Raw genomic sequence first — 141946 nt, forward strand, 5'->3', positions numbered from 1 at the left:
ACCCAGTATTAAGTTAACATAAATTATTTTTTTTTAATTAAATTTCCTTAAATTTTTTGAACCTAACGGCTTTTGATGGGAAAGTGAATACTCATGTTAATGATAACGCGTTCGATGTGACATGTATAATCCTATATCGGTTAATTTGATGTTTATTTTATTTGGAATTATGGATATACCTAAACAACATTAAATAATTATCTAAAGCCGTAAGCCCGTAAACACCCAAGTGGTTAATTAAAATAAGTAATGAGGTAGGGAGTAAATCATCAAAAATATACAAAATCATTTTAGAGAGAGAATTCTCACTCTAATTTATCCTTTTATCACCTTAGGTTCGTAAAGAACTTAGTAGGTTTGCACTATAAAGTTGAGGATATTAAAAGGATAATACGTACTACAAAAAAAATGCATTTATTCACACTTCCTCTAAAGAAGTGTGAAAAAATTTCTTAATTTATTCATGCTTAAAAATGTTTAAAAAGTATACACACATAAAAGTGTAAAAAATTTTGAAAAATTATAATTTTTTCACACTTATGTATGAGTAAAGAAAAAATTCACACCTAAACGTGTGAACAAATGTCAAATATATTCACACTTAAAAGTGTAAAAGTCAAATTGTAACACCTAATTTCTCCACACCTTCCTTGTGTGAAGAAATTTGTTGTTACAAATTATTCCTTACACTTCTAAGTGTGAACAATTGATATAGTTTTACACACTTGGAAGTGTGAACTTTTTTTTCTCACATATATAAGTGTGAAAAATTTATGATTTTTTAAATTTCTTCACACTTTTAAATATGAATACTTTTTAAATATTTTTAAGTGTGAACAAATTAAGAAATTTCTTTACATTTTTTTAAAGTAAGTGTGAATAAATGACATTTTTGTTGTAGTGACGGTTAAAACCTCATTTTGATTGAGCTTAACATTCAATGCTCCAACAATAAGGTTTTGGTAATGACACCGCGATCATCACTAAAAATTAATATGGTGCATTCAAATTTGTTAAAAAATTCAATGATAATTTTTAATTAGGGTTTTTTGCTAACGAAACCCTTCGTTAAGCTGCATTATTTAGTTGTACAATTACCATAAAATTCATGGGGTGAGGTTTTAATATAAAAATGTAGAATCTTATTATGCACGTTAAGTGAAGCCTAAGAGTTTTGTTTACCATTTTTCTTTTGATTATATAATATACAAATTTTTAAACATTTAATAAATTACTCTCATTTTCCTTAAATATATTCCGGTTAAACCAATTAAGACTATGCGTTCTACGAGTAATACATAACGATAGATTTATAGTAGTCTAGGAAATCAAATTAGGAAAGAAAAAACTAGCTCCAGCTCTCTTTCTCGATTAATTTGGCTTCTTCTTCACCCTTCTATATAAAGAAGGAAAACCGTTCCTTTTACCAACTGCGTTTAATTTATTAATTTCTTTCTACTAACTATGTTATTTGAACTCAAATAATAGATCGAATAGACATGAAATATAATATATGGGATTTTGGGTATATAGTGGGGAAAGTGGTCTGTTTTATACGTGTATATAGTGGGGAAAGCGGTCTGTTTTATTATTGATTTTGGGTAGTTACGTAAATAAATAAAAAATAAAAAAAGTTCAAGGGCAAATAAGTTATTTCAAAGACAAAAATATTTAATAGATGGGGGATTTGTTTTATTAGGGAGTAAAGATAGAGATGTTACTTGCAATTTTGTTTTATATTCATAAATAATTATACTCATGATTAAAATTCGTATACTTAAAAATATAGTAACAAAGTAAAAAGTTCATACACTTAAAGGTGATTTCTTTTAGTAAATAAACTACTTATATATGTTTATCAAAACTTATAAAGAAATAGAGCCATAGATCTTAAATGCCGCTAAGAGTCATGTATTATGTCCAGACGTTATATAATGTTTGCTTCAAGATTCTTACTCCATTTAACCTCGAATATTATATTATTATAATATTATTTAAAAAAATGATAAACAAAATCTTTAGGGCTTATTAAACGTCTTTTATATCAAAAGCCCCACCGTCTGAATTTTATTGTAAATATACAACTATTTAATGCATTTTAAAAAAACTCTTATATCTTCGTTTAGCAAAATCCATAATTATTTATGCTTTAAGAAAATCTGAATAGATTGATAGAGATAGCTTTTATTTTAAGTCAACATATTAAATGTATTCAACTTTTATTGATTTTTTAAATAGGAGTACAATTCATCATCGTTCTCATATGTATATGCTCTCGAGAATTTGTTATATGATTTAAGTTTCTTAAAAAGAAATCATATCATCTATACTCTATATTAAAGAAAATATCCCCATGTTGAAAGTTACATGGGGGAAAATGTCTAAAATGCCCTCCTATGTAATATTTTTACCTACAAGACTACAACCCTTTAAAATATTTTCACATACACTATTCTCTTAACATTAATAGTTAAATTACACTATCAATCCTTTATTTTTCTAAAATATCTTCATTAACCTTTTAAATCAATTACTTTTATATGAATTATCTACGACACTTGACGTCGCATCTACCACCAACACTCGCCTCCACCACCACACCATCGCCGTCACAACCACCACCGCATCGCGCGGGTATAATGCTAGTATGAATAAAAATAATTTAACTTATGTAATTAAAAAAAAGATATTACCTTATTATGTTGAGAAAAATAATAACAAAATATTGAATATTTGAAGTACACATGGACGTTAATTCGAAAAGATATAGTATGGGAACTAAAAAGTAATATATTTATCTAAATAAATAAGAAATCATAGATACGTAAAGACTTTTAATTTGATATGGAATGTTCTTAAGTTTCCGTAATAGTTATAATTATTAATGGTATCTAAAATATTGGATTATTTATTAATACAAACTAAAATGACACGTGTCATTTAAATATCACGCCAAGTGTTAATCAAAGAATATTACAATCCTGTTCTAGTTTATTGATATATGTATACTAGGTTTTTTACCCGCACGATGTACGGTTGTTTAATTGATTTATCAAATATTTTAACATGACATTGATAATTAATAAAATTTAGTTTAGTTAGCATAATATTAATATGTTCTTTATTTTTAGGGATAAGTGCGTGGAAATGCTGATAGTAACTAAGATCGAAAAGTTATAGTGTGTACGAATTTTTTAGTTACTCTATTGTATGCATGAACTATGTAGATACACCAATACAAATATAAAAAAAAGATATTACAACTACTATACTATCAAACTAAAATTTTGCATAGCTAGAGCAACATACAATTGACCATGTAATAATTTATACATTTAACAATAGTATAAACCATTTAATTCATAAAACACTTATAACTATTATACCACACGAAGAGTATAAACAATAAAAATATCATCATGCTTATTTCATTGTCGATGATTAAAACAAAATAACTGAAATCAAAAACATAGTAGAAGTAACTGACCCAAATAATGATTCAAACCAATGCATAACTTATAAATATGTCGGAAACAAAAATAAGATATTTGACCTGTATATCATCGGTCCATACCCGTATCCATCTAAGATTCTTCAATATTATCTGTAATTTAATTATTATGAGAAGTCATTCATATTGTACCTTACCAAAGTTTTACGAAGTGAATAAAAGTCAAGTTATGTAAATAACTAACAAAATAAATATGTTTGAATAGCTTATCAAAATTTAGATATGTTAAAGATTGATTTATTGAATATAATCTTTAAAAAGATTATATGAAATTATTCTCTTAAAGAAATAAATTATAACTATCTTATTTGTTATAATCTTTACCTAAATAATTCAAATCTATTTAAATAAATATATACAAAAAGGGTGGAGATGACACATAGGCTAAATCCAATGTGACAACATTTAAATATAGCTTTGAGTTAAGGTGAGAGCTTTGGAAAGCTAGGATTCTTATTGTTTGAATATATATATTTAGATATATATATATCCTAGGTTTTTTACCTGCACAATATGCAGTTATTTAATTGAATTATCAAAGGTTTTAATATGATATTGATAATTAAATTTTGGTTTAGTTAGCATAATATTAATGTTAAATATCCTTGAATATCTTATCAAAACTTAGATTTGTTAAAAAAATTATATTGAATATAATTTAAAAAAAAACGGATGGAATTAATGTCTCAAATAAATAATTGTAATTATAATGTTTGATTTGATATAATGTTTACCTAATTAATTCAAATCTATCTAAATTTAAATATATATATATATATATATAAAAGTTTGGAGATGACACATAGGATAAATCGTAGTTGGCAATTTTTTAGCATAACTTTAGATTTGAAGAAGGCTTGAAAAGGCTAGGATTTCTACTCTTTTAATATATATATATATATATATATAGGATGACAATCAAATGAGAATCAAAATAAATTGAGAACAAATGAGAACACTTAAAAACTATATTTTTATACATTAAAAGTATATAAAACTAACATAGTGCATAACTAATTATCATTATTTAAGTGTTTAACAACACATTGTTCCGTCAAAATCTAAAAAAATCACGTTTTTTGTTGGATGCATTATTTTGATGAATATGCATCCAAGATGGATGCACAAAACAAAAAACGTGATTTTTTCGATTTTGACGGATCAATTTGTTGTTAAACACTTAAATAATGATAATTAGTTAAGCACTATGTTAGTTTTATGGACTTTTAATGCATCAAAATGATGTTTCTAAATGTTCTCACCGTTCTTATTTTAAAAGTGTTCCCACCGAAGTGTTACCATATATATATATATATATATGGTAACACTTCGGTGGGAACACTTTTCAAATAAGAACGGTGAGAACATTTAGAAACATCATTTTATATATATATATATAAACTCAAATGTATTAACACTACAAATTATGTTGTATTTGTCCATACTTTTAGTTAGTGTGAACAAATTAAAAATTTTGTCATGCTTTTATGTGTGTAAAATTATGAAGAATTAAAAGTGTGTAGAAATTTTTCCACACTAAAAAGTGTGTAACTTTTACTTCTACACACTTTTTAGTGTGGAGAAATTTTTACACGCTTTTAGTTCTATATATTTTTACACACATAAAAGTGTGACAAAATTTTTAATTTGTTCACGTTAACTAAAAGTATGAACAAATGAAACATTTTTTGTAGTGTAATTGAAAAATCTTTGTATTAAAAAAAATCTAAATATATGTCTTATGATTCTTTTCTAGCTAATCGATAATTTAAGGGATGTTTGTCAATAACAAATCCAAGTAGAATTCACAAATGCTTAAATAAATATTAGTTGTCACCAAGTTGTTGCATTTATGGTGTTTCATGGACAGGGCCATATATTTTAACTAGGTTTTAAATATCGGTAGCTTAAAGTTTTGACAGTTACGTAAGCTTGCTTGTTAAGAAACTTATATATCCAAATTAATTTGTTGGTTGAGAGGCACAACGCACACTTTTTTGACTTTCGTATGTTGTCCTTTTCGTTTAATCAGGATGTCATTTTTTGTTTCACATTTTCATGGAATTACTAATTTGAAGTATCATATGTCTTTAAATATCTTTGTTAATTTGTCGGGAAACACGTACACGGATATTGTTTTAACCGGTTCATATAATTACACTTTAAATTAAAGATAAAAAAGAATTCCATTGGTTTAGTGTATCTTTCTATGTACGTACAGATAAAAAAGCACAGGTTTAAAAGCTTGCATATGCATCCAACATTCCAAAAAATCGAAAAACATAATTGTTAAATCTACAAGTATTTTTATTCATTTAATCATGTTGCAAGATAAAAATGAAAAAAAAAAAAAAAAAACCCATCAAATGATCGAACTTGAAAAATGTACGCAGAATAAACTACAAAGATGTTTAACATATTTAATTATTTGTTAAAAGTATAATACGTACATAATAATTTTTTGTCACATACAATCGATGTAACTTGTAAGTAATTGTAGACTTGTAGTTGTGTCCAACTACGGTTAATATAAAGTTTATTTTGTGCAAAATAGAATGCCTTGTATACCCGTTAGTCCCTAGCTATTTGTTGTGACATATATCTAACTTCTAGACTAGCTTATCAAAGTAGTGGTGAATATATTTGAAAGTTCAAAATTGATAGCCCCCTCGCCATAGCTAAAGTCAGGCCGTGTCCGAATACGCTTTATGAAAATAAAAGTCAATGAAATAAAATATCTTTATAAAAAAATCGATTCAAATTTACACGACAAAAGTTGAAACAATGACGGCTGAGAGAAAATGTAAGAGCAACTTTATGATTGTATTTGGAATCGGGGTATGACCTGCATTGAACTTGGGCCTTTACAGATCGGAGTGGAAATATTTGGGCCATTTGTATAGAGCTCAATGGACACGAACAGTAACTAAATAAATATAGTTTTTGTCTTAATGTAAACGAAAATTGAACTACAAAACTAGTTTATAAGTTCTAAACTTCTAACAGTTTAAAAAGCCCAAACCTTTTCTACTCTCTGTTTGCAAAAAGAAGACAATTAACATCAAATTATCAAAAAAAAAAAAAGTAATGTATAATAAGGGTTTGGGCTTATTATAATATTGCATGTTTCAACTTCAAAATTTAACAATAACTTTTCGTGAAAGGTGAATTTCACTTGAAATTTCGTGATGCAATTCAACAGTAGGAGGTCTAGCATACGTTATCTTAATCAAGTATGTGCTAGAGAACTCTCTCGAAGTAGAAATGTCTATTTCAAATAGGCGATGGTGGAAAACCTCTATAAATTCGTTCGAAGACACGACGATTAATAGGACTAAATCATGACCTTTTAGAATTAAACATGGATATATACAAATCAAGCTCTCATACTGGAACTACTTATATCTTAATGATGGCCAAATGGGGATTCAAACCTGAAACGTAAAAGTCACGAAGCTCATTCCAAACTATTCGACAAACATTTATAATTAAACATTAATTGATAGACCAACCTGCTATAATAATTACTTTAACAGATACGGCAAACAAATGATGTCAAATAATATTTTGATTTGAAGATGGGGATAAGTCCTTGATGTACACCATTGTATACACATAAAATCTTTTATGTTGTGTTTTATTTGTTTCGTTTACATTTATATTTGCATTTCGCATTTTGTTTTATTCTTCAAAAATGAAAATGAAAAGCTAAATAAATAGGCGAATAGCAACAACTCCTTATCCACACTTGAAAATCCACCACACAAACAGAAAAAGAAAAAAAAAAAAAAAAGCTTTTCACGCAAACAACAACAACAATGGCATCTTCAATCTCCAACCCTCTTTTCTCAACACCACTCTCTCTTTCCCCACTCCGCCCCCACGCGCCGCCGCACCAATCTCTCACCTTCACCACCAAAGCCACCCCAGAAAGCTCCGAAAACCAACCCACACCCACAACAACATCCGAACCCGAATCCTTCGAAGACCGTCTCTCACAAGTCCGCCTACGTTACAAAAGCGGCACAGGAAAGAAAGCTGACGCACGGAAAAGCAAAAAATCGGGTAAAAAACCCGGTGGGAGTTCCGGGTCCGGGGCAAACTTGTATCTTCCGCCGGTGCCTTTGAAAGAACCGACGTCAGGTGGAGTGAAAGTGGAATTCGGGTTTAGCCCGTATTCGGAAAGGATGAATGGGCGGGTGGCGGCGCTTGGGTTGACGGCGTTGGTGTTGGTGGAACTAGCGACCGGTGAGAGTGTGATCAAATACCATACGGCGTCGATAATATTTATACAAGTGTATTTTGTGGCTGCTCTTACGGCTATCTATTGTAAAGTTGAAAAAGAGAAAGTCAGCATTTGGCCGTCTTCGTAGGTGATATGGATTTGCATGGATTCCGATTGATGGATTTGCTTGCTTGTATTTAAAATATATATTTTTGTGATTTATTTGTAAAGTATTAAAGAGATTCTTAACAATGTGAAAGAAGTAACAAACAATAATGGAACAAGTTTTTATTTTACAGTATCTTATTGAGAGTATTTTCAATCCAATAGAATTACAGTCGCACCATGATCAATGTTTTTACAGTTATATTTTAGAGTGATAGCTAAATGCGGATGCCCTCCATATGGATATAAAAGTTACCAGCTCCACAGGTTTTGAGTTGCATATGAGTAACTACTTGCTTGATGGACACAATTGTTTTTGAAACACTTGGACCGGCTTTTAGTGACTCGTGTGCAACCCAAATTTATGTCTTGCTTGAACTCGCGTAGTCGTGTGCCGTCTATGAAATCCATACCTGCTAAAATACGAGGCAACATGCCAACATTCATGCTTAAAGCAACTATAAAGTGAAACGAAAGCTGGCTACATAATCATGTCTAATGCACTGCGGGTATAAGCATATATAATGGTGTAAGTTTGTAACAAGTAACGCTTTGTCAAGACATGGAACGGAAAGTTCCCGGCTCTCTGACAGGATTGGATTGGATATCAGTATTGTGGTGGTGTTCAAGAAGAAAGCTTTTGTCAATCATGCTTCGCGTGAACCTAACAATATCTAATCAAACAAGTTGACTCGCTGCGACATGTTAACAAGGCGTCATCTATCATCCTTCCGACGAGCCAAGGTCATTTCTCGTTTTCTACCTATCCACACAATGAATTGGGCAAAACATTAGACTCTGCCCGCAAACAGCTAAAGCTCCAACTACTTTCCTAAGAAGTTACTAATAGTTGTTACTAGACAAACTAAGAAGGCATTGCTGATTTCACAATGCCAACATAAAGGTGTTTGAGGTTGTGGAAATGCAAACACATTTTGTTCGTGACCTTGCTTTGACTGGTGATTGAGCTGTTTTGATAAGCTTATTAATTTCTTAGCTTCCCAAGGGCATGATCAGTTCATTTTTTGGTTTTTCTATAAGCTTATTAGCTTAGGCTTATTGACTTATTAAGCCAAATTTCACCAGCCCCAATTTTCTAGCTTATTTGATACTATCCCTTATGCTTATTTAAAGATCTATATATATAAAATTACATTTATTCTTCATTTTGGTTGTTTCTAATGATTTTTTACTGAAAAAAATACTATGACTTCCTCGTTTATTACATTTTAAAACAACAAGTCTTTTTTGTAAACCGACCACAATAAGCTATTACTACATAGTAAGCTAACTTGAGAGGTATTTTCGAGTATTTTGGTGAAAGTCTAATAATAAATACCGTATAAAACTGACAACGATATCTTTGAACGGCAGTTTTATCCAGTATATTGGCTCAAAAAAAACAAGCCATCAAAGGTAGCCTAAATGGCAAAGTAAGTAAGAATTGCTCGCAATCGAGGTCACAGAATGCTAACAACTTTAAGTGTTGGAATTCAACGGCCACTCTTCAGCTTCCCTCTCTCGCAGCGCTGCCTCCTTCTCCTCCGCAGCTTCACCGCCTTAGCTCATGCAGACCAGGTTCCCCAACCCCACAAATCATTTGTGTACACCAACTGTTTGATTAAATTACTCAACCACTTTACTTACTTAAATTTGACCCAGGTCCCAGTAGACACAGAGTGTAGTGAATTCTTGCCGTGGTTAACACATAAATCTGGCACCGAAATCTCGTCTGTCTTGTCAATTGGGAAATCAAATTATGGCAGGTCATTGTTTGCTTGTAAACATATACAACCTGGTGATTGCATATTAAAGGTTCCTTTTAGCATGGTATATTATCTAACTTAATTTTGTTACTACTACTTCAAAATCATAAAATTCGTAATCATGTTTTATGTTCTTACGTATATATGCATATTTATATATATTTTTATGGCCGGCAGCAACTGGCACCGGATAATCTACTTCCATCAATAAGTTCTTTGTTAGCTGATGACATAAATAATGTTGCAAAGCTTGCTTTGTTCATCTTACTACACCAAAAGCTTGGTCCGGTATCAACTTGCTTTTTCATAATTTCATCTCTATACTATGTTGTTATGCTCGGGTATGTATTCTAAGCAAGTGTTTTTTCGTTTAACCTGTATCGATCCCCTCATGCAGGCTTCCGAATGGGCGCCTTACATCAGATGTTTGCCACCTGTTACAGATTTGCATAGCTCGGTATTTTTCTAGTTACACATTCGATAACAATATTTGTCTTTCTCACATTACTTTGTTTGAGAATCTTATTTATTGTATGATATATATCTCTGCTTGAATTTTTTAAGTTGTTTACGTACATTTTTACCTACGGCCCATCTGTTATTTTACTTGAACCACTTTTATTTCTCTAGATATTTTGGAGTGACGAGGAACTAAAGATGATTGAGATATGTTCTCTATATCAAGAAACGCTGAAGCATAAAGCTCAAATTGAAAATGACTTCTCATCCATAAAACACGTATGTTCATGTTTATTTAGTGATTATCAGAATATTGTATTTATATCATCATATGTCTGCCTAGTAAGAAGTAACTGTTGTTTATGTTCAAAACAAGTTCTAGTTATTTGTTGGCAAGACTGCATTTTCATATTTTCTCCTAATTACTAATATGTTGGATTCTTAAGTTGAGAATTGTTGATTCATTTTTTGAGGTCTATCTTCTTGTGCTCATTCACTGGATGCTTCAAACCAAACAATTATTGTTCACAAGCTTATTATTCCAACGCAGGTTCTTGACCGTTTTCCTGAATATTTTGAAGATGTTACATTGCACAAATTTATGCATGCATATAATTTAGGTATATAACATTTTGGCAGTCAATGTATTTTTAAATCATGTAACCAGCAATCATTCATGGTAACTTAATTTAAGCATGCATGCAGACTTTTTTATTTAATAATGTTCTGGTAATTGTTTCAGTTGAATCTCGAGCATGGGTCAGCACAAGAGGCATTTCAATGGTATCCAGATTTGATGATTCTTATTACAGTTTATAACCGTCTGGAATTTATACGAAGGTTTCACTATGAAGTTGTAATGCTTGTAGAAATTCTTAGTGAGTAAACACGTTTTTAGATTCCTTTTGCAGATTTCTTTAACCATGATACATTTTCGGAAACAGATGTCTTAAATGATGACTTCACACAAGTCTCTGAGGTAATCTCTTTATATATGTCTTTAATATTCTTTAACCACTGATTTATTTGGATTCTACAGGTTATTTCCGATGAGAATTATGCTCCTGGTGATGAGGTTCTTATAAGATACGGGAAGTTCTCCAATGCTAGACTTCTGTTGGACTTTGGGTTTATACCTCCTTCCAACAAGTATGATAAGGTTCAATTTGAGGTCAGTGTACCTCAGCATGATCACCTACGTGGAATGAAGTTGGATCTTTTGAGTAGACACTCAACACCAGCCTCAAATGATGTTAACGACTTGAGCTCTGGGGGAAATGCCTTCACAGTGATGTAGGCATCTGCTCATGGATTAATCCACTTGCTGTGATTTTGAATGATGTGAAATCAACTTTAAAACTCAGTTATTTATTCTTCCTTTGAACAATAAGCTCACACATACCCTACATTACACCTTTTCCTACACCTTTGTCCCAAGTGGGGCTTGGACCCACAACCACTTATAGTATCGTATGTAACTACTAGAGTCCTGCCATAGTTTATGGTTTTATGTTAGGATTACGTTGTTCAGCCACTTTGAAGGGAATTTGACTGGATTACAATTTGCTCCTTACTTTTTTATATAGGGAAGTTAAGCCTTCTAGTGGCAAAGGGAGGGGAATCCCACAATCACTCCGTGCGTTTGCTCGTGTTCTATGTTGCACCTCTCCTCAAGGTCCGTAACATACTCATCCAAAATTCACACGGAAATACTAACTAAAAACCACTTTCGTAATTTTGAGAAAATATGTTTTTGACCATTAAGTAAAAGGTTTCTTTATTGATCACACTATATAGTTTTGTTCATTTTCCCCAAATTCCATTCTGTTATCGTCATTGCTAGACTGCTAGTCCAATTCTCATCAAATCACAAACATGTAGATGCCTATGTGCATAAGACTTGGATATGGTATTTGGTTTATCTGATTGGTATGTTGTTGTACTCTTCAGAATTGCAGGACTTAGCTACTAAAGCAACAAAAAATGATGGCCGTTTGGCTCGAGTTCCTTTCAAGAACAGGGCAAAAGAAGTGGAAGCACATCAGCTTTTGCATTTAAAATTCAGTCATATGATTGATAATTATAATGCAGCTCTTGAGGTAATGTCCTATCCTTTGCTTCTGGAGGGGGTTTACTTTAATCCATTACATGGCATTAAATTGTTTTGAGAATTTGTCAGATGTCTTATGCCCTCCAGTGATAGGAATATGGCATTCTGAAAACAATAACATGAATAAGTAGTAATGAAAAAAAAGGCAAATAGATGATTCTAACTTCCAAAACTTACTACAAAGCAAATGCTGCAATTTTATTTGGAGATGTCACATTGAAACTGATTGCAAATTGGTGGGAGCACAAAATTAAGACATTAATGTAGCATAATACGGTGCATACATATTGTTGGTGATGCTGATGCCTGCAATATGGCACCCAAGAAATGCCATGATCCGACTGAATCAATTTTGCAAGTTATGTAGTAGAGGTGGCAATTTCAACCCTTTCATATTAGAATGAGTTAATCTGTGAGATTTTTATTAGTCGCCTGTCAAACTCGCCTATAAAGTTCAAAAAATTGGCTAAAAAGTTAGAAACCGGTAGTTTGGTTTACTTGGTCAGTGATATGTTCCCTTTGCTGACAATTGTTATACTTTTACAGTCTCTAAGTTGCCACAGGTCTCCATTGTCTGGAAAACGTACACAAAGGATGAAGATGGCTCGAGATCTTCTCACTGGGGAGCTTCGGATCCTTGAATCTGCTTCTTCATGGCTGAACAATTACTGTAAAACCTTAAATGACCAGTGACGAGAACATAGAACCTACTTGGTTTCTGAAACAAAGAAGTAAAAAATTGTGAGGCATGTAAATGGTAAAGTTCAATAGGTAGCAAGTGATTAAAGTTTGACTTGTGTATTAAACCATTTACTTTGGTTTTGTTTGTCTAAGCGAAGCATTTCTTTTGGATGTTTCTTTTAAAGGCAAACCTTTACTCTAAAATAAACTGTCTCCAACAAGACTTGCACTAATAAAATACCGATAGGCTTAATTGAGTATGAAATTCTAAAAAGGTAGACCAAACCTTCATTTTGCTCGTGATGTTTTATGACGTTTATCTTATACGGTAACTATTATTTAGAACTTTGAGTTAGCTTATAAATTCATTAGTTTAGTTCTCACCAAACTACCAAAGAATGTTTAATGCTACAATGATTGTTTTGGAATAACTGAAACATTTGGTTGCAAATAAGATGGTGTCAAAAAGATTGGTAGTAATGTTATGTTTTTACTGTCAAATTTACGTTTATAACTTTATTTAAATATCAATTACAAATTTGTTATTCTCATACATTTTAACTGGCAAATTTGTTCTTTCAACCATTCTTTTTTCTTGTATAATAAACCTTGTCTATATCTTTTGCACTACATGATATGGTCGGTGCCACCAAATCAAGTGATTTCCTCTTATTGTAGAGTAATCAAGTAAATATTTAATGTCACTAAATACTTTTAAAGGAAAATGATTAATCCTCTTAATAAAATAGCCTAAAAATCTTTAACTATTGGATGATGACATGTAAAAAAATCAGGAGATGAGATTATGAAAGAAAATTAGTGGATAAAATTTTAGGAGTATTTTTAGACTAATTAATTTTTAAGAGTATTTATCATTTTCCTTATCTTAATTGAAGTTTGAAAGATTGTTGTGAAAGACCTCTAAATAACTTTACATGGAATAGGGATTGAATTTTGACCTCTAGTATTTTAATTTAACATCTCTATTCTCTAATAAACAAATCTCCCCTATTGAATATGGGTCAAGTATCATATTTCCCCCTATTAAGTTTTAAAATAACATATATACCCAGTTAAATAACATAATATCAAATTTAACCAATCTAAGTATTAAAACTATCAAATTTACCCATTTTGTCAAAATATTAAATAAATACAATTGAACATTATTAAATTCCCATCTTGTCCTTCTATTATTTTGAAACAAAATATACTACGATTAACAAGGTTAAAATTGTTCTGACAAAAGAATGACAGCAGCCCACCAATTACTCCAAGTCTTCTATTATACATGAATTTAACCACTCCAACTCTTGCCCTTATATTTGCATGAACAAACACAGAGACGCAAGCATATCCATGAACATACACAATGATGACATTATTATCAAACATGAATTAAACAAATAATAAAGCTTCAACCATATATTTAAAGACAAAAAGTTTCAAACAGATTTAATAAAAAGAAAAAATTAAAACATCACAAATAGAAGACCAGAAGACCAAACCAAGTCTATTGACTACTGGTCATGAGCACTACAACAAAAAAAAAAAAAAAGAAGAAGAAGACTACGATTTTGAGCCCATTATCGCATTGCTTTCATTAATTGTTGTTCTTTGCACGTTTCCTGTAACAACAAAATGCATATTAGCATCACATAAAATTTGAAAGTTTGTTTCTTAGAAAATGAAAATAGAAGGAATGAGAAATTGATACACCTTTTACTCGTCGATGGTTGATATGGATCATACCCATCGCGGGGCCGATTTTTGCATGTCTTATCACGATGAACATATTGGCCACATCGTGCACATCGTTGTCTTCTTTTAGGCTCATTAGATGGTACAATTCTCTTTTTTTTGGTCGTCCAAGTGGACGTTTGATAATTGGTGGATATATCCTTTCCCCTGTCGCTTTGTGCACCCATTGATCCTTTCCCGATAGGAGCAATTTCTAGAGCATAAGCTTCTTTGAATTTCGCAACGATATAATATCGATCAACATAATTATCCCAGTTATTATCTCTTATGCTACCAATAAAAGCTGCTGCATGTATACATGGAAGGCCTTTAACTTGCCAAACTCGACAAGTGCATTTTCGCTCATTTAATACAACCTCCCATCGTTTTCCCTTGAAGTTGACTTCAGCTCGATTATCGCTACTTCTATGAACCTTATATTCACCCAGATTCTACAAGAAAAATAAAAGGCAAACTAGACGATAAACATACAAAAACATATATACACGAAGTGTAAAGTTTATATAACTACTGACCCAATCTAAATACCTTAGAGATGTTGTTGATATAACGTTTAGCCTTGGGAACTAACGTGCCTTTCCACTTTTCCGCAATTTTCCTTTTCTTATAAAATCGTACCATAAACTTGTCTCTAATTGCATCCAAAAGATCAAGGACTGGTTGATAACGCAAGTTACCGATCCAAGAATTGAATGCTTCTGAAACATTATTAGTAATGTAATCACACTTGGATATTGTACCAAACTTGCTTCTGACTCCATATCTTTTTATGGTTCTGATTAAGATATGTAATTGGAGTTTCATGTGCATCAGAGATCTCCTTTAGTAGTTTGTCATGCTCAATGGGACAATAGGTTCTTGCAGCACCCCACAAGTTCGAGGCAAAGAAGTCACCACGAAAGTGTTTCTTGAAATTACTATATAAGTGTCTGATACATTCTCTATGCTCAACATTAGGATAAACTTGCGTGATTGCTACTTCTAATCCCTTTTGCATGTCTGATGAGATAACAAGACCATCTGGCACTCCAATTGCTTTTTTTAGTAACTCAAGAAACCACGTCCATGATTTTGTATTTTCCGACTCAAGCACCCCATAGGCTACTGGAAATATTGAGTTATTACCGTCAACACTCGTGGCAGCAGCTAGTACACCATTGAATTTCCCTTTCAGGTGACAAGCATCAAGAGAAATATAGGGACGACAACCAGCAAGAAATCCCTTAGAACAAGCAGATAATTAAATAAAAAAGCGTAAGAAACGTTTATTCTCACTCTGTGTCAAAATCAATGTCAACAACACTTCCAAGGTTCCTGTTTAGTAGTTCCTCTTTGAAATCATCAATTCGTAAGAAAGAGTCCTCCCACTTGCCGTACATATCAGTGTAAGCTTGTTCTTTCCCTCTAGCAACTCTCATGTATGGTGGTTCAACATTGTAAGTTTTCACAAGCCAGCTTCTAAGCTCCGCAAAAGAGACATCTCCATCAGATCTTAATTTGTCGGTGATTACATCAGCAATCCATCCTTGAGTGGCACACTTGTTACCACCCATCCTGCTTTGTGTACAAGAGTGTGGTTCCACCAAACTCTTTACCTACAAATATATTGAAATAACATTATAACGTTTTATGGACACAAACATATATAATCCACAATCTTAAATAAATTATATTCTCACTTCAAAAGTAACGTTATCTTGCATGACTGAAGCATGAATTCGCCATTTGCACCCCATTTGTTTACACCTTGCAGTGAACCGTCTTGGTTCACTTTTCTCAATGAAGTACTCGAACTCATTTTTTATTGCATGATGGTTCAAAGCTCTCCTGAAACTAATCACATTCGGAAACTTCAAGTTCTCTTTCATTGTTGTATCCTTATTGCTGAGTGAATAAGTTTCGACTTGGTAGTGCACTCTCTCATCTTCATTATCACTACTATGAGGTGTGTGATAACTTTCTTCATTATCAGTACAATGATCCGATTCATTGTTATAGTGTGGTTCATCAGTTTGTCCATCTTCACTACTGCATAAAACGTGCACAATTACGTAACAATTAAGTGATAAGTACATATATATATATATATATACACATATAGATATATATATATATATATACACATATAGAAACATCCATAATGTATACCTTTGTTGTAAATTATGGGTACCACCATTATCACCTATCGTCGCGTAGATGGTTACTTCTTTCTCTTTCTCATACATTGCAAGCATCCCCATGAAATTTTCATGAGAATCAATGTCGATAAAAGATTGCTCCTTTGCATTCTTGTCAACGAACTGAATTGAGAAAACTAGACCACTATCAAATGGATAATGCTTACTGACTTCTTCAATTAATTCGTTCAAGTTGTATGAGCTTGTGTCTATGTATATACATTTTTGAGAGCTGGAACAATATTTTCTCCTTGATGAATTCTTGATCAATCGAAAGAAGCCTCCATATTTTAGTTTTAGCTTGTACTTGGATGTTACTTGTCTATAAACAAAAATTAAATGTCCCTATAGCATTATTACAACTCGACAACAAAAAATGTAGCTCTAAAAATTGGGATAAACATACTCAATTATTGGTGATTCAACCATGTTCTCCCATCTTGGTCTTGAAGAATCATTGTCTATAGCTTGATCCATCTAAACACAATCATACTCGCACTTAGCAAAAGATCGAAACAAGAAAAATAAGATTCTTTCTGTTATGTAAAAATGGTGTCCCAATCAAACGATTTTGCTATAACATAATTAGTATATACTAAAAGTCACATGATATTAAACAAGGCTACAAGCTCTATGGTACAAGTTGTGAGAAAAAAACATGGACTTTTACTGTGATTATTGCCACTTGACAAAAAGAATAAAATGGGTTTGTAATGTCTAAATGAGGGTTATATGTTACCCCTTCAGTACCTAACGCAACTCTCTCTGACTTACATGTAATCATATGTAACTATGTCAGATTTATTATTCAAGAAAAATATGGCAAATAGGTAAATACATACAAATAAGCGAATAACAAATAATGATCACACAAATCAACAACATATATAAAACAAGTTTCATCAAAATTAAAAGAAAAAAATAAAGTTTTCTCACCTTGAAATGTTTGGTAGAAAGAATCAGATGAAAAGTGTTGATGTTGGAAGTTATTTTCACCATATATAGTTTCCCTAATTTCATTGAGAGGTAATCATGGGCTGGGTTTAAGAGAACAAAAGTGGCGGGAGTTTTTACCGTCCTATTTTAAGAGGGTATAATAGTCAATAAGAATTAAATTTATAATTATTCAGATTTTTCATGATTTATTTAATATTAAAAAAGGTTAAATGGGTATATACGATGGATTTAAATGTTTAAATGGACATGTGTGATATTATTATATTTAACTGGGTAAATATGTGATTTTTAAGCGTAACAGGGATAAATATGATAAAATCCCATTGAATATTTATGTCTTTGAAATACCTTATTTGCCCTTGAACTTTTTTTTTTCTTTACGTAACTACCCAAAACTTTTATTTTAATAATTAATACTTTAAGCCCTTATCTTTTAAAAATTTCTACTATCGCAGTTACATCAACCTACACCACTTGACACCGCCACCACCACCAATAGTACCATCACCGACACCATTAGATCGTCTTCCCCACCATCGACGTCGCATTGCAGGGGTACCATGCTCGTTTAAACAATTAAACTATATGAACTTTATGAAGGGAAAGAAAGCCCAGTGAGAAAGCCCATGGGTTTAGTTTGGTGGACTGCTGATATAGTGATATCTATATGACTATATCTGTATATCCATAATCCATATGTTATTTAACCGCTATTACAAAACACATATCGGTCAAGGACAGTGAGACAGTCAAGACCTGGCAAAAACTCAATCAAATCAAATCTAGCGTTTTTACCAGCCGGCCGATCCGTTTAGGTACTTTTATTTGTTCATTCATTTTCTTTAGTAAGTTTTTTTCATATATATATATATATAATATCTTGTCTAATATGCTGTTAACAGCAAATGGTTATATGCTGTTTCACCTCACATTCAGGGAGTGGGCTAAGTTTTTATTTCATCGCCTGGGAAAATTAATGTGAGGGCAGGGCTGATATTTGCAGTATATAATATTTTCCCAAAAAATATATATATATACATATCACACTAAGTTAATTTGATATGTTAAGCTCTCCGGATTTGGGTCTGTATCTGGATCTGTATCTGTTTATTTAATTTATTTTTTTTAATTATGTTCATATTGATTCAGCTAATATTTTTTGTGCTAATTTCTGTGAAATCATATAAATTATTATTATTATTATTATTATTATTATTAATATTATTATTATTATTATTATTATTGTTATTATTATTATTATTATTCATCATTGCCTGTCACGTGAAAGCAATATGTATCATTTGTTTGGATTTATCGACTATTATATTGAATTTATAGGAGAATTTTTACCTGTAATGTGTGGTATTTGTATCATATTTATGAAATTTGTATGAAGTATGAATCTTGAACTTATAAATTATAATGCTGACCTTTAAGTCACAGTGTAGAACAATTAGGCAGCAGTGTTTATAGTGTTCAAGTTTATGTCTGAAACTGACAAGAAATGACTCAATATTGTGCCTTGGTTGTCCGGTGTACGTTAGTTAGAGTGATATGTGAAGCATTTATTTCATTTTTCATATAATTTGTCATACATATATGTATCTAGAAAATTTTAAAAAAAAAAAGATGGCTGGATTCTGTTTTTTGAAGTCAAATGTGTTTTTGTAATGGATGTTCGTCATGAACAGTTAGATGTCAGTGCAAGTAAGTATTCATAAGCATTGTGTGTGCTTACTTTTGGATACATAGGTGTTATGTGTACTTGGTTGTGACGCTTGAGATAATTGGTTACAGTTTTGTGGTGTTTATATCTCTATAACAAAGTTTAATTCCCTAAAAGAATGCTAGTATGAATTTTGATTTGATATTCTTTAATGGTTACACTTTTCTTATATGGATGCAAGTTGATTTGCTTATTTGGATAAATAGAATTAAGTTCATATTATCTAAAGGTATTTGTTGTTCTAGCCTTCTAGGTAATATGCCGCGCTATGATGATCGCCATGGCAGTACCCGTCTCTATGTTGGCCACTTGGCTACGCGTACAAGATCACATGATTTGGAAGACATTTTCAGCAGATACGGAAGGTTTACAATTTAACATTTTTTGTTTAGGCAATTTTTTATATTTGGCTGAAAAGCTAATATATGTGACTGCAATTTTTTTGAATAATCATTCATGTGTTAATAGTCTTGCTGTTTCAGCTATATATCATGTTACTCATGTTAATCGGTTATTGTACCCTCATGGTGCATTAGGTGGAACATATCATTCTTTAACTTTTATAAGTCAGTCAAATATTCATATATTCACTTGTGTTCAGTTTAAAAGTCCTTTTCTATTCGAGGATATAATACATTAATGTGTGCAGAAAGCTCAATCAGTGTTACTGGCATAACTTTTGATATTCAATGATCAACAAAACCTGACTTTTTAAAAATAATATCTCTCTCTTCCCACATGTCAAGAAAAAAATTAACTTGATGATCTTTCTGAAGGTCTATGGTGAGAGGTTGCCTTTGGTGGTTAGAGTCGCTATCCATGCTGATTGTGTAGGAGACTGGCGATTCTTTCTATAATATTTTGCAGTCTTTTTTTTTTTGATGGAACTGGCTACAATCTGAAAGTGGTGTTTAATTCATCTTTGAGGGGCGAAGTAACAACCCTTTGGTACATAATGTAATGATGGCCTTACTATTTCTGGCACCCGTTTAACGCAGAATACGTGATGTGGATATGAAGCGTGACTTTGCCTTTGTGGTATGTTCTTCCTTGCTTAGTTACCTCCCTGTAGGGTATGGTGGATTGGTGGTCTTTGTGTATCATTTTGAAAGATTTTACCGTTGTTTCGTTCTTTCCATATATGCTTATAGGAATTCAGCGACCCTAGAGATGCTGATGATGCAAGATATAGCTTAAATGGGCGTGATGTGGATGGAAGTCGTATTGTGGTGGAATTTGCAAAGGGGGTACTGATCTATTTTAAATTCTCTTTTGTTAATAATGACACATTTAGTAAACATACATCCTTTGACTTGTATTAGGCTCCAAGAGGTGGTGGCGATAGTGGTGACCGTGACCGCAACCGTGGTCCCTCTGGTGGCTCTCGTGATTTTCTGGGCAGAGGTCCTCCTCCAGGAGCAGGTCGTTGCTTTAATTGTGGACTTGACGGACATTGGGCACGAGACTGCAAAGCTGGTGACTGGAAGAACAAATGCTATCGCTGTGGAGAACGCGGTCATATAGAAAGGAATTGTCAGAACAGTCCCAAAAAAGTGACGTAAGCTCTTCCCATGATTTTTTTTAAATAATTATTTTTTATATAATGCTAGCTTGCTAGTTACTAATGAACAATTCTGTTTATTACTAAGAGCTGAAAGCAGGCGTGGAAGAAGTTACTCTCGCACCCCGTCCCCACCTCGTCGTGCAAGTCGACGTAGTCGCAGTATAAGCAGGAGTCGCAGCAACAGGTTACTTTTTGACCTTCTTTGTTTAGTTCTTTATTCTATTGCTTGCGGAGTGTTTTATTTGTGTAATCCTCTATGAACATTTCAGCCGATCAAGGTCACCTGCAAAACGGGATCGGAGTGTTCAACGTGCAGAAAGAAGGTCAAGAAGCCCTAGGAGAAACCGTGCTTCTCCACCACCATCCAGAGGAAGGAAACAAAGCCCATCATCACCTGATGACGACAGAAGCCTGCAAGAGAAAGGTACACCATCACCAAGAGACCATACTGGTAGTCCAAAAGCAAAAAGTAGGAGCCCAATGGACGATGATGTCCGTGAAGGCAGCCACAGTCTTGATAATAGGAGCCCCACTGAGGAAAATGGGCACAGCCGGAGCCCTAGTCCAGTAGCTAGAGATGGGTCTCCTCTTGAAGCTGATGATGTAGCCAATGGTTCACCAGAGCCAAGTGAGTCTGGTTAATGCTGTGTCTCTCTTTTGTGATCAGTGGTATGAGTAATCTGAATCTAAATTTAGGAACACGTCAAAGATAGGAAATACTATGAACCTTAATTTTCTTGTTTTTGAAGTCTGGTGTTAAATAAGAATACTATTGCACTTTATCTGGGTTTTTTTTTTGTGTTCATTTACTTTTGTCATGCTAAATGGTACTTCGTATAAGCCAAGTGCTCATATACCATGTTAACTTTACAAACGCCTAGTGGTAGAAGTTCAACTGGATAAACAAGCTCAACATACTATGTAACCATGTCATGTTTAAAAGAGATTACGTTGCTAATAGATGTTCCAGAACCTTCATGTCGTGGTGATGCAACACCATGGTGGTGTTGCTGCTCAGCTCCAATAGTTTTGAGTTATAAGGCGCCTCTTGTATCTATCTGGGATTTCCTTTCTATAACTCGATAAAAAGGAAAAAAGGGTGTCATCATCATCATCTTTTTTCCATCCAAACAGAATATAATACAGAAATCTTTCTTCTTTTCTTTTCTTTTTCTGCCCAATATAAAAGATCCTCACTTCATTTCTATCTATTATTGCCAAGAAAAATTAGAATCTAATGTACCGCACGTGTGTATTTCATTTATAGACCACTTTTGCAAATCAAATAAAAAATAAATTTTACAGTTGTGAACATGACAATGAAAGGATAAAGATGAGACGATGGAGAATTGGAGATGAGTAAAAGTATGAAGTAGGTTCAAAAATGAAGCTGGTTGGGTATTTACCTCTTGATTATCGCCGCTTGGACCCGCATAGTTTCAAACTGTACCCGCTTTGACGCGTTATCCAAACCCACCCGACCCGTCCATTTTGCCCGGCCTTTAAAAACATAATAACGACTCCTAATTAAAACGATCACGATAACCCCTCCCCCGCGGAATGGTATGATCCATTAACGATATTTACCATCTTTTGCGCAGTTTTGGGAAGAAAGACAGGAACAAAAAAAGCCACAAAAACATATGTAAGAAAGACCACAGTTGTGCTAAACATACCCTTTTCATATCTATTGGGCCCATTGAAGAACTTGCCCCGTCTTATCATGCAAAAAAAATCTCTTGATGCTTCAAGTTCAAGTTCCGAATAAAATGAAAGTGAGTGATGATAGAGGAAACAAGCGGAGAAGAGCACATTAACCAGCAAGTGGTCATTTTATCAATCTTTGACTCAGATCTGACTAAATTGATATGCTGAAGCCTTGTCCCTTGAGGTAAAAGAAGACTCATAGTAAGAATGCTTTTTGAATCATGCTTCACTTGACTGTAAAATTTCATTTAATTGGAAAATATATGAGAATTTGATCTGGGCTAAACTGAATATTGATCAATGCAGAATTCAATTTGCAAATCACTTTATTGTTCAGTGGGAGCTACTTGTAAGTTACTGGAACAACTAACAGTTCTGTCAGTAAGTTGGTAACAGTCTGGTTGTGGTATCAATGGTACAGACTGGTGGGGAGCCCCCAGAAAGTGGACTACCTTAAAGTAAGCGTCTTTGCTGACACGAGTTGCACTTTCAACTGTTTTATTGCACATCATCGCTCTTTAATTAACTTGCATCTAAATTTATGAACAGCCAAGACACTGAAAAAGCATTTAAGGACTAATCAAATCCTGACCAAGATTGATTAACGTCGTTTTCATCTTTTGAGAAGCATCGCCCGTTTCATATCTGTGATGTTGGATTTTTTCAATAAGCGCACAAGCCCCTACACGTTTGTGCTTTAAAATTTTTACGGCCTCTTTCAACAGTTAGAAAAAAGATATGAACAATTAAGACATATGTATGAATAAAATATTTTGTATATTATATGTGGTGCGAAAATATCTCAACACCTTGGCATTCGTCTTTTAAAGACGTGGCTGACCGGCCAACCAACAATGCAAGCTGATCATGAAGCTTTATCTCCAAGGCCCTATACTGATTGATATATTAGTGAACTTGAAAGATTTATTTGAAAAATAGGTTCTGATCAAATGATCATGTTGAACAGATACTTGGCCCTATACTGATTGATATGTTATTTTACTTAATATCCTGATGTAATTCTTGAAGCTAATCACATGAAGATGATATGATGACCCTGCACTGGCGAAAGAATGACACAAAACAAATAGTAAATGTGATATATGTTCAGTGATTTTTATTTGATCAGTGCAGACTTAATAGTGCATTGAATTTTATCTACAAGAATGAAACATATATCTTCTACAATTGTTTTAGTGAAAAGTATATATCATGAACATTTTTCGGCATTGAAACTATTAAATGATGGCAGTGCAGTACTAGTCAACTCTTAGTGTTACCTTACTAATTCTTGCAGGCAACTACATGTGCCTTAAATGCTCGCAGAATGGAAATGCTGCAATTATTATTCGACTTCCAAACATTGAGATGCTCGTAAATTTCTTCGGGTGGTAAAAGTAAGATTTTGCTAAAGTCTGTCGGTATGTTTGTGGATATTATCTGTTTTGCTAGAATAGATCAAGTATGTGGGTAATGCATATGTTTGAGTGGCTGCAGATTGCAATGGCAGATCTAGAGAAAATGTTTATGAGGGCTTTCAATCAAAATATTTAGCATCGGAAATATATAGCTACAGAGTTGGCTATGGAATCCCGAAATATGTTGATGGTCTTGTATTTCTTTGAACATGTACATATAATTTTTTCAAAGAAGAATTGAAAGATAGCATTGTGAGGCATATAATATATGTAATTTAAGTATATGTTGAGTAACACGTTATATTATACAGTATTATAAATCAACTACTGTATTTGACAATTATGGTTTATGAGTGTAGATTTCTATAGACTACTTGTCTTTTTTAGACAACGCTAACACCACCATTATTTAGTCATATACCATCAAATATGTTTTAAAATTGTTATAAACAATAGTTTGAAGTATACTTGATGATGATGATATACGGTTAAAAACTAATAGCGTACGGATCACCTAAACAAATGACATTAATTGAATTGTTAAATTTGTATAACTGTAAAAGGGTGCTACATAGGATAAGGGACACAATAACACATGTTTAAGGTAAGTGTATCACTTTATTTGACGTCAATAGCTTTAAATGGCCATTTACGCAACATTGTTGCGCGCCTATATCTTGTTAAAAGCAAAAGAAACTCTCAATTATTTTGCAACCAAGACTTTTAATTTCCATGTGAATACTTAAATAAGAATAAGTTTTGTGACAAAAATTGTTTCGAAAAAAAACATTGATGCGAAATAAAATTAATTTGGAAAAACAAAAAATTATGTGTTTAAACTACATCTGTTGAAAGATATTGATGCGAGCAAAACATATAAGAGAATGATATGTTCCTAAAAATACACATCTAAAAAATATATTGAAACACACATGTCGCAACGGATATCCAAAATGAAAGTAAATAAAAATCACACTAGTCATCAGGGGTGGATTCATGGAGATGTCTAAGGTGTTTGTAAACCGCATAAGTTTCTCTAGTGTAGTGATACAAAATACAATCATACAAATTTTGTAAAATAATTTAATTTTTATAAAAAAAATACACCGGATAGAAAAATCTATTCAATTTAAATATTGTGTAAACCTCATGGTATTTTTTGGAACTATTATAGATTATTCTTGAATTTCAGAAGGTATAACATACGTTATTTTAAACGGTTCCACGTTACAAAATCATCCTCTGATATAATAAATCCTCAATTTAAATCTCGATGAGATACTCTATACTTGGTGATCTTGGGGGAAACTAATTTCGGGGAAAATTTTTTTTACTTACTAACATATCTCAATTTTTGGACCTCTAATTCAAGATGTCACCATCGACCAAGCAAGACCCTTTCAAGACCAGGACCAACCGAAAAATATTACTTGTATGCATAAACGTCATCGTTATACGTAGTGGTTCATCAAGACATCCCATGGATCCACAAGTCCAAATTCAAGTGGCTAGTATTTCAATTCCTAGATGTAATGACAACTTTTTTTTTTCCCCAAACATTCGGTCGGTATGCGACATCAGGGAAACCTCACAGTATGATGGTGAAGCCTCACAGTACCATGGGTCGTTACAAGTATTCGGAGGAAAAAACCCTAAAACTTGTCATCCTTAAGGATCGAACTCAAAACCTTGGGTAAAAACTATAATGACAACTAATTAGAAAAAAAAAAGAAAAAGTCAATGGAGTGAGACATGAAAAGACCGTTTCAAACGTTGAAATAAACCTAATTGTCCCATACTCCCTTATCATTATCAAGATATTAACATAAAAAAATGATAAAAGTCATAGTTAAAACGAAGTAATGATCATTTAAATTTATTTAATTACTGATTTATTTCGTTTCATCTCAAAGTGTTTGTTATTGTCTTGTTAGAATGCAAACATTCTAAAAACATCGTATTCAATTCCATACGTTAATAGGTACATGCATTGGAACATTTCAAACATTTTTGAATATAGTATTGGATTAATGGATCTTGTAATATAATTAAAAGCACCATTCGAACATCAACATCATCTTTTTAAACATATGTTTTCATTTGTATATGCATGGTTTCATTAATTATAAAGAATTATCCGGATAGTCAATCAAATGAATATGACTTGCGCTTTCACACATGCCAAATGGCTAAAGCACGAACCATGTTTACGTAAGGCACCATGAAAATAGAAGGACTGCTTGATCAAAATTGATAGTTGAAGGACTGAATATGTAATAATGAAAAGTGTCACACTTTTAGGCTTTAACCCATGATTAGGGGGAGGATAAGTAAGCATTTAATAAGAGCTTCATGTCTAAGGTTTGGTGGAAAGTTAGAATGAAACTCATGTATGGACCCCATATATATGGCACAATGAAAATCATGCCCTGGTGTATCATGATGTATGGCGAAAGATAGACATGATAGTACCACATTATACCAATGCTTTTGTGTGAAAGTATGTTTTATTATACAAACATACATCTTCCACTCTAATTTATCCGATAATAACTTGTTATGTATTTAGCATGAATGACTATCATAACATGTTATTAAAAAAAGTTACATAAACAGATATACGAACAGACGAGGTCGTTTTATCTATTTAAGTTGTTTAAGGATAACAACTATATATTTAATTCAAATGGATACAGTCATACAACGTAACATTATATATGTTCTATATATAGTGAAGGTACCTAGCTTCTAAAAGACAAAAATGGAACACAAAACAAAATAAGATATTATATGAAACCCAAGCTATATATGCTTAAAGCTAAACACCCCATTATTATGTTTGGTACCAAAACAATTAAGTTGGAGAATTGGAGGGGGGGCTGCTTGCCGTTGGATGGAGCAAGTTAATGCCAATCAATATTTCTGTTAAATGATAGAAGCTAGCTAGCTCTCACAATATGTATCTATAGGCCCGTTTAAAAGGTGGCTTCATGTCCAAGACCAAGGCCAGACTATTGACATTCCATTCCATAACTAACTAAAAATGGAGTTATATAAACAACACCATAACAATATTCAGCACCATCAAATAGAATACGTAAAAAGTTGGATATAAACAGACAATACTATAACCAAAAGTAAAGAGGCTGATTACATTCAAAACAAAGTACATATAATTATAATTGGCGTATGTTTAAATACCAAACACAAGTGTTTTCAAGCACTTTATATGTATTTTCTAGGGGTAATATTTGATTATATATAACAGTTAGAGATGTTATAACATATAATGAAGTGATAATTATTTTAAAAAGTGTTTATCTATGTATAATATTTAATGTGTTTGAATTTTAGCGATTTTTTTCCCTTTTACTTAGAGAAAGGAGTTATCAAGAATTAATAAAGATGTTTTTTTTTTTCGAACAACATTTAAAATTTTATAAAAATGCTAGTAAGAAACTAGCGATTACAATACATGATCCAACAAACAATAGAAAGCAATGAACAAGTTGTTTATTTTTTTCTTTACTTAAATCTCGATGATCAAGTAAGATATTTCTACGATCATTTTTAGCTATTTCCTTAGTCATCCCAAAATATTTATTTAGATAATTTTAAATACAAGACCTATATCAAGAAAAATTGATGTATTTATGTTTAAGGTATTGATCTACATGGTTAGGTTCAGGGTAAGCTTGGGTGTTCCTAGTTTTTTTTTGTTACGGGTTTAGAATTCGGGATTATCAATAAATTAAAGATAACTAATCCATATATATCGTTGAGTTTCCACCGCCAGTCATGCCCTCAAATTAACTGTGCTGGTGATGTGACCGATCTCTATCGGACGATGAAATGACAATGTCGTTAAATTCAATCACCAATCATCTTAAAAAATAAAATAAAAAAGTTGGACCGCTGGTACACCGAATTACCCTGCACACGTACACTCTCGATCACTAAACAAAGAAGAAAAAAATGAATTGAAAAAACGCTCCTCCCCTCCGCCGTCTCCGCGCTATCAAAACTTTCAAATGCTATAAATATTATAAAAACCAGACTCCAACTTCTTCATATTTTACAAATCCAGTCCCTTACTGTAAACACACAAAAGAAAAAAGATAGGCAACGCCAACAAAAGCAGAGCACCATCATAAATCACAAACCCATTTCTCTCTCTACAACACTCGCCGCCGGTCATTTCTCTCTCATCGCCGGCCATTTTATCACTGTCGTCGGTATATCTCTCTATCTTTCACAGTGTGATACTTATGTATGTATAGCATAGAATGTATCTGTCTATCTATGTCTGTATCTATATATTAATAATCCATTGGGTTTATTCAATTTCACATCTTGAATTATTTAATTTTGATTTAGGTCTTATTGTAACCGCTTATTTTGAAATTTGAAAAAAAAAAAAAAAAGGAATGATGTTTGTGAAGTCAATTTTCTCATTTAATCTCTCATGATCTTTTTATTTATTTTTGAATTCTTTAGTATATTTTAACTAAGGAAATAAATCCTATTAAATGTAATAATTAATTTCTCTTAATTATATTCAAACTCTTTCAAATTCTTGAATTTCCTGATTAGATATATATATATACAACGGTAGGTTCTCTTAGTGCTTGTTACTCTGTTTCTTTTGCCATAAAATTCTTCACTAATACAAATAATATATATATACATACAACGGTAGATTATCTATGTATCTGATGTGATATCATTATTATAATTTTTTTTCCTTCTCATTTTATAAATAAAGATTGAATCTTTCTTAGGGTTGTATGGATATCTTGTTATGTAAGAATTAAAGTTGCAGAAGGGTTAGTAAAAATTGGGAAAGATGAGGGTATTTTGGTCATTTTGTACAAATCAGTAATTATCTAGTAATCATGTAAGAAAGTTACTGACACATGATAGATATATATAAAAAAAATATCAGTTCTGAATCAAATACATGTTGATTGATTCTTTTCTGGGCTTTACATTTATGATTTTAGTCATTATAAAATAAAAGGGTTACCTGAAGTCAATGTTAGTGTGTTAATTTTGTTATTTGAGTATTTTTAAAAATTTGTATGTACCATTTTTGAGGCATATTTTATAGTAGGATTAAAAGCCTTGAAATTTACATTCTCTTGGTTTTTATAAAAGAATCTCATGTGTTTATGTCTGAATCTGAATGCAATTGAATTCTATTGTTTTTATGTTATTTAATGATCTTCTGAGGTTTTCTATTTTTAATTGTTGGTGACATGGCAGTCTCATGCATTTTCATTGCATTTCTTTTGATGATTTGTACTGATAAGATTCTCTTAATTTGATCAGTTTTTGGACTGAGAATCTACAAGGGAGGCAAAGATGAAGAAGCTCTTTTTCTTTAAGTCATCTACTACATCAAGTAATGGAACGAGCAACCTATCGCCGAAAGATAAGCAATCACATTCAGAGAATTCATCAGGGGATGGACCTCAAGGGAGCCGTAAACACAGATCTAGAAAGGCTGCATATGAAGATCAAATTCAAAATCAAAACGGTCCATTTCTTAGAAAGAGTCGATCATATTCTTCTGGTACTGTTCATGATAGTGGGCTGCTAAGAACTCAAAGTGACTCTCCTTGTAGCAGCAGTAGTAATGTATCTCAAAAACATTGTGCTTCTCGTTCTTCACGGTGAGCCATTCTTTAGCTTTCTTTTGTTGTGCTTTTTGTTTTTGGTGTTTGTGTTCATTGGTAAAAATTCATTATTTGTGGTGTTTCGGGACATGTGGAGTAGCATGTTGTAAAAACAGAAAAATATTATTTGTTTGACCTAGCTATATACCCAAATTATCATTTGGTCATTGCTCTGCAGTCTGCACACTTTTTTGTATTGGTAACTAACCAATTCTGGAACATATTTTACTTACTTAGCCCATTACATTCAGGCTAATTTAGACCCACTAGTATTATAATACTCGGTTATAAATTTATAGTCATATTTAGATATGACGGTAAATAGGTACGCAAATAATTTTGATATCAAAATCAGTAATTGGCCAAATGGTATCAATTGATAATGCCTATAGTGGATTAAATAATATATCTCGTCCAACAAAAATTTATGTTTGTTAAACCTTTAACTAAATACATATCAGTATTTAACTTTCTAGTACGACCAGTATTTCTGACTATTGTCTCTTGTTATTTTTGGTTCAGTCGAGCTCTTACTCCTGAGAGGCCTTCAAGGGCAAAATGGTTTGAAAATTCTGCTGTTGATGCTGCAGAGAGAATAGAGAAATTAAATTTTGCCGGACTTGATAATAATTCTTCAGAAAGCATTTCCAATTCTTCAACTAATACATCTAATAAGGTTGTAGATCGATATATTGATGGTGAACAACACCAAGAAAGGAGCTCTATACAAATCAATTCCAACACAAGAAATCATGTTTGTCAAGCTAATGGTGGTGGGAAAAGACCGCCGAGGTTCCAATATGCAGCACCAGAATCACCTACTGATGGTGGTTACAATCAGAAACCAAGGTCACATTCCTTTCGAGACCCAAAAAGAGAATCTAAACTCTATATGTCTACTAGAGATTGGGTTGAGAACGGAATTGCACATGGATCCCCAAGAAAACTAGCAAAACAGGTCATTGAAAGACTTTCTCAGGCTCGTGTTATGCCAAGGGTTGACTCAAATGAGTTTGAGCATGATATTCCCATCACACTCGAAGATATCTATGGCCAGTCTCAAAATATTTTACCCAGAGATGGACCCGTTAAAGAAGCTGCAAGTTTTGAAGAAAGAAACTACGGGCATGATGATACATGTACTCGGGTTTTGGAGTATGAAGAATCAGATGAGACCGATGAGATTACATTACTGAAGGCTGAATTGGAATGTAGAACAAGAAAATTGGAAAAGGAGAAAATTGAGATGCAGGTAGCATTGGAGAAGGAATTAGATAGGAGGTCAACTGAGTGGTCTTTAAAGCTTGAAAAATACCAAATGGAGGAGCATAGGCTTCGGGAGAGAGTTAGAGAGCTTGCAGAGCAAAACGTGTCGCTTCAAAGGGAAGTCTCCATGTTTGGTGAAAGGGAGTTGGATAGCCAAAGCAGAGTTGTGCATGCGGGTAAACAAGTCAAGGATTTGACTGTAAAGATGGAAGAAGTAGTCAAAGAGAATCAAAATCTACATCAGAGCCTTTCATCATTACAAGATAAATACAGCGCGGCTGAAGGAGAACGAGATTTGTTGAAAAGAAATTATTCAGATAAAGATAAAGAATGCAAGGAGTTACATAGAGCTGTGACAAAATTTCTTAGAACTTGTAATGAGCAAGGAAAGACAATTGAAGGATTGCAAGAAGGTTTTAGTAAAGACTTGAGGAAATTTGACCATAACCAGCAGTCAAAGTTGCAAACCGAGCTTTTGAGGTTAACTGGGGTTGAGCAATCTTTGAGGAAGGAGCTAGAATCATATAGGCTTGAAGTTGATTCTCTTAGACACGAAAATATAAACTTGTTACACCGTTTAAAAGGAAGTGCAAAAGACGATGGCTTTTCAACTTTCAAACTCGATCAAGAACTATGGAGCCGTATCCATTGCTTGCAAAATCAAGGCATGTGCTTGATTAATGATAGTGTGCAACTCTGTTCAAAACTATTTGAAAATGTTAAAGAAAGAGCATGCTATTCATCTTTGGAAACCAAGCAGGGTAATGAAAGATTACATGATGGTTTAAATAGCCAATTTATTGTGGATTCAGACATGAAACTTCAAGGATTTAAAACAGGAGCTGAAAGTTTAACACGAAGTTTGCAGACTGTATCTGATGTTCTACATGAAAAGTCGTGTGCTGGAGCTCCAGATAAAGAATGTTTTGAGGTGAACTTTTTAATCCGTTACACATCTTCCAAAAGAGTTCCAAACTAAATACAAAGATTTTCTAGTTGAGTTTCTCAATATTTTGCTTACTTGTGCAGGATGTTGCAAAGTCTGATTTGAAGGCAGAAGCTTTGATGACCAGGGTCCTAAGGGAGAAGCTGTATTCGAAAGAGGTAGATGTTGAGCGACTTGAGGCTGAGGTGGCCGCGGCTGTTAGAGGAAATGACATCCTGAGATGTGAAGTGCAAAATGCCATGGATAATCTTTCTTGCATTACTCACAAGATGAAAGATCTCGAAATTCAGGTACTGCTATTAGTACGATAAGAATTATGTATAGTTTATATCACGGTCGGTACAAGCATTTTTAACATGACGGACAAATGTAATGGTTTGGGTCGAGTCATATTGTGCTGGGTCATGTCAAATCCTTGAGTCTAAACTTTTTCCATATTTTCTTTTGGGGATTTGGTTGTGGGTATGTGTTAAATTTGGATAGCTCTGATTCTTGCTGATGGATACTTGTCACGGATTTTGTTACTGGTGATTTTTAGAAGTGTTTTTGGCAATGCCTATTGTTCTTATGCATTAGATGTTTGTTTTTTGTTTTTGATGATGAATGTATGAGAATCAGATCTGTTTGAGTGTTGATTTAGAGTTATAATGTATATGTTCGATGAATGTAAGAGGAACACAAGTGTGATTAATGAGTCTCCTTTGGGTTGGTTATTAACAGTTTATGGTGGCAAATGTGTCATTCTGTTGGATATGGAATGTAGGTTGATGGCGTTGCCTTGAAGATGCCTTTTAGTATATTGAGGTAGAACCAAGTTTCCTGAAAATGATATGCATATTGAAACAAATGATTTGGCATTGTGGAAATAGATTCAGTAGTAGGTCGAAATCATTTGCTAGTAGGTCAGAATTTCTTAAGTTAATATAGGCAGTAAAGTTTGATATGGTTAGCCACTTGAGCTTAACAAAGAGTATATTTAATGATTTATTTTGTACACTTGTGGAGATTCCTTCTTAACAAGTCAACTGTTTTCTCTTTGATCAGTTTTGAGAGTCAAACCTGGAGTTGTAATCCCTCTCGTTGTATTGCCCATTCTTCATACTAATACATCATATGTAAGTTAGCTGATTAATTCTTTTTTTCCTATAGCAAATCAAGAAAGATGAGAGCATTTATCGTTTACAAAACGAACTACAAGATTGCAAAAAGGAACTGGCAATAGTTAATGGGATTTTACCAAAAGTGTCAGAAGAGCGTGACATGATGTGGGAGGAAGTGAAGAAATACAGTGAGAATAACATGCTCTTGAGTTCTGAAGTTGGAATGCTGAAGAAGAAGGTGGAGGATCTGGATGAAGCCGTATTGACGAGAGACGGACAGATCACAATCCTGAAAGATGCCATCGGGAAGCCCTTTGATCTTTTCTCGAGTCCAGTTACTAATGAAGGATTCTTGCTGCGATAGTTGGGTTGGTGTTCATACTTTTTTAACTTTTTGTGGTCTTTTTTTTTTTTTTAATTCACTTGTGGGTAGTAAAGAGTTTGTGATGATATTGATTTCCTTTGTAAGTAAGGCGGTAAACGGTTGATAGTTTGTGAACAAATCTTTACATATACTTAAAGCTTGATGATAATTGGGTTGAAACTTGGTTCAAGTTTTCTCAACTAGCTTGGATTGTTATATTTGTGTTGTCATATAAAGAATTTACATGAAAATGAGATTAGTTTTTTGTTTTGGTGCATATCTGGCCATCTGGGTTTATCTAATCGTCATATATGCACGAAGTTATCATGTCAATCTTAGATACTAACATTTTAGTAAACCTTGGGAACTAAATATACTGAAACCAGTCATTCATATAACATTTATATATTAGTTCTAAACTGTCTGCTTTTCAAGTTCAGTGTCCAGACAACGTTCGTTGCAGAATCAACCTGCAGTAACTTCCCGGCGTTCTATGGTGTAACTGTTGAATTCTCTTGTTTGTTACCGATTTTTTTTTCTCTTTTGAGAAACATTGTACCTTAATCTTGATGGTTATGATTTTATTTGCTCTTAATTTTATCTCATTGAGTTATGAGTAATATCTTTCTATTAATCAAATGAATTGGTATGTGAACAATTTAGACTGAAGATCATATCAGCAGATTGGATGGTGAGATCCCTATCTACACCATTCACCAATAGTATTATTCCATGTCAAATAGCTTCCATAACCTTCACTTTCCAACCAAAATGGTAGGAGTGGTGGATTGAACCCTCAGTACCCATTTCTTTTTCTTCTTCTCTTTTGTTAAACAGCAAAATATCAAAATAAATTCATAATATTTCATTTTAAAAAAAAAGACATTCCGCATAAGATGAACAAAACAAATTGAAACTACATATTTAAAATTTGCAAGGCCATCGTTTTGCGGCTAGTTTACGTTTTTGGGCAAGAAGACCAGAACGAATTCCAACATAGGGGGATCGGCGATGTGATCGTGCGGGTTCATAAAAAACTTCATCTCCTGCGGGTCCATAAACCTAGTAATTTGCAATGCAGTAGCGTTTTTTGTTTTTTTTTTTAACGGTATTTGCCATGCAATAGCTAACTCATGCGTTTTAACTTGGTAAATAAATCCTGTTAAATGTGATAATTAATTTTCTTTTTTAACTATTCAAACTCTTTCAAATTTTTGATTTTTCTTCCTGATTATATATAAATATATACAACGGCAAGTTATACACTTATACTACTCTTTTGCCATAAGATTCTTCACTGATAATAATAATAATAATAATAATAATAATAATAATAATAATAATAATAATAATAATAATAAGGTTTGTTTAATCTTTTTCATTAATGTACGTATGTGATGTGATTTTATTCATCATCTATGTGATGTATTTATTCTTTTTATTTGAGGAATTTTTTAATTTATGTTTACCATTTCTCTAGGCATCTTTTAAAGGATTTAAACCCTTAAATTTTTCATTCTCTTGGTTTTTATAAAAGAATCTCACGTGTGTGTGTCTGAATCTGAATGCAGTTAAATTATATTGTTATTATTTAATTTAATGGTCTTCTTGATGACATATATGGCAGTCTCATGCATATTTTCGTATTGTATATCTTTTGATGAATTGTACGTATAGTACTAATAAGATTCCCTTTAATATGATTAGTTTTTGGACTGAGAATAATTTACAAGGTGAAGAAAGATGAGGCTCTTTTCCTTTTGGTCGTCATCGAGTAACTATGAAACGACCCATAAACATAGATCTAAAAAGGCTCGTGTACGTTATGCCAGTCAACGAAGCTGCAAGTTTTGATGATACATGTAGGCGGGTTTTGAAGGATAAAAAGTTAGATGATCGAAGTGCCGAGATTACATCACTGAAGGCTGAATTGGATAGCAGAACAAAAAAAATGGAAAAAGAGAAAAATGAGATGGGAAAAAAATACAAAATGGAGGAGAATTAGCTTTGGGAGATAATTAAAGGAACTTGAAGTCAAGGATAAGCAAAGCAAACTTGAGCATGCGGGTCAACAAGTCAAGGATTTGACTGCAAAGATGGAAGAAGTGGTCAAACAGAACCAAAATCTACATCAGAAGACAAATACAGAGCGGCTGAAGAAGACCGAGATTTGTTCAAAAGAAACTATACAGATAAGGATAAAGAATGCAAGGAGTCACATAGACTTGTGACAAAGTTTCTTAGAACTTGTAACGAACAAGAAAAGACAATCAAAGGATTGCAAGAAGGTTTTAGTAAAGATGTTGACGATAACCAGCAGTCAAAGTTGCAAACCGAGCTTTTGAGGTTAACCGAGGTAGAGCAATCTTTGAGGAAGGAGGTAGAATCATATAGGCTTGAAGTTGATTCTCTTAGACACGAAAATATAAACCTTTTACACCGTTTAAAAGGAAGTGCAAAAGACGGTGGCTTTTCAACTTTCAAACTCAATCAAGAATTAATGATATATTTTGCAAAATCAAAGCATGTCCTTGATTAATGATATTTTGCAGCTCTGTTCAAAACTAAGTGAAAGTATTAAAGAAAGAGCATGCTATTCATCTTTGGAAGCCAAGCAGGGTCATGAAACATTACATAATGGCTTAAATAGCCTATTTATTGTGGAATCAGAAATGAAACTTCAAGGGTTTAAGAGGGAAGCTGAAAGCTTAACACGATGCTTGCAGACTATCTCTGATATTTTACTTGAGAAGTCGTGTGGCGGGGCTCCGGATAAAGAATGTTCTGAGGTTAACTTGTTAAGCTGTTACAAATCTTCCAATAAAGTTCCAATTTGTAAACTACATGGCATTTAGTAAATATGAAGATTTTCCAGTTGGGTTTCTTAAATTTTTTGCTTGATTTGTGCAGGATGGCAAAGTCTGAGTTGAAGTTGGAAGCTTTGATGACCAGGGTGCTAAGGGAGAAACTGTATTCGAAAGAGGTGGATGTTGAGTGACTTCAGGCTGAGGTGGTAAAGACTGCTAGAGGAAATGACATCCTGACATGTGAATTGCAAAATGCTATGGACAATCTTTCTTGCATTACTCACAAGAAGAAAGATCTTGAAATTCAGGTACTGCTATTAGTATGATAAGAACTATGTATAGTTTATCACAGGCGGTACAAGCATTTTTTACATGACAGGGGCAAAACTCTCGGTCGGGGCCGTACAAGCATTTTCATCATTCTATTTTTACAGGCGTCATGTCAAATCATTGAGTTTAAACTTTTTTCCCATGGAAAACGCTATATTCTAGACCTTGTGTTTGGTCTCGTACTCTGGTTTCAATTCTAATCCCAAAGTAAAAAATGTTGGGTCTTACAAACATAGATATTGAAATTAGTATTTCACAGGTTCAATGGTTCAACAAATGCCAAGCTAAGAATTTCAAAAAAATAAAATCAAATTTATATATGACAATTACAGTATATAAATCGAATGTGACTATACAAGAGAGGGACATGGGGAGTGAAGTGATCAAAAGATTGGGTTGCGGATTAATTATTGGGTTTAAGTTAACTGATTAATTCTTTTTTTTTCAACAGCTAATCAAGAAAGATGAGAGCATTTATCGTCTACAAAACGCACTACAAGATTGCAAAAAGGAACTGGCAATAGTTAATGGGATTTTACCAAAAGTGTCAAAAGAATGTGACAATATGTGGGAGGACTTGAAGAAATACAGTGAGGATAACATGCTCTTGAGTTCTGAAGTTGGAATGCTGAAAAAGAAGATAGAGGCTCTGGATGAAGCTGTATTGAAGAGAGACGGAGAGATCACAATCTTGAAAGATGCCATCGAGAAGCCCGGTTTCTAGTGAAGGATTCTTGCTGCTATAGTTGGGTTGGTGTTCATACTTCTTAAATTTTTGTGGTCTTTTTTTTATCTGGTCACTTGTGGGTCGTAAAGAGTTTGTGATGATTTTGGTTTCCTTCGTAAGTAAGGCGGTAAACGGTTGATAGTTTGTGAAGAAATCCTTACATATACTTTAAAGCTTGATTGATGATAATTGGGTTGAGACTTGGTTTGTTTTATTTGTGTTGTAATTAGGTGCTTCATATAAGAGGAAAGTTAATTATAAGGAATTTACATGAAAATGAGTTTTGATTTAGGTTTTGTTGCATATCTGGGTTTATCTCATCCTCGTAAATGCAGAAATCTATCATGTCTATCGAACTAACGTTTTAGTAAACCTTAGGAACTAGATATACTGAAATCCTTCATATGACATCTCTTCATTTTAGATCTAAACTGTCCAGCTTTCAAGTCCAGGCAACGTTCCTCGTACAATCAACATGCAGTAACTTCCTGTGTTCCATGGTTTTTAATTGTCGCGCAAAACGTTAACCTTATTGCTGAGGCTGCATGATCAAAAACACATGTTACTCTTCAATTTTGAATTTTCATTCAATAAAAACACACTTGAACATGATTTGTTGACTCAGGTACAAGCTAAGTTTAATACACATAACAGAAAAATGAGACAAAAGACTGTTTACTGGTACCAAAAAACGCTTTTTGTAGCTCTGTACAAGTTCCTCTGGATCACGTCTGGTTTGGTTGAATCCCTCATTTTTGTTCATTTCCTGTAAGAGAAATATTGCAAAGGATATTATTGTAAAGAAAAGCAGCTAGAGTAAGGTAAATGTAAATTCTAAAGTGAGTAGTACCTCAATCCATGCTGCAAGTTTTGGCCTGCCTACTCTAATATCATACGTTTTTACATTTAGCAAGTATGGATGAAATCTTTCGACAAAAGGAGCATAAGCTATATCTACCTGTACATGGCCAATATGAGTGTTCCCAAGAGTGGAAATGGATCATATATATGCACATATGCAGAATACAATCAAGAAAACAGAAACCAAAGAGAACCCAAACAAACATCAGTAGTCGAAAACAGTAGCAAATAAATGAAATTTAGTTAAGGGTTTATCTTTCTTACGAGACTGAATTGGCCAAGAAAAAAGGGTCCATCGTCAAACTTGGAAAGTGACTCCTCGATCTGATCAAAAGCTGCAGCTGTTTATATATATGTATGTTTTAAATTTCATAATTGGTTATTTAAACTTTGAAAGGATATAACAGAATGACAGTCGATCAGGATACCAGCATCATCAACCCCATCTCCCTTGAATGAGGTAGTAGCGGATTTATAGAAAGTATTAGTGTATGATAGTAGCTCTTCTCCAAACTCTTTCTTAACAATATCCTACATTGTAGTTTCATAGTCATAATCAATTGAATGAAGTTATTCTTTCTACGGTTAGAGAAATGAGTTTTTCTTACCTCGGGATAAAGTGAGGGACCTTCAAAGTTGGTGTCAATAAACTTGATCAAATCAAGACTCTCTCCCTTAACTTCATTGTTGTGTTCTAAAGCTGGCACCTGTGACATACAAACGCACCAAAAGCAAGTTTATATGCAAGATAAAATAGTTGGGGCATTGTTTTATGGATTTTTCGGGTATTCCTTCAAATATATATAATGTACTGCCACAGGCTATAAGAAGACCTGAAAAGCATTAAACTTTTGCAACAAAATCACCTTGTTTGGAGGATAAACTTTCTCCTTGTACCATTCTGGCCTGTTTTTTAGATCAATGGGGACTAGTTTAATCTTTTCTTGCAATCCCTGTTGATAATTTAAAGGCAATGTGATGAATATATATGACCTAATCATCAAAGGGATGAGCTGATGGATAAGAATTTGACATTTCCATAAAACTATTCTTAGACGGTACAAATAACAATCAAGTAATGTGTGTGTCTTTTAAGATGTACATTTTTAAGGATCAAGTATGTCGACATTGAACCGTCCAAAATGCATTTTGCATCCAATCTTACTTGTGGATCAGCTCACATTCATAAGATAGATTTGACTAAAGTGAATTTGTAAGTAAAAGTGATTGTCTGAGAGAGAAGGATTGCCTTGCAGTTCCGAGTAATCCACACTCGTTGCGCATAGGGGCAAGTGTAAGATATGTACAGCCTAACCAAGAAGACCAGATAAATTTCACATAATTAACTAAGATTTCATCTATGAAAAAAATTTAAAACCATAAGCAACTTTAGCTAAAAATTTGAACAAATTGTGTGCTCCGGTTACTACCCCAAAGTCCAAACAGTAGATTCTATATAGCAGACTAAATAACTTTACCTAGTACCAAAGGGTAAAAAAAAAAGTTTACCTAGTGGTTCCATCAAAGACCGAAGGTGGTTCTGAAGTAGAATCAAGAGCCGGAGGAAGATCTTCTTGCACACTGTAATATACATGGGTAAACAAATGAGGTTTTTACAGGTCGGATATATATATATATAGGTTAAATTCTTACTTAAATCTTACCCAGTAGACATTGTTGTTGTTGCTTGAACAAAGAGCTTGTTGTGAAGTTTTTGGTGATGAAATTTTAGCAATGGGGTTCTGGAGATAGAAATCTTGTTATGATAAGGTAGAATAATAATTGGAGCAGATGCAACATTTCTTACTGGTGGTGATTGAAAGTCAAGGTGATAATGGCAGCGGCTGATGCTGTTGAGATTTAACACAGCAGCCATTTGCTATGATTTGATCAATCAACTAACAATCACTGATGAACACTCAGGCTTCACCTTTGTGTTTTGTGTGTGAACTTAGTTTCCCCACGTGTAATGTAGACACTGTTATATTATATATAATGATAATAATAATAATAATAATAATTGTCACCGGTTATTGTGTTGTTTTATTAAATCTTGATCATTCATTTAAAAATTTGCTTAATCACAACCGTATAAACTACACCATTTAATACGGAATTATTGAGGTACATGCATAAATAACTCTAAGCATGATCTTTAGCAATAACCGATATTCGCACAAACTAGTTGATCTGGAAACAAGAGAAAAAGCAAACAACCTCATGTTTAATCCTTGACCCCATTCACTCCACGCTTTCAACAACATTAAGCTTCATAGAAAGAAATCAAGATCACTTGCCCTCTGCAAATAATCTATCAACAAATCAAAGAAAAAAAATACACAAGATCTGGAAGAAAATTAAACATATGACGTCATCACCACTGCAGTTGCCGCTTGCCGAGCCATGCTACCACCGTTGCCACGCTGCCACTACCCTGCCGCACCATTCCTTAGATCCGGTTAATAAAGTTGATTTCATTCGTTGTACGGAGTGACTTGTGAAAGTAATTTTGGGTTTTGTTTTGTGAAATAGTTTTCATTTATATGTTTATGTTGTTTACTTTATGGTGGATTCAGTTTTCAACTTGATGTTAGAGTATTTAGACCCACAAACACAACCACCCCAAATAACCGACCACAATGGTACGATGACCATTTGGTCAAGACGGGTTGTTTCAGTTTTTTTTTTTAATCCCTTTATTATAAAATTTCATTATTATAATTATATTAATAACAAGTGAATCTACTCTTATAATGTTGAGTTTGGAGTTGATGTTCTTTTTTGGTGACGAGAATGCTAACAATCTTTGATGATTAGATTAATATTGTATAACTCTTTGATAAGAATGGAGATGGTGAGGTGGGGTTACGATAAGAGGTGGTGGTGAAGTTACGATAACTCTAGATATCGAGGGATGGTTCCTGTCAATATTTATTTAGGGATAATTCTAGCTAAATACATAATCCGGGATGAGACTGCAAAAATGACCAGTTGTTATTATTTAGGATAATGGTGTTTCATCTTGGATTGATTTTTATGTTCTCTCTTAATTGATAATCTACTTGGATTTTACTCTATTTTATTCAAAAAGTTTAACTTCCACTTTGTTATCAAAGACGACTCACATTGTAAGGTTTATGTAGTCAAATTAATCATAAAGCTTTCAAACAATATTAGTTTTGATTCTTGATATCCAATTAACATGTTTTATTTGGGGTTATAATTTAATTGTTTGTTACCTTTTTATGCTTTTATAACATTAAGTGAGAATCATGAGTTCAGTAAATTGATATGTAACCCGAGTAACGCATGGGTATTGTGGTAGTATATATTGTTTTCGGTGCTTGGTAAAAAATAATTTTGATATCTTCAACCATAAGATGACAATACTAATTAATCCTAACCGTCATAATAGCTCCTTTTATTACGTACATATTTGAAAAGTTGTTTCATTTTATTACCCCATGTGTTGATTAACAACTGAACCTGATTATCCATATCTCTATAATATATAGGGGTGGATTATTTTAGGGACTCCTTATTTTAGGGACCATTAGGGACTCGTGTTTTTTGTAACTTACACACCACCATCATCATCTATTACGATATACAAGACTTTTTTGTAAAAACACTAGGACTTTTCGGCGACAGGCCCACCGAAAAATCATGTGTAAGTTCTTACACATGATTTTCCGGCGGGCCCGTCGCCGGAAAATCATGGCGGTGGTCGGAAATGATCATGGTGGTATGTAAGTTACAAAAAACACGAGTCCCTAATAGTCCCTAAAATAACTTTTCTCTATATCATGCTTGAGACAATCTTATAAACTCACCCATTAAACTGTTAAAAAGATAATGCAATGTGCTTAATAGTATTTAGGTTGTTAAATAAGTAGTGGAAAAGTTCCAAGGATGTTGACCAAGTTTCAAGAGAAGTGGCCGATTATTTTGGAGTTACCTTTGAAATTGGTTAATAGCATATACTAGTATTTCTACCCAGGCGTTGCCCTGGGAGAAAAACATAACTCTGGTGATAAAAGTTACAAAAACATTAAGCCGAAAAACAAAATTTGCGTGACAAAAGTTAAGAAAATAAAAGTTGTGGTTCAAAGTAAAGAAAATGAAACTTTGGTAATAAAATTTAGAAATCAAAAGTTATATCGTAAAAGAAAATAAAAGAAACTTTCAGAGCAAAGTTTAAAAACAAAGTTATATGAAAAAAAGTACAAAAGTTAATAAACTTTATACTTAAAAACAAAGTTTGTATGTTGAAAGTTTAAAAAGTAAGAGCTATGTGACGAAAGGTAAAAGGGGAAATATAAAAAAAAAAAATTGGTGGAAAGTTTAAAAAGTAAAAGTTATGTAGTAAAAGAAAAAAGAAAATAAGGGTTGTTAAGTCCGTCACCTAATAGTCGTTAAGTCTGTTACCGAACCGTCGTTAAGTCCATTAATTATGTTGAATGCTTTAAAGGCTTGTACCTTATGCTAAAGGGGGAGTACTTTTAGCTACAGTAACTCCCCCTCACATTCCAACTTTAGTTTTTAGTATCTATAATATAACTAAAAGAGGGGGTTGGTGATACACTTGGCACCCCTAATCCACATTTTTTAGTCTAATCCTCCATCCTTATTAATCCTCTATTTTTTTTAATATTTATCTAAATTAATTTACACTTTTTGGTTTTCCATCATCAATTTACACTTTAACCCCAATCTAAAACGATTAAATTACACTTTTTGGTTTCCCATCACCAATTTACACTTTAACCCAATTTAAAATAATTAACTTACACTTTTTTATTTTCTATAACCAATTTACACTTTAACCCAATTTAAAAATAATTAATTATAGGTTACACTTTTCGAATATAAGAAACTGTAAATTTTTTATTTAACTAAAGTTGAAAAAAAAAGGGTAAACTATAATCAATATTTATATGGAGTTAACTTTCGTATGTATCTTCTTTGAGCGGATAATTTTTGGAGTATTTTGGCCGATGGAGTGACTAAGCAGCTAGCAAATTTCCAAGTTGATTTCGGTATATCTATTTAATATATTTGAATTCCATTTTTTTAACTTTGATTAAGATATTTTGAGACTACCCGTCCATTGGACGGACCTGAACACTAGTATATATATAATTGCTATTGTTAGTATATAAAGCTTATTTAAGTGGTTTAATAATAAGTCAAGATTTTCTTTTGCATATTCTGCAAATCCACCTAATTTGCCTATATAAGCCTATAAGGCCGACTTGACTATATGAGTGTGCATGTGTTTTGTTTTGTTTGCAAAGTTTTAACTCTAATCTAATATTTCATAATGGTTATTGTGTTTCATTTTATGCGTATTTTTGCAGCTAAGCATTACAAATATCAGCTATAACTATGTGAAAAAAAATTGATTTTTTACTTTTGTACTTAATTTCATGTAAAAATGGATGGTGGACGGTGATGCATTTTACAATGAAAAGACAACGACGATAATAATAAATATATGTATTGTTATTATTATTATTATTTTGAAGGTTAATATGTATTATTATTCATCTTCGATAAATTGTGATATTACATTTGTAACTCCTTCCTTTCTTTGATATTAATATATAGGTCTTGCCTTGGTTAAAGAAAATACATTAAAAAGATACCTGGTAGTGGTGTCATTGAAGCTAGGAAATCGATAGGTAGTATAGTTTTATTTTATAATGTAAAAATTAATAATAATAATATAACAAATGTATTTTATTGTAATATAAATTAACACTAAATATTTCTAAACAAACTGTTTTTATATGTTGTTATTATGTAAAGACTTACATTTATACACATGTTAGTGTTCAATTTATTAACTAATAACTTTTAATGAATACGAGAGCAAGTATCCGCGCGTTGCAGCGGTGAGATGGTGAGGGTGATAGGTCATAGAGTGTGATAGGTCATAGGAGGTGATATGTCATAGAGTGTCATAGCCAAATGCCTTAACCGTACGGGCTCCACCCTCGGATTTAAAAATTCATCGAAAGTATATCGAATGATCTCTAATGAAAAAGCATGAAATTTTAAGAACACCCATAATATTTTTATAATTTATCGATGTACGGTTTTCAAGATAAAAGATTTTGAAAGAATTAGAGAAAAAAAAATGATTTATAGAGGAGAGAAAAAAAATATGATTGGTTGAGATTTGAGGAGAGAGAAAGGGTATTATAGTTATTTTAGGTAAATATAAAATAGATGGGAGGAGCATTTTTGGAAAGTACTTAAAATCAATATTGAAAATTTAAGTTCAATGTTAAAAATGTAGTAAAAATCTGTTTTATAATATAGTATAGATATTCGACAAGTTAAGCAGTCGCACAAATTGATTAACAAATTTAATAGAGAATGCATAGATTGATACAATTGTCATCGTCGTCATCCTTGTAGCAAGTATTACAAGTCCATAAATTAAATAACATTCCTCAAAATACGATTCCAAAACTTCAAATTTCATAAACTTATTACAAGTAAACTTCTATCTTGAGTCTTTACTTTAGCATTATAACGGCCCATTTTGTGAATCTACGTGGAAGAAAATTTTATTTTTGTATCATCTTCTAACCAATATTATTTGCTTCATCAAAAAGTATAATATATATCTATCGTTAGAAACCAAGTCACAACTTAAAGGTGTATATTAAAGGGATATAGTTGTGATTAATGCATACATAAATTATCTACTCACAACTTCAAGAGTTAAAGGTCTATATTAAAGGGATATATTTTTGACTATACGTAAATTACATCACTAAGTTTGTTTCGAGTTCAATAAAATCAACTTAAATCATAAACCTCTTTGAAAAATAAAAATCGCATAAAACCCCGTACAATAGATGCAACCACGATTAAATCTGTATCAAACAGAACTTAAAACTTAGTGATAAAAAAAATGTGATTTAAGTAGTAGGTAAAGTTATGATGAATGAAATTATGATCGAAATCAATAAATAGAAGACACTAAAATGCAAAGGAACCATCTTTGATGAAAGCTAAGACAAAATATTTAACCAAAAAGACTGAGAAAGACCAAATAAAAATTAAGATGTGAAATAATTGATATTCAAATGGAACCCGAGCTACGCACGGATATTGTTCTAGTTATTATAAGTGTATATTCGTTATCGAATTTTTTAATAATAAAATGACTTGCAAAAGTGTCCTTTTGACTTTATGATCATTATCGAATTTACTCTGGAATTTTTTTTGTAAAAATTGATATGATTATTTAGCGACAATTCTTCCATGAATGAATGATATTAGGTTGAGCTGCCCAAGAATTGTGTTGGCTTTCACCGATTAAAAACACCCTACAGGACAATTAGTCTCGTTTCTCATTGAACCTTTCTATTAGCCACGCCAATTTCCCTTGCTTTAACCAATTTGGTTACGTGTGACCATATAGCCAGATAACACGATCGCTACTGGGGTAAGAAGAAAAGAAAAAGTAGATTAGGAGCTCATTTTCCATTGTCCCCCAGCCCCCCAGTGTGGGTGAGATAGAGTGTTGGTTAGCAACATCACTTTGAAGAAGCCATCTCCTCCCAGTATGGGTGAGATGTTCTCATAGAGTGTTGGTTAACAACATCACTTTGAAGAGGCCATCTCCTGTCTTTGGCATCCCGCATCTTAGATTAAAAGAAAGATAGATTGAAGCTGCAGAATCTAATATCATGACCATTTCAATATTCATTTCTGATCAATATAACTCACCATTCATCTTGAACAGCCACTACTTGTATTACAGTAGCAATTTACAAGTGAACTGAAACAGCTAACAAAACTGCGGCCAACCATGCTTATATTTGGATATAATTATAAATTCCAATAGGGGAAAAACAAAAAAATCATATAACGCAATGTGGCCATCAGTAACTAATTTACAATGCTTGTTTATTAGTACACCAGCATAAATATACCTCACATCAATATAAAATTACAAACAATTAAAAAGGGTTAATTTCCTAATCCACGCACCGATAACATATGCTATGAACCACTATAACCATCTCGTATGTATCATGTTGCTTACCTTGGTTGAACACCTTAAGATGAGAACAGCCAACCTATAATGAGCATCCACACAAACCAAGAAAGAAGGATGAGATATAACTGTTGGCAGTAGGCACAACCAGGGCGAAAAGGCAGGTTTTGGCTGCCAGGGGTTTCAAGAATAACATAGTCAGCAGTAAGTCCTTCAATAACGATGTGTTAAATTCTTGAAGTTGCTACATCAGCATAACTTTCCATATCTTCTTCATATACACAACCAGTGACCATAAGGCTAGGCCAGCTGACACGTAAAGAAAAGAAACACCCGTTGCACCAAGAATCCCTACTTCTGTAAAACTGCATAATTATGGGTATCACAAATTAGTCAAGATTCATCAACATTATTTCTGTAACACAATATGCTCGAGTTTTGTTTCTAAATCTACATGGTTCCAAAGATTGCTATTCTTTTTATTGTAATAATTTTCATTTAATTTATTATAATTACTCTTACCAATTTTTCTTTTCGAAAAGAGACATATGTGGACCATTTGGTTGATAAATACTATATAGCTATACAAGTAGATAACAAATGCTAGACAGTTCATATTTCTACTAGGTATGTAATATTTTTCTACTAGCTATGTAATAGAATTAACCTGCTGTCTCTAATCAAAAGAAGGATGGTTAATGAAGTCATTTGCGTGGCAGTTTTCCACTTCCCCAAATTATTTACAGCAACGGCCTGAAAATCATGCATTGTTTCAAATACAAAAGAAGAAAAAAACGAAATCTTAAGCAAAATAAGTACAACCATAACATCCTGAAAATCATGCACCGTTTCATATACAAAGACTGAAGGACAATTTCGTGAGCAGAATATACACAACCATGAGCTTAGAGAATGAATAGAGTAGAACCTCTGAAAGTTTACTTCCTTGAGAAGCAGCCCATTCTCTAACCGCAGACATTGTTATCTGTGGAATACACCATACTTTGTGTTATATTCTTAAAGAATTCAAATGTTGCCACCAAAAGTTTCAATATGGGTGGGTCCTGGCACTTTTGCAAAAAAATTCTACTAGGGGAATTAGACAAATTGACCGAAACACTTTTTGTCTGTTTTCTCTTCAGATTTGTTTAAAAATAATTAATGAATTTGATACGATTACAACAGCCATATTAAGATTGTACAACCTAAATTATTTGCTTGAAGTAAGGTTATATGCAGTTATAAACACATTTGATCATTTTCTCTTAATACTTTATAATTGACTCGCTAGAGATGAAAACGTAACATAAACCACATTCAAAATAGTGACCCAACATTTCACCCTTATTACAGAAAAAATTGATCTCAACATTGACCCGTGTAACTGTGTAAGAGTCAAATTAGGAGTATCCATTGATAGAAAATAACAAAATGTGAAGCTGATGAAAATGCAATAGGACGCCATAAAGACGTACAAAAATGCAAAAAATATCTACAAACTACAAAGATTTCAATAAACCAGATTTGGGAAGGTACTATAGGAGTAAAAATTTTGTTATGCTAGAGTGATAAAAATTATCTCAGAGAGACAGATATCATCTTCTAAAGCATATTAGCAGATTAGCCTACAACTGGTTCATGAACAGCCAATCCTTCTAGAAGAAAAGACAACAAAACACTATGCCTTAACAAATTCCCCAATTTGGAATACACGATCTAATAAAACAAGTATCAGTATCTAAAGTATGTTTCATCTGCAAAAACAATGTGCTATTAAAAGATGAACTTACCTCTCTACCAATTATTGCTATTGCCGGTACAGTCAATAACCACGGGAATTGCGCAAATAGAGCAGCTTCCGGAGGTCTTGTACATAACAAGACCAATGTAGCAGCAACCATAAGCTGCATTCACATTCACAAACAATTCTATAAACCTAAAAAGCTACAAAATTTGATTACAGTTTATTTATAATTTTATATAATAAAGCAAATGGTGTACCTTATCAGCCACCGGGTCCAAAAACGCACCAAATGCAGTTCCTAAGTTCATCTACAACAGAATAAAAACATAGCCGAAACTCGTTACTTTCGTCCATCACTTTCAAAAGAAAGTTAAGAAACATATAAATACTACATACTCTTCTTGCTAAATAACCGTCAAGCCAATCCGTTATCGCCGCAGCTATAAAAATTCCGGTAGTAGCCGTCGTTCCTAACCGGCTATCCATATAATAAGCTGTTATCAACAACAAAACAATACACATAATAGCCTCGTACAAAAATATAACAATAATCAACATACATTTTATATTCATATCAATTCAACAATTAATATAATATAATTATATAACTATACATCATTCAATAAAACATATAAAATTGAGATAAATTCTAAAAAGAATGATAATAATAATAACTTTTTTAACACATACTGCTGATTAAGATAGGAACAGCGGCAACACGAGCAATCGTTAAAACCGTCGGCAAGGTCAACAATTTCGCCGAAGAATTTTGTCTCGCCGGCGGGCGGTTATTTTCCGATATCCGTTTTTCGTTTTTGTTATCATTAACCACACGTGATTCCATATTTCCAGAACAGAATCTGAAACTATTTAAGCCACGAAACGCTAATTTGTTGTAATGATAATTATTATTATATTTATTATTATTATGAATGAAATGAGGAGGTTGTGAAATGTAAGACCAGCCGGAGGACATTGCCGGCGGCGGTTTAGGTTTTCCGGTGGTGATTGCACGGCGTAGCCATATGTGTTGGTGAATTGTGATAGACGAAGAAGAAGAAGAAGATGATGAGGTGAATTTGAAAAGGTTTAAGGGCATGGCGATCGGCGCAGGGTACGGATTTTTAATTGTTATTATTGTGCGCACTTGTGGCTTAGGTTAGCAGCAAAGGTGTTTCTATCAAAATCCGCCATTGATTTCCATGTAAAGTTTTATTTTAAGTTTTCAATAGAGTATTACGCGAATAGTCCCTGTACTATTTCATAGATGTACTTCAAATCCCTCCATTGTCCACTTCCTTCAACTCATGCGTTTGTTTGTTTTATTAATCATTGTCTAATGTCTATGTCTGTCTAATCTCTATGTTTGTTTTACGAATCAAAAATTCGTTCAAATAATCTCTATCTCTACTCCCTTAAAACTGGTTGTTAATAGTTTGTCGCCGGTTGAGTTAACGGGGTGACTGTGTGGGTAACGGTGAAGATTATAGAGAATGTTTGTGTTTTTTGTTGTATATGCAAGACTACGTTAGATTCGAGGATAAGAGTATTTTAGGATATTCAATGAATTAATGGATAGTGATAATAATTGGAGTAAAGGCATATTTGGTAACTCAAATGTTTAAACAGTTAAAAGTTTTTTAAAAAGTGACATTTGCTTTATAAAAGAACAAGAGGGGTATCCACACAATGTGACGGCGGGTGATGGTGACGTTAACGTGTGATTATTAATGTAAAGATGTAACACCCTAAATTATTAAGCCAATGAAAATTAACCTCTATTATAGTTTTGACATTAAAATAGTTTCCTAGTATTTTATTTTTGAATATGGGATTGTTTTAGTTGGAACTTTAGTGGATAACGGGTATTTACCCACTAAATTAGAGAATGGGGCGTGGCACTCCTAAGAAGTGTCAGCCAAATCCTTCTTCCTTAATCATCACTTCTCCACTAACTTTTCTTCTACATTCTTCCTAACTCTTATACTAACAAACATTAATCCTAATTTCTCATTCAATCTAAGAACCTTTCATCAAGAACAATAATAATAATTTTCTTTTATCTCATAAAATTGAAAAGTGGAGGTTTAATTATGGTGGTGGTGGCTGAAATTACAAGGAAGAAAGGAGAAGAAAGTATGAAATTGAAACCCTAACTTATGTCTTCCATTATTTGAGGTATTGATGCTTTAACCTAATTTTGATTCTTGCTAAATTATATTTTAGAAATTAGGGTTCTTGAATTGAAAAATTTGGGGGTTTTATTTATATTGAGTAAATTGATAGAATATGAATTAGGGTTCTTGTAAGTTAATCAAATTAGGGTTTTAATTGAGTTGCATGATAGATTTTGTTGAATGTTAGTAAGAACAAAGTTGGACAGATTCTGTCCCTGAGTTTGAAACGAGTTAAACACCTTCATGACAGCATTTTCACTTGTTGAGTCCTAAAAAGAAAATGTAGGTTATTGTGTTAAGTAAATTTTCCCACTTGAATGAGTTAAAAATACGAAGTAGAACTCTAGATATGAATTTTTGAATCCAGTGGCGCAATGATGATCTTTCAGCAAAAATGATTCTGATGTCTGTTGTTAAAACGGGTAAAACACATTCTTGCAAGTTAATTCATGTTTTGGTCACTGAATATAAAATGTACTAAAATGTGTCAAGAAGAAGTGGCCACTGGAATGAGGTCAAAATATGGTGTAGAACTCGAGTTATGGTCATTTTAAGGCAGTAGGGTCAAAGCTGTTTAACAGCAGCAGTTTTGATTTTTAAAACGACCAGAAGTCACCTTTGAAGGACAATTCACATATCGGTCACTAAAGATAAAAGGTAGGTATATGTGTCACCTAAATTTGGCCACTGGAATCAAGTAAAAAGAGTAAGTAGAACTTGAGTTATGCTTGTTTGAAGTCTGCTTGGTCAAATATGAAAATGACGAATTGGGTATGAAAGTAAGTTTTGGTCAAATGAGAATAATATAAGAGATACATGTTTGATGAACCAACCCAAGATTAATATAAGATTGTAAATGAGGGGTTGTGTGTTGAAATGCTAGTGGTTATGGCTAGATGACCTAGTATGTGATTGATGATCCTTTATGTGTTATGATTTGTTGCTAGGTTGAAGCATACATGTTTTGTGTTCATGCGGTCTTCTTGATTTATGATTTTGGTTGTCGCGGAGGAGGTGAGTACTCTTGCATACCTTTATGTTTACGTTGGGTCAATTACCATGAGATGTGAATGTTCCAAGCATGGTAATTGATTTGGCGTGAAGCCCATGTGGGGCATTGTTTATGAGGCCTAAGAACCTCCGGGGCCTAAGAATCCCGATAGTTGATGTGAAATGAGTCCTAAGAACCTCCGGGGCCTAAGAATCCCGATAGTTGATGTGAAATGAGGCCTAAGAACCTCCGGGGCCTAAGAATCCCGATAGATATGATTGTTATGATTGTTTAGCTTATATGGATCCATATATGTGTTGATAGTGTGCAAGGTGAGCATGTAAATGTGGCATGACGGTGTCATAGGCTACATGTGAAAGTCCTTGCACTTTGCCCTCCTTCGTAGATATAAACGTATGCAAGATTATTCACTAAGCTTTGCTTACTTTTTAGTTGTTTACCCTTTTATAGGTTGTTCCGGATGCGGAAGAAAGTAAGTATTGTAAAGATTGAAGTTAAAGATGCTTAATGGATATGGGTTGCTTTGGTTAAATGCGGATAATGGTACTGGTAATAGGACCCATAGTGACCCCTTTGAACTATCGGCTCTTTGTACACTTGTTATGTCTTTTTGGAGAATTATTATGATGTCTAGTGTTGGACTCGAGTTTTTGGGTATTTTAAATGGGTCGTTTTGTAGTTGTAATGTATTGATTTTGTTTAAACGTGTTTTGGAGAAACTCATAATCCGTAACAGGTTTGGATGATGATTTTACGAATGGGTTATGCCGAAATTTCTAATTTTGTACGTCGTCATTTGTAAGATGTCAACTCGGGTAATTGACCCATTTGGTGGTAAAGTGAATGTTTGGTCAACGAATACTTTTACCTTGCGTATTTCTGAGTCGAAAACTTATTTGAACTTAGAAATGTTGTATTATGAAGTTTGGTTTTGATTTTGGTAGTCTGTAAGTTTGATTAAGCATCTAACGATTTTTGGTGTTGCTGAACTGGTGCCCACTGCGGCGCAGTGGGGGTAATTTTACCCACTGCGGCGCAATGGGGATTGCATCCACCCACTGCTAAAAAAGAAAAAAAAATCCTTATTTTTCTATTAAATCGAGTTGTGTCGTTTCAAAAGATAGTTGATGTAAAATGGTAGTGTAGTAAAGGGTGATGTAGGTATTTCATTGTGTCAGTTATAAGGATAGTTATAGAAATAAGGGTATTTTTTTTGTCTTTTTAAAGGCAGAAAGTTTAAGGAGAAAAAAAGAGAATTTGCTTTATAAGGAACGAGAAAATTGTCCGCGCATTGCAGCGGTGAGATGATAAGAATGATAGGTCATAGGAGGTGATAAGTCATAGAGTGTGATAGCCAAATGCTTTATCCGTACGAGCCCCCTCTCACATTTAAAAATTCGTCGAAAGTATATCGAATGACATCTCTAATGATAGAAGATGAAATTTTAAGAACACCCATACAATTTTTATAATGTATCGATATACGGTTTTTGAGATAAAAGATTTTGAATGAATTAGAGGAATAAAATGATTTATGGAGGATGACGAAAAAATGAGTGGTTAAGATTTGAGGAGAATGGAAGAAAATGAGTGGTTGAGATTTAAGGTTTTTATAGATATATTAGGAGAGATTTAAGGTTTTAAATTAAGATCTTCAAAAAGGGCAAGATGCTTTATAAGATAATATAGATATATATAAATATAGATATAGATTTGATGTCACTTATAGAATTTTTAAGAAAGAATAAAATTATTGTTATCCTGATACTCCTCTATATAAAGAATGTGTTCAAGTTGGGAAGTTTCAAGTTTGGACAATTATGAAGCTTTTATTTGTAAATTTGGTATTATATCTTTTGCTCAGTGAGTCAGTGACACCGGTAAGTTTTTCATACGAAAAGTTAAGTTTGTGGTGTTCCTACTAGTATTATTTTAATTTTGACTCATATATTGTTGATACAAGTTTCAAGAAACGGCAATCATGAATGATGAAGTATGTAGAGACGTTAAATGGGAAGGACCATGTCTCCAAAGCAAATGTTCAGATGCATGTATAAGGAGTGGTTACGACGAAGGAGTTTGTCAATCCAATGTTCCTCCAAAATCTGATGTCTGTTTTTGTTTGCATCCATGTACTCCTTACAACTAAATGCAATTGTGTACATTATCACTATTGATATGTAATATACATTTGAATTAAAAAATCAATAACTTTAGCTTACAGCTCCAACTAAAAGCTATATCTACCCGCTACAACTACTTTTGCCAAATATACCCTTAATATAACAACGAATTATGCTCATTTATTTTCAAAATAGTTTTAATAAAAGTAATTGATAAACAAACATGACGTTTCTATTTTATTCATATTATTATGGTCGAGGTACTAAACAATAAAATATTTATTGCACAATGCTCTTTATATAGATATGTTACATATGAATTATGAAGTGTTTTTTTCATTTAACAAAATGAATCATACCTTGCTTAAAACCTTTTTATGTTTGTTGTTCTTGATCATATGTTCCGGTAAGTGACAGGATACACATGCCTAAGTTTAACAAACAACTTGATTAATAACTTTACTAATTATGGACTTTTTTATTCTAATAAATGACAGGAGAAAATAAGATGAATCCTAGTAAGTTGTGCGAAACTGGGAAATACGCGGCATCAGAATGTCATCATGCCAAATGTTATCAAGATTGCTTAGAAGCTGGCTATGTTGATGGTATCTGCAAACTCATCGTAGCTCCTCCTAGACCGGTCAACATTTGCTTTTGTTTATATCCATGTGTTTAATCGCAACAAAACTGAGTTGAGTTAAGAATCTTATCCAACTCATCTCTTAAACTATACATGGACATACATTATATGATTAATGAATTTTGTCTTAAGAAGACTTTATATTTATGATGAATTTAGTGGTCGTTACAATTATAAATAATTTTGTTGATGTGATATGTATGATTAATTTGAAATTTCCAACTGACGCTTTAAACACATGTAACATAATAGATATTGTACAAATAAACTCATTTATACAATGCTGTTTTTTTATTAATGTGCTTTTAAAGAAATGGAAACCGAAAACATGAAGTGTTTGAATGTTATGGATGCAAAGTCAAGTTTAGCCCAACTCAACATATATTCCAAGTTTTTATTTTAATTTTATCTAAGAAACATGTTTTCTCTTTATTTTATCTAAGAAACATATATTCCAAGTGTTTGATGTTTTTTTTTTTAACGGCATTCTATTCTATTTCTACTATTAAATTACATATATGCCTGAAAACCAGGACTCTCAAAAAACCCTTAATTAATTCACCTCCACAAATATGGGAAGTGAGACTCGAACCGAGGTGGATCCTCCCAAGGTCAAAGACCTTACCAATGGGCCACCAACCCCATTGGCTCTTTTAAGGTGTTTTAAGTATAATGCATTATAAGTTACGAGATATAGTGCTCGCGCGTTGCGGCGGTGAGATGGTGGGGGTGGTAGGTCAAGTCATAGAGTATGATAGCCAAATGTGTTGGCCATACGGGCTCCGCCCTCAGATTTAAAAATTCGTCAAAAGTATATCGAATGACACCTCTAATAAAAGAGCATGAAGTTTTAAGAACACCCATACAATTTTTATAATTTATCGATATACGGTTTTTGAGATAAAAGATTTTGAATAAATTAGAAGAATAAAATGATTTATAGATGGGAGGAAAAAAAAATGAGAGGTTGAGATTTGAGGATAGAGAAAAAAATGAGTAGTTGAGATTTAAGGTTATTATAGGTATATTAAGTAGAGATGTTTAAATTAGTAAATAAAGAATAAATGTATTTTGGATAGTTCAAATCACCTTTTCTTAAAAAAAAGGCAAAATACTTTTTAAGATAGTATTAGATAACATATTATTATGTCCTTAAATTATTTTTCTTTTCCATAAATATGAAATTAAGTGTTACCATATTCAAAAGTCATAATATAAATTAAGTTGTGACCGACAACAAATCATGACGGACAATGATGGTAATGGGCCATCTGTGTATAATACATTGTATATTATATTGATATTTTAATATGATAAAAGTAAATATGGTGTTATCATATATGTAAGTTTGATGAAAATCTATCATATATTAACTTTTTAATACTTTATTGTAAAATGAATATACGATGGACCCCTTTTTTATGTATTAAGATTTTAAATGTATAAAGTTTTTCACCCAAATTAAATGAAAAAAAAAATGAAATTTTGTATCAAATATTGTCATGAAAGGCATAAATTTGGTTTGTTAAAACAAAAAATGGAGTTCATGTTAAATTGTTGGTACTTTTGCAATTTTACGTTTGAATTGAACATGTATTATTAAGTGCAATCACTAATTGATGGCTAATTGTTAGCTTTGAAAAATAAATTTCATTAACTTTAGACAATTATGAATAAAGATGATGTATAACTTAAAGATATTAAATTTGTAATTTGAAAAGATGTTCATCCATAGTAATTACATAAAAGAATGATCGATTTTAAAATCCATTCTTGTTCTTATTTTAAACCTAAACCGGTAAATCTCTATAACCAAACAGACCTAAAAATAATCGGATGAAGGTCATCTCAAGTTCTTTCAGCTTAACTAGTTACTTTAATACATTTCAATATTTGGATTAATATTAAGGGTTAAAAATCAAATATCATTTTTTAATCATGATCTTTAATTATCTAACCTTATTTTAATGTAATGTATCAAATGCAATATAATTTCCTTATGCCCTTTCCTTGTATCTTTGTTGAGATATTTTCAACTTAATTTTTCAAGTTGGAAAAAAAAAATAAATCATAATCCAAAATATTTAAGATAAAAGTTGAAAAAATCAAAGATATTTATTTGTCTTTATATCCATTTATCTAACCTTATTTTAATGTAATATATCAAATGCAATATAATTTCCTTATGCCATTTCCTTATATCTTTGAATTTAAAAGCTAATAATAATAATAAAATAATATTTTTTCCTTAACAAACTCAAATATAAATAGCAAGGTCCATGAGAAAAGAACCAACAAATTGCTTGTCCAATAAGACGAGAAGACGATGACGGCGACGAGATATAAAATGTGAGTGGCGGTCGGTGGTGATATGAAGGTGTTGTGATTATTCGAAAGGATGATATATTGTAGGTATTTTAATTGATACTATAAAAAAAAATGGTGTAATTATTTTTAAAGATAAAAATAGATGATTTAATATATAAAAAAGATATATCAAACCTTTGAAAATCTTCCTTTTAAAACATATAAAAATAAAAATCCCAAAACTTCATATTATAGGTTTTGTGGGGTTTTTTGCCTTGAAAATTAGTAGGTTATTAGTTTACCTTCTTTAAATAAAATACATAATAATTTTAAGATTGTCTTCGCGGATAAAAGTGAAAGAAAAACAAATAAATGGATCCCCATAGTCCCCCAGTCTTAAAAGACCGCTTTTTGGATCTGGGGATACTTGTGCTAGTAGTAATAAGACTAGTTGTTTCTAAAAAAAAAATAAAAAAATTGAAGAAGAGAAGAACTCGAGTTCGTGTGAAAGAAATAATCGATCGGCTCCTATACATACAAAAACGACAATACTCTACTCTATAATAACAATCAATAATTTTAATTTTTTAATAATAATAGTGTAAATCAGACGATGATGATGATGATGATGAGATTAGGGATGGACAGTGCTGCATAGATAACGTGAGTCGTTAATCTCGGCTTTTAACACGTGATCTTCTCCCTCCCACACCCTCACCCCCCCTCTCTCTCTCTATATATATATTATATATATAGGCCAGCAAGCACTTGCAGTACTAGTAGCAGACAGTTTGTTGATCCAATTAATGTCTACTTAACAATAATAATTGCATCGACCATTGGATTTAACTCAAACACTGAACGAAGATACACTCACTTAATCACCTTTACCTACTCAGTCACTGTGTAATAATCATTATTAGTATAATAATAAAATAAGTATTTGAAATTGAGATTGAATTGAATCCATCAGCAGCAAAGCAGTTGTCGGTGGGATCGCATCATCCGACAGAATGAAGCCCAAACTGCCTACTCAAACTTTGAATCCATCCATTGTTACTTTCGAACACAAGAGGTACTCTTCCTTCCTCCCTTCCTCCCTACTTGTATATATATCTATAGTATCTGTACTGTATATCCTACTTATATATATATATATACTGTAATTGTTTTGATTTTTAGGTTTTTTTTTCCTAATTTAATAATAATAATAATATTACTACTAGTGCAATGTGCTACTGGAAATCAATCCAAATCCTTATTATTATAAATAATGAGTAATAATTATTGATCTTCAGTTGGTTGTTTTCCGTGCGTGATCTTATTAGTACTGAAAATCCCTCTTTTCCTGCCTCTTTTTTACCTGTAATAGCTCTACTAGAATTAGCATAAGCATCAACAACTTTTAACTTTTGGGCTGAAAAATAACTGTTTTTTAATACAAGCATTGCAGCTGAAACTTTATTTTACTTGAATTTTGTTACGTTTTGTTGATACATTGGTTATGAAGAATGTTTGAGATTTAATTGTCTAAAGTACCTTTCAACAGACAGGGATCACTAGACAAGTTAAGTGATAATGATAATAATTGGCTCGAGAATTCTCGATTCCAAATGTATAAGTACTCGTATTTGTTATTTTCATGGGACTGGGGGTCAGAGTAACAATTACGAGCACTACAAATTGAACCTTCGTATTTGACTTTTTCATATAATGGTTGATGAGAAATTCATAGTATATTTGATTTCAAAACAGAATAAAGTAGGCGTTCGGCAATCGAGCTAAAACCATATGCATTAGTATAAACAACTTGCTTGTGAATTTAAATATACATGTGTGACTGGAATGATGGAAATTTTGTTGTACAGAGATGCCTATGGTTTTGCAGTGAGACCTCAGCATGTTCAAAGATACCGTGAATATGCAAATATCTACAAGGTTCTTACTCTCTCCACCTTGTTACTTATAATCAAAATACCTTTTTTAAGTTAAAGTTATAGTATTCTTCATGGTTTTAGGAGGAAGAAGAGGAACGGTCAGATAGGTGGAAGGACTTTCTGGAACGACAGTCAGAGTCCACTCAATTGCCTGAAAATGGCTCAGTCGCACAAGTTGACAAGGAGGATAATAAGGGTTCTGATAAGACCACGGAAGGAGATGAGAAGATCAGCCATGATGATATAGACAAAAATGAAGCCCAAGAAGATGAAGTTTCCCAAACTGGGAATAAGATTCACCGGGCCCAAATATGGACTCATATTAGACCATCCCTTCGAGCCATTGAGGATATGATGAATGCCCGTGTTAAGAAGAAGATTAGCACAACGAAAACAGAGGAAGATGCTGGATCCGAAGAGGATTCTGAGGATGAGTTTTATGATTTGGAGAGGTCAGAATCGGATCCAATATCAGAGGCTCCTTCTAGTGACAGTGTCAGTGCCTCAATCCCAACAGCTGGCCCCTTAGATTCTTCAATTCATTGGAAAGAGGAATTGGAGTTTCTTGTCCAAGGGGGAGTGCCAATGGCTCTTAGGGGAGAGGTACGCTAAATTTTTCCTAGACTTTGGTTCTTAATATGGGCTAACATTTCGAAGATCCTGATATTATAAACTAATTGCAGCTCTGGCAAGCTTTTGTGGGTGTCAAGGCTCGACACGTTAAGAATTATTATCAGAATCTTCTACTTCCCGATAGTAAGAATGATAGCAATGTGGACCATCAAAATTCAGACGTAGATGAGGAAAGTAAGAAGTCAAAAACCGAGTACGTGGATGTACCTGAAAAATGGAAAGGGCAGATTGAGAAGGTCATCACGTAAACAAGTTCACTATAGCCTTGACCTACCTTTTTCATTTTAAGTTTAAAACTTAAAAAATAAAATAAAATATACTGTTTCTTTCTACAGGATTTGCCTCGGACTTTTCCAGGTCATCCCGCTCTAGACGAGGGTGGTAGAAATGCTCTGAGACGATTACTCACAGCGTATGCTCGGCATAATCCCTCTGTTGGCTACTGCCAGGTAAGTTATCAACACATCTGATAAAGAATGTTGTATGGCCCACAAGCCTGTTTTACAAATTGGAATGAAGATTTTCAGCTGCTCATTAAAATGTAATTAAGGTGCTCAATTATACCCATATATTGGATTGCATGCAGGCCATGAATTTTTTTGCCGGCTTGTTATTGCTTCTAATGCCAGAAGAAAATGCCTTTTGGTGGGTTTATTTTTATTTTTCTTCTGTCTACCATAGTGTAGCTAGCAAGGGTAAATATATGATTTTAAAATGTTCATTTTACAATTTCATATCAGGGCGTTAATGGGAATTCTTGATGATTATTTTGAGGGATATTATTCAGAGGAAATGATAGAGTCTCAGGTAATTTAATTGTTTCTTTACCTGACTCTACTTTATATGAACTTGCATGAACCCCATCCTTACTTTGGTCACTCAAATGATTAAAAAGGCGATATTTTCTTAATATCAGGTTGATCAGCTTGTTTTTGAGGAGTTGGTGCGTGAGAGGTTTCCTAAATTGGGTACAGTTCATACATATTATTCATTTCTTTTACTCTTTTCTTAATTTGACATACTTCCACAGTCTTTGATGTCTGTTGATAATTTAATGCAGTTAACCATTTAGATTACCTTGGAGTTCAGATAGCTTGGGTCTCTGGACCATGGTTCCTTTCAATATTTATGAATATGCTTCCTTGGGAAAGTGGTCAGGCTCTTCGTTTCATTAGCATCCAAGTCATTTTTGTTAAATAGTCAAGAACAAATATGAATGTATTGTATCAATGTAGCTTGTAATACTTACAATTATTCCGTGTCGTGGACTTCAGTTCTCCGAGTTTGGGATGTGCTGTTATTTCAAGGGAATCGTGTCATGCTTTTTCGAACAGCCCTTGCTTTAATGGAGTTATATGGTACCGTTTTTTCTTTCTATGTTTCATTACTCTTGATTTCCATCGCAGCTACATATTTGTATTTGGTTAGATTATTTTATGTTTCTAATTATTAAGGGTAGAACGAGAGTTTTACTAATCTACTTTTAAAACTTGAAAGTGGGCATTGAATTAGGACCAACTATAAGAGAACTGTGGACAATTCAATTGGGATGAGGGAGTAAATTGAAACATTAAGTTTGTTGAATTGCATGCAGGGCCTGCATTAGTTACAACAAAAGATGCTGGAGATGCTATTACTTTGCTGCAGTCACTAGCTGGGTCAACGTTTGATAGTAGTCAACTTGTGCTGACTGCTTGCATGGGTTATCAAAATGTTAACGAGGAGAGACTACAAGAATTGAGAACAAAACATCGACCGGCTGTAGAAGCTGCTCTTGAGGAAAGAACAAAGGGACTAAATATGTGGAGGGATTCACAGGGTTTGGCCTCTAAGTTATACGGCTTCAAAGAAAATAATACAGACAGTAAAACGAAAAATGGTGGATTATCACGAATGAGTTCCACGTCTTCAAATGCGGACGACTTATGTATGGGCGTATCAGGGGACGCAGAGATTGATTCTGTTCCCGATCTTCAGAAACAGGTCCCCCCCCCCCCCCCCCCCCCCCACCCCACTCTCTCTCTCTCTCTGTCTGTTATTCATATAGAGTATGTGCTCAAATGATGCAGTACATTTACCTTGTGACTCATTACAATGATTAACATTGTTTTGTGTAGGTGACATGGCTGAAAAATGAGCTGTGTAAATTGCTAGAGGAAAAAAGATCTGCAATACTCAGGTTAGAATACTTTCTACATTCATCAAAATGCATTACTTTTATTCTGGGTTGTCCCTAAAAGAAGGTTACGTTTTTTCAATGGGAAGATCCCAATCCGTAGTTACCTATTTCTCATCAACAATCATTACAATATCCTGGTAGGATTGACTATGCTCTACAAAGTTTCCCAAACTTGTCTTATTACAGTTTTCCATAATTATTGAAGACTATATATAGTCCAGATATCGTGAGTCGTGAACTTCTGACACTTTATGCATCTGGTGTTAAGGGTTATCATCATCTTGAATGTATAAATTACAGTTTCTCCTAAATTCTTTTTTCCAAGTTTTCTGAAAAGTTGGGTTGATGTTTTCTTCTCTCTCTAGAGCTGAAGAGTTGGAAACTGCCTTAATGGAGATGGTCAAGCAAGATAATCGCCGAGAATTGAGTGCAAAGGTATGCTTGAAAATCCTGCACCCAAAAACCTAAATTTCTATGGATAAGTAATTCAATATTATCATTTGATTGTTTTAACCATCTTCAGTTTTGTTATTCTGATACCTTACACATTGATTTCTTCAGGTTGAGCAATTAGAGCGAGACGTTGCTGAATTACGACAGTCCCTTGCTGACAAACAGGAACAAGAGAATGCCATGCTTCAGGTTTTAATTTTAGGCTTCCTCTAATATGATTGATTGGCATTTAGTTATGTACCAGTTTTTGTGGTAGTCACATAATGACTATTCTGTAGGTTTTAATGCGGGTAGAACAAGAGCAAAAGGTAACAGAAGATGCTCGCAGATACGCTGAGCAGGATGCTGCGGCCCAGAGATACGCCACCGAAGTGCTCCAGGTTTGGTTCTAGTTATGCTTTAATCAAAACTAGAATGCGAAAACTTAGATGGTGATATCATTTTTGTTAATCACACTAATATAAAACAACTGAGTATTTAATTCAAATGCTAAATTATTCAGGAAAAATATGAAGCAGCATCTGCTTCCCTCGCTGAAATGGAGAAGAGAGTGGTTATGGCAGAATCAATGCTGGAGGCAACCTTGCAATATCAGTCTAGCCAAACTAAGGCACAGCCTTCTCCAAGGTATTTCTCTATTTAGAGGTGGCAAACTGTCAATATCGATAAATGGGCAGGCCAGCCCCTTCTAACCTGCAGACAAGCACTACTTTTCTTCTTGTTTGGTGGTTAAAAAAGTTTGTTTGGTCTTATCTTGTAGATCAACAAATTCAGATTCTCCAGCAACAAGAACAAGTCAAGAACTTTCACAAGAAATACCTGCAAGAAAAATCAGCTTGTTATCCAGACCATTTGGGCTTGGCTGGCGTGATAAGAACAAGGTAATTTCTTAACTTTTTTTGCTACTTGAATCTTTCTAAGTTGCACCCCTAACAAATCTAGTGATTTCCCTGATGACAACTGCAGGCAAAGCCGGCAGAAGAGCATGCTGATGTAAAGGTTATTAGTGATGAAAAAAACACATTAGTTGTGCAAAGTTTACAGGAGAAGCCATTAGAAGAGCACTCTGATGTAGAGGCTACTGGTGATGAAAAAAGTCCAAAAGCTGTCAAGGAAGATGAAAACGGTGACCAGATGGAGCAGGTGTCGTTGGCTGATGATCGTAAGTAGATGAAAGTTATGTCTATACATTAAGTTCCAGAAAAGGATTAGTATCTTGTGTTCAGGTTCTTTTACGAGTATCATATAATGTCAGTTTTTTGTCTCTATTTTTTCTATTGGTACAAAATTTATAACTTACATATAGCTCATTAGTCATTTGTTTGTTTAGTTGTTAATAAGACCCTTGTTCGCTTGAAGAGAAAATGTAAAAAGAAAATTTGGCACTATGTGTATCTTTGATAGTTATGTTCACTTAAAGGCAAATTGCTTGTTATTCCTTTTCTTATTTCAATTCAATCTGCTTTTAGCTTCATCTCACCCTTTTTATAACAATAACCCCTTCCTTGAAAGGCAAAAAACCCTTCTGGACACGTTTAATATCAATTTATGTGCCAATAATACAGGCCAATAGGCCATATGGTGAAATCAAGCTTCTGTTGGCTCATTTATGACAAATCATTTAGTAGCAGATCATAAATACAATTTCAAAGTCAAGACTGGTCATCATTTATAAACTGTTGTCTGGCACTTAAGTGGTATACATTATGTGCAGAATGGTTAAACCCATTCCCATTTGAACGTACATGAACCATTATAAGCCACCAACTCATAGACCCCATTCTTGAGAAGAGATGCTCTATGCTTCATACACAACTATTATACGTTTCAGACAATGTAAATCTTGCATCATTTCTATATGCTCTTTGACCATTGTCCATTTGTATGGGAAGTAAAATCTGCAAACTGTTGTGTATGGGTGGGGCCTTGGGGGGATGTGGTGCATAAATCACTTTCTATTCTCAAACAGATAGTTACGCACTTACGCTTGTCACATGAGGCCATTCAATATGCATTGTACACCTCTTTTCACGGTCAGGTGTAGTTTTGAACGTGTAACTGCACAAAGTCTTTATATGAATCCAAATTACAAAGGACTTCCTAACTATATATTAACCATTGCAAGGCTTGCAAAGCCAAATTAACTGCTATTCTTTATATGGAGCTTGCTAATTACAAGAATTGCCAATCCTTTGATTAAAAAAAAAACACAAAAATTCAAAAGAATTGTGAGACAGAAACAAAGTCGAAAAGAATAATCATACAACATGTCCCACGTGTTATATAAACACAAAAGAGTCCCGTATTTCTTGTTAGCAAAATACCAATCCTCACCTGGTGGCAGCATCGCTGTTTCTTCGTATTCTAGGGGTGGAAGAGCCTGAATGAGTGGTTTGAGGCTGGTAGGCTTGCGGATCATATTTTTGAGAAGCAAGATATGTGAGAGCAGTAACTACATCTGCAATCACGGGCCGCATGTTAGGCTGCTCTTGTACACACATTGCAGCCACAGCAAGTGCCTGGTATAAACCTCTTCCAGGATACTGCCCTTGGAGCATGGGGTCTGCCATCTGCCCGAATTTCCTACGGTCTTTAAATAAAGGGCGTGCCTGTAATCAAAGTTTAACTCTTTAACAATATACAAGTATAAATGTAAATCTACTCATGCACAAGGTACAAAAAGAAAGAAGCTTTTGAAGGCGTAAACATCCCTTCATAAATTTACAAGAAAAGAAGAGTTATGGAGACATTTATCAACAAAAGTCGTAGTTTTCAACTTCAATTTCATTGATTTTACAAATATTTTTAAGAAAAATGTAAACATTTATTAACAAATTCTACTAAGATAAGACATTGGTGTCAAGTTTAGAACAAATTCATTGTAGATTTTGAATCTTGAAATAGCCTGTTTGACCTGGAATGTCAAGTTGCACATCTTTGATGACATATACCATATAGAAAGTTGCACCAGTTGAACAAAAGCCAAATTAGTAAAATGAATTTACTTGCAATGACACTAATGGGCTAATAGACACATTTAACATGAAACTTGCCAAACTAGGGAATGCTGCAGTTTTCATGATTTGTATTAACAAATAACAAAACATACAAAATGAAGGAAGAATTAAACGGTGGTAGTTTCTTACCCAAGCAACCAGATTGTGTTCACAACCTGTTTTTGCATGGTCGATTGCCTTTCTCCCTGTTATGATTTCAAGAAGAACAACGCCAAAACTGTAAACATCCGATTTCAGCGTGAGCTGACCTGTCATTGCGTATTCGGGAGCACAATAACCATAAGTTCCCATCACTCTCGTTGACACATGAGTCTTGTCACCTACAGGTCCCAATTTAGCCAACCCAAAATCAGAGAGCTTGGGGTTATATTCTTCATCGAGCAAAATATTTGAGCACTTAAGGTCACGGTAGATAACAGGAGGACTAGCTTTGTCATGCAAGTATTCCAAGCCTTTTGCTGCGCCTGCAGCTATTTTCATTCTTGTGTTCCAGTCAAGTTGTTGTTTATCTGGAGGAAGGTCTATACGTAAAACATAACACCAGATCAATCAGAAGAAATTTCATAATCAAACTTTATGCATATAAGTTAGTAGATACATAAAGATTTTGGTGTCATATAAACTACTAAGCTTCCATTCCGATTCTGATATTGAAACAAGCTTCTTCTTTTTTTTTACAAATTAACAGTATACTAATAACCATCTCAAGAAATATTATTTAGAATTTACACATTTTTGCAGTAAATTTTGACCAGCATGTTTCTATACATGGTGCTTATGTATTATAAATCTAACTACTTCTATTGGTGTTCAATTTCACACATAGTTTGAGGAGCTAAACTATCTGATAAGTGTTATTACTAGTACTCCATTTGTTCATCTTAAAATATGAAAGGAATCTAAAGACAATGGTTTGGGGTCGCATGTAAATAATCAAAAACTTGACTTCTCATATTCCAGAGAAGGAAAGGTAATATCTACGTTGATGTAAGATGTTAATATTTTGATGAACTTTTGTTTCTCAAAGGCCAAATATCTAGATGATAAGAATTCGAGGTTTATTTACGTACCATGTAGATGGTCTTCTAATGATCCTAGTGGCATGTACTCATATACCAGAAGCCTTTGATCTCCATCGGCACAATATCCAATTAAGTTTACCAAGTTAGGGTGGTGAAGGAGGCTTAACATTAATACTTCAACAAGAAATTCTCTATTTCCTTGTAAACCATTGCGATCAAGTTGCTTGATCGCCACAACCTGCAGAAATTATCATTGGCGGTTCAGGATATTATACATTATTATATATACATATATATTTAAATTTTAGGTCAGGCATAACAACTTTTAAGTACCATTGCAACACATTCATTACGTTTTCAAGAAAGTTAACTATGTTGATATGTACATGAGTACCATTACAACATATTCTTTGCATTTTCAAGTTGCTTGGTTTTTTACTAGCCATACATACAATATGGTGGACAGGACATTGGCAAACTTTCTTGGTACTTTCAATATCATGTACACATGAATCGCGGAAATGTTTCAAGCTATGATCAATCTGCTATATTGCACCATTAACAAAATTTTTGATGTATACTTAGTTTTAATTTTGCTACAAACAATAATGTTTATCATGTATTCTCCATGTGGACAAATATTGCTAAACTAAACATGTTAGCCACTCACTTAACTGGAAAAAGAAAAAAAAAAAAAAAAGAAGAGTCACAAGTCAACTTAAATCCATAAAAAAAGGTTCACAAATTTAATACAAAATATTCCTAATTGCGATATCTCTCTGTCCTCTGAAATTTTCCAACAAATTAATTACCATCATCACCAAAAAAAATGAAGTTGTTGAATTGGGCCCCAAATGTTCTTTTATTTTGTCTTTCTTGAAGGGTAATTTAGTAACTTGAAATACAATCCCACTTTCTTTTAACTACATCCCACAGCAACAATTGCAATTCCATCAGATAGACCGATGGCACTTAGTTTTAAAATTTTAACTTTTTTACCTGCCCAAAGAAATGTAGTATGTACACGATTTGACTCTACAGGGTTATAGCTTACCTTTATGTCTTAGAACACACAAAACGAATTTACAAATGGACATATAAAGGGTATAATATATACGAAGTACAAAATAAACAACCTGATAAGTTTAACCAACCTGGTTTGTACTCTCTAATCTCCCTTTATATACTCTCCCGAAACCTCCTTCACCCAAAAGACAATCTGCTCTAAAGTTCTTGGCTGCAGCTGCCAATTCACGAAATGTAAATGTGTGTGCTGCAATGTGTGTAGATCCTCCATCTTTTAAAGCTTCTTTATTTACACCCACCAAAGAACTAATCTTTGATTTATCTGAAAACAAACACATATTAAAAAAACAAAGAAATAAGCTACAGATAAGTATCCAATGGTGCATAATCCAAAAATCAGAAAGTGTATTATCACAAACACTAAAAAATGACAATTATAAAGCTAATGCTTCAAAATACACTGCAAATGGCTTAAAGCATCCACCTTTTTACATACCCATGTTAGGATTGATAATTAAACACAAACTTGTAATCAGTTCAATTATATTCCGTTAAAAATTTTTAAAAAAAAACTGCATTCATGAATCATGATACTGTAATTTCTAAGTTGGGAAAAAAAAATTAACTACCAAAGGGACCTTAGTTGTAAAACACAAAACTGTGATACATACACACATTGACACATACAATTCATATTCGAAATCATGACGAATAACTCACAATGAAATTAAACATAATAATATAATTGGAAGCAAAACCTTACTATATTATTAACAACATATACCATAAATAACTTTCAAATGATTCAACACTGCCCAGTAGTTACTTGTTTCTCCACTTTTAGTAATTGCAATTATGGCAACCCAACGTTTAACATAATACTGTATAACAGCAGTACTCAATCGCGTCAAGAACGGGGAGACGTCACAATGGTTAACATAATGATAATCAATATCCTAGATTACATACATACAAAGACTAAAAATGCTATAATAAAATAAAGTAAAATATAATATAAAAAAGACAAACCCATTTTACCTAAACATCAATTATACAAAGTAATATCAGATCAGCCCCCACAAAATTCATTATTCAACTCAAAGTATACCCTAAAATTTGACATCAAATACTATTAAAACCATACATCAAATATAAGTTCAAACTTGGGAATTCAAGGGGGAAAAAAAGATCAAAGAAACAAATGTTGGTAATGGGCTAACCTCAATTATCATTAATGTGTTATAAAAAGTAATAAAAATGTAAAAAGTTGAGTAATTTATGGTTGTTACCTGAAGTTGATGAGATCTGATCTTCTGGTTTCTTGGCCTGCTGAAATTTGGGCTTTTTCTTGGATTTTTGAGAGCAAAATAAACACCCCATTATTTCTTTTTGTTTTTTTCCCCACTCTAGAAACAAACAGAGAGTTCACCCTCTAGAGAGAGAGAGTTGAAAATACTGTACTTGGACAATGAGGGAGAGAGAAAGAGATTTTTACATTAGTCTTTCAAAGAAGTGCCCCATTTGTAGAGTAGTTTTTGTTAATTATTTTTGGTTATTTGTCTTGTTGCTTCTTTGCTTTGTCTTCTTTGGTCATAAAAATGTGTAAAATCCAATCCTTCCATATGTCTTCACTTAATTCAATCTCTCTTTTTTCACTGATCTAGTTTTAGAAAAATCTTCTTGGGTAAATTAGATTGATTGTGGCCGTGGTCATTCCCGAAGTTATTCCCATTGTGTTATATAATATCGATGGAATTTAGTCAAATTATTTCTTAACATAACTAGTTACTAGTTAAATTAGAAAGATTGAGAACTTATTATATTAAAATCAAAAATTAAGATTAAAATTTATTTTTTTAAAATTTACCTTTGATTATAGTCCAATGTCCAATGATCAATAATTTTTCAATTTTATTAGTCATGTTAGAAATTTAGAATAACTTGATGGACGTGCTAAATTAACTGTATCGGATATAACACTCAAATTTATTATATGTAATGTAAGCTTTAAGTAGTTTAAACAAAATTTTTCATCTAAAAATATAAAACTATTACACATAATTCATTTAGAAGTGTTTGAGATTATCAATTTAAATCTATGTGCATACACGAGCTTTAATTTAGCATGATAACTAAAAATAAGTTAACATTTAGCTATAAGAAAATATGAATGATAATTCTTTAAATTTAAGATTTTGTAATTTTGTAAGACAATAGATTTACTATTTGAAAATTTTCATAGAGGATCTTGCAAATTTTGTTTTGTTGTTAAGGGTATCTTTCATTTTCCTTCAACAACACTATTTATGATTCATGAATTCCTGTTCAGTGACAAAAATGAGATTTCTTGCAATAATTTACGAAACCTATCAATCCATCATTTTAATGTATAAACTTAAGTACATCTTCAATGTGTGCATATGGTGATTGGTGAATAGTGTTGTATCATTTTTTTATTTTGTTTTTTATTTTTGGATCAAAGGTTTGCATGACATCCAAGTCAATTCTATTCTTTGTTGCAATCACTTTGAAGAATTGACCACCACTTAAAATCTCTTGTGAGTTTGCTAAAATGAAATGGTGTTTCATTAGTATTTGGTGCAAAATAACCCTCAAGTTTGATTTCCCTACATGAGGTCTTGTTGGCCTATATAAAAAAAAGAAAGAAATAAAAATAGCTCAGTCATACTCACGATTATTCTCACTACTTAATGAGTTGATGGTGCACTAGTGCTTAGAGAAAATTAAAAATGACACATAATTTAATGATGTCATCCCGCAATGACCAAAGAAAAATTCACAAGGTCTTGGCTTCTAATTTCCTATGGGCCAAAAATTGATCAAAAAAATATGACTTAACAAGAGCAAATTCAAGATTATAAATCTAACCAAAGTTGGCTACAAAAGTGGCGATTTTTGAATGCACTCCCATAGACTAATGGAGGCTTTTTTTTTCTACTTGTGATGGTATCAAACTAGTTGTATATCTATATCTATACTATCTTATAGCATTTTGCCCTTTTTTAAAATCTCAAAAGATGATTTGAACTACCTAAATTACCCTTATTTTTTATTCACCGATTTAAATATCTCTGCCTAATGTACTTATAATACCCTTAAATCTCAACCACTAATTTTTTTTATCTCTCCTCAAATCTCAACCACTCACTTTTTTCACTCTCATCCATAAATTATTTTATTCCTCTATTTAATTCAAAATCTTTTATCTCAAAAACCGTATATCGATAAATTGTAAAAATTGTATGGGTGTTCTTAAAATTTCATGTTCTTTCATTAGAGATGTCATTCGATATACTTTCGACGAAATTTTAAATCCGCGTACGGAGCCCGTACGGCTAATACATTTGGTTATCACACTGTATGACTTATCATCTCCTATGACCTATCACCCCACAAACTCACCGCCGCATTGCGTGGGTACTATTGCTCATAATAGATAACATATATTTTTTCATGTCTGTCGGTATAATGGTGTCTAAACCTATTTGAAGAACTATACAAAATGAATTGGGGTGAAAACCATTCCGATCCCTAAGTCTCCATTTCACGTGTATTTTCATCCATTTCATGTGTACGACTGCAAGCAACATGAATGATCTAACGTATAAACATTTTCAAAATTATCTGTATATAAGAATATTAGATCAAAACCAAATTTAAGTTATGACGATGTTTATCGAATGACTTTGAGATATGGTAGAAATGATAAGTTTTAAACTTATGTTCATTCACAGCAACAACCGTTCTTTTTAGTTATCTATTTACCTCAAATTCATATTTTTATGTTTTTGATAATGGTGAAGAAAAAAAAAAAATTTCTTTGACGGAATGATCAAAGCATTAAGGCGTGTTTGGTCCACAAAATGTTTTTGGAAGGAATGGAATCTTTTGAAGGAATTAGAATCTGAAGGAATGGAATTTGACGGAATGTTTTTGATTTTTTGAGAATTCAAGTGACGAAAGGAATGAAATTCCTTCCTCGATGCCCAAGGAATGGAGATTCCATCAAATGATGGAATGTTTACATTCCTACGGAATGAGATTCCTCCTTCTTTGAACAACCAAACGCACTAAGGAATGGAATTCAATTCCAATTCCATCAGATTCTGTGAAACAAACGCGGCCTTAGGTTGTGTTTGATAACACTGAATGATTTAGTGCTGAATGATTCTTAAGCCTGAATGGTTCAAAGACTATAAATGAATTTGATTCCGAATGAAATAGGTATGTTTGACTTCTGTTCTGAATGTATAATCTGAACAAACAAAAATTACCATTTTAAACTTTTGTGTAACTGCTGGCTGCAACTAGTTTCATAAATTTGTTCTGACTTGACTACGTATATAAAGTGCACACAAAGAAACATTTAAAACATAATATTACTTAAGATTCATCAAAAATCATTGAATTTTGCAAACATAAGAGGATGAAATTTCATTCAAATTCGCAAAATGGACAATATTTAATCTTAAGCACTTGAAAATAGTTAATTAGCAATTTGATCACGTAGATTGGCCATATATTCATTGCCTTGAGGACCCCATTTGACTCCATGCATGTCTTGTTCCTCGACTTCCCCGTGTTGTTCTTCGCTAGCAAAGATGGTACTTGCATCACATTCCTCAAAAAGTTGATCTTGAATATTCCATTTTCTTATAAAGTTATGCACCGTGAAACAAGCAATTACTATGTCTCTTTGAATTGGAAAAGGATATGGAGCCATTTCTCTAAGAATTGGAAATCTTTTCTTCAAAACACCATATGCACGCTCAATAACATTTCTAAGTTGTGCATGAGCATGATTGAACTTTTCTTTTTTAGTTAAGGCACGACGACGACGAAAATCTGCTAACCAATACCTCGTATTGCGGTACGAAGTCAAAAATCCACGAGTGTTAGTGTATGCAACATCACAAAGATAATATTTATCTGTAGTCAATATTTTAGTATATCACAATATTATTACATACATAGCTATATAATATTAATCGAAAAAAGAGCAACACATACCCGGTGGAGGAAACGGAAATCCTAAAGTTGGATTAAATGCAACTTCTGCCAAACCCTAGAATCATGTGCTATGCCCTCCCAACCCGCCCATACGAATGTGAATATCATATCAAAATCACATATTCCTAAGACATTTTGATAGCATTCACCTTTCCCTCTTCCCCTATAGCGAGTCTGTTGATCAATTATGGCACAATTGCATGTATAAGAGTTCCATCTAATGCACCTATCGCCCCCTTTATAGAAAACATAAACATAATATTGTTAGTAGTTTTATAAAAGTGTAAGGAGTTTCAAGAATATATATATATATATAACTTACAGGAAATTTTTCTCTTAGGTTTCTATGCCGTTGTGCAATATTTGACTGTGATTCTAAAGATGTTGGCACTATAACTTCTCTTGAAAATTTAATCATTGCACGTCATACTTCATGAAAACATTTATGAATAGTTTGTGTAGAGTGTTGAAATCTCCTTTTAACCACCCTAATACGCTCGTTATGACCTATAATTGTTAAAAATATTGCCATCTTTTCTTCTACATTTATAGACCTACTATTTTGCAACCAATTTTTTTGTTTAAAATGGTTGCATAACATTATATATGCATCACGGGAAAGACGCATCAATTCTTGACATTGTGTGCTTGATCCCATTAATAATTCTTGTGTATACGCATGTCCACTCAATGCCGATGTGTTGTCTCTTATTCTTTCAACTCTTGATGAAACATTCGTCAACCAAAACCAACAAACAATGATCATAAACACAATTTCATCCTCCAAATCCATGAAACCTTAAACATAGTATAAGATAAAAGAATGACATTAGTTCCTGTAGCTAACGAAGCATTGACATAAAAGCAAACAACATACCACTAATTAAAAGGTTATAGCAAATCGCACTTGATAGTGTAAGCACCTAAAAAGTAAAGAAAACAACAGCCATCGAAGAAAAGGGATTCACAAACAAACTGATTAAATTTTGATGTTGCTGAACTAGCATAAAAAACAAAAATAGATTGAATATTCCTCACAAAAGACAAAAGTGGTTCAAAAACTAGTAGCAAAAGACGTGAAATCACATGACGAACTGCAACAACTTAATCAAGTCCAAATTTTCTTTTAATCAACCTAACAGGCCAAACTTATTTCCAGCATTCCTAATCCAACTTGCACAACTCTCCGTTTTCAATACCAACCAAAGTTTCTTAAAATCGGCACTCTCACCAAAAAGCAAAAGTGCGGTCTCATACATTGGATCATTCGTATCCCAACCAAGTTTCTCCAACTTCTCAACACAAGCAACCATATCATCTCCTTTATTTTTCTCCATCATCATTCTTGCAATGTTAGATATATCTTCTGCAACTGCCATGACGTTCGAATTATTTGCTTCCCTTTTTCTCTTTTTACTTTGAGCTCAAGAACGAGACGAACATGCTTGGTTTAAAGGTGGCGGCTCTAGTGTTGTGTCAAGAGGTTCTTGTTGTAGATGATGGCTATCAACATCTTCATTCAATTCAGGGTCTTCATGGCTTTCTTCTGGGTGACGAAGACCCGAAGCGGGTCCCCAACCATCACACCCAATAGCAGCAGATGCATCATAGAGCTTGATACACAAATCGGGATACATCAATGGCGCATTCTTGAGTGGTTCCGCATACTTGTTTGACTGTTTAAAAATATATATGTATATAAGGTATATGAATAATCTACAAAACTTGGTAAAAGAATACTAAACGAACACAACCTTCATCTCTATCGCCCACTCTTCTTCTGTCAAATTGAAACTCTTGGTTACTGGATTGTACAAATTGCCGGTCCTGTTTTTTAACTTCAGCCATACATTAAACTTTCCTTTAATATAGTCATAACGATTCTTCATTTGTCGTTGATCGACAATAAAACCATGTTCTTTTTTTAGCGTTTCTCCAACATTTTTCCATGCTTGCATCGTCATGCTATTTTGTCCATTTTGGCTCGACTCATGTACACATGCTTCAAGAAACGTTTTCTCTAGACCTTCTTGTTTCCAACTAGCCCTACCCTTTTTTAGTTTCAAAGAATCTCCAATTTGGTCAATTGGTTGTTCCAAAGACTCTCCAGTATGATCCATAGGTATATATATTCCTAGATAACCAAGAGATAGATACTAACAATCATGAAATAAATGTATTCTAGCAACCATGTAACAAATATATCATAGGGAGATAGTTACTAGCAATAGAGTTCAATAATGCATATAAAAATTATTGATAAAAATCTAATGAGTATTTTCTGCCTAAACCAACATTACAAGTGTTTTGCACATAAACAAATAAAAAGAAATTGAACAATAATCATAATACTAGTATTGATGATAAAACAGAGTATGAAAAATAATATATATATAATCGTATGTATCATACCTCAAAGGCCCCAATTGATGTTGATGCTCTTGTTTTTAATAGGGAATCACCTATTTAAAAATATACATAACAAAATAGTAGATTAAAGTATGAGAGCAAAGAAATAAAATAAAACGATATTACGAAAAATATGTACCTTGAGAGCAACAGAGAAAAGAATAGAAAAAACAAAAGAAGATGAAACGAGCAGAGAGGGGGGCAGCCTAAAACTTTATCCAATGGAAACTCTTCAAAAAAATACATATATATCTGTCGCTGCCCGGGTTCGAACCGGAGACCTTTTGCGTGTAAAGCAAACGTGATAACCACTACACCACAGCGACTCTTTTGTACATTCATTGCCATCCAAATTATATATATATATATTTATTTTTGATGCTGAATTTCATTAATGTTTAATTAAGAAAATAACTACTTTTTTGTTGCCGCTATAACTTCTTGTCTGTCGAGCCCTTTTTATGGTATCGCGAAAAGTATCTAGAATTTATGGGACGAACCTACATATGCCACATTAGTTTGTGTATACAACAAACTATATATATGTAATCGATCACTTTTTTTAAACATTCAAGCAGTTTATTGATTGCAGCTAGCGATCATGTTAATGTGAATATTGCTACCTTTTGTTAAATGAGTAAATCATACGTCATCATGTATTCATTAAATGATTATATGTTTGTTGTCAACGAGAATTAATTAGTTAGTAAATGAAATTTAAAGCCTATTAAAAAGGTAAAATTAAAGTGTGAAAGTATATAATACACTCTTTACAAAGTATGGACCAATTAATTCCTGATAACTCAAAAAACAAGTATGAAAGTTATATTTGCAATTCTTGTGTCACAACTTTTGATCATTGGTATTGGTAAGCTTTTGTTATTATAACCTAACTTTGGGTATCCATGTGTTATAACAATCATAATTGATATACGTAACTTATTAATTTCAGAGCAAAAGGCGATGGCTATGACTATGGAGGAATTTTGTCCAAGGTGTAAAATTTCAGGATTTCCATGTCTTAATGAAGATTGCTTCAACAGATGTACAGACAAAGGTCATGTTGATGGGAAATGTCATTGGAAAGACCCTACAACCACACCCAACGAATGTTATTGTTTTGAACCTTGTGAATCTTTTAAAGCATATGCAAATGAGGATCCCCCTGATTGTAAGTAGTATTTTCTACATTAAGATGAGTAATATATTAATAAAGCTTGATTTTTTAGTTGTTAAAAATGTCTAGCAACATTTACATGTTTATTTATTTTTGAGTGGCCAACTAAAACAATGTTAGATACTCCTTACGAGCTTGTAAAATTCGGTCTCCCTTTGATTCGATCAGGTGGCTGAAGCCCTGTCGATCTTCCTTCATCGAGCGTGGTGCCGAATAACAAATAGTTACATAGTGTAGAAAGAAACTCAGTAAGGAACGAACTCATGACCCTTATAACACATGCCAATGCCTTAGCCACTACAACAAAATGCCATTGTGACTAATGTTATAGCCTAAAATTGTTGAATATGTATATCAACGTGTTAACTTTAAAAGGCATCAAACCAAAATTTGCATCAATATAATAAAAATATGCATTATTTTGAGTGTAGTTACACGAAATATTCTTGTGTAATATCTATATATATGATGTGATTCTTAAAACTAAGAAAGACTAATAATTATTATTACGATGTACGGGTTTTATGTTTTTGACGAATCAATTTTTACATCCATTAAAACCGGAGAAAGAAGTTGCATGACAATTACTTGGGTGAAAAATTTTACCTATGAGAAAGTGAGAAACTGAATAAATAACTCCATAGCATTGTCCCACCTAGAAAGAATATAATGTATGTTATCATGATATTAGTTATAACGATATAATTTATTTAAATGAAGATTTAGTCATTGGAAAGTTATGTTCGCTAAAAGATTGTATTGAAATGCGATTTCACTCATGTTTCTTAATTTTTTGATTTAGATCCAATGACACTTTATGTAACTTACTTTTTTTAATGGAAGTCTAGAACCACACCCTATATATTGATAAATAGATGGATTCTCTTCATTGGTTTGGTTTTATGTTGACCATAGCCGAAAACAAGCCAACAAAAGGTTTTCATGTCTCCGGTTTCTCTTGCATACAAAACAACAGATGGTACAAACTCGGCCGGCATTGTTCTCCAAGTGACTTACACAGCCAATTGTAAAACTTATACATAATGAAAGATAGATAAAAAACAATGATACGTTTAGTACTTTCTTTTCTATTTCTTTTCCATTTAGGAGAAATTCATATATTTTACTATTATTATTTTTTTTACTTCAACAAAAATATGAAGTATTATGTCCATTCATATATATGAGATTTGGTAACTAGTGCCCCTAGTGCAATAGTTAAGAAACATTTAATAAACTTGTTATTTCTTTATTAAACAAAAATTATATTTAATGTGTCCTAATTCAACCTAACAATTTCTATTTTTAAATTAATAATTAATACATATTTATATATTTTAGGAAAATTAGACTTCAATAAATACTTCATTAAATATATCTTAACTAATACACTTGGGGCATTAGTTAACAAATCCCTTCATATATTACATGGTTTAAAAATATTAAATATCCTAATTAATGTCGGTTAACTAAATAAATAGCATTTCAGAATTTCAGCTCTTTTTCAGCAAATTATCGTGTCACAATAAAATTATCTCGCCTATATATATGTTGTCGTTCAGCCCTTTTTGTCGTTCTTCCTAGATAGTGTATAAAAACATTAATTTGGTTGTCACACTGTTTTGTTTTCCATATTATTGGTGGTAAATTGTGATGTATGACTATAATAAGCTTTATCACGGTTTAGTTTTTAATATCTGTTGCAAAATAAATGAATCACATGGCTCCATAAATTTTATGGTTTAAAATATTGACATGCGAAGATTCTATACTCTAAGCTTAGGTACAAGATAGCCACATATTCCTTCCCTCGCAATGACCTATAGGCGGAATAATTTTAGTATATTACTGTGACATTTCACAATCTTTCTTTCTTTACTTTAATAAAAAACACTGATCTCTTCTTTCCCTTACACTACTATCATTCTGTATATTACACCACCGATGGTGATTGATACGAATCACCTGGCAAACACCAGAAATCATCAGAACAACAAAAAAAAAAAAAGAAAAAAAAACCTTTCAAAGAGCACTAAAAATACTCAGCGTTGTCACATAGATTCAAACACCCTTTTTGGACCCCTTTATCGTGACCAACTATACACAAAATGAATGATAAGATGACCATTCAGCATGATCAAATAGAACTAGAGGTGCACCAAATATTTCGACATAGTATAACAGTACCATGATCAAGAAATTTCAAAGTATTCAAGAGGCATAAAAGTAAAAGAGATTCTACACAGAAGGTACATTTTGAGCAATTGACAGGCGTAGGTTGTTTCTTTAAAGGAAGTGAGTCCACAAGACACATTAAAAATCAAATCAAATCAAATCAAAGAATCCTTTATTGGGCATCAAAGGGTTCTTTCCTTTTAGGACCAAATCGGAGACCTTTAAAGCCTTTGAAAAAACGAAAACTTACCACACGAAGGAGAGTATCCAAATTTTCTTCTTTCTGAAGAGTCCTTGATTAAAAATGTTCCCTTCATATCTACACAACCACCCTTGATGATATCCATATACATAAGCGTTCCATACACCAGATAATTGTTAGGAATCTGCATCCTTCCCATTCACCCCTTGTCTAACAAACTGTCCACGAACACGTGGTCTCTGTTCTGCCAGTTTTTTCCTGCTCTGGTATCGTACCTTTGAATGCATTCAATAAAAGATGTTACCTTTAAGGCTTTTATCATAACAAAATTAGATTTTACTACAATGTCAAATGGGTACGGTAAAGAAATGAAAAATAGGTTTGAATTCAAATGCTACTTTTTTTGTGATGTATGGGTTTTGACTCACAAATGGGTTTTGTCCAACCAGCCAACACTTATTTTGTCCATTTTCTTATAGATATTTTAAATGAACTAATCTATTATATAATGATTAAAATATAGAATTTACTAATAATGTAAATAGATAATAATTTATTTTAAAAGAACTATTTAGGACGTGTCGTAAGAATTTGAATTAGCAGTGGGCCAGTGGCAGATAATTTTGACCCGTCTTACCCTTTTGCCCCATTCATTTCTGCTACACTCTTTTATAGAGCTTACCTGTTTGACCCATTTCAACTTTTCCATATAAATAGATTAGAATTGCCAGATCTAAACCTCTATAGAAGCATGTTATGTTATTTGTTTTAAAAGCACAAATGGTTCTAAGAATAATATTATGTACCTTTTTCTCAAAGCATCTTTCTTTTCTCTTCTGTCGGAATTTGTTGAGGGCTGCTTCTCTATGAGCTAATCGGTCTGGATCAACCCCGCTACCTCTTCCGCTTCCGCTTCCACTCCCACTTCCATTTCCATTTTTGCTTTTTTCAGCAACTCCATTATCACCTCCTTCAGCATAACTGTTACCCTTTTGGCCACTACTACCATTCTCACCGTTACTTTTATTATTACTACCTGATGCACTTCCATAATTAGCAGCATTTCCTTCAGCTGGGGCAGCCACATTAGACACCATGTTTCTGGAAGATCCACCCTCATCCGGGATTGCTGTTTGTTGCTGCTGTGTCTTGTGAACATGGTGGTGATGGTGGTGGTAATGGTGGTGATGGTGGCGGACTTGAAACTGTGCCTTGTCACCTTCAGAAGGACCAGGAAGAATTGCTGTATCATCGGCTGGAGGTTCAGGTTTAGAGAATGCGATGTTAGTGCTCGAGCCCATGTCATTATTGGGAGTACTACTGCCATTAGAAGGTTGATTTGGGGCACCATTTGAGTTAGATAGTATGTTCACAGGTTTTCCTGTTTCTGAGCTAAGGGTAAAATCTAGTGGTGAGCAGCTGCCTACAATCCCTGTTGGAGCTTGATTGCCATTCGATGTAGTGTTATTATACCTGCATCATAACAAGCATTGAATAACCAGCTAACCAGTCGCAACAAAAGTGAATATGCAAGGAAAATTTAATACTATTGAGATAATTTTTGGAATTATAAGACACATTCTTAAGTGTGTGTGTATACATTTATATATAAACAAGCAATATTAATTTTGTAAACTTGTCAGGTTTTAATTTTAAATTGATACAATTGAACTAACAAATATCCACAAATCACAAGAACTTGCCAAACCAAAAACCCAATTCTCTGATTATTACAACTTCAAGCAGTAAGTAGATCCAAACACTAGGTTATATACCAGCGTCTTGCTACAATTGATTATCTACTCCGGATTATTTAGCTCACATAATCAGTTAATTACCTGGAGAAGGCTGAAAGGCCAGATTGCCTCAGAACATTTCGTGTATGGGTACTTGTATCAGGATCTTCGAAGTCTCGCGATCTCTTCAAACTGAGCTCGAGGGTAGGTGATCCCATACTATTTGATTTTGCAACCGTAACATTATTAGTAGACATGGTGTTTGGTTCACCCACTTCCTTTGAGCTCAAATCCATGTTTGTTTCTGAATTTCTAGGGACTCCTATTTCCAAATCTTTCCCCGTTTCAACCGCATCTGCAATATGTAATAAAGAGATTAACACAAAAAGGAACAAAACAGAACATCATACATTTAATTTAACTTAGGCAAGTTTTCATATGTTACCAATTATATCATCCTCACCACCCTGCTTTTTAGTGCTAACAGTATCTGGGCTGGAATGGATTACATGGGCGCAGGTGCTATCAGGGGTTCCCGCTAAATGGTCCCATGAATACTTCGCACTTTCAACTTCTACTGCCTTTCTTGACCATGAACTCTATATAACCAAGAATATATCAGTGGATAAACTTTACAGTATCTATATTATATAGATATAATAATAATACACGACAGGTTGTTATACAAGGTGTAAAACTTATGTTCCCTCATGGATTGTGTTCATTTATATTATTTATTATACCTGATTGCCACTTCCATTATCACTTCCATCCTTAGTAGTCAGGCCTATGCTGACGTCATCATCTTCCTCACTGTCATCATCATCTGAGTCTTTATTGCTTCTCACATTTGTAGGTCTATGAGCATGTATACCACTCTCACTTTCACTACCACTCGACTGATTAAAACACAGATAAATTTAATGCAAAAAAAAAGTGGTTTAGTATTTCAGTGTATTTTCTTTGGAATATGAGGTAGCACAAAACAGTTACATTTCGCTCTACCAGATCATTTCCCAACAAACCTGAAGCCAAAGTCCAAAAGCATAATAACTAAATTAACTCACACTGTGACACTTCCTCCACACATGCTGCCAGAGGTTTTTAAGCTCATTCTTTCGAATAGGCTTGACTAAAAAGTCAACTGCACCTTTGGATAAACAATTAAAGACTATACCCATAGAATCGTCAGATGACATCACTGCACGTAAAATTTGTTAGGTGTAGCAACTGGATGTATAATAACAGTTTAATAAATTCCTGATGGAGAAAGGAACGATACTCACTGACGACTGGAATATTTTTGCGCGGTATGTGGTTCATGATCTTGGACAAAAGACCAATTCCTGATAAATATGGCATGACTACCTCGGTTAGAACAAGATCAATTTGTTTGTTGAGATCAATCAGTACTTTCCAAGCTTCTAGACCATTTGCTACGGCAGTAACTGCAATAGAGTAACTCATATGTGATCAATAAATTTGAAGAAAGACCGGTATGCAGCAAGACAGGAACAAATATGAGAGGCATATATAGCTTATATAGTTTCTTGGAAGACTTCAGTTTGTGACTGAATAATATTGATAATCGTTGTAGTGACTAGTGAGCAGCATTAGTGCAGATCATAAAGACAACAACACTAATGCAGTAGGTTAAATCTGTTGATGATGGAGAAGGCGGGACCGGGACGGAATCCAAATTTTTTAAAACAGCTAATTGATATTTTAATATTTCGTTGATATGATTATCGAAGCCCCAAAAAATATGTGATAAAGTAACAAAGCTGTTACTTAATCAAAGTTGAAATAAATAATGATGTGAAGAAAGAAACATACATTTTTAGTGAAAGAACTTATTTGAAGTTGGAACAATGCAACAATCGATATGACAAGCATTATATTCATCTTGGAAGAATACGAAGGCGAACGGTCTAAGTTAGAATGGATGGATTTGATTTTTGTGTTTCATCTCAAAGGCTGAATCAGAATATGTAACTACACAGGAAAGTGATTAAAAGTCCCCCCAATTTTTTTTATTATTATTTTTTTTTGATACATGCAAGCTCCTAGATCGGTTATTATTCAAAGATTTAGACTCTTTCCGATAATAATATATCCGTAAACCGTAGTCAACATTAATGTATTGCTCGTAACTATTTGTAAAGCAAACAACTATTTCTGGGTCTAACCAAAATGAACCTTCCTGTTTTGGTTTTCAATCCGTAAACAGTTTTGCTATCATTTTCTTTATAGCTAATCAATCTTGAGTCTTAGTTATGTAGGCCATCTAAAGAAAATAAGTTGCAACTTAATCGTTAACAATTTGTATCTAAACTTATTGCGTTCAATATCAAGAATCTATAAACAAATTGAAGTTCATTTAATTGGTTAACCAAACCGAGGGCAACCATAGGTTAGATGTTTCTTGGATTCAGGTTGGTTTAACAAATTGAAAGATTATTATCAGTTAACCATTTACTCATGACTTTATCAGGGTTGAATTGATAACTGACTTTTGAGTTGCTTATATAGAAATGGCGAAAGGCCATGGGGAGATACCGTCTGTGATCCATGGATCTCAGATCGGAAAAAGAAATGGATCTCTCTATTACTTTGAGAGGAGAATAGTTGGTTTGATGTGTTTTATAGTGTACATTGAGTCATAATTCTGTGAAGCCTCCTTAGACAAGTCTGCTTCATTTAGCCATGCGTCCAAGATACTCGGCTATGTATTTTTTTAATTATTTTTTTAAAAAAAAATATTTTTATTTTGTTAAAAGATTTATAACATTGCATGCAATCTTGTGATTTGGACATGATGTATATAAACAACTTGAACTTCATTTTTTTGCCCCAATATGTATGGACTGCCTTGCACATTAATAGTTTGGAGTTCAGGTTTTTATGAAACATTTGACTTAAGGGAGAAAGTTAATTGCTTTTTTTTCTTGGACAAGAGAAAACCCAGCTAATAATTTTAGTTGGCTCCAACCCAGGATACAAAACTATACATCTTTATAATCAACACTAAGTTAAAATAGTTACAGACCTTCGTAGCTGCAGTTACGTAGCAGAGCACCAACAACATGTCGAGTACAATCATCATCTTCAACCAACAAAACTTTAAGAGACCGAAAAGGCAAAAACCTCTCCCATTGAACTAAAGGCGGCCCTTGTGGATGCTGTCGTTGACCAACATCCTTCGATATCACCAACTCTACACGCCTACTATCCTCGTTAATCCTAGACTCGTCTTCCTCAGACAAACTTTGCCCACCTCCATCCCTCACTTGCTTCAACTCCTTACGGTTATGATGATTAAGTTCCGCCGAGCCTTTCGCTACCGGAATACTACTAGAACTCACCCCAACTCTCCTCATTAACCAGATTCAAATAAACCTACTATAAACACACTACACATCCGCAACAACAACAATATATATTCTTTCTTTGAACAAAACCAGCACATACCGTTGCCCCCAATAAATTTAACTTTCGAGATAAACCTATTACACAACCCTACACAAAATGAACTCATCATCAATACTCCGTACATCCATAAATCAATTTCGTTAATATTATCCATATTTAATATATTTCTCACACGCATAAAGATATGTAACAATTAATTTTTATGTGAACTATAATTACATAACACATAAAATCAGAAATGAAAAACGTAAAAATAAAATACTAATATGAAAAAACAAAATATTCTAATTTAATTATGAGTTAATTATAAACAATACTTACATTTATTTACGAGAATAACGGAGATACAAACAACAGATCTTTCAGCAAAATCCGGTCAAATCAGCAACACAAGAAGTCAACAAAAAGTCAAATTATAGAATACAGAATTTATATAGATACCTAACAGTTATTTGATAATTTTATAATAAAGCTTATAATGGAAATTGAGTAAAACAAATCAGAGCGTAAATCTAGGGTTTGTAATGATTTAATTGTTGTTATGAATAATGATCTACTGGTTGGGAGAAAAGAAGATATTATATTCGTAATGATGATGATGTGGAGGTAATGAGGGCCAATAATGTGCCACGTAGGCTAACATGTAGGATTAATAGTGATGACGTGTTAAGGGAGATCAAATAACCGGCAGAGAGTGGGTTTGGGGCGGATCGCCGAATCTTGAAAGATCCGGTTTGAATTGGTTACGTGGTGGGCTGTGTGATGAGTTAAAGGTTTTGGGGCCCACCGATTCGGGTGGAAAGATAATGGGACGTTCGGGAAATGACGAAATTGCACTTGCTGAAAAGGACGAAATGACGAAAATGCACTTGACATGTAAGCAAGAAAATATCTAGAGATCCAACTTGTTGCTGCTGGAATAGGGTGTGTATGAGGCATATGGTAGCTATGGTACAGATCAACCAGTAGTGGTCTGCCATGTGGAATAAACAAGTGGCTGTTGAATCCAACGGCCATCATGGCTGGGAGTTTTCACGGATTAGCTCTATCCCATGTAAACCAAGTATTTTCTCTTTTCAAAAAGGTTGAAAGTAATATTCATGCCATATATGTTAATTTATCTACAAGGGTGTAAATTAATCAAAAGGATTATGTTAAATGTGCATAACAAGACATTGGTTAAGAATAAATGCACCAAATATTTTTATCAAAAAAGTGAAACTTATTTTTTTGTAACAGTGAATTTTTCAAAAGATACAGAATGATTTACTAATTTCTTTTTTAAAGGAATAACATAGTAATATTCTAAATATTTTTCTAAAAAATTACAAATAAAATAATAACTTAAACTTATCTTGGAAAATTCATTTTTATAGTTTTTAATTATTTCCACTTCAAAAATGGAAAACTTCTTATATGGAGTATTTTACAATCTTACATATAGACATGTTTTCTAAATTTTTATAGGTTTTGAATAAATAGTCTTTTTCATCTTCATTATAAAAATGAAAATGGAAAGTTTGAAAAAAATTTCTATAACCAAATGCACCATAAATGTGTGTCACACATACTTGGAAAAGAAACTAGAACGAACTGAACCTTTTGTTATCTTTTATACCGTAGAACCTCTAAAATTTAATATTAGATAAATTAATAACCTTAATACAATTAATAATTTGTTCGGTTTCAACTTGGCACTAGTAAAAAATTGGACTCCAATCAATAAAATAATAAGATAATGACTTTTTTAAAACCCTAATGTAAATATAGTAGTCACAATAAAACTATTAATTAATAATTTTTTAAATATTTCAAATTTTAACATTGTCTAGTAAAAAATGAATTTATAGTCACTTGTTTTATTTGGAAATTGGAATCTATACTGAATTCATCATTAAATTTTCTCATCGCATTTTAAGAGTTAAGGCATTATCTTCATGTACATTGAACTAGCTTTAATTAAAAACAATGCGTTTGACAAATTTATTTAATTTAATATGTGAAGATAAATTGGAAATAGAAATTAAAAAGAAAAATTTTGAAGCTCATATATGAATATCTTTAAATTAATAATTTATTAATTTATCGATATAATAATATATCGATAAATTTATAAAAAAACCTAGTTCTGACATTATTAATTTATAAAGGTTATATTGTATTTCTTAAGAGCAACACAGCGAGTTAGCAAATTTCACTTAATTAATAAACAACAATCGTAAGATGCACCCCAAATTAATAATTAAGCACATATATCTTGGTTAAGTTTGAAATGAAAACTTTCACATCTATATCTACTAGACTTATGTCTGCGCAATGTGGTGGCGGTGGGGTAGTGATGACGGGGGTGATGGTGGTTACGGTGGTGGGGGCGGCAGTGTTGATGGTGATGGAGGCGACGATGGTGATGAATTTAAAGGTAATTGATGCTAAAGGTGGTATTGTAGATATTTTAAGTGTTGGGAGATCTATACTATAAATTATTTCATTAAGGGTATAATAGGTATATTAGATGGAGATGTTTAAATTAGTGAATAAAGAAGAAGAGTATTTTTGGTTTTTCAAAAACAAAAAATTTAAAGAAAAAAAAAAGTGGTTTGTTTTTTTTAGATAATATAGATATTACTCCTATATAAAAGAGAAACTCTTTCCCCAAATATCAAATTACAACTTCAAACTACTAAATATATATGTTTTTTTTATTCATTAATTTAAACATCCTCAACTAATATACATAAAATACCCTTAATGAAATAATTTACAACATAAACTCTCAATCCTAAAAATAAATACACTACCTAATTTAGGGGGTGTTTGGTATTTCGATTACATAACAAAATCTGCGTTTTCAAAATAGATTATGTGTTTTCAAAACTGCGCTTCTGTAACACCTCAATATTTTAAGGTAAAAGAAAATTAACCCTTTTCATAGTTTTGGCATTAAATTAATTTCCTAGTATTTTGTTTTGAGATAAGGGGTTAATTTAGTTGGAACTTAGTGGCTAGCGGGTATTAAACCCATTAAAATTGAAATGGGACGTGGCCTTCAGGGAAGAAAAGCCAGCCACTTAGTCTTATGACTCATGTTTTCCCACTCATTCTTTCAACTTACTTCTCACTAATTCATCTCTCAATCCATCAAAATTCATGCAATTAAGGTTTCAAAACTCAAATTAAAGAATTTCAATCCTGGAACAATAACAACAATCACCACCAATTGAATAAGAAATTGAAAATTTGAGGGTTGTATGGAAGGGTGGTGGCTGAAATTTTAAGAAGAAAATAGGGGAAGAATTGTGATTGAAAGCCCTAACTCTTGTCTCTCATTCTTGAGGTATTAATTTTCTATAACCCTAGTTCTATTATGTTATTGAAAATTAGGGTTCTTGATTTTAGAATTTGGGGATTTTTGTTATTGATATGTTCAAGTAGAACCCTAACTAAATTTGATTGATAAATGGATATTTTGATTGAAAGAGATGTTGTTAATGAAGATCTCCCTTGGTAAGAATCTTATATCTTGTGGTGTTTGGCTAGAAATTATGAAATAAAGCTCTTTTATGAGAATTTGAATTGATGGAAAAATGTTGAGTGGCCAAACACCATAGTGTTAGAATCGATGAATGCAAATAGTTTCATGTAAGGAAATTGAGTCAAGGAACTCATAGATGGTATGTGTTTATTCTTGTATAGGTATTGAAGATTGAATTGTTGAATTTGTAGCCTTATTGTGTCAAGTAGCCAAGTTTGAGGTGAGTGTATATGCATATAATCATGTTCTTGTTATTAGAGGTCATAGGTGGGTAAATTCCTATGACCCATTTGATAGTTGTTTGTTAGAACTAGTAGGTGGGTAAATTCCTACTAGTCAATTTGTTTGTAAGAGCTAATAGGTGGGTAAAATCCTACTAGCTAAATTGTCCATGGTCATGTTGAAAAATGAATGTATGTTGTTTGAATTGTATGAAAAGGCTAGCTTGCTAGGCATATATGGTGCTTGATGCACAAAGTTGAAATGACATGATTATGATTATATGTATATGCATTCACTAAGCGTTTTGCTTAATGTTTAGTTGTTTAAATTTTCTTATAGGAGGAGGTAGTAGCCGAGGTAAAGAAACGGCTAAATATAAGTGTTTTGAAGAAGCATTTGGGTAAGAGCTATGTTGTGTGGATTGGAAGTATTTGATGATTAGATATCCCTTTTGGTCCATGGGCTCCCAAGTACCCTAAAAACTCGTATTTTTGTAAATGAAATGATGAAGTATAGGGTATTTGTTATGTATTTTGTTAAACTTAAACTCAACTTTGGTATTGTAAGTTTAGTGTCAAAGTGCTAAACCTTACGTTGGTAAAATGGGCAAGACGACCCGTCATGGTGACGAATTGTGTCTTTGAGGAATGGTCATTGTTGAAATGTTGGATTGTGTATTTATAACTTGTTCGGGTGTTTAACTATGAGATATGTCATTTTGGTCATAAAAATGTTGTCAAGAAAGGTTGTCTAAATTGGTGGACTGCAGGAATCTGCGGATGCTGCATATCATCCTCCAGAGCATCCGCAGGAGAAGGCGGATCATCCGTCATACCATCCTCCATCCGCTGTCCTCGACTTCACTTTTACCGAGCCTTCGTTTGAACTTCTCGAGTTCTGAAACTCGTAAATTAGTCTTATTATACCATTATAAGAACATTTAATTTGTCATATCTTGAATTTTAACATTTTGATTTTCGACGAAAATTTGCATTATTTTTCTAAGTACTCAAATTTTTCCAACTTGTGCAATATTATATTACATGATGTCTAAAAGAGTTTGGGGCGTTATAGTTTCATAGCCAATAATTACTTTTTCATACAAACACTTTTTCAGATTATATGCGTTTTATAAACGCAATAATCAGATAATTACTTTATAACGTAATCCCAAACACCCTCTTAACATGAATTACTTTTACATTTACCACCACTGCCGCCCCCACCACCTGTCGCCACCGCTACCCATCGCCACCACCACCACCCCGCGTCGCTACCACCATCGCCGTCGCATTGCATGGGTATATAACCAAAAGCTTATTGGCAAACACGACTCAAATAATAAATCAATAAACATTCAAGGTCACAACGGATCATCTTCTTGACAACGTCTCATTTAGATCCTAAGCAAGGCAGACAAATGCGCACCAACCTCATTTCTTTCACCAAGTGGCGGACTTAAGATGATGTTTGTAATGTCCGTAAAACACATGATTTATTTTCATAGCCCTTGGGCATTTGCTCAAGTGGTGGGAGGCATGCCTCTCTTGGAGTTAGATTAGGTTCAACCGTTCAAGTCTGCATAGGAGGAATTTGGTGTATTAGTTAGATAGTAAGTTTGCTTTTCAAAAAAAAGGGTGTAAAAAGAATCAACTTGATATTATTCGGTCGTGTATACACCACTGTTTTCTAAGATCCTTATAAAAATGAACTAGCTCTGTACTATATTAAACTGATGAGGAATAACCGACAATCAACGATATGATTGATGATTGATTGATTTCAACAAACTTAAAAAGTAAATCTGCGAAGTTATTATTATCAACCAACTAGTAGGGAAGCTTCAGAAACATCTAAAAGGCCAAAAATAAACAAATATATAAATACGAGAGTAAATACCTGCGTGTTGCGGTGGTGAGATTGTGGGGTGATAGGTCATTAAGTGTGATAGCCAGATGCCTTAACCGTATGGGTTCCGCCCTCGGATTTAAAAAATCGTCAAAAGTACATCGAATGACATCTTTAATGAAAGAGCATGAAATTTTAAGAACACCCATATAATTTTTATAATTTATCGATGTACGGTTTGTGAGATAAAAGATTTTAAATGAATCGGAGGAGTAAATGATTTATGCAGGAGAGAGAAAAAAATGATTGGTTGAGATTTGAGGAGAGGGAAGAGGTGTTTGGTAAGATAGGAATTGATAGAAAGGGCATTTTGGAAAAGTAAATGTTAAAACTTAAAATTTTAGACATGAGAATCTTCTTTATAATATAGTATAGATATATAGATAAGAACCAGCTTTTGATTTACAAAAGATAAATTAATATCAACATGAGGCTATGAGCATCAAAGATGAATATGTCGACATAAAAACATGACTATTTCAATTCTTATAAATTATGCATCAAGACTTGTACATATACTAGATTTGGTCATTTCAGTGCATGAGAAGATTAAACAACTCAGAATGTTACATCATTTAGTTGTAAACAGAGCTACGAAATACTGCAGTTAACTTTACAATAAAGGTATCACACAAACACTTGTTTTCATGCTATCATATCCAGCCTTCAAATTGAAGGGCGAAAATATAACAAACAAAAGTCCAAAAAAACAACACAAAATTAAGACACAAAACACAAACATTTGTTCTTTATGAGACGCCTTTCTCAAATACGAAGAAAGACATACATACTAGTCCGCTACAAACTACACTCAGCTTGAGTACCATTGAAGTTACATGTGGTCTTCGTTGCTGCCTTCCCCACCATGCCTGAGAAACAAAATTCAGCAGTTAAGGTTCAGGCTTATAACTCTTAAAAGATGCTACTCGCCTACTCATCATGCATATGGGAGCCCTACGTACTGCTACATGACTATAACTGATTATGAGGTGTTCAGATTTGCAATTTGGAACTCATAACTAGATTCAGATTAAAAAAAAAAAAAGTTCTGCTTCTGATGAAATCTAATTATTCGAGATTATATAATCAGGTTGAAGATTATCTATTTAGCATGTCTTGAAACATATACAGTAAGATTCTTACTCTAATATCACCTAACGCTCCTCCTTTTTGAACATAAATGTCCTTTTTGGCGATTTTATCAATTAATTTCTTAATCAAAATTGGACAAACCCTCAAACATCGATCATTTGCTTATTACAACTTCTAACAGGAGCCCATCTAATCAATATATTCAATAAGCACATCCAGGCATTACAGGTGGTCAAAATGTCTAATAAACCTAAGGCAACAATTCTATAATTACTTGTATCAAATGACTCATGCTGTACAGACTACAGATTACCAAATAGATTCTGCCGCTCTGGATTATAAAAGCAATTCCTAGGGGACAACATAACAAAAAGAAGCTTTCTATTTAAAATGACACTTGTGATGTTTATAAAGGTCAAGAACACATACCGCCAAGAGGTAGTCAAATTTCGAGACTTGCGGTCCAACTGAAGATTTTCCAAGGCAATGGAGGCACGAGTAATATTTTCTGAAGTATCGTCATTTTCATATCTCCAATCATCACTCCTGTAGCTAGAGTTTGAGGAACCTCCTCTTCGGTCTGCACAATCACCAAAAGACGTATCACACCACAAGGAAAACGAATGCTAAGAACACGATCAAATTTAATTTTAGTTTATTTGGTGTTAGCTTTCTGTCAAGGCCAGCAAAATCACACCCATATGACAGAACAAATTAATATTGTATTATTGTTTATAATGTAAGGGAATAGTAATGCTTACCAGACGTTTGGGTACCGGGACCTTGTCTAGCATAAAGAAAACAAATAAATATTGTTAATAACGTACAATACAAGATGATATGGTAAAAATAAATGTATCGACAGGCACCTTCCAAGTGGAGCTAATCCCCCAACTACAGATGATGAAGATGGCCTTCGGTTTCGAGAGTCTAGATACGATGTAGAGTCTTGCTCTGGAGCTGGCGCTCTCCTTCCACTACCTCTTCCTTGAGATTGATTCTGCAAAAAAACCAAGCAACTAAATAACGTTTCTATTGGAGTTCAATTTTAAACCAAATTGTCCATATTAAGAAGTATAGTTAATCTAATATTTCCCAGTTTACTACTAGCTCATAGACCGATCCCAAATCATCCACAAGTAAATGATACCGTAGTTAGATAGTTATACTATTTGAAGGGCTTTGATTGACATGATTGTTTGATAGATCATGTCTTAAAATCATCTAGTTGCTAGATAATCTACAACTATAACTATACAGCAGTATCATAGCATGAAATTAAAGCAAAATTGATCTGTTTGGCATGGATCGAGAGCTTTTCTGCAAAGAATCAGACCACCATACTTGGAAGCAGATGCAATTATTTCATACACAGCTTTACGACAAAATCACAAAATCCAAACAAATCTATGTCAGTATATCAGTAACTATTACGTCATTTAGATACCCTATGCTACCTCTGAGCAAATCTAGCCAGATAATGTACCTAAAAATCACATCATGTGGTACTGCTATAAAGTTCATTATAAATTTGCACCGTATTTACGCGACAACAAAAACCTACTTGCTTAAAAAAGTCTAATTGATATTCTATTTATGGAGCAACGATATAAAAGATACACAAATAAATGGAACACGGCTACTAATGACTTACTTCAAAAAAGAATATATGAAGTTCTGAAACTATCTGAGCCGCTTACAAGACCATGACCGCAAACAAAAACATAAAACAAACAACCCTACCAAGTGCCTCTCTTGTTGGGCCTTTACATTATCCTACTATATTATAGTAATGAATGCAAGTCACGGTTCCCATTTGCTTGTAAGGCAAACCTTCACCATGGCAGGCTTTTAATTTCTCTAAAAAGCTCCAAGGAGCTGCAGGATGTCTAGTTAAAGGGTGGTTTTGGGATATGCATTTCCGGATCAGCAATGCAACTTAAAATTAAAATCACTATTTAAAAAACCTGGATGAACGCCAAAGATGTTTAAGTCATTTAGCATGTACTCATATATTGAAAATCAGAATTTTTTTCACAGCAATTCCTGACCTGCTACACTGATTCGTAAATGATGATTATTCATGTCAACCACTTAAGATTGAACTTTAGAAGCACATCCAAACACCCCTTAACATAACTGAAAGTTTTAGAAATATGGAATTTTCATTAAATTTGCCTAGAACCTTATCGGACTAGAGTTATTCATCAAAAAGGTGAAGCCATCTATAATGATAAAGTGCTCAAAGTGAAGACACCTCCAATGCAAAAATACATAAAAAAGGGATCATTTTGAAGCTCAAGGAAGTTATCAGTGTCACAAAAACAAATAACAAGGCAAAAAAGTATCAGTATGTTACACACTGTTGGCTATTTTCTATAAGATAATGTCTCGCCCATTAAACAAAAATTCATACTCTGCAAATAAAATATCATCATCACCCTACTGCTATCTAACAGTGAAACAAAAGAGTACCAGACCTCAAATTTCAAGAAGCCTTCAAGCACATCCAACAGCAACGGACAGCTATCTCCATTCCTGTTTATATCATATCCATTCTTTTCGCTAAAATCTCTTAACTCCGCTTTCCAGGCATCCTTTTGCTGCAATGGCAATTTATTCCAAATTAAAAAGAAATGTAATTGAACGGAACTCAATAATATAGTCATGAATATAGCACAAGTAACATTGGGAAGCCCTGAAACTATTACCAAATTGCACTCGGGTAAATAAACTTTTAGTGTGTGGTTCAGCTGTGCCCAATCCAAATACTCACATACAAGTGCAGTTAAAAGCCGTCCTGAAAGCGCATACCAAACAAAATACATCAACTTGTTATGTCGATGCCAAATATTGTATTCATCCACGATACTAACAAATAGATACGTGTGGTGCAAAGACATAAACTTGCGGATATAACAGCCAAAAATATGAACTTTATAGTTAGAGATACCTGAAGGAGAAGCATGAAGTTGCTTTGCACGATCATTGCAGCTACCAAGCAATGCAGGAGGCAGGCCTTCCTCCTTTTCAATTGCCTTATCTTCTTCTTCTATAGCCTCGAAAACACTTGCTCTGAGCTCGGCCTTTGACAAAATAACAAATGTGCCATCAGTGATGAATGACGACAGCGCTAAACGAAAAGCTAAACAAGTAGTAATAAATATCTAAACTTTTTTTTTAAACAATACTCAAAAACGATACTAGCTCGTACATGCTCACACACATACACACTTTATGCCGGAGGTCTTTCTAGAAAGTCTCTCTACCCACCGATAAGGTATGCTATACCACCTCCCCCATACCGCGCTCATAGTGGGATTGGATATCGTTGTTAAAAAATCTGGCACATGACAGTTTCACAACATTTGCAAAACATAGTTTATCGGTACCCAAATAACGAAAAATAATCATTTTTCTCTAAAAAAGAAATCCAAATCTAACTAAAGCTGGAAACTTTAGACACAGCATAATGAGCATTTAACCTAAAATTCCATTGAAACTGAAAATCCAAACAAACCATATACACACAATAAATTAATTATACACAAGAAGGTATATAAACACATAATACCAACCGGATCCAGAAAAGAATAAATTATATTATAATTATTAATGAAGAATAAGATAGCACGAAATGAAAGAAATATATACTCGGATCTTAGCGAGAACCCCTTTCTTCTCTAGGGTTCGAGTGACAAGGGTCTTCAGGTCCATCATTTCTCTTGTATAATCGTCCATTTTCTTTTCTGAATTAATTAATTAATTTTATTTTTATTATTATTTCAGATTTGCTATCCTCTTCTTCTTCAGTAGTCTTGTCTTAATTTAACGTTTTTATTTTATTTTTATAAAATAATAAAATAAATAATAATGGGGGTGGTTTTGAATTCTTTTGCACTGATGATCCGATACTTGCAAAACGGGTTATTTATTTTCAGGGTGGATCTGGGTCTTCCCTCGGGTTATCTTCGTAATTCGTCTTACTGGCACGTTTTTCGCCTACAGTTTTGAGTAGTGTCTATTGATACCACCGTAAATTATTATAACATATTTTGTGGTAAATATAATATACATGGTAGAAAAAATGCCATTTTTTTTAACTAACGAGTTAATGGTAAATAGTTAGCATTTAGCATTCGAAACACCACAGTGACATCCAATTAGACAGTTTTTTACTATAGCATTTCCACGTGACACAACGGTAATGATGGTAACAGTGGTTGTGTGGTGGTTGCAGTAGTTGTGGCAGTGGCGGTGTTGTTTTCTTTACGAACATTCAGTCAGTAGACGACATCTAAAAAAGTTCACCGTATAATGGTGAAGCCATGCACGTACCCTAAATAATGAGATATTGACCATGAACCGTTACAAGTATTCAAAGGGGAAACTCTAAGGTTTTGTCATCCTTAATAATCGAACTCAAGACCTTGAGTAAAACCAGAAGTGCCTCTGACCTATTGAACTCGCCTTCATTGGCACAGTGGTGGTGGTGTGATTATAAATGTAAAAGTAATTAATGGAAAAGAGTATAATGTATAGGTTTGCATAAATCATTTATATATACATACATACATATATATATATGGGAAAAAAGAATATAAGGTTGTCCGACACCTAAGCTTAGGTGTGGAACCCCTCATATCCTAATATTTTATTATTTATTGTTTAATGAATAAATGTCTGAACCCCCATGATTTTTATGGTTTAAAAACTTAATATGTGAGTGTCTGGCATCTAAGCTTAGGTAGGATGAGAATATAAGGTTGTTAGGTACCTAAGCTTAGGTGTGAAACACTCACATATTGTTTTTTGATCCATAAAATTCATAAGGGTCAAACATTTATTCATTAATCAACAAATATTAAAAAATTTATATGTGAAAGGTTCCACACCTAAACTTAGATATCGGATAGCCTTATATTCACTTTTCCCATATATATATATATATATTAGATGAAGATATTTGAATTAATAAAAAACAAAGAGGTAATTTGGATAAATCCTTTGTTTTTTAGAAACAAAGTCTTTTTTTTTAATCAAAATGAGTTTCGTTTAAGACGTGTTGGAGGTCATTTTAACTAGATATTCATGAACCTCTAACTCCCTCCTCATGAGATTTTTTTTGAAATGAGAACTCTGAGACTCAAACCCGAGATCTTGGGTAAACTGACCCCCGGATGTCCACATAGTGGATTTAAAAGATATCCTTGGTCACCAAGGCTTAAGCGAATGGCCAGTATCTCTTTTATGTAATGCGGTATTGTACTAAATAAATATAAATATACAAAATTAATGAATAAAAATAAGAGATAATTTAGGAGGTGCTTTTTCATAAAAGAATAGAAAGTTTAACTCTTTTATATATAAAATGTAACATAATTTTACTCTTTTTTTTTTCTCTTTATCACTTCTTAAAAATAATGCAATTTTTATGTTATTTTATTGAGTGTTTTTTTAATAATTATTGAATTTTGATAATCTGTTTTGTTGGTTGTGAAAAACTTATGTGGTAAAAAATGTAAACAATGTTCATTTGTTTTTTGATGCTAAGCTGTTTGTATAAAACAATACGTTTTTACCATGAATTAAATGCTTCAAAACTTTTAAACAATGTTTTTGTAATCACACTCCGATATCACTATTTGGATTTTGTCTCGCCGCATCTCATGTGGATCATTTTCTTTATTTTATTTTTTAGTTTTTCATATAGTTTTTGTTCTTTTTGGGTTTTCAACTAAATTATTAAAAACTTTCATTCAATTTTTTGAAACGACAACCTTTTTAGAAAAAAAAATACACGGAATGTAACTACTATGACCAAATGCAATGTTGTAAGAACGACTTAAGGTTAGTTTATATGCAAGGTCAACTATTCAAACTCTTTTTTTTTTACATTAAATTTATTCTATTCCTAAATTACCCGGAATAATATTACATTACCACATGTCAAATATTTAACATTCATCTTTATCTCTAAAGACAATAACCTATATCAGTGGACCAAACCCATATCAACAACTGTATGTTTTTTTTTCCATTTTGATCAAAACCAATTGCAAGTATTTGCTATTTAGTTAAGGTAGACTATATCTACCAATAAACTAAACATGATTGTATATCTCTTGAAATGATACATGGCATAATGTTTATGCGACACCTATGAAGCATGGGGACGGCATTTAGGTGCTCGTACCCGTTTCGGGGACTTCACGGGGACGGATTCGCGTTGGGGACGGCCAGAAACATTTCCTATACGTTTCCAAATATTTGGGGACATTTCCCACCACGTTTCCAGGCCGTTTCCAGATTAGGTGGTGGTTTTGTGGTTGCTTCCGCCATTTTTTCCGGCGACTCCACGTCTGGCGGAGAAGATGAATGAGAAGACAGCGAGAGAAAGAAATAGAGAGAAGGGAATACCTTTTAATGAGTCTCGATCTAAAAATGAATTAGGTATGTATTTATTAGTGGTGGACTGGTGGCGTAAGGAGTGATGGTGGTGTCACGGCAAGAGGTGATGTTGATGATGTAAAAGAACGTGGGGGAAATTACATTAGGTAACACTACTAATAAAAGTAGGCTTCATAGTTGAAATAGTGGAATACAGTTGTAAGACTTTTTTAAGTCTTTAATATTTATTTTAATAAATAACAAAATATTTTCACAGTGCAGTAATATTATATTACTATACAGTAATTTTCATAACTCTTTTAATATTCATTATCCAAAATTAAAGAATCTGATTTATATTATAGATATAATAATTAGTAAGATCTAATATTTTTTGAATTTCTTCAATATACTTTTTATTTTTTATATTTTTATTGTCGTATCCTTGCCGTCCCCGTATCATGAATTTTTGAGTTTTGCCGTTTTTCGTTCCCGTATCGTCCCCGTATCCTAATACCGTACCCGTCTCGGTGCAACCTAGTACAACACTTGTCCCTTATAAACTAATCTAAACTATTCTGTTCAAACAGGATTGGTATCAGACCCGTAAAATTTGTTACCGTCCTTTCATTTTCTCTTTTTTAACCTTTTTGTTATCTATAATAATTAAGTTTGTACTATACTCCAACAATCCTATATTATATCTAATATATACTAATAACAAACTTAGAATAGTTAATATATATATTTATAACTTTACAATTTGTATTGGAATTACGTAGAGGATGTTATAGTGAACGGAAATCTTTTATCATAATACATGTTCTATCGTTCTCTAGCATCACAAAATATCGTTTCAATATGGTTCAAGGTGATAAAAGAAATCAAATGAATTTTGAAGACAAAAACAAATAGTTGGTAAACTAAAGTTTGAAGGCAAAAAGTGATATAGTTGATCAAATTTAACAAAGTAGTTAAATGAAAAGTTATAATCAATCCGTACATTATACGGGCATTGATACTGGTATATTTCTATACTTTTGTATTGTAATTGTAAAATACCTTAGTTATCACCACTAATAATTTCATTCCAATATAAAAATAACTGTAGTACATGTTGGTGTATTTCCGGGTGACAACATCATTATAGAAGTTTATCTTGAGTCATTTGTATACGTAATTAGTTAACGTTTTAATTTGTATGTAATAAGGTCATAAACGATCAAGTTAATCGAAACGGTAACTAGGTCGGTCTAGGAAGGTCTAGGTTGGTCTAGGTCGACCTTGGAGGTCTAGCTAGACCTCATTGGGCCAAATTGGCTCGGGCTTTGGTCTTGAGAATAAGTTTCGGTCCATATTAGATTAGTATAAATAGGAGATTAGACCTTATGCTTAAGGTGAATCTCTCTAGTTCGTGTTTCGGTATTTTGTGAGCTCGTGTGTTAATTGTAATCGTTATTACCGAATTAATACAAAGCTTCGTTTTTATCATTCGTATATTGTTCATTGTTCGTGTATTCGGTTTACCGAATATTGTTGATTACTAGTGTTCGAGATTTTCCGTACTCAAACATTAGTTATCTAATCTCGTAGATCTGGTGGCTAAGGGACTTTACAATTGGTATCAAGAGCTTTGGATCGTGTATTGGTTCGGGGTTAGAATTTCAACAATTGTGAGCCGTTTGTTCAAACTCAAGTTCGACCAAGGTCTTGCTCGACCAAGGTCTTGCTCGACCAAGGTCTAGCTCGACCTTCTTGCCGATCAAGTTATCTTCCTTTCGGTTCCTTGTCCTATATATACCAATCGACTCATTTTGTAAGTTTTTTCGAAGGTTTGGTTTTAAGGTAAAAGTTTTGAAACTATTAGACGCGGTTTTTGAATTCGAAACTTTCTTGAGTTCGGATTTGATGCTTCGTCTTTCGAATTTTGAACTTGTGTACTTAAAACAATCTTAAGTTCTTACAACGTTACGGTTTTTGTGTTTCGGTTTTTATGGTATGTTCGACCAAGGTCTAGCTTGACCAAGGTCTAGCTCGACCAAGGTTTAGTTCGGTTTCATTGGGTAACGAATTTTTTCGGTTTTTCTCAAGTTTAGGTCTAAAATTCTCCGACTATTTTTTGTACTCATAAACTCACTTGAGTTAAGGTTTGAAATGTGTCTTTCGAGTTTTAGACTTGTAGACTTTGAACAATCGTTAGGTTCTGAACTTATCCTTGAACTAAGGAACTTGTAATCTTGGTTAAGCTTAGGTCTAACTTGTTTGAGTTTTGAACTTGAAAACTCATTTGCGTTTTGGTTTGAAATTCCGTATTCGAGTTTGGGACTTGTAAGCTTGGTCGAGTTTAGGTTCTATACTTATCCTTTTGAAACATTGATGGCTCGAGGTCTATCTTCTATAGAAGATTTTGGGAAATCTTAGGGAAAATTCAAGATCAGGCCAAAAAGGTTGTTCTGACAAGGAGTTACTGGGTTACCTCTTGATTACATATGTGAACAACAGTGGGAGGAAGGTAAGAATGAGAGATTAGCTGAAACCAAAAACAAACATACTAGCTGTTTTAAGAATTTTGTAGAGAAAATGGGGGGATAAAAATTTATAATCTTCCATGTTTTCTATACAAAATTTTGGTTGCTTGAAATAAAGAAGATCATTAAGTTTTGACAGAGTTCAATCATGGTATCTTTCTGGTTTTGAATCCGTGTGACATGTGTCTAACCTAATTTTTGGATCAAAGGCGCCTGATTATAAATTAGGCGATTCAGATGAATCAGATGAAGATTAAAGACTAGGGTTGAAAGTCGATTAAACTGTAGATGATCTTTGTTGAGCATGTGTTTGTCTTAGAGCTTTTGGGATGAAATTAATCATTTGTACTCAAGTAGTTGATGATCAAACCTTAATTTTATGCCAATGATGTAGAGATAATTAATCTGGTAACTAGTGAAAGGGTTGCAGCTTAAGTGGTTCTCTATGTATTTTGGAGATGCTTACCTTGAGGGGGAGATTTGGTACAAAAGACGTCAGGTGATTGGTGGATTTGTGAAGTTACAAGACAAAGTCAGACACGATTAATTAAAGACATGGATCTTGTGAGTGTTGCATATCTGAGATTCAAGTTACAAAATTTCTTATCTTTGTGGGAGCTGATTAAATTCAATACTGATTATTGGAGATTCAACTTCTCTGTCATATGCCGGTTAAGCTTGAAGATCAAATGGATTTAGTTATGTTGTCTTGCATGATATTTGTTATTGCTTGGGGAATCGATGATATCTGGATTGCTTGGAAGCAATGATTTATCGATTACTTTGAAGTTATGATCTTTGGCATGATAATATTGCTTGGAGCTTAATTTGGAGAAGGATAGTGTTGAGGGGGAGAATTACAATCCGTGTATTGGATTTGTTAGCTGTCAGAAGGATACAGAGATTTTGCAGTTTAAAGATTAGTGTGCAGCGCATGAAGATCAAGTCTTACCGAAAGAAGACCTGATATCATTGGTTAAACGGAAGTCTATTGATGCAAATTTTTTAACTAATGATTGACAGAATTGGTGGCAATAGTCAAGGGGTGTCCGTTTGTGTATTTCTGTTACTATTGCTTATGTATTACAATTGAAGACTTTGAAGATCGATGAAAACTTCTAAATGCGGATGTCAAGGGGGAGTCTGTTGGTGCATTTCCGGGTGACAACATCATTATAGAAGTTTATCTTGAGTCATTTGTATGTAATAAGGTCATAAACGACCAAGTTACTCGAAACGGTAACTAAACCGGTCTAGGAAGGTCTAGGTTGGTCTAGGTCGACCTTGGAGGTCTAGATAGACCTCATTGGGCCGAATTGGTTCGGGCTTTGGTCTTGAGAATAAGTTTTGGTCCATATTAGATTAGTATAAATAGGAGATTAGACCTTATGCTTAAGGTGAATCTCTCTAGTTCGTGTTTCGGTATTTTGTGAGCTCGTGTGTTAATTGTAATCATTATTACCGAATTAATACAAAGCTTCGTTTTTATCATTCGTATATTGTTCATTGTTCGTGTATTCGGTTTACCGAATATTGTTGATTACTAGTGTTCGAGATTTTCCGCACTCAAACATTAGTTATCTAATCTCGTAGATCCGGTGGCTAAGGGACTTTACAGTACATTACATAACAAACCAATAGTACATCAAATTTAATCCATAAATTAGCTGAAATTCATGTTGTAAAAGCAATGACCATCTAATATGCATGACATGATCACCGATCCTACTATGTAAGTATACTAGTACTTTTCAATTGCTGTGAAGATTGGTATGAAAACGACACGATGGTTACAAGTGTAGTACAACTATGAACGAAAAGGTTATCGAATATTTTCTTTTAAAAAGGACCAACTTCACTCAAGTACTCGACACTTTCCATCCAAAAAGAGTAAGAATATATTGTTCAATATGGTACAATGTACGTGAAGCGTTTAGGATTTAAATTGTTAATTGTAAGATAAATTTGATGAGTTGCTATTATTGTTCGTTTCGAATTTTTAGTAAAAGAATATTATTTCATTTTGAAATGGATTAATATTTCATATGATAAAAATATATAGTGAAATTTTAATTTGAAGTTTATTTGAGTTAATTTCATGTCACCAGCGTGATATTTTCTTGTCAAATATCACTTTACGAAGTTAATTTACATTTCTTTTGAGAATATATATATATGAACCGGTGCTAATATGAAAACACAAATCGTTGACGAACGAAATTGATCAAGAAACTTACAGATTGTCATGAAAAGGCATGCATCGTGACTTTATCCGGATATAACTTGACAATCTATATATAAAATGTTGGTGACTCACTAACTTGAGTGTTGAATTTACATACACCAAAAAAATAGCTCGTCATTTGATCGGTTGCTGATTACTTGTATATTTATCATCATACTCACAAAAATGACTAGGGTCAGCCATAAGCGCATAAGTGCAGAAATATTATGTAATCTTACAGTCTTACGTAATGATTAACAAATATAATCCCTCAAATATAACCTTATTTAGATTAGATGTCAAACCACACATAAATACAACTATAAACAACAATAGATAATAGTGTGCAAAACAAACCATATATAAATCTCAAAAGCTACAAAAACAACACCACGAAGATTTCGGCTTTTTCACAATAGTCGATGATTCTGTGGAATGTTTTACCTCTTTCTTTAACTCCGCGCAAATTTTAGCTTTCACTTGTCCTCTTCTTGGAATAGGTCTTGTCTTTCTTCTTCTTCTTCCCGTCTCTACCTTCTGGTTTTCCATCGTTTGAATACTCGAGTAGACGGATCAAAAGAATTGAAAACACTATAACCGGTTCTAGTGAAAAAAAGTTTTGTTTGTGAAACTCAAGTGAGGAAGAAGATTAAATTAAGTTGGGGAGGGGGTGGTCTTATTTCACAGAATATATACAGTCACGAAATTTACATATAGTAGAGGGTGTGAATGTGTGATGTGGTGTGTGAGTGTGTGAACATAGCTTATTATGCTATAAAATGCACTTTATTATGGGAATTTCTCACGCACCATTGATTTTTATGTACCTAATTAAAGCTTTATGAATAAACCCATGAGTTCTAAACTGTTACAGTTTTATATAAATTCTTGTCAATCAATCAATCATACTCCGTTAAATATTACTCGTTAGAATCTCTATTAAACAAGTAAAAAGGGAACTTAGAATCTTGAAATTATGATGCTCGATCTTTTCTAATCCAATAAAAATAACACATGCAATTTTTCTTCTTCTTCATAACCCATTAAGTAAAGTATCGTATCTTGCGCCGCAATAGATTAATTTGTATTGTTACCAATTATCAATCAATTCTATAGTATTATAACTCGTTATAATCAATTGTCACAAATATTAAATTAAACTAATGCATACCGTCTAAAAAATAAAATAAAAAAGTTGCTTTGATGTTTCGATCGAGGTTTAGCTAGTAGTTTTTCTACGATGTCTGAACATTATGGGGCTTCATATAATTATAACTAGTTGTATTCAAAAATAGATTATATTAAATAAATTGATATCGATGATAAATATAATACTCGAAAGTCCGATAGTGGAAGCTACCGATATGAACCTCACGTTTCATGATATCAACACCGTCATTTCCTCTTCTTCTAATGCCGACACGTTGGATATTTTCCGACATGTTTTCAGCGATTGACAATTTTTTTCAGAGTTTCAATTCGTAATTGATTATCAGAGGGTTTGTGTTTACAAATGGTAATGTAAATATCTCTTCTTTTCGGATGAGCCCCCAAAAGTCCAAAACAAACAACGAAAGCTTCCAAATAAATAGATAAAAACCTAATGGTGATTCACGGCCCATCAAAACTAGGGGAAAATAATATGGGCTGGTGGGTGCGTGCTGCGTGCATCTGCTCGGTTGGAATCGAAAGCCCCTCCAAAAAAAAAAAAATTCAAGTAAAAAGAAAAAAAAGAGTTAAAATTTCTGCTCGACTTTGCCGCTATTGTAGTATTGCACGATATTAAATTAAATAATACTTCAGAAATTATAATTTATAAGAGAGGTATCAAAATGAAAAATTTATAACGACGTGGGTAAAAATAATATGCATGTGTCGTGTTGACACGCATATAATAACCGAGGTCATTTTTATATAGTTTTTTTTTTATTATTATATTGATATTGATATTGATATTGATATTGATATTGATTGATGTCTTGACAACCTTAAGGGGGCGTTTGGTTCGTGAAATGTTTTTGAAGGATTTGGAATCTGTCAATGGAATTGGAATCTAAAAGTTTTAAAATCTGTCTTGTGTTTGGTTGACAGAATTCAATGAAATTCAGTTAAAAAAATAAAAAACAAACTATGTTAAATTCCAAATTTAACCTTTCTAACATTTATATAATATATTGATTTTTTATTTTTAATAACATATGATTTCCGTATAGGAATACAGATACTATACACTATTATATATGACATATAAGCCACATGCCACCCATATTTTTCACAGCCACCCCACCTTTTCATCCCCAATTCCCTATCGTCGATGTCTTCAACAAATTGCTTGATTTCTTGTACCAAATGAAAAAGATGATAAATTGATACTACTAATAAACAATTTCAGTCAAAGTAAGTTATGGTTTTATTTCACACATAACATAAACCTAATTCCATTCCTCCATTTTTTCCGGCAAGATTTATGGCTATGGTTGTTAATCTCCGGCAATGGTTAGTATCCATTTACATTGTAACGACGATCTATGGCTGATAGTGATTAATGGACGGAATTTATAGTAGCAGGCGCCAGCCGGTGGTGGTGAATGGTGTTCAGCAGCGGCGGTGGAGAATGGTGTCTAGCGACGGTCGGCGGTGAACGGAGATTTGTTGTTCAGTGAATCGATGAAGGTTAGTGATGATTTGAGGGAATCAATGGTTTGTAACTTTACAGAAGGGTTTTTTAGGCAAAATGTCAAATTCCAATGGAATTGAAAACTTTCCATTGGAAGAGTGAAGGAATTCCAAATTCTGTATTTGAAGAAATTTTAAGGAAAATTTCCAATTCCAATTCCATAGTTTTCTCCAACCAAACACAAGAAAGAAGGGAATTCAAATTTCAATTCCAAAGAATTCCTAGGAATTCAGTGAACCAAACACCCCCTAAGTTTTCAAGCAAAGTCCCATACCAATATTTGTACAGTCAAATATGTACCATTATCATCTAAAATCATTTACGGAGTATGATGCATGATTCGGTAAAATACCAAATCAGATAGAAGTTAAAAGGAAAAAAAAAAGTTACCCCAACAGTCATGTTAGACCAGTTAAGGTAATCTTGACTATTGATTATTCAAATATTATCTTTGAATCTTGTTCCCTAATTTTTAATCAAGGGTCAAGATTTCTTCAATTTGACTCAAGTTGGAGAAATAACTTGAGTAAATCTCCTCCCGAAAATATAATGATATTGATATTACTTATTAGCATTATTCTTTTCTTTTTTATTTTATTTTTTAATACTGTTTCCTTTTTGACTTTTTACTTTCATTGGCATTTAATTTTTTTTGTATGTACGTTCACATGAAACTCCCAAAATTCCAAATAGAGATATAATGAAAATAGTCTGATATACATGCAAACACATACATTGACAGGTAAACCGGTTTTAGCTATAAGCTGGAAACATAGTAAAAAATTGGACCTTATATGTAAATGTAAATGCAAACGCGAAAACCATTTGAATCGAATCCTGATATATCCCATAAAACGCTAAGTTCTAGCAAAACATAACTTTATACGGTACAAATTACTTATACCAGATTATTATTGAGTAACATTATGATTCAAACAATCACCCATTGATGGAAACTTGATGACCTCGACATCTTGAAAAAATAGCCTTTGGGATCTTCATGTGTGTGAGAGTTTTGAGTTTCTTGATCAAATGCCCAAAAATTTGAGCTTTGATCTCTCCTCTCTTTGGTGGAAGGCATGCCATCCTCCTTATTTTTTTGCTCTTCTTCTCAACCCATTTACTTTGACTTTTCATTGTAGAAATTAAACACACTTTGTTTTCAAACAGGGACAAGTGCGAGAAATGATTGTATGGTCATGGGGAATTTATAGACTTGTATATAGTCAAAGGAGTTCACACACAGTGAGTGTGTTGTGTGTGGTTGTGCTTGACTAAGATTAATCTGGCCAAAAATTAGTTGTTTACTTTAATGTTGACTTTTCTAATAAGTCAGTTTAGATTCTTATGAGTCATGTATAGGCTCTTACGAGGTGGGCCAAGTTATTACAAAATGATATAATTTTTACGGGTTGAGTCAAGTTATAATAATATATGATCAAATAAATGTCATAGTTTGATAATATTATTGTTGTATACTTAATATATAATATATAATTATATATTATATTTATGGTCACATGAATTTTGTATTAATTATGTATTTTTGATTTTTATAGTGATAAATTGTAAGTTTATGAGTCATAACTATCGAATATATAATATTTTAATAAATATATTAAGATAATAAACTTCTATTATATTTACAAATATGTCACATATATATGATTCTACCGTCTAACTCGAGTAAAAGAACACGAGTCTACTCAAGTTAGCCTACGAAATTTAATTATTTACTATGGTTTCTAGTTTATTAGGCTCAAAAAAGTTACTATTGTCAAAGGGGTGCGTCTACACACAATGTGTGTGTGGTTTGTGTGAGTGAAGTGAATGCATAATAGTTGACTTGCTTGACTTTGACTTAGATATATTTTTAGTTAAACCGTCTCTTTGATTATAATATCATTCAATCTAATAAAAATCTTATTCTGTAAGTCTAATAATGATTTAATAAGAACGAGATGCCACGAAAGTTTGGATAATCTTTCTTTATTACTTCTAGTATGAATGGTGAAGGTGTGGTCAAAGGTCAAGCATCACCCTCTATAGTCAACATGGCAAACAGTCAAAAGTCAATATATATTTGAAGAAATGAAGATTTATACAAGCCATTTTGACCGTTTAATAACATTAATAGTTGGTGTGACCCGCCACATGTGCTGTTTGGTATGTAGTGATAGATATAAGCCCGTTTAATGGCATGTAGTTAACTATATTGAAGGGTTCTAATTCACCCATCTCTGAAATTTTAATACTACACATTTCGAGCTCAAGTAGAACAGACTTCGCTATTCGTCTTACTGTCTTATAGTGAGACATCCGTGCAAACAGTTGTGGACTAAGCAGAAATGAGGATGTCGGATATGAGAATATGAAATTTTGATTGAATATAGAATCTTTGATCAGTGGATGTACCTATAAAAAAAACGGTGTGTTAAGAAACTCGCTTCCATTCTAGCTAAAAAAGCAATTTCATTAGGTAGGTCAATGCTTTTCATGGTTATACTAGCGTGGATATGGCCGTGCAATACACGGCCCACTAAATTTGATATCTTTCATATAATGGCATGAGTTTAACGTAAATGGCACGGTTAACCTTTTTCGTATATTGTATCGTTTGTTTTTAAGTTTTTCTTGTTCTATTTGGTTATATTTTTTTTACTCTTATTATAATCTATAGCACCTTGTTAGGTGGTCATTGTTATTTGTAATGTCAGTTTTTTTTGTATAATGTTAAAGACTTCGTTAGTTAGATTCAAAAGACTGATCACATATTGTTTCAATGCATTCATCAATTTACAAAAGACTATAAAATACAGACATACTATAAAAGTTAAGTTTTTTCAATGAATTTTTTCTTACAATTTTTTTTTTCTTACAATTGAAAGTCAAAAACCCATTATTATGTGATAGTGGGATGGGTCCTTGCTGTAACACCAGGGGAAGTCCTATAGGTATGTTTCTGAAGGATCTTGATTTAATTAAATGTTTAACAAATTATATTTTTTGCAACGTGATGTGGTTATATTAACTGTTTCATTGTGCATAGTCTTTGCTTTCCAAATATCACCTTCAACCATAAATGATACAATTATAACAATAATTTTTGCTTTAACATATCACTATATCTTCAACAACAAATGATACAATTATAACAATAATTGCTAAAGAACAAAACACTAAGTTATGAATTTGTAAATCCAACGCCAAATATATATATAAAAAAACACACACACACGTCAACATCACTTTTGTCCATTGTCCAAGCGTAAAATACACCTTTAGATTTATTTAGACTTTGAAATTTCGAGTTTAAAAGCTTGAAACAACATAAAAATAAAATACGAAATAGTTGTTTGCTTTTTAAATTTTAACTCTTGTCTTATTATCATTTAACAACAAAAAAAATTTACTTTTTTTTTTCATATTATGACTGATGTAACTAATGATGCAACTCTTGTGAAATGAAATATTACATTTAGAAGTTTTAATTACATGACGATAAGAAATATTTGAATGTTTTGATTAAAAAATTTAGGATCGTTATCAGTTTACAACTAAAGTTGTATAATAATAAAATATTAATAATCTAATCAGGGTAAATCCCTTTTACCCGATAATAAAATATTAATAGATTTGTAATTTGTATCATGACTTTAAATATTTTATCAAATCTAATTATTTTCTTTAATTGTTTTTTTGAGAATTTGTAAACTTAAAATCGTTTTATCATTTTTTAAATGTTATATTATGTTGATGTTGTATTGAGTTTTTCAATGAAGATATATTATAACTCGTTACTCTGTATATTGTATTTTTAATGAATAGTTATCTTAATTATAAGAGAAAATTACATTTTTAGTATCTCAAGTTGTCAGCTTTTGCACTTTTAATCTCTAACTCAAAAAATTGCAGCTTTCATACCTAAAGTTTTGTGTTTTTTTCAGTTTTGGTACCACGTTCATACGGCGTTAATTTTTGCCGTTAACGCCCTCACGTGACAAACACGTGAGGGGTATTTTAGTCTTTTGGCCCATTCTTTTGAGAAATTTACACTTTTGATACCTCAAGTTGTCAATTTTTTCACTTTCGGTACCTTAAGTTGTCAATTTTTTCACTTTTGACAAACATATTTTTAATACACTCTCCAATTTTCATCTCAAATATTAGCATCTATCAAACAACACACACTCAAAAATCAACACACATAATTTTTTTATTTTTTCTACGGCTCTTAAAAAAACACCCAATGGTGTGTATCCATTCTTGAAATATTATATGTTGTTGGTGTAATTACGGGTGATGGTGGAAGAACTGAATGCATTGGTGGATCGATGGCCGAAAAAAAACTCATGTCGCCGGAATACGCACCCACCATCGATCTCTTTTCTTCATATTATTGAAAACCCTCTCACCCCTAAATTACCCTATTCTTCGATCGGAATATGCTACAAATGAAATTTGATTGGAATCTGGTACAAACGAGATCTGAACGGAATCTGTTACAGATGATTATATTTGCTACAAACGAGATTAGATCGGAATATCTAGCTAAGGTGGAGGTCGTGGTGCCTGGTGAGGAAGGAGATAGTCGGTAACCCTTTCTGGCGGTGTATGATTTATATAAGAGATTTGAATTTATTTACGCATGTTTATGTATTGGATTTGGTATGGTATAGAGATATAGGTATACATGGATATATGGATGATCGCAATGTGTGTTGATTTTTGAGTGTGTGTTGTTTGATAGATGCTAATGTGTGAGATGAAAATTGGAGAGTATAATAAAAATATGTTGTCTACTTGAGGTACCAAAAGTGAAAAAATTGACAATTTGAGGTATCAAAAGTGTAATTTTGTCAAAAAAAGAGGGGGGTCAAAAGACTAAAATACCCCTCAAGTGTTTGTCACGTGAGGGTGTCAACGGAAAAAATTAACGCCGTCTGTACGTGGTACCAAAACTGAAAAAAACACAAAACTTTAGGTATGAAAACTGCAATTTTTTGAGTTGGAGACTATTAATGCAAAAGCTGACAATTTAAGATACCAAAAGTGTAATTTTCTCTAATTATAATTTTTAACCGTATAACATATTGGTTCAATCTAATATATTTATGTTATATATAATGGACACTCAAAGACTCATTTTATTTCCATCTTTTTCTCTAATTTTCTTTCCTTCGGATTATACTTGAAAACATGGAAGACTATTTGACAAAGATACGGTTAGAAACTTCTCTTTTCTAACACATTACTTGTTTAAGATACTAAGTCTCTTGTTCCAATAATAATGTCCTTAAACTATTTTAAATAAAGCCATCTACAAATTAAAGAATTTATTTTACATATTTGACCCATGTTTGTTAGAGAAAGTTTGTACATGTGAACAGAAAAAAAAGGCATACATATCTACCAAGTACAATATTCACATACCCACAAAAATAGTTAAGGTGGATTATAAGATTCAGAAAATCTACAGTCATAAATAGACATATATGTGTATGTTACACCCATGACTAAAAGAATTTATCCAAATAAGTCAAAGCAGGGGTAGACAAATTGGATTCATGCCTAAGGATCTAAACGAGTCAAGCCTGCTCGATACCTATTCGAATTCGATTCGTAAAAAGCTCGTTTCGAGCCGAGCTTAAACGAGTTCAAGTCGAATTCGAGCTTAATTTTTGACTCGTTAACTAATCGAGCTCGAACTTTATATGTATAATTCGATTAAGCTCGCGAGCCTAAACGAGCTTATATAATATATACTATATATATATAGATTAACAATAATAAATGTGTCCCTTTTTTTTAGACAATCCGTTTAATTTCCATTTAATGGTTAATATGCTTACAAACCTTTCAATTCCCATTTGCATTTCCCATTTGCACTCCTTTAAGCATTTCCCAGATTTCAATTTAAAATGAGCGGTACAAAGCTCATTTCTTCCCACATACATATACAATACCGCCCATTTTGTCTTCTCCTCTTCTATTACTTTTATTCCGTCTCTGCCTATTCCTTGAACAAAGTAGCAACTAGCAAAGTAACAGGTATGTTTCTTCTCTCTTCTTTTTTTATGCTTATATTGATCTATTTCTTTCATGTTGTTAAACTATAATGGAATTGGAAGGATCTCTATTTTCTTCATGCTTAGGGTTTAGGATTAAGATTTATAATAGGTTTTCATCCCTATCATATCTGATCGAGAAATCCCTATCTGTAACGCCCCTAACTTACAAAATGATATCAAAAAGAACTTAAAGGACAAAAGGGACATTAATCTTATTGAAAGTCAACCAAAGTCAAAGTAACAAAATATTCAAGAGTACTTATAAGCCAACATAAAGAACTAAAGCTTTGAAGAACTCTAAGGCCAAAGGTGCTAAGTCCAAATCATTCTACGCTCTTCGCTCGTTTCCAATGCCCCCTTGATCACCTGCCGTATAAGGAAGAAAAAGGAATACGGCTGAGCAAAAAGCTCAGTGAACGGATATGACAAAAGCAGGAATATAGTATGAAAAGAAGAGACGTATATTTCAAACAAACTTATTACCTTAACAAACTTATTTCAAAACAAAGTTCAAATATGTATGATTCCATCATATATTATACATCAAATATATATATATATACATATATATATATATCAAATATAAAACCAAGTTTCATAAAATAGTGCACATAAGAGTCAAACAAATAAGGGCCGAATGAATTCATAGGGTAGCTACTCCACTAATCATTCATTTATGGTGCGAAACGCCTCGTCTGACACTACGATAAGCGCCCACCGTCAAACAAATATTACCTAGGACCGATCCATACGCCTCCTATCAAATATAATATAATGAGCTCGAACCACACCGGGTTATCAAAAGGAGATGCCGTAGAACAAATCAAATACACCGCTACGGACGGTGCCACGTCATTGGTGTCACAATAACGCGCCCATGGGACCTCCATGGATAGGTTACTCTTATATGCATATCTTAAGAAACCGTTTTGACCAACTTATATTTATAGATATGTCGAATAAGTTTTTAAGAGACAAATGAGTTTTTGGACAAATAGAAAATAAAAAAAAAAATTTAAGACATTTAAATATAAACTTAAATTCACATCTCTATCACTCCATAATATGCGACAGTATTATTTTCGTTAATCAATGGGCATATATGAGTGTACGAATTGGGGAACACTCGTACGAATCACCGCATTAAATGTAACACCCAAACGCAACTCTTTCGGGACTATTATTAAATTGGGTTTCAAGAGATGGTTTTGACACACTTAATATATATCAAAAATATTATAATTTTCAAATCAAAGAATTATATTCAAATGTTAACAAACAAATAATTTTTCAAATGATATATCGAATCCATACAAATTCACAAAATTTAAATGAAGTTTTGAGAAGAAAGATTTTACCGGAGGGATCCTAATACCACCTAGAATATCCGTACCTTATCGTCGATCACAAATATTGCCAAAATGAGGGAATCACCGAAGGAATATGATCACCTATCCAAATCTAACAAATACGAAAGTATAAGCACAAAATATATTTAAATAGGGAGTATGTAATATCCTTGATATTTTTATGAGTTTAATATATGCTTTATTTTAAATATTATCATTATATATACAATTTTTTTTTTATTACAGATGTATATTACAAAATTTAAGAATTCCAATTTACCGTTCTGTACAATAATATATATAAGCCAAGTTCGTATATATATTTTCCACATCATAATGCCATCACCAAATACTAATTATTTATCAAACTTATCAAACTTGAACAGATTGTTAAATGTGACATTAACACATTTATTTTATATATTGCATGGACTTATTTGATTATAAAATCTTGAGTTACCGAATAGGATTAGTTAATTGATATGTTTCATGCCACTAGTTAATTATATCCAAAAATAATACATCTATGTACTTGTTTTATTAATCTGTTTCATAAAACTAAAACTATAATTATGGAGCTAAAAGATTTCCCCATAATATAGTGTATTACGAAAGATAATTTTCATGCCCAACCCACAATCAATTTTATCAATAAAAATATACACAAATTTTGCAAGACTTTTTAAACGACAATAATTAACTCTTAAAACAAAACCAATGGATTTAAATCAACATTTGAAATATACATGATATAGTGAATACTATTATACTAGCAGATTATATATCAACAAATGAGCAATTTTTTTTTAAATAAAGCTAAAATATAGCTTGTAACTAGAAGACCAGTAAAATAACTATATGGTGTAAAAACATCATAATATTTATAGTATAAAATCTTATAAAGCAAAACTTACCAAAAGGAAATGATGCCTGCAAATTGAATAATACTTGTGACTCCTACAACACCCAACCCTTTTATCTATTTGCTTTCTTTTCTTTCTCTGACAATTACTCACGTACACATGGAGAAGAAAAAAGTCCCAAAATACTTCCAATTGAGACTTAAATATATTAAGGAATGACCATCATTATTTTATTAAGATCCCTCTTTCTTCATAGCCCCACTTATAAATAATCTTGTTACAAAATTTCGGATGAAAGCAGTAAACTAGTTTAGTTTTTTAGAGTTCCTTTTTATTATGTTAATTATAAGATTGAGTTTTCTTTTAGTTGCTTAGTCTATTTAAACATGTATTGCTATAACCGTCCGTATTATCACTCAATTCGTTCCACCAAGAGTCATGTTGTAATTGCCATTTATTTTCCACTATCCCTTCATTAAGTTCGTTCCACCAAGAGTCATGTTGTAATTGCCATTTATTTTCCACTATCCCTTCATTAAGATTACTCCTGATAATACACTTATAAGCATCGTTATGAGTACTAGCTTTTGATTTAGTTTTATTATACTATAGTTTATTTATTCTATTAATATCATGAAAGGGAGCAAGAGTATTATTATTACTTCTTCATGTGACATTAATTTTGTTAGTGTAATTTTTTTTTTCTTAAATTTCGGTCATAGTGCTAGACACAAACTAACTACATATATATTTTTCTTAACATAATATTTTCCCTTTGCTTTATAATTTAATGAGATTTATCTAAATATTTTACGTATAATCAAATTATAGTGTTTTAATTTTATAGGATATTACACTATCATAAAAAAAAGACTACGATTAAACATAAAAAATGTATTGTCACTATGTTCAGTAGGCACTTGATGTGATTCCTTTTTTGTTTCGAACTCTTGCCATAAACAAAGTAATAATGCAAAAGCTGGTTGATAACAGTATTATTAATCCAATGTAGGAATCTAAATCAAACCCAATGCAACAACAATCTGTCAATGGCTCGAATAATCATTCATCTCAATCTGCATATATTAATCTTGAGAGCGAGGAGATACCGCATAGTGATAATGCACCGGATAATACTAGTGAACATGCAGACTTACAAGAGGAAAATGTTGAAACTGGTGACAATGAAGATCGAGTGACATTAAAGCGTAAACGTTCACAAACCTCATCAGTTTGGACCGAATTTGAAAAAGTGACTCTTAGAAATGGTGACCAAAAAGTTGAGTGTAAACACTGCCATAAAATGCTTGTTGTCTCTAAAAGCGGTACTACAACATCATTTAAGCGACACTTGAAGTGTTGCTTAAAACACAAAGAATACCAAAGAACCCAGCAGTTGCTAAACTTTCAACGAGTTGCACCTGATGTAAACATAGGATCTAACAAGTCACGTCTCTTGATTAGACCCAATGCAAAGTATGATGATAACAAGATGAGAGAAGCAGTTGCTCTTTGGGTAATGGGTACAGAGCAACCGTTTTCTACTGTGGAAGATGAATTGTTTGTTTTCATGATGCAGACTGCTAATCCTTTGTATGATAAGGTAACTAGGGTAACAACTAGATCAGATTGTTTCAAGGTGTATGAGTATGAAAAGAAACAGTTGAAAGACCTTATTGATGCTGCCTCGGCAATCAGTTTGACAACTGATTGTTGGAGATCATCTCATCAGAAAATTGAGTATATGGCCATCACGGGGCACTTCATTGACCATAATTGGAGGTTTGATTTTATATATATATTTAACTCTAATGTTAATGATACTCATCTATTTTATAGTTATCATCATTGGCATGACCCCGATTTCTCTTTTATTCATCTATGCTTGTTTTCACAGATTGCACAAACGTTTGCTAAGTTTTGTTCATGTCCCTCCTCCACGTACTGGGCGTGACATTGCAGATGGTATTTACAAATGCTTAAAGGAGTAGAAAATCGATGATAAGGTCTTCTCAATCTCTGTGGATAATGTCGCATATAATGACAAGGTTGTGGATACATTGAAAACCAATATCTCTAGAGTAAGAAAACTTGTATGTGATGGTAAGTTGTTTCACGTTAGATGTTGTGCGCATATTCTTAATCTTGTTGTTAAAGACGGGCTTTCGGAAATTGCTTCCGTTATTGGAGAAGTCCGTGAAGTTGTAAAATATATCAACCATTCAGAGGCAAGACGTCAGTCATTTTCGAAAGTTGCTGATAAACAAAATGTGAAGGATAGAAGATTATTGATCGATTGTCCAACTAGGTGGAACTCCACGTATGAAATGTTGTCCCTTGCTCTTAAGTTTAAAGATGTTATTCCAGAGTACGTTTCTATTTTGATTATATATTGTTTTTTAAATATTTTATTTTATATGAGGGTGAACCATAATTAACTGTTGGCTGTTTTCTAAGATATGCTCTCGATGAGACTCACTTCAAGCATGTGCCTAGCTATCAAGATTGGGAAAACGTAGAGAAAGTTTGTAAAATTCTGAAAGTTTTTAAGGTATGCACCTCTTGTTGTACATTCATCTATATCATTCTCTAATAATAAAACTTTGATAACTATTTTATATTCTCAGATGTGCACCAATATCATATCAGGAAGTCATTATCCTACTGCTAATTTGTACCTAATAGAGGTGTATAAAGTCAAGGAAACATTAGATGAAGCTTCAGAGTCTGAAGATGATTTTATTCGTAAAATGGTGAAAAAAATGAAAGAAAAATTCGACAAGTATTGGGGTGAGTGTCATCTGCTTATGGCAATAGCTTCTGTCCTCGATCCTAAGTTCAAAAAATGGTTGATTGGACAAGCCTATCCAATATTATATACACCAGTCGAAGCTGCCAACAACATTAAGTCAGTGGAGGACGCCCTTGATCGTATGTATAAAGAGTATTTGGAGGCACATGATGCATTAGTTAGGGAAGCTGCAACACGAGGAAGTGAATTTTCTGGAGGGGGCACAACTACAAAGTCCAATGAAAACACCTCACATGGATCGGGATGGGATGCGTATATGCAGTTTGTTAAAAATGTGGACATGGAAAAACCACGTGAGTCTGAGCTTAAGATGTACTACGATGAAGGTATATACAAAGTGCAAGGAGGAATGGAGACATTTAGTGCATTGGATTGGTGGAACGTTCACAAGTTTAAGTATCCTGTTTTGTCGAAGATGGCTACCGATGTTCTTGCTGTACCAGTTTCTACAGTTGCATCTGAGGCAATATTTAGTGCCGGAGGCAGAGTTATTGACCCTTATCGGTCTAATTTGGCTCCTGAAACAGTAGAGATGCTTATTTGTGGAGGCGATTGGATTAGGCAACATTACGGATTAAAAAGTAAAACGAAGGTATGCTTTGAGAACTTGAAAAATCTGTGATTTAATTTTCTGTTTCTTCTAACTATTTTTTTTTCTTTTATGTAGAAAGAGGACATGCCCATTGAGGTCTTACTACCTACTATGCAACAAGCAAACTAAATGTATGTTTTCCATTGGTAGTTATAATTGCATTATAATTTTATACACACCTAAATATGTGTTGTAATATAAATGTACATGTATGCAAATATGGAATGCAGGATACTTATCTGAACTGATGTACTGGTGCATTGCAAGTGAGAGATAATTGTCTACATGGAAATTGAAAGAATGTACTAGTATAATGTCTTCATGTATTTGTCTTAAAGATTTGCTTGTTGACATTGTCCAGCAATTGAGACTATGATTTTTTGTTGATATGCTTTTAGCAAGTTTGTATTTGATGTTTAATTTTTACTCATGGAGTTATCAGTTCAAAGATTTTTAGCAGCACCTATTTTTGCCTTTTCTTGTTGAATATATGATTAACGAGCTTTTTTCACGAGCTTTTGATCATCAAGCTTAGATTTAACCACTTAACGAGCTCGAATTCAAGCTAAGCTCGAGTAAAATATTGAACCATATAGTTTATTTTGACATACGAGCCGAGCTCGAGTCGAGCCCGAGCTTTTTTAATACATCACGAGTCGAACTCGAGTTTAAATAGTAAGGTTCGACACGAGCTCGAGCTCGAGTTCGAGCACCTCAAATTTGAACGAGTCGAGCTCGAACACTACGAAGCTCGGGCTCGGCTCGGCTCGTTTACACCCCTATTCATGCCATACTCAATGTCATCATATCACCAACTCCTTTCAACCATCTCTATACTCTACCCTTCAATTCAACATTGTAAACCAATCTTTAAACATGGATGTCACTCTTTTCTATTCCTTTCGCAAACTGGTTTTCAAAAGAAAAAAACTAACATGAAGCAAAGTTCATCCAAAAATTATTCTATACCTCGTCATAAATCAACCTTCAAGCCATACCTTCTTCACACATATAGGATACTGGATATATATAATGAAAACTTATATTATTTATAAAATGAAAAAATATTCATTATCTATACATCAAGTGTATAATGTATGATTACAAAGTTTATAAAATTACGGCTTATAAATCAAATGTTTCTAACCTGGCATTACATTATCTATGCTTATTAAAAACATATATACTTTCAAGTAATATGATTTATAAATATAAATGAGACGGAGTATATGGGTTTGACAAATGATACTGACAAAAGCATCCCAATCACCAATTCACCATTTCTAGAAATTCAATGTTTTTTCTAATTATATACTCGTATATCATAAACATAAGATAATTTTCTTAGAGCAACTGGTATCCTTACATTAATTTCTTGAATTAATCCATACAATCTACCTCCTACAACCCTCTTTTAATTTGGTCATGAGAAAACACAAAAGTCCTTTTCTCTTACTGTCCCCTTCGACCAGCCAAGCAAGAGACCATTCAAAACCTTTCTGTGTAAACTCAATCTATCTCGCCAGCCAGTCAACTGATTAAGTAACAAGAAGAAGCACATGTGTTTCATATATTTGCCTTTACCTCCAACCTGTCCCTCCTTTGACCTCATGATCGAGAAGTAAAAAACACAAAATAATAAATTAATAACTAATCCCAACAGAAGGACAAACGTCTCTTTCTTTCATTTTGCAAACCAAGAACAAAGTTACAAAGAACATCACCTTTCTCCTCTTCCTTTTTTTTTTCCTGATTCCACCAGTAATACGACAAGAACAAGTATATTAAACTCCCCCTTTCTTTCACCTTTGACTGTCACAGTAGCAGCCGGAAGCACTCATTGCTCTCTTTCTTTCTCCTTATTCGCCCTGTTTATATTTTCGACTACGCACAGACTCATAAACATCGACACACACATACATATTATAGACACAGACAAAGAGAGATGAAAAAGGAGATATCTTAAGGCTTTACCATATATAATCTTTTATCTATTCTCTTAAAACACCATCACCAATGCTCATATCCAAAATAATAGCTCCTACCTGAAAAGGTCATAGCAAGGAAATGAACAATTTAGTGATCAAGCCTGATACAAATATATAGAATTTACACATTAACTAAAATAAATAGAAGTAAAGAAAGGGATGTTATGAGAGAGGAAAATGATGTTCAGAAAATTGAAGATATGAATAGCAAATGAAGAGATTGGAGTTGGTTTCCTTTTAATATAAAAAGGATGGAAAGCATGGAGGTGATTGGTCAAATAGGGACCAACCATTTGGGTCAACGTGGCAAAATTTTGGGTAACCTACAATGAAAAAGAGTTTCATTGCATAAAATAGGTAGATAGATATATACGAAACTACATTTTTATCGCGAAAAATGCGGGTAAATTTGAAATCGTTAATTAAATAACCTCTATCATATGAAAAGATAAGTATAGCAAAATTGTAATGTATACACAATTTGTCTAGTTATATTATGTATATGTTATTAAATTTATAAAATAATAATCTTTGTGAGATCATGATCATCAATATGAAATAAATCTTCATATTACAAAAACCACTTCCAGAAAGAAGAATTACTTAAGATATCTAAAGTTCAATACATTCACACTAATTAGCAAAGCTCATAATTAAGTTCAATGCTTCAGTTTTGTAAACCTTTATTCCATCGGTACCATTATGATTCGGGCAGCTGTTGCTGCTTGAAAGATGCTCCATAACCACTAATATAATGAAAAGGTGAAGTTTGTTGAGACGATGAACCGACTTTTGAAAAGAACGTCATTGAACCACTGTCTGAGTTTTATTTGTGCTCGAAATGAAGGACTAATAATCTGCCTGTAAATCGAGCTTACACCATATATAATCTCTGCAAGGAAGACCAAGACATCACTTGCCATTTACACAATATTCCACCCCCATACATACCTTTTACACAAAATTAAAAATTTCTCCCTCATTCTAATTGTGCGAAAAAGAACTTTTTATAAAACATGACTAACAATTCCATGTGAATGTCACATGGAGTATGATTGTAACATATGTGTGTCATTTGAAGTATTATTCTAACAACTCCATAGCCTTAGCAAATTATCTATTCTGACTCTTTAAAGTGCAATAATCAAGTTGAAAATTATGTTGAAACTCCAACCATTGTTTTTAGACTCATATTTGACCAACTTTAAGAATCCCGTTTTCAGCTAATGTTATTCTATTTGAAAGACGTACGCCCATATGTTCAATACTTTATAAATACAACTTAAGAGCTCAAAGTTAAGTAAAGCTAATGATAGGATTTGATTAGCATATCAAAAACATTTAAAAGACTCACCTGATCCATTTTGTTGATATAAACAAAAACTATTTTCCAGTGAAGATCACCTGCAATAATTTAGAAACTTCATCAACACTTGAAACATCGAGTACAACAATCCAAAAAGGTTGTGACAGTTCAATTAATGAACGAACCTTTACGTGTGCGTTTGAGAAGTACACAACCTCTTGCAAGTAATTCTCGGCTACATATACCAAGAAAATTTTCTTCGGGTAGAAACTCATCACTAAAACTCCCATTTGAGCTACTGCCAGTGCCATTGATATGCTAACTTCCTTTTTCTGCTCGAGGTACAAAGGGGATATTACGTGTTTCTTTTACAGTCCTTGCTTTTAGTGTTGCCGCACCACGTAGAGCTATACAAAAGTTATGATACAAATAGTGAACATGTCAAATTGGGTAATAATAAGTAGAAGCTATATTGGCTTGATACCTTTCCCAATCTTTCAATATTTAGTGTGTTATATACTGCCATGCTTTTTATCAAGTTGGTTAATGAACCATAAAAAAAAACATTTTGGAACATAATCAACCCATTTGACCCATAACCGTTTCCATTTATCTAATTTTATTTGGTTTTACACATTACGACAAAATGAGCCGACATTGATGTAAGTAGATGAGTCAAAGCTTTCGCTTCCACTTAAAACCAACATTAATCTTAAATTACCAGTGGCAGCAGCAGCCATTAAAGTCATGATATCACCAGGTGACTTGACATTAACCGCAGAGCTAACAACCGATGCCAGATGGTCACGCTCCGCACCCAACACATTGTGCTGCAACTAAAGTAGCGGCAGATGCTACTACCAAGTCGGGTTTTCATCATTTCTTCGTCCTTTCTATTTCCTGCTGAGGCAGCAGTGGCGGCTGCAATTGCAGCAACTGCAGCAGCAACACCAGCAACCGATACAGTTGCATGTAACTGTGCATTATGAACTCTCGTTTCCTCTTTTCTTCTCTTTTCCGTCCTTCAACCACCTTCCCACAGTTTTACCTCCACCACCGGTAGCTGTTGAGGCACTGGTGGCTCCACCTATAACGATGTTGACCCAACAAATCACAAACAATATTAACCCCAACTATAACAATGATGACTACTTATATTAGTACTATGGAATTCAAAACAAATAAGGTTTTGCTATAAGTTAAGTTTCACAAATAGAATAAAAATCTATGGAAACAACCAAGGAAGTGAAACACTGAAGTTTCAAGAGACTTGATAATTGATATGGAATTTAGGTGCTCTGTACCACCTTTTCACAGCATACTCGGTCCAAAATACAACATTAAAAACTGGATACCTGCTCATTTTTGAATGTAGGGTAGTGGGTATACCTCCTTCTGGGGTCATTAGGTTCCTGAACCTTTTTCACTGAAAAATACTCGAGATTCATCCTTATGACTTTGAACACTCGATTATACACATTAAAAGGTTTTCAAACAACAAAACATATAAAACCTCCAACACCCCCCCCCCCCCCCCCCCACACACACACATATTGGTTCTTTCTTTCCCTTGTATGTCAGCAGACTACTCAACCCGACCATCTTGCCACTTTTAGTACAAATGATAATATTTACCATCCCCGTAGTTGAGCCGGTGACAATGATATAGAAGAAAATTTAGTGCAAAAGAGTTTATATTGATAGTTACTCAATTAAAACAGCTTAAAAGGCTCAAGTCAGAGATTGCATTGAATACAATGCAAAGTTATTCACAGCTACTACAAAATTGAATTTCATCCGCTAAAAGTGAAAAGGAGATTGCATTGAAAAAACCTTACCTCATTCTTTTAAAAACAAAATAGAGTAAGCTTACATACCTTGGATTGCTTATATTAATCATCTGCAAAACATGTATAATCATGAGTCTTATCCAGATTAGGGTAATAGCTTGACAACAAAGAATCCTTCTTTAGTAGAATAGGGATATATATATATATATATATATATGTGCATGTACATTCCCTGATTTTGATTTTCATATGTATAAAGGAGAAACAAAAATGACAACCTTTGTCTACCCATACCAGTCTCCCTTTGGGAGACATTTAACTATTTCGAGTTTCTATGACCCTAGACTCGGGCCTCATGAATTACTCTACCAAAGGCCAGACACCATGACTACTATATATTGTATAATGTAGTTTTAGTGCATTTACTTTATGATACCTTAGAGAGTACTTCTGTTACTTCCCGAGTCTAGACATGCTTGCGAGTCCAAAAATGTTTCCTCCTTACTTCCTGCAGTCATAAAACAGGTATACAATAAGATTCCAAATGCCACAACCTCAAACCTTTTTTGCATTGGTGGTTACTATATACAACATACAATGTAACATATTAACCAAAATTGGTACATAAAAATTTATGCGACAACATATTTGCAGCAACAAACCTCACTTAAAAGGTTACATAGCCGAACATACAGTGGATAAACCATCATATTAAGGGAGATCGAATATAGCCTTGGTATCTCGAATCTGGAAATCAGAAACATAATGATCAAAATTAGTTCCAACCCTAAGAATGAAATGGCAGTTTACCATAAAATTCCGGGGGGGGGGGGATATCAACGTATTAATATAGTTTGGTCTGCATTTATAATACATATAAATCCAAGTTAATTGGTGATGCAATTAATCAAGCTATATGTAAATATACATGAAATGGCAGTTTTAAAAAAAAGACAGAGTATATTACAAATCTAATTCGATAACAATTTGTAAAAGAAAAACAACTACACTTTTACTAACCTTTTGATATGTGAACCTGCACTCTTATATCCTTGCTATATGATTTGATAAAAACCTCAAGAGCTCCATTGTGAAACACCAATAATAGAGTATATTACAAATCTGATTCAAGAAAAAGAAGAGAGAAAGATCTAATTCAAATAATTTTGAATCTTGATTGTAAAAGTTGTATGAGAAAAGATTTAGGAATTCCTTCTTTTCTCTCTCCCTCTTTTCTATATAATTATTTTTCTATTCAAAGTTTCAAAAACATCTCTCCCGCCCAAACCCCTGCTAACACAACACACTCACAACAGAAACAATTTACACCTTATAAATAAAGTTTCTTCCGCACACCAAATACATCATAAAATACACACCATTTGATATCATAGTTCCAATATGGAAAGCTTATTTGCTTGACAACACACACAAGTGATGTCACTTTGGAACTCTCCTTTAGTATGAAAGGGGTGATGTTTATTTAAGAACCATTGGGAAAATAAAACACGTGAGAAGCATTACATATATATTTTTAAATGATATCTCTATCGTTTTAAAGATAACCATATTATTAACAAAACTAAATTAAACCTATAACTAAATCTATAACAACAAACTTATTTTATCTATATCGTAGATGAAACTTTTAACTTTTTATATGTAAAGACATTATGAGTATCCCTTTTATCTAATAAAACTATCTCTTGTGTTTTTTTAAGACGAAAAATGTACCCATACAATACGTATTATCGTATACTTTATCATTTATCAATTCATTTAGTTAGTCAGAATTTTATAATTTATCAGAAAAACACTAAGCATATAAAAAGGATATTAACCACTTAGTTTTAGATCAAGTGGCCACGTGGAGTCCTCTTTGGGGGTTCTGTGGGAGACGATGTTGGCTTGGAGACCATTCTATGGTTGCGGGCATTTACCTCTTCGGACGTGTGCGGGCCGTGTTATCGCACCCTTGGTTTCCAGGCGTGTTATCGGATTTCAAACTCTAGTATACTACCCGCTTGGATGTCATCACTTATAGGGTTCGAGCCACAAACAACTAACACGTCATTCTAAAAAAAAATAGAATATCGTAAGGATGTTTATAAGACATATGATGAGACTGAAGACTAATATATATATATATATATATATAATAAAAAGATAAAATGAGAACCAATAAAATGTTGAGAACTGTGAGAACCTTTTTAGATAAGGATAATTTTGTACTTTAATAATTATATGAAAATTAATACTAATTTAATTTCTTGAACCCCTTAAATATCTCCGTAAGTTATGCTTCCCTATTTTTAAGATAACAAGATTAATCAATTTTTTCCCACGTTTGTTTTGTTCTGCACTCTTGAAAACTTTTTTTTTTAACCTGGTAAATAAAAGTTTAAAGGATTTAACTTGATTAAAATGTAATATCTATAGCAAGAAAAACAATTTTTACGTGTTCTCTTTATAAATGGTTTCCTAATATTGTACTACTAATGAATAACATGCTAAAAATAAATTACAATTTGACACTTTATGTCTCATCGTTTAATAAAATCTTAACAATTATATAATATAAAGTTTTAAACGTAAATCACATTAATAATTTATTAAAAAGTGTATTACAATTTATTTACATATTAAGCCATATTTTATAAAATTATTTACGCGTGAACATCATCATACACAAGTGTAAATAAAAGTTGTTTACATGTAATCATCATCGTACACATGTATAAATAAAAGTATACATGTAAATATCATCGTACACATGTGTTAATTAAAGTTGTCTACATGCGAACACAATTCATATATGATTTTTTTAAAAATACACTAGCAAACTTTGTAAAAAAATAAAATAAATTGTACGTATACATGTGTGAACATGTTCATGTACATGTGTACTAACCAAAAATTTATAGTTTCTAAAAATGAATTATTTTTGTGATTTATATGTTCAAAAGTTAAATATAACAACCTATTCATAAATCCTATATTATTATTAATTAACTTAATAAAGTTATGTTAGCGAATATTAAAATAAAATAAAAAAATTTATACGTAACGATGGATAAGAATCTTCATCTTGACAATTATTAAATAATTTTGAAATCAAATAACTACTTATATTAAATGTGGGTGCCGAATTTTTTTGAGATTTGTTTTGGAGGAGACAGTTTGTTTGTTTTTTTTATTATTATTAATTTATAATTCCATGTTTACCCTTTTATATTTAATAATTATTTATTTATTAATTTAAACGCATATTAATTCCTAGCCATTGATTAATCTCATCTAATGGTTTAAAATAGTTCTTGCAGTTCTCGACAAATATTTAGTTCTCGTAATAACCTAACTCTATATAGTAAATATATATATATATATATGTCCGTGTGATGCGGCGGTGTGGTGGTGATGGTGGCGGCGACGGCGACCGATGGTGGCGGCGGTGGCGGCGGGTTGGCGGCGACGGCGGTAGTGACATGGTTATTAATACAGTATAAAAGTTTTATTCTAATGGGTAAGGTGTATATTGCAAATAATTCTATTAAAAGTATTATATGTATATTAGGTGAATATATCTAAATTAGTGAATAAATGAAATAATTAGTTTTGGTAGATTAAGTTCTTTTTTGAAAAAATAGGAAGGTCAAATGTTAGGTAAGATTAATATAGATTAAGATAAGATAAAGATTAAGATATACAATTTATCTATACTATTATATAAAAATTATAACCCACGTTGAAAAGTTAAGATTTATGGGACATGCGAAATTATCATTTTACTGAATTAACTTACACAATCATTCCATTATCTTTTTGAAGATATCCACCACTATTTTAAATCAAAAAATATCTTTATATCATACTAGATTAAGCTCGGACGTTGTCCGGGTCGGACCAAGAACATAAATAACAATATTTAGACAATTACAATATTATTAATAGTTTATGATATTATAAGAATATTTCATTACAATGGATGCAAATAATAATATTATGAGTATATATATATATATATTATATGTCAAATTTGTTAAAATATGATTAACTAAACGTAATATTAAGTTATAACAAATATATATGTTAGATTAATAATAATAGTAATAATAATAATAATATAATAATAAAGACTAAAATAATAATAATATAATAAGAACTACAATAAAAATAATTTAATATAAATGCATAAAGGAAACACACATAGAAGAGAAATACATTAAAAAATTTAATGAATTTAAAAATTATAATTTTATTATGCCGTATATCTTATATAAATAAAAGAAGAGGATTGTTCTAGAAGTTTTTTTAAACAAAAATATTATGTGTCAATTTAATACTATTTCTTACAAGGGTTTTAAAAAATTATGACATCATAAATCATTTTAATATTTCTTTTCTTTAGATTTTTATAGAATTTGATTTAATTTGGAAACCAAATCTTCGTTCTACAAATTTTATGCCAAGATTTTCCTTTATAGTTATTAACTATTATCATTATGCTAATATTATTATTAGTAGTACGTACAAAGTTATAGTTTATTTTAATTTGTAGCTTAATTATTATTATTTTTTAATTGTAGCTTAACTAAAGGAATATAATTATGAATTTGCATGTATTTTGTATGATTTTTAGCTTTAATAATGATTTTTCTTCTTAAACAGTATTGTAATAATTTTCATACATTTTTTATTATTTTTTGAGTTTGAAGGTGTTGAGCAAATGAAAAGTTAATTGGATGATATCTATTTAAACCTTTAAATACATTAATATGTTTATAACCTTTTTTTTCTTCCCATTCTTGTGTATTATTTAATCAGTTTCTCTGATATATGTGAAATATATTAATGCAAAACTACATTAGTGCACCGTGTTCATTTATTATTGCATTATTTGATTAAGTATATTTCACATAATAAAAATTAAACAAATATGCAATTATTCCTTTACTAAGCATTATTGAATATTGACTAGCAAAATTTGTATTAAAATGCCCGGGTTGAACCCGAATTATTTAGCTAGTAAATGAATAAATAAAATTGGTAACAAATTTAAACATATTGTTAACTAATATTTAATTCAAAACAAATGTAATCTTATGATCATAATTTTTCCGATGGCTTATCCTATAATCATTTGACTAAAACTTCAAAATACATATGATCATATTGTTACCTAAATTTTAGGTAACAATTCAAATTGTGATTTTATGGTAGCTAATTTAATAAGAGAAAATTAACAATAAAATGATACAGAGGAAAAAAGCTTACTTGTCAAAAAAAAAAAAAGAATGCTACATAAGCTTAAAATATCCTCTTTTAGTTATATAGAGAGATACTTACACCACTTGACACATTTGTCACCACCAATGATCGTCGTTACCGTCACCATCCGTCGATGCCACAACATCATTGTCACTGCCATAACCGGCGCATTGTGTGGGTACCATGCTCGTTTAAATTTTACGAGCAATAGTACCCACGCAATGCGGCGGTGAGATGGTGGGGGTGATAGGTCATCGAAGGTGATAAGTCATAGAGTGTAATAGCCAAATGCCTTAACTGTACGGGCTCCGTACTCGAATTTAAAAATTCGTCGAAAGTATATCGAATGATATATCTAATGAAAGAACATGAAATTTTAAGAATACCCATATAATTTTTATAATTTATCGATATACGGTTTTTGAGATAAAAGATTTTGAATAGATTAGAGGAATAAAATGATTTACGGAAGAGAGAGAGAAAAATGAGTTGTTGGGATTTAAGGGTATTATAGGTATATTAGGTAGAGATGTTTAAATTAGTGAATAAAGAAGAGAGGTAATTTAGGTACTTTAAATCATTTTTTGAGAATTTAAAAAAAAGACAAAATGCTTTATAAGATAATATATATAATTCAGATTACAAATTCTTACGGACACTTTCGTTGTTCATTTGGATTCTCTAAAGAATTACAACTAAGCCCAGTGGCCCAGTAGCCCATGAGAAGAACACTTCTAAATTGATCCTATAATTTATCGATCATTCAACAAGGGTAACCGCTCCACCGCTGTCACCAAATAAGTTGGTAGGTATATCGTATCAGATCGATTTCATTCAGTTATTATGTGTTTTCCTGATTTTATTATTATTATTATTATTAATTAATTAATTGTTAATTATGGTTATGCATTGGTCCGTGGGCTAAATTTTAATTACTCATAGTTTATATCTATATGTATATTTTACTTATTTAAAATTATCCATTCATGTTGAAAGTTTATAAGATTTGGGACATTTGATTTTACATTTTTGCCCTTCTCACCCCTTTAGTCTTCTCTATCCCAATAAATATCTTCTGGAAAATTTCATATATGTCACTGTTAAATCACAAAATATCATATTTGCTTAATTAAATTTTGAAATATCATATATGTTATTTATAATACATCAAATATCAAATATGCCATTATTAAGTAAAATATATCATATGTGCCCAAATACATTTTTAAATATTGTATATGGGGTCATTATTTTCGATATATGTAACATATCACTCAAATATATTGAATATTTCAAATTTATCATTAAAAATTAAATTGCACTTATTTTCTCTTTCTTTAATTCATTAGTTTTTTTTGCATCAAATGTCGTGGAGCTAATTACTTGTGCAAAAATAAAAGTATCAAATGGTTAAGTCACTTACAAACCAAGATCGCAACACTTAACTATATACTATGAATTGAATAGAATAACATATTTAAGAATATCAATAAACTAATCATGTTGGTAACATTGAATTAAATTTACACGGTTAGAAGAACAAACATGGATTGAATTATAAAAGCAAGGAGAAAAAAATGTGTGTAACTGTCATTTCTAAGTATTTTATTAATAATTTTAAAGATTTTTTATGTTTTAATTTTGGCTAAATTAGTTTAATCGGGAATATTAGATATATTTCAATGACTTATATGATATATTGATAGATTAGGAATGTCATATATGATACTTTATTATTTAATAATGACATATTTAATATATTGATAAATTAGAAATGACATATATGATATTTCAAAATTTAATTGGGCAAATATGATATTTTGTGACTTACCAATGTTATATATGAAAATTTTCCAATATCTTCCAATAAATACAAATACCCTTCATCAAAAGCAGACACATTAAACATTAATATATGTCTTCTCTATACCCTAAAACACACACAACATATTATGGTGCTACGTCTATTAATATGGATCCCGACCAAGCAAAAGTCGTAATTAACGAGATCAAAAGATTTCAAGATAAAGAGGAGGTCGTAATTAACGATATTAAAAGATTTTAAGATTTACAACAATCGAAACTCTCTCAATGATATCCGTCGCAACGCGCGAGTAGCATGCTCGTTTTATTTATCAAGAACAAGGAAAGGACGCTTTGTGGGGGATCTACATTCTTGTGTGTCGATTATCAAAGCCATAAAAATTTGTAGGCAGGTGATGGTAATATAAACATAATTTGTTTTATATAAAGCGAAATTAGGTCATTTTTTTTTTTGCAAATGGCATGAAATCTATGTCTTTATGAGGGTTTCGTTTTTCATATTTTTGGTTTCAAAGGTGGGTCTTATAATTTTTTTTTTGGGCAAATTGTAAAAGACATGAATTATCTGAAAAGACAAATGTTTCATGGAATACTAATCATGTTTCATTCGTTGTTTATTTGGTTTTAGTTAAAATGCTGAAGCTGTTTCAAAAGATAGGAGGATCTACTTTGCGTGATCATGGAATTGTGAATCATATGGTAACGTTGCATATATTTGATCTTTAACTTTCACTAATCATGTTTTGTATCCCGTTCCTTCGTTAGCCTAGTTAAGCTGGACTGCTGTGATTATTAATTCTATATGCGTCGCTAAGTTAAAGCTTGCATTGCCTACTGTCTTCTTGATTATTATGTTAGATGACTGCGATTATATAATTAATGGACTAATTTTCCAAGGACTCTGTATGCTATTTTAAATGAGTTAAAAGAGATGAAGCTACCAGAAATCCCGTAGATGGACTATAAAAAGATTGTTGTTTGTTGCCGAAGCGCACCTTTTTTTTTATATAAATATCTTAGTTGTTCTGGTTATTGCTTAACACTACCACATATCAACGTACAGATGGGATCGAAGGGGGCGTTTATGAGTTCCAATGCTAATGCATATCCTTCTGGTGTCATCGGGTATCCATCTTGCTATTCCTCCTAGTTACATCTGACATAACTTAAATTCCAATCCTTGTTAGCCGTGTCATAATGTACTATTACACTTCGTATTAAGTAATTATGTACATATGCATATGAAATATTTGCAGCGTCTCTTCTTCGTATGCTCAAAGTGTATATCCCTACAGCATCAGCATACGCCCTCCTCGTGGTGTGGAGCTTGCTACTCCAATAGACCGTGAAAGATGGTACAATTCCTTTTTGACGTCATGCAACATTGGTTCAAATGTGACTACGCCTGCCAAAGAATTTGACAAGGAGACCTTGTCCTTCTTTGTCAAATTGCCTTATGACAAGATGCATAACGTATCGAGAAGGGAAGAATGCGTGTCGTTAGTGTACGCAGGACCACCTGAATTATGTATTTTATAAGAATGCGTATCGTTAGAGATTGAGAAGTATAATAAGGATAATGTTCGTACTTGCCTCTCTAAGATGTATCTTCGAAGGCAACATGTCTACTTCAAATGTTTAATTTATTGTCATGTTTATGTTTTAGCTATTTGTACTTCTGTTATGTATCGTCATTTTCATTTTTGTGTTTTGTTTTCATTTAGATAGAAGAATCGGGTGTTTCTATGACTCCACTAGTGTTGTGACCATTTCTTCTACTTTAATAACATGTGGTTGTTGAGTTATGAATTGTAGTTGGCTCTGTTGTATTGTGAGATCTTTATATACACAATATATAACTATTTGAATAAATTGTTTATTCATGCCCTATTTTTTACTGTTAAAGTAAATGTGTTTTTTCATCAATCGTTATTGTCATCATGTTTGTCAAATTTTTCTCTCTTTTGTTTCTCTCTTTGTTTGCCTCCTGATTGAGAAAACAATACCAGTCATTACTACTCTCACTGGACCATATCATAAAATAAAAAGGAAGGCTTTTTTTTGTGTGGAAGAAATTGACTTGGTCATGACGCACACAAGATCATTTATTTCATTTGCTGATGATGCTAATAGGCCAGATAGTATAGATTCACTTTAGGGTCTTCTGGGGTCAATTCTTTCAAAGTATATCATACTCATAGTTGTGGTTAAACATATACTTGAGCATATGTTTGTGGAGATATATATATGCAGGCTAAATTGTGAAGTCTTTTAACAAATTTCGCCCATGCATTTTTTCTGAAAGGCGTGGATTACTCCAAACGGAGGGTTTGACATACGTTGTCTTAACCTGGTCCGGGCTAGAGAGCCCATCACCTCTAATACCTAGTAGGAGGAGAAACCCCCAACCTTTTTTTTTTTTGAACATTAGGAGAAACCCCCAACTAGCATGAAGCAAAATTGATTCTACTCGTATTAAATAGGGTATTCATGATAAGTTATATTAATGAGGTTATAATTTGGGCTGTTTACTTTGGCATGACAGGTGAAGGGTTTGTTTTAACGAGTTACTCGATATATTCATGAGGTTATAAACTGACAGTTTCACTGATCTAGGAACTGCCAATACTGACATTGTATCTCAATATCCATCTGTATACCTGTATGACAACATAATATGTTCAGAGAAAGAACGTATATTCTCTCTTGCTCTGTACATCCACATGTGCAATTGAAAAGTTTGGTAGTAAAGAACCTCTAACCTCTCTATTGATTTCCTATGCTGCTGAGGATGTAAGAAAAGCAAGTTGTAGAGTCCACATAACTGTTTGAAGATGGTATATATACTTCCATATTGACAAACTGATTATCCATCTGAAGATTTACTTCCAAAGCTCACTCTCATTTGAATTCATAGCTGCCAAAGTTGTGTAAGGTTCAAAAAGAGTTAAGTTGACCCGGAATAATCTTTTTTTTCAAACTTTTTTCCGCTTTAAGAAAGTTTGTTTGTCAATTCGACTATCAATACTACATTGTAAGTTGTAACCATGGTATATTGGTATTCTATTTTCTCAAGAAAGGAGTTCATGGGGTTTTAGTCATTATAATTATGTTTTGGGCTACTATCGTTCATTACATCTTTGCAAATTAACTGGCAATATGTGTGGGTTCGTTAATGGGTGGTTGTAGATGTAGGCCAGGTCACATTGTGCCCACATTCACAATAATACATTTCCATGAAAGAACTACTCGAAACCCACATGATCCGGAACAAATATACAGGTGGATCTCAATCAGCGTATACATTGAGAGACTTGGTTAGGTTGATGCTACCAAGCTTTGGCAAGCTACAACCCTTGAGCGTTATATCAAGTATCACGAAATGGAGTTTGAAAGGACCTTTATAAAATGTGGTCTTATCAATTCCGTTTGAGAAATTTGGTTGATAGGATATTCTCCTCAGGTGTTGTATTATGGCTCCAATGTTCATTTCTTATTCCTTTTAAAAGTAGTTTGTGTAAACTATGCTAAAATGTGTAGTGAACCTTTAAGGTGAAATGGAATGTAGGTATTTGAGGGAAAGTAGGTATTAGAGGAAGGACTAATTAAATGGCTAAAAGGTTAAGTTTCATTACATGTGGGGGTTTATATAGGCATATAAATTGCACTTAAAACCCCTTCATAATTACAAGCAAGTACATAGTTAATTACATGATAAACCCTTCAACAAAACATAATAAACACAAAGGACAATACAAATACTAATTTACAAAACAAGCACTACAAAATATAAAGCTAACAATCTCCCCCTTAGTGCTGTTTTGTAAATGATCATCAATTAGCTCTTTTCTTCTTCCTTTGGCGTCTGTTTCGCTTATTTGTCGATGATTCGGGTTTGTCATAAAGAAAGGTTTGGTCTTTAAAGGCTCTCTTCTTGTACTCGCTCTCCTTCTCTTTCCAATACTTCTTCGGGACAAAATGGTACTTGGGATCTTCTGGTCGGTTAGGTGGTTCAATTATGTTTTCGGCGAAGTTTACTAGTGGCATGTTGTGAATTCCTGGCTTGTTGTTTGGTGAGTATCTAACCCAAGTTCCCATGGGATGATGGATGACACCTTCTTGTTCATGTGGCAATCTGGCTTCCTGAATTTGTCTAGACCTTTCTCAGTGATCCAATCTTGACTTTATCTTCTTGATCACCCTTCTCAATCTCTTCTTTTCTTTGTCATTTTCTTCAAACTCGATGAGGCTTTCAAAAACTGTTAAGCATTGCTTCAGAGTCCCCATCTGAGTACTTACAGAGTTCATCAAGTCTGATAAAGATCTTATGTCCTTGATCACTAATGAAAACAAATCCTCTTGGATTATCAAAAATAACACCCGTGTTAAAGTTCTCCAGATTGATTCCTTGAATTCTTTGGTTGGGCACAGTAAGATTGACTTTCTTTCTCTTTTTCTCGATAGCTAGTTGAAAGTCATTCTGAGAATAAGACTGTCCATATATCTCTTTACAGCATAGTAAGCCTCCTGATTTTCTGGATCTTATTGAATGGGCTTACTTCCAAAGTGATGAAGAAGAAAGATCAAGTCATCTGCTGATAATAGGTTGAATCGATCTAGCCTCTCCAAACATGTACTGACGCCCATCTTCACGTCTAACTACCAACAACATCAAAACAGGGGGGCTTGCAAACCCAGGATCACGCCATTCTTTGAAATGAATGCCAATGACATCAACAATCTTTAGCTTGAGCTGGTTTTTCCAAGCTTTGTTCGCTTTGTAGCTTTTAGCTTTCACAAGATCATCTAGATACTTCTTTCTTTGATGATCAAGATCATAGGCTCTTTTTGCTCTTAATTCATCAATATTAATCTTTCTCAGCTCATCTTTCTTTGAGAAGATCTTGTAAGCTTTTTCTTCAAGAAATTTTGTTGATCGAAAGAGATGTGAAGGAATTCGTAGAAAATCGATATGTCTTGCTTCATTTCTTCTAAACTGACCTTTATTTATTTGATTTAGCGGTGCTCTGGGAATATGAGAATTGTTTAGAAGATGGATGTCGTAATATTGCAAGTGATTGAGGGCAGGGTCCGGTTGAGGAACTTTCAGGAAAGAATCAAAGCTCCGTTGGAAATCATCATCATCAAGAGAATCATTTTCATCATTTGGATCAATATCATTGCTCCAATATCAAAATCATCATCTTGAAAATCATCATTAACATCTTCGATAATAACTGAGGGATCAAGATTGAACCCTTGAGATTGAGCATCATCTCTAACTTCTGAGCCAAGTATAATCTCAGTAACAGCACTTGCACCGATCGCTGATTCAACTACATGAACTTCCTCAGTGTGCTCTATATTCTCGCTCATTTGTTTACCAACATCTTCAGCATCATTAGGGGCATCTCTAGTTTGTGCTTCATCTCCAACAACTTCGTTACCTTTAACAATCTCTGTTGCAGCACTAGCCCTAGCTTCAGTCGTCGTTCCATCTCTGTTCTCCCCCTCATGTTGATCCTGATCATCAGGGTCATCACGTCGTTGATGGACGACTGCAGCTTGTTTGCAAGATTCGTCCAATTCTGCAATACGTTTAAGAGCTGCTTCAAGTTGAGCATTAGCAAGGAATTTTTCTTGTTCGGCTTGTTGCTTTTGAAGAAGAAGTTGATGTTGATGATCAAATCTTGCTTGGAGGGTTACAAGAATGGCTTTATCAAATGCATCAGTTTGATCGTCAAGAGAAATGAGTGCAGCATACAAATCACCATAAATGGCATTAACATTTGAGCGAGGAGATGGAGTATTATGTGGAGGTGAATTATGAGGAGTACGGTTATGGTGTGAGGAAGAACCGGGAGGTGATGAGTGTGGTGGTGATGGTTGAGGATTAGTGTAAGGTAGGAGTCCCGCCGCATACAAATCCATAAAGTTCTATCTTTCTTCTGGATTTGCTCTAAGTCTAATACCATCGGGATTTGGAGGAGGACTGGCAGTTGATGATGAAGAAGTATGAGTATCAATGGGTGCTTTGCCTTTATCAACAGGGGGCGGAGCACTGCGGTTGGTGGCGGTTGAATTGGAATGAAAGGAACGACCAACGTAGATGTCGTTTGCACACTTGTAGGCTCCAACGGGTTTACAGTGTGGCCTGAATGGTGTTGGCCACCAGGACTTCCCAATGATTGACAAAGCGTATGCTCGACATTGGTTGTTTTAGAATCAGTTGTTCTAGCACGAATGCCAAGAATAATGTTCCGGTTGGTGGGACTTCCGGGATCTCCAAGATTATCCGTTGGACTGGGAGTTTTGCAGCGAAAATGCAAGGCGTACCTTTCTTCTTCAAAGCTTAATTCCGCAGTGCTTGTTAATGTTACTTATGGAATGAAAACATGAACAGGACTTCTAGACTCTCATTGAGAAGATGAATCCACCAACTCTCGGTCTGTTGATGCAACATTCAAAGAGTGTGCGTGCTCAGAGATATGTAACCTAGGAGATCTAGACTCAATTGAGTGTACAAACGAAAGTGGGAGAGAGGCAAGAGTCTCCGCAGCTTCAATATCGACATCCTCCGAGTGAGGAATTGATAGTGGACGTGGTTGGTGCCTGTGCAAAAATGAAACTGGATCCTGTAAAGAGAATCCAGAGTGGCGAGAAGGTGAACGATGCGAGGTTGGGGAGTCCTCGGCTTCTATCCTAGTGGTGGCATCCCGGCTAGTTGGTTCAACTATTGGAGGGCCATCGTTTTATTTTTGCTCCATTCCTAACCCGGACCTCTCATCCTCTCCATTATGTTTTTCAACCCCTCCCTCAGGACCACCTTGTAACCCCGTAGTTTCAAACACATCATCACGAAGTGGAATATCATCTTGTATATCGTCGTGATGTGAGGAAGATTGTTTTTCATGAGATTCCTCTGGAATTGGTTGAAGAGGAGTTCTCACACGTACAGAGAAACGAGGAATTGGGGGTTGCCCAACGGTTGATGAAGGAGATGGTGATAAGAGAGTTTCAGAAGAAGATGATGAAGGAGTAAGAGGAGAAGGAGCAGTGAAAGTTGAAGATGATGTTTTTAATTTTGATTTGGATTTTGACTTGGAGCGATGACGAGACTTGTGTTTCTTTCTTGGAGGTGCAGAAGATTCGGGAATGTCAGTTGAAGAAGATGGAATTGAAGAGCCAGGTGCCGATTCATCTACTAACCCCTCTTTTCTTTTCCTAGACCTAATACCCTCACTCGGTGACCTATGTGGGCGTGGGGAAGGCACAACTCAGCATTGAGCGGTCGTACGCCCGACTAAATACTCTCTGTAAATCCTGATATCAGGATTATCTAGGGGCACCTGGCGAAGCAGAGATTCAAGAATTGGCATGAAATCAATGTGAGCAATTCTGTTGTTCGTATAAACATTACGGAAACTTGAAATAACGATACGTCTCGAAGCAGGGAAACGTTGGATGTTGTTGTTGATAAAATGCTGCATAATAACAGTCAAGAAACGGGGAAATGCAATATATTTCTTGTTGGCAGTGTGTTTTCCGTTGACTTGAAGACGAAGATGATCAAAAGCAATAGCAGCAAAATCAAGATGGACATCGTAAGCAATTCCAAATAAATACGTGAGAGTGGCCTTAGTGAAGTCATCTTGACCTTTTCTTGATGGTGACAAGCAGTTGTTGATGATAGAACAAAGTGTATGCCATAACAGGTGAAAGTCCTTCTTTTTGATGTCCCTTAGAGCAGAGACTTCACCATTATAACCCAAATCGTGTACTCGATGAAGCATCTCAAGTGTTGGAGGAGTTTCAACAAAGCTTGTTTCTCCCGGTCTTGAATCAGCAGATGGAAAGCGTAGAATGGTCCGAAAATCATCAAGATTGAATGTAAATTGTTGCGTAGACCCATCTGTTGTTTGAAGAGAGAAACAGAAGAATGGACTTGCTCTTCCTCTTGCTGGAACGTATTCGATGGTCCGCCACATTTGAAATAAAAGTTCTTCTCCAATGCCTTCGGCGGTGATGGTGAAAACATTTATCAAAGGGTGATATGTAAGCATGACCAAGATGATACCAAATAGACAAGTAAACGATATCATAAGTCGAAGATTATTCTACATGCGGTCAGTGGCACCATCTTGAAGAAACTCCATTATGTAATTAACAAGTATACGAATGGGAAACATTGTTTCCAAGGTTAAATTATTCAAAAAGGTTTAATCATACACTGGTTTTCACAAAAGATGTAAAGATAGTACAACAAGGCGTTCGATACCTTACGTCTTAGGGAAAATCAATGTAGGATTATGAAAAACACAGTTTATTTAGGTGGAAAAACAAAAAGATAAATCATACAACTTGTTTCACAGAAGATGCAAAGACAGTACATCAAGGCGTTCAATGTCTTGCTTCTAAAGGAAACACGATGTATAATAAGTATAAAAAAAAAAGTTTTGAAAAAGTAAGGATGATTATACATCGTTGTTCACGAAAGATGTAAAGGTAGTACATCAAGGCGTTCAATACCTTACTTCTTAAGGAAAACAAATGTATAATCAAGAGCATGAATATGCAAGAGGAGATGAGGCAACATAAGTGTTTGTGGACCTAGAAAGATTTGTAAACATTAGATTGATCACAAATAGAAGGATTTGAGGTCACAATTTTGTATATCAAAAGATTTTATCAATCAATATTCAAAGTTAAAAGAAATGAATAACAGAATTTGGAAAAAATTGTTAAGTATATGTGAAAAATGATTTTTTATTGCAAATACCGGTAATTGGTTGAAAAATTGGAAAAACCGATATTAATTTAGAGAAAAATTGGGCAGAGTAACACTTTATAAAAATGAACTTATGAGAACCAATACCGGTGTTTTTAGATACCGATATTTGCAAAGCATCAAGATATCAAGTCGAAACTTGATATCAATGCACTTGCGAAAAATGACAAGGCATATATTAAAAACAAAGCAAGATATACACATATAAGCCAACAGATAAAAGAAATAAGCATGCAAAACAATTACGGCACATAAAACAAGCATATAGCAATTAAGCATGAAGTAATAAAGGAATGAAATGGGAGAAATAAGATACCCGAATACGTAAATAGGAATAATGACAAGGACAAGTCACGTAAGAGTCAAATAATCACCCCTGAAAGGTTAAACACAAATTCTAAGCATATTGAAAGGAAAACCGGTATTAAAGCATTCAAAAAGATGAAAACTGGTAATAGTAAATTGAAAAACCTGAATGCCGGTTTTGACGAATAGATGTACTAATACCGGGATTCCAAAGCTAACAAAGTATTAATCCTGGGATTTGTTTTGAATTTGGTTTTTGATAAAGGAAAGCCGGTTTTGATTAAGAGAAAGCCGGTATTGGTTGAGAGAATGCCGATTTTAGTGAAGGAAAAACAAACATAGAAATTTTTTTGTGAAGAAGTCAAACATGGGTCAAAACCGGTTTATAAAGTGGTCAATACCGGGTTTTGACCCTCGGGAATTAAAAAAAAAAAATTTCTTTTTTTTTTGGAAAAATAGTTTAAGGGACTTAAAGAAAGTTTGAAACAGTCTTATAGGAAAAGATGGAAAAAGGTTTTAAAGGGACAATAGTGTCAAGAAAGAAAATCAAGGAAATAACAGGGACATAGGAACACGGATATAAACAAACTCCCCCTAGGAACATGCATACAGATAAACAAATAAGAAATCTACAAACTCCCCCTAAAATCATGCAATCTACCCTTGTTCTCCCCCTCAAACATTGCATATAAGAGCACGTAAGCATACATCAATTGTTTGACCAAGAAAATAAACATAGATAGCATGGCAAGAAGGCAATTAAGCTTCAAGATTTAGCATACCCAACTTGGTTTTCAAAAAGTTAAACCTTTGTTCATCCAAAGGTTTAGTGAAAAGGTCCGCAAGTTGGTAGTCAGTAGGAACAAAGTAAAGTTCGATGTTACCTTTTTCGACATGATCCTTTATGAAATGGTACCTTACATCGATATGCTTTGTCTTTGTATGTTGAACAGGATTGCAAGAAATTGCAATTGCACTTTTGGAGTCACAGTAAATTGGAATTCTTTCATACTTAAATCCATAGTCAGAAAGTTGAGTCTTCATCCACAGCACTTGAGAGCAACAACTAGTTGCAACTACGTATTCAGCTTTAGCTGTTGAAGTAGAAACACAAGTTTGTTTCTTTGAAGACCAACCAACTAACTTGTCACCTAGGAACTGCACACTGCCAAAAGTGCTTTTGCGATCTAACTTACAACCTGCATGGTCTGCATCTGAGAAAGTAGTTAATTCGTAACCGGTTTCTTTCGGGTACCATAAACCAAGGTTGATAGTGCCCTTAAGATACCGAAAGATTCATTTAACAGCTTGAGCATGGCTTTCCATAGTGTTAGCTTGAAATCTAGCGCACATACAAGTTGCAAACATAATATCCGGTCGACTAGTAGTTAGATACATTAAGGACCCTATCACACTGCGATACAATTTCTGGTTAAACGGTTTTCCATTTAAATCTTCATGAATTTTAGTACGAACTTCCATAGGTGTCCCAATTGGTTGACAGTGGGACATATCAAACTTTTTCAACATATCAATAATATATTTGTTTTGACAAATAAAAATACCGTTTGACATTTGTTTGACTTGAAGACCAAGGAAAAAGTTTAATTCACCCATCATACTCATTTCAAAATGTTTAACCATTAAAGCAACAAAGTTTTTGCAGTATGTAGGATTAGTAGAACCGAATATGATGTCGTCAACATAGATTTGGATCAACAGAATATCATTACCTTGTCGTTTGATAAACAAGGTGGTGTAAATTGTACCTTTGGAGAATCCAGATCTTAGAAGATATGTAGAGAGAGCATCATACCATGCACGAGGGGCTTGTTTGAGACCATAAAGAGCTTTATCTAATTTGTAGACATGATTTGGATATTTTGGATCAACAAAGCCCTCAGGTTGCTCAACATAAACTTCTTCTTTTAAGATTCCATTGAGAAAGGCAGACTTGACATCTGTTGAATCAAAGAACCGCACGGTCCTCCGATCCAACAAGGTGTGGGTTTTTAACCGATTCGTTGGCGATTCCCTATCGGTGTAAAGTTTTGTGAAGCTTAACGCCACAAGATCGGGTGTGTTTGTGTTGGCGATGGACGACTCCGTATAGAAGACGACCACCTTTGGTGTTCGGGTGAATGGCTTAGTATCTCGTAGAAAGAACTTATGCCTATTTGTGAGGGGATACCTCTTTTTGTATGACTAACTTACCTTGGGGGATAAGTTAGGGTTTTAGGGGGATACCCTGTCGTTTTGGGTACAAGATATCGTAGACATGTTTATGGGATTACATGCCATATAATAAATATATTATAATAATAAAAGATAAGGAAACTTACCTTTTCTTTAGAAGGAAGATAATAAGATATTTCCTCCATATTTGGCGGACCTCCGTTCTGACGGATGAGCTCCGTTTCTGACGAAGGTGAGCTCCGTTTTCCTGAGGTGAGCTCCATTCTGACGGAGGTGAGCTCCGCTCTGACGAAGGTGAGCTCCGCTCTGACGAAGGTGAGCTCCGTAATTATGGCAGATTTACCTCCGGAGATAGAGCTCCGGAGGGGTACATCATCAGTCATTAAGTTTCTTTTCTTTTTTCTTTTCTTTTTTTACAAGAATGACTTCACATATCGTATGTAAGTCATTAAAATGCTATTCTATCTATATTTATACTATATTACAAAAATAATAACACTTTATTTTTAGAAATATTAAAAATGTAATGTTTTCACTTAGCACTTCTTAAAATATTTTCATCTACACTGCTATCTTAATATTAATGATTAAATTACACTATCAATCATTTATCTTTTAAAATATCTCCATTAACTATTTACAACAACTATCCACATCGCTCGACGCCTCATCTACCACTTATAGTCGCCCCCGCCACAACCGTCGTTGCATTGCGCAGGTAACGTAGTAGTAAATAATTGTTTAAATCTTTGAATTGATGTTTTTTTTCTTAAGCTATAACATCTATTAATTAAAATATAAATTTAGTTTCTTGATGTATCTTACTTTATTAAAATATAGCAGGAAATTGTATTTTTTTTTCTGAACATTCAATCGGTATGCGACATCTGGAAAATCTCACTGTATAATGGTGAAGTCTTGCACGTACACTAGACAATGAGATGTTGACCATTGGCCGTTACAAGTATTCGGAGGAAAAACCCAAGCCTTGCATCCATAAGAATCGAACTCAAGACCTTGGGTAAAACCTGAGATATCTCTTACTAGAGAAGTGATTGTTCGCATTAGCTATAGAAAATTGTATTGATATTTATATTTATTGTTTTTAATGATCAATTAAGATAATGTTGAACATTTGGAATTAAAGTTTTCATAAGTATTTTGTTAATCAATAAAACACACACGTTAATATATTCGTGTTAGATAGCCAAGATTCATGTTGAAGAAATTGTCAATTCCTTTATCATTGTAGCTACGATAACGATCAATAAGGCCGGTCCTTATAGACGTGTCTCCTGGCGTCCGACGCACCACCACCACTAGACGCCATTAGCACGGCTGCATTTTGGCTCGCGTCCACCCCGTTTCTCCCATTTGTAGACGTTCGTCTTTGAGTGTAGTGGGGCCCGATTTTGTGGTAACCATTGCAAAAAAAAAAATTAAAATTTAATTTTAAACAAAACGGCTAGTTTGCCTTTTTTTTCTAATTCTATTTATACCACTTCCACACTACCATTTCAAACCATTTTATCTTCCTCAAACCATTTCATAAACCATTTCTTATAAACCATTCCATTGATATTGTCTAGAGTTGTGTGGACTCAACAAGAAGATCTTTGTTCGTCGAGGTGTTGGGTGTTGAGGAGACCGGACCCTGTTACGGGTAGGTGTGAAATGAATAATCCCGGCGTATCATTTTGGGACGACGTTACTGCAATGTTCAACACGGAGACCACTGGAGGACCACGAAGCAAGGCTCAACTGCAAGGTCACTGGAGCAGGATTCAGAAGGAATGCAAACAGTTTGAGGCAATTTGCTCGCAGTTGAATGCACAGGAGAGGGCCGGCGATGATGGGTAATATTATGCAACGACGCATCAGATATATCGGGAAAAACATGGGAGGGGCTTCAAATACGAGCACTGCTTCAGGCAGCTTATCTTTGTTACTTTTTAATTGTTCTGGATTATGAAGTGAACTTGCTTGTTTAATTAATTGTGTTTTAGCTGTTTGAATTGTGTGTTGTCTTCTAGTATTATAATGTTTTTAAGTATTTTAATAAAATAACTTTTACTTTATGATTTAATTAGAACATAAGTTTATTCATACTTTTAAAAGCATTACAAACTTAATAAAGATAAACATACAACATAGTATATTGTGAAACACATTATTAAACAAACGGCTACTTATTTCTTCATCTCACAAACTGCTTTGACAATATTGATCAAATCATTCAAGGTGATGACCGCATAAGCAATTTCTTCCACAGCTTCTTGAATATTGTCAAACTTCCCCTGCAAATAAGTAAAGTATTGACACTCAATATCAGTACAATGCCCCGTTTGTATATATTTGATTTGTTCGTCACACCATTTATTTTTCGCTTGCAGTTTTAGACCAACTTCAACAAGTTCGTCTTTGAACATTTGGTGGTCGAGGATATCAGCCATGATACTGTCGTTCACTTGATCAACAGTTATTAGTCGTTTTCAGTAAGGGGCATTTGATGAAGACATTGCAGACGGAGAGAATAAACGGACTCAAAAATTTGAGTTTTGAAATGAAATATCTGGCAAGGAGGCAGTATTTATAGCTGGAGTAAAAGATCCTCATCCAACGTTCAAAATTCAAAATATTTACAATTACAGTCCCCCAAACTGCCAAAAATTAAGAAATATTTACATTTTCAGTCCCTTAACGGCTAGCTACATTGTCACTCTATAAATACCAACGCAAAGGATTAACCAGTTTCATCACCATTCCAATTGTGTTTCATCTAAAAACTTGTTTCATCTACTAACTCACTTACCATTCTAAATGGCTTCATCATCGTCAAACAAGAATGTTCACTGACCTTGTCTCACCGAAAATGAGATGAAAACACGAATCATGACCGATATCAAAGAGGACACTCTCTTTCAAACTGAACTCTCTGGGGTCCTGGGTTACCTACGGAAAAAGAGACAACAATGCGACCAACACATTCAGGAAATCAAAGCACCAGGCCGCAAGGTCTCGAAACACGAAGAGACATATTCGCAGTTTTCTGCAGGATGAGAGCAAAAGGGTGAAGAGGGTGATCGACAATGTTTTTAAGGTCGGTCACACGTTGACCGACCAATGCACTTAGACAGAATCGTACCACGACAACTGCGGAGAAGACAAATCAACGTGGAGAGTCAGATGCCCAGTCACGACAAGTGGTGGGCCAATGAAACGGCTTACCGTGGATTAGGAAAAATGTTAATCAAAGGTAATGACGATGAAGAGTAATCATATCATTATTATGTATTTCATGTTTTTTTCCAATACTGCATTTTTTATTATTGTATTATCTTTTATTTTAAGTAATGTAACGTGTGTTTAATTATAATAAAATGTGTTTTTTATATTTTGTGTAAAAAAATTAAATAATAAAATAGTGAATGAATAATGAAGAAGCGGGGAAGAAGTGGT

General features: G+C 33.1%; 14 protein-coding genes, 2 long non-coding RNA genes, 1 other non-coding gene and 1 pseudogene across 21 annotated transcripts; 8 read left to right on the plus strand and 10 right to left on the minus strand.

Annotated features, from left to right (window-relative positions):
- The first annotated feature begins 7188 nt into the window (after positions 1-7188).
- LOC122603679 lies at positions 7189-8037 on the plus strand. The gene has a single exon (XM_043776452.1). The coding sequence runs from the start codon at positions 7330-7332 to the stop codon at positions 7882-7884; it is 555 nt and encodes a 184-aa protein (XP_043632387.1). The 5' UTR covers positions 7189-7329; the 3' UTR covers positions 7885-8037.
- Positions 8038-9207: 1170 nt separating this feature from the next.
- LOC122605022 (ribulose-1,5 bisphosphate carboxylase/oxygenase large subunit N-methyltransferase, chloroplastic) lies at positions 9208-13088 on the plus strand. The gene is made up of 12 exons (XM_043777889.1): positions 9208-9479; positions 9564-9731; positions 9845-9955; positions 10065-10124; positions 10298-10405; positions 10677-10746; positions 10869-10909; positions 11025-11105; positions 11166-11419; positions 11713-11801; positions 12077-12225; positions 12783-13088. Exons 1-12 carry the CDS (start codon positions 9369-9371, stop codon positions 12927-12929), a joined length of 1389 nt encoding a protein of 462 aa, XP_043633824.1. The 5' UTR covers positions 9208-9368; the 3' UTR covers positions 12930-13088.
- A 1432-nt stretch (positions 13089-14520) lies between these two features.
- LOC122604879 lies at positions 14521-18374 on the minus strand. Its single transcript, XM_043777742.1, has 9 exons — positions 18315-18374; positions 17262-17332; positions 16827-17177; positions 16358-16706; positions 15980-16273; positions 15435-15900; positions 15207-15376; positions 14637-15109; positions 14521-14545 (listed from the first exon to the last, which is right to left on the minus strand). The coding sequence occupies exons 1-9, from the start codon at positions 18372-18374 to the stop codon at positions 14521-14523; spliced, it is 2259 nt and encodes a 752-aa protein (XP_043633677.1).
- A 145-nt stretch (positions 18375-18519) lies between these two features.
- On the plus strand, positions 18520-21884 carry LOC122603151 (serine/arginine-rich splicing factor RS2Z33-like). Of its 4 annotated transcripts, none has more exons than XM_043775776.1 (7): positions 18520-18627; positions 19784-19903; positions 20537-20576; positions 20690-20785; positions 20861-21096; positions 21188-21286; positions 21372-21884. In XM_043775776.1, exons 2-7 carry the CDS (start codon positions 19797-19799, stop codon positions 21742-21744), a joined length of 951 nt encoding a protein of 316 aa, XP_043631711.1. In that variant the 5' UTR covers positions 18520-18627; positions 19784-19796; the 3' UTR covers positions 21745-21884. The 4 variants fall into 4 exon arrangements, with proteins under 4 accessions (XP_043631711.1, XP_043631713.1, XP_043631712.1 ...); XM_043775778.1 differs by having other exon boundaries at positions 21200-21286; XM_043775777.1 differs by having other exon boundaries at positions 18527-18627; positions 19792-19903.
- A 1011-nt stretch (positions 21885-22895) lies between these two features.
- Positions 22896-23544, plus strand: LOC122602649. Its single transcript, XR_006324354.1, has 3 exons — positions 22896-22993; positions 23116-23267; positions 23359-23544. It is a non-coding gene; the product is annotated as an uncharacterized LOC122602649 (long non-coding RNA).
- Positions 23545-28344: 4800 nt separating this feature from the next.
- On the plus strand, positions 28345-33781 carry LOC122605300 (myosin heavy chain, non-muscle-like). The gene is made up of 5 exons (XM_043778216.1): positions 28345-28462; positions 29559-29902; positions 30428-32102; positions 32201-32407; positions 33267-33781. The coding sequence occupies exons 2-5, from the start codon at positions 29592-29594 to the stop codon at positions 33579-33581; spliced, it is 2508 nt and encodes an 835-aa protein (XP_043634151.1). The 5' UTR covers positions 28345-28462; positions 29559-29591; the 3' UTR covers positions 33582-33781.
- A 1580-nt stretch (positions 33782-35361) lies between these two features.
- On the plus strand, positions 35362-37442 carry LOC122604880. The gene is made up of 6 exons (XM_043777743.1): positions 35362-35482; positions 35663-35961; positions 36134-36378; positions 36492-36534; positions 36586-36696; positions 37170-37442. The coding sequence occupies exons 1-6, from the start codon at positions 35362-35364 to the stop codon at positions 37440-37442; spliced, it is 1092 nt and encodes a 363-aa protein (XP_043633678.1).
- Positions 37220-40271, minus strand: LOC122605207 (glutathione S-transferase L3-like). Its single transcript, XM_043778109.1, has 10 exons — positions 39971-40271; positions 39816-39887; positions 39556-39616; positions 39173-39259; positions 38915-39013; positions 38735-38837; positions 38571-38647; positions 38296-38403; positions 38131-38211; positions 37220-37986 (listed from the first exon to the last, which is right to left on the minus strand). The coding sequence occupies exons 1-10, from the start codon at positions 40180-40182 to the stop codon at positions 37975-37977; spliced, it is 912 nt and encodes a 303-aa protein (XP_043634044.1). The 5' UTR covers positions 40183-40271; the 3' UTR covers positions 37220-37974.
- Positions 40272-46172: 5901 nt separating this feature from the next.
- On the minus strand, positions 46173-49246 carry LOC122603912 (CDP-diacylglycerol--glycerol-3-phosphate 3-phosphatidyltransferase 2). Its single transcript, XM_043776766.1, has 7 exons — positions 48761-49246; positions 48467-48564; positions 48328-48378; positions 48117-48230; positions 47255-47311; positions 46994-47079; positions 46173-46691 (listed from the first exon to the last, which is right to left on the minus strand). Exons 1-7 carry the CDS (start codon positions 49167-49169, stop codon positions 46571-46573), a joined length of 936 nt encoding a protein of 311 aa, XP_043632701.1. The 5' UTR covers positions 49170-49246; the 3' UTR covers positions 46173-46570.
- A 7500-nt stretch (positions 49247-56746) lies between these two features.
- On the plus strand, positions 56747-62987 carry LOC122603561 (GTPase-activating protein GYP2-like). Its single transcript, XM_043776292.1, has 18 exons — positions 56747-57407; positions 58201-58270; positions 58351-58872; positions 58953-59138; positions 59238-59351; positions 59489-59547; positions 59643-59709; positions 59819-59870; positions 59963-60055; positions 60177-60260; positions 60497-60885; positions 61020-61081; positions 61447-61516; positions 61643-61723; positions 61813-61914; positions 62037-62161; positions 62295-62415; positions 62501-62987. Exons 1-18 carry the CDS (start codon positions 57346-57348, stop codon positions 62702-62704), a joined length of 2463 nt encoding a protein of 820 aa, XP_043632227.1. The 5' UTR covers positions 56747-57345; the 3' UTR covers positions 62705-62987.
- A 674-nt stretch (positions 62988-63661) lies between these two features.
- On the minus strand, positions 63662-68078 carry LOC122603020 (probable serine/threonine-protein kinase PBL7). Its single transcript, XM_043775633.1, has 5 exons — positions 67889-68078; positions 66728-66921; positions 65622-65811; positions 64681-65072; positions 63662-64143 (listed from the first exon to the last, which is right to left on the minus strand). Exons 1-5 carry the CDS (start codon positions 67977-67979, stop codon positions 63865-63867), a joined length of 1146 nt encoding a protein of 381 aa, XP_043631568.1. The 5' UTR covers positions 67980-68078; the 3' UTR covers positions 63662-63864.
- A 4656-nt stretch (positions 68079-72734) lies between these two features.
- On the minus strand, positions 72735-74094 carry LOC122606173 (L10-interacting MYB domain-containing protein-like). The gene is made up of 3 exons (XM_043779135.1): positions 74043-74094; positions 73385-73764; positions 72735-73306 (listed from the first exon to the last, which is right to left on the minus strand). Exons 2-3 carry the CDS (start codon positions 73748-73750, stop codon positions 73055-73057), a joined length of 618 nt encoding a protein of 205 aa, XP_043635070.1. The 5' UTR covers positions 73751-73764; positions 74043-74094; the 3' UTR covers positions 72735-73054.
- Positions 74095-74292: 198 nt separating this feature from the next.
- Positions 74293-74365, minus strand: TRNAV-UAC. The gene has a single exon. It is a non-coding gene; the product is annotated as a tRNA-Val (tRNA).
- A 3005-nt stretch (positions 74366-77370) lies between these two features.
- On the minus strand, positions 77371-83291 carry LOC122602771 (two-component response regulator-like APRR3). 2 transcript variants are annotated; one of them, XM_043775365.1, is made up of 9 exons: positions 83083-83291; positions 82379-82848; positions 80616-80777; positions 80397-80530; positions 80073-80228; positions 79793-79928; positions 79432-79684; positions 78400-79066; positions 77371-77868 (listed from the first exon to the last, which is right to left on the minus strand). In XM_043775365.1, the coding sequence occupies exons 2-9, from the start codon at positions 82707-82709 to the stop codon at positions 77770-77772; spliced, it is 1938 nt and encodes a 645-aa protein (XP_043631300.1). In that variant the 5' UTR covers positions 82710-82848; positions 83083-83291; the 3' UTR covers positions 77371-77769. The 2 variants fall into 2 exon arrangements, with proteins under 2 accessions (XP_043631300.1, XP_043631299.1); XM_043775364.1 differs by having other exon boundaries at positions 79775-79928; positions 83083-83290.
- A 5758-nt stretch (positions 83292-89049) lies between these two features.
- LOC122603613 (protein TONNEAU 1a-like) lies at positions 89050-93363 on the minus strand. The gene is made up of 8 exons (XM_043776365.1): positions 93170-93363; positions 92469-92601; positions 92227-92315; positions 91996-92118; positions 90385-90515; positions 90277-90302; positions 89945-90095; positions 89050-89292 (listed from the first exon to the last, which is right to left on the minus strand). Exons 1-8 carry the CDS (start codon positions 93254-93256, stop codon positions 89256-89258), a joined length of 777 nt encoding a protein of 258 aa, XP_043632300.1. The 5' UTR covers positions 93257-93363; the 3' UTR covers positions 89050-89255.
- Positions 93364-113615: 20252 nt separating this feature from the next.
- Positions 113616-115051, plus strand: LOC122604881 (zinc finger BED domain-containing protein RICESLEEPER 2-like). Its single transcript, XM_043777744.1, has 4 exons — positions 113616-113623; positions 113740-113985; positions 114075-114168; positions 114245-115051. The coding sequence occupies exons 1-4, from the start codon at positions 113616-113618 to the stop codon at positions 115049-115051; spliced, it is 1155 nt and encodes a 384-aa protein (XP_043633679.1).
- A 1219-nt stretch (positions 115052-116270) lies between these two features.
- Positions 116271-119763, minus strand: LOC122604882 (annotated as a pseudogene).
- A 609-nt stretch (positions 119764-120372) lies between these two features.
- On the minus strand, positions 120373-121261 carry LOC122602747. Its single transcript, XR_006324389.1, has 3 exons — positions 121126-121261; positions 120768-120852; positions 120373-120613 (listed from the first exon to the last, which is right to left on the minus strand). It is a non-coding gene; the product is annotated as an uncharacterized LOC122602747 (long non-coding RNA).
- Positions 121262-141946: the final 20685 nt, after the last annotated feature.

Source organism: Erigeron canadensis, chromosome 6, assembly GCF_010389155.1.
Source record: "Erigeron canadensis isolate Cc75 chromosome 6, C_canadensis_v1, whole genome shotgun sequence".
NCBI lineage: Eukaryota > Viridiplantae > Streptophyta > Magnoliopsida > Asterales > Asteraceae > Erigeron > Erigeron canadensis.

What these genes read in the sequence shown, in the direction of transcription:
- LOC122605207 (XM_043778109.1), bottom strand. Translation starts at nt 40,182, where the DNA reads ATGGCTGCTGTGTTAAATCTCAACAGCATCAGCCGCTGCCATTATCAC. An exon ending in GGATTACTCGGAACTGCAAG is followed by an intron (nt 39,260 to 39,555) that starts GCAATCCTTCTC and finishes AATTATCAACAG; the next exon opens with GGATTGCAAGAAAAGATTAA. An exon ending in AAGTTTATCCTCCAAACAAG is followed by an intron (nt 39,014 to 39,172) that starts GTGATTTTGTTG and finishes TGTATGTCACAG; the next exon opens with GTGCCAGCTTTAGAACACAA.
- LOC122604881 (XM_043777744.1), top strand. An exon ending in TTTAAAGATGTTATTCCAGA is followed by an intron (nt 113,986 to 114,074) that starts GTACGTTTCTAT and finishes CTGTTTTCTAAG; the next exon opens with ATATGCTCTCGATGAGACTC. An exon ending in AAATTCTGAAAGTTTTTAAG is followed by an intron (nt 114,169 to 114,244) that starts GTATGCACCTCT and finishes TTATATTCTCAG; the next exon opens with ATGTGCACCAATATCATATC.
- LOC122605022 (XM_043777889.1), top strand. Translation starts at nt 9,369, where the DNA reads ATGCTAACAACTTTAAGTGTTGGAATTCAACGGCCACTCTTCAGCTTC. An exon ending in ACTTCTCATCCATAAAACAC is followed by an intron (nt 10,406 to 10,676) that starts GTATGTTCATGT and finishes ATTCCAACGCAG; the next exon opens with GTTCTTGACCGTTTTCCTGA. An exon ending in ATGTTGCACCTCTCCTCAAG is followed by an intron (nt 11,802 to 12,076) that starts GTCCGTAACATA and finishes TGTACTCTTCAG; the next exon opens with AATTGCAGGACTTAGCTACT.
- LOC122604880 (XM_043777743.1), top strand. Translation starts at nt 35,362, where the DNA reads ATGAAACGACCCATAAACATAGATCTAAAAAGGCTCGTGTACGTTATG. An exon ending in TAAAAAGTTAGATGATCGAA is followed by an intron (nt 35,483 to 35,662) that starts GTGCCGAGATTA and finishes CAACAAGTCAAG; the next exon opens with GATTTGACTGCAAAGATGGA. An exon ending in TGGAAGCTTTGATGACCAGG is followed by an intron (nt 36,535 to 36,585) that starts GTGCTAAGGGAG and finishes GAGTGACTTCAG; the next exon opens with GCTGAGGTGGTAAAGACTGC.
- LOC122603151 (XM_043775776.1), top strand. Translation starts at nt 19,797, where the DNA reads ATGCCGCGCTATGATGATCGCCATGGCAGTACCCGTCTCTATGTTGGC. An exon ending in AGCGTGACTTTGCCTTTGTG is followed by an intron (nt 20,577 to 20,689) that starts GTATGTTCTTCC and finishes ATATGCTTATAG; the next exon opens with GAATTCAGCGACCCTAGAGA. An exon ending in TGGTGGAATTTGCAAAGGGG is followed by an intron (nt 20,786 to 20,860) that starts GTACTGATCTAT and finishes GACTTGTATTAG; the next exon opens with GCTCCAAGAGGTGGTGGCGA.
- LOC122603561 (XM_043776292.1), top strand. Translation starts at nt 57,346, where the DNA reads ATGAAGCCCAAACTGCCTACTCAAACTTTGAATCCATCCATTGTTACT. An exon ending in AATATGCAAATATCTACAAG is followed by an intron (nt 58,271 to 58,350) that starts GTTCTTACTCTC and finishes TCATGGTTTTAG; the next exon opens with GAGGAAGAAGAGGAACGGTC. An exon ending in TATGCTTCCTTGGGAAAGTG is followed by an intron (nt 60,056 to 60,176) that starts GTCAGGCTCTTC and finishes CGTGGACTTCAG; the next exon opens with TTCTCCGAGTTTGGGATGTG.
- LOC122602771 (XM_043775364.1), bottom strand. Translation starts at nt 82,709, where the DNA reads ATGAGGAGAGTTGGGGTGAGTTCTAGTAGTATTCCGGTAGCGAAAGGC. An exon ending in TGTGGAGGAAGTGTCACAGT is followed by an intron (nt 80,229 to 80,396) that starts GTGAGTTAATTT and finishes TGTTTTAATCAG; the next exon opens with TCGAGTGGTAGTGAAAGTGA. An exon ending in AAAGATGCTTTGAGAAAAAG is followed by an intron (nt 77,869 to 78,399) that starts GTACATAATATT and finishes ATGCATTCAAAG; the next exon opens with GTACGATACCAGAGCAGGAA.
- LOC122603613 (XM_043776365.1), bottom strand. Translation starts at nt 93,256, where the DNA reads ATGGACGATTATACAAGAGAAATGATGGACCTGAAGACCCTTGTCACT. An exon ending in GGATTAGCTCCACTTGGAAG is followed by an intron (nt 90,303 to 90,384) that starts GTGCCTGTCGAT and finishes TCTTTATGCTAG; the next exon opens with ACAAGGTCCCGGTACCCAAA. An exon ending in TCCCGGTACCCAAACGTCTG is followed by an intron (nt 90,096 to 90,276) that starts GTAAGCATTACT and finishes GTGATTGTGCAG; the next exon opens with ACCGAAGAGGAGGTTCCTCA.
- LOC122603912 (XM_043776766.1), bottom strand. Translation starts at nt 49,169, where the DNA reads ATGCCCTTAAACCTTTTCAAATTCACCTCATCATCTTCTTCTTCTTCT. An exon ending in TGTTCCTATCTTAATCAGCA is followed by an intron (nt 48,565 to 48,760) that starts GTATGTGTTAAA and finishes TGTTGATAACAG; the next exon opens with CTTATTATATGGATAGCCGG. An exon ending in CTTTTGATTAGAGACAGCAG is followed by an intron (nt 46,692 to 46,993) that starts GTTAATTCTATT and finishes ATAATTATGCAG; the next exon opens with TTTTACAGAAGTAGGGATTC.
- LOC122605300 (XM_043778216.1), top strand. Translation starts at nt 29,592, where the DNA reads ATGAAGAAGCTCTTTTTCTTTAAGTCATCTACTACATCAAGTAATGGA. An exon ending in TGTGCTTCTCGTTCTTCACG is followed by an intron (nt 29,903 to 30,427) that starts GTGAGCCATTCT and finishes TTTTTGGTTCAG; the next exon opens with TCGAGCTCTTACTCCTGAGA. An exon ending in CAGATAAAGAATGTTTTGAG is followed by an intron (nt 32,103 to 32,200) that starts GTGAACTTTTTA and finishes TTACTTGTGCAG; the next exon opens with GATGTTGCAAAGTCTGATTT.
- LOC122606173 (XM_043779135.1), bottom strand. Translation starts at nt 73,750, where the DNA reads ATGGATCATACTGGAGAGTCTTTGGAACAACCAATTGACCAAATTGGA. An exon ending in AGTGGGCGATAGAGATGAAG is followed by an intron (nt 73,307 to 73,384) that starts GTTGTGTTCGTT and finishes ATTTTTAAACAG; the next exon opens with TCAAACAAGTATGCGGAACC.
- LOC122603020 (XM_043775633.1), bottom strand. Translation starts at nt 67,979, where the DNA reads ATGGGGTGTTTATTTTGCTCTCAAAAATCCAAGAAAAAGCCCAAATTT. An exon ending in TCAGATCTCATCAACTTCAG is followed by an intron (nt 66,922 to 67,888) that starts GTAACAACCATA and finishes GTTTGTTTTCAG; the next exon opens with ATAAATCAAAGATTAGTTCT. An exon ending in GATTAGAGAGTACAAACCAG is followed by an intron (nt 65,812 to 66,727) that starts GTTGGTTAAACT and finishes TAATTTCTGCAG; the next exon opens with GTTGTGGCGATCAAGCAACT.
- LOC122603679 (XM_043776452.1), top strand. Translation starts at nt 7,330, where the DNA reads ATGGCATCTTCAATCTCCAACCCTCTTTTCTCAACACCACTCTCTCTT.
- LOC122604879 (XM_043777742.1), bottom strand. Translation starts at nt 18,374, where the DNA reads ATGGTACCCCTGCAATGCGACGTCGATGGTGGGGAAGACGATCTAATG. An exon ending in ATCTAATGGTGTCGGTGATG is followed by an intron (nt 17,333 to 18,314) that starts GTACTATTGGTG and finishes GATTGTGTTTAG; the next exon opens with ATGGATCAAGCTATAGACAA. An exon ending in ACCCATAATTTACAACAAAG is followed by an intron (nt 16,707 to 16,826) that starts GTATACATTATG and finishes CGTTTTATGCAG; the next exon opens with TAGTGAAGATGGACAAACTG.